The sequence below is a fragment of the Mya arenaria genome, chromosome 15, assembly GCF_026914265.1.
Source record: "Mya arenaria isolate MELC-2E11 chromosome 15, ASM2691426v1".
In the NCBI taxonomy this organism is placed as follows: domain Eukaryota; kingdom Metazoa; phylum Mollusca; class Bivalvia; order Myida; family Myidae; genus Mya; species Mya arenaria.
The window spans coordinates 4,071,413-4,215,591 of NC_069136.1; the positions used below are offsets into that span (position 1 = coordinate 4,071,413).

A 144,179-nucleotide genomic window follows, 5' to 3' on the forward strand; every position below is an offset into this window, starting at 1 on the left:
ATGCACTTATGGAAAATATTTATTACTGATACCAAGATTGTAACCGTGTAATTGATAGCAGAAATCGCAAAAATATTAAATGATGGGTAAATGCGAAAAGATTTACTGTGGTCTACTCGTAAGAATCGTAAGATAGAAATACCGTGTTTTATGCTCATTTCTTTCAAATAAAACTCGTTATCCTTCATAAGAACCATTGTTTTCGACATGTATTTATCCTTTTTGGAATATTAAAACAATATTTTTAATTGCGGTAAATCTTATTTGGGAGTAAGAGTGCATCTTTAGATATACAAACTAGACCAAAAATAAATATTTACACAGTGTGATTTGAATTCGAACTTGAATGGATTTTAAATGCACTATTGGGCTGTCATCATTCAGAAATCTAGAATGCTTTCAGATGATGTAAATGACTATAATTGGACATTTATGAACCGTTTACAACTATTTCGTAGTTAAGTGTTAAAGTAATGGTTGCGATTTTCTTAATACCTTGTATGAGTGTTTGCCTCGCCGGTTAGAAACTCTCTCACTGGAGCGCATTTTTTTCTCCAAAAACATTATACAAGTATATTGTTTCAAACGTTTAGTGAGTGAGTGAGTGAGTGAGTGAGTGAGTGAGTGAACGAGCGAGCGAGCGAGCGAACGAACGAACGAACTAACTAACGAACGAACGAAAGAACAAACAAATACACAAACAAATAAACAAATAAATAAATAAAAATAACTATTATTTTCTCTGTTTATTTGCAGGCATGTCATAACTTTTAAATAGTTGAAACTGCAAATGCTGGGAATCTATAAATATATCCTATAATAATAATAATAGTATATTAGTTCAAAGACCATCCCAATTATGTTAACATTTTGCCCGTTGCTTTCATTTAATTGTTGTTGTTTTTTCATTCTGATTTTTTTCAGGTATTGGAAGCTGTTTGGCGTGCCAAACATGGAAAGGAAATATACCAAGTGGACAGATTTGGTGGCTCTAGTTCATGCCACGTACTTTAAAACACCCTCGCTGTGATAATGCTCATTTCATTTTATGCTTCAGTCCACATTAATTTATTTCAAAATTTGTAATTTCTTCCTTTGCAAACACTGCTATATATTATGTATTTGTTCTTTATGTTTTATCCAGTCCTGTAAGTGTATTATATAGTATGTAAACCTCCGATAAAAGGAGGCAATAAAGTTGTGTTAACATGAACAAAGCATTTTACCTTAGCTTCCCTTTGTTGAAACCATTCACGTTACTTTAATATACAGTATTCAAAAGAAAACCTACAGGCACAAGCTCAGTAGGTTTAAACATAAACATCGTTTAATGGAACTGGGTAAACGCCAAATACATAGAACACAAAAACAAACCAGAAACATGGGACAACGGCACAAAACTACACAAACAACACGGTACATATATACTATATAAAAAAGTAGGTGTGTTTATGGGTTTATACGGTTCAAATGATGACGTATGCAATGTTACCATGACGACGTATGCAAATAAGCATGTACGGTAAGCAAGACGTCAGTAGTTGCTATTTAATGCCAGTGTTGTTTTAAAATTATCAATGCGGTCTATGTCGTGTGCGTGTTTCTTGGCAGAATGTGGCTCGAGATTAAAGGTTTCACATGGTATGTCATGAACGATTGAACAATTTGATACAGGATGTTTGGTGATTACTGTGTAAGATCGTATTTTTTTCACAAATATCAAATAAAAAAACATGATTTAACGAGCCACGAGTGTTTAAGAGGCTTTTATATGAAAACGATTGAATTAAAATTCGATCGTACACAGAAATCAACAAATGTTATGTTTCTTTTATGCTAGTTTTGCAGATAATTTGTTATTTTAATTTATTGTTCTAAATATTCCCTTTTTGGAATATCCCTTTGCCAGCTGGCAACCCGTGGGAGCCCCTCAGGTGAAGTTTTAATTGTCGACGACGTAGACTATTGTTCATACGCCGGCTTGTAATAATAATAATAATAATAATATCTTTATTTTAAGAAGGTGACATATTAAGATCATGTACAAAACTACAGAATCTTATTTTCGATATGGCCCTCTGAAACAGAATGAAAATATGGCAAATAATCATAAGACAAACATGAAGACGATGCTAACAACGATGACGATGATGATGATGATTATAAGTATGCTGTTGATGCTGACGATAATGATGCATATGATGACATGATGATGATGTTGAATCAATATTAGACAGATACTCTCAGTTAAATATAATTATGAATAAAACATCACAATTTGTATAATCACAAGTTTCCTATGAGGTACTGTTTGACCTTTATTTTATACGTATTAAAGTTTTTTGATTCTCGTATTTCCAAAGGTATATTATTCCAAACAATTCTGCTGTAATATGTAAACGATGCTTTCATATAATTAGTACGAGGTCTAGTTTGCAAAACAATATCTTTGTGTGCCATTGATCTTAGCATATATACATTATTGTCTGAAACTGTTACTAATTCTGACATATATGATGGAGCCATGCTATTCAACGTCTTGTAAACTAATACTGCTGCGTGGTATTTACATCTATCCGAGAAGTTTAGCCATTTTAGTTCTTTAAATAGATTTGTTGATGAATCTCGTTTAGATTTACCAAGTATGATTTTTGCAATTCGTTTTTGTAAGTTATTTATTTTATTCACATATGAATTGGTTCCCTTGCCCCAGACCAAGCAGCCGTAATCAAAATTTGGCAGAATATATGCATTGTAAAACATTCGTTTTGTATCAGGTGTGAGGAAATATATTATATTTTTTAGAAGTGCAATTTTCTTATTCAGATTTTTACAAACATAATCGATTTGCACATGCCAGTTTAGTGTATTATCTATATACAACCCTAATAACTTTTGCACAACAACATTAACTATTTGAACATCATTAATACAAAGTTCAAGATTCCCAGTGTTTTTTAATGTATTTGCAGACCCTATTAACATGCATTTAGTCTTGGAAGGATGCAATGACATATTATTTAGTTGACACCACTTATTAACATAATTTAAATGATGTTGTAATTTATTTTGAATATCCGTCAACTGATATCCAGATTCATAAAGTGTTGAGTCATCTGCATATAGATCTATATTTAATGTTGGATGCATAACTGCAATATCATTTATGTATAAAATAAAAAGCAAGGGTCCCAGTATGGAACCCTGGGGTACCCCAGATGTAACAGTGAGTTTTTGCGATTTAATTTTGCCAATCTTTACAATTTGGTTTCTATTTTCAAGATATGATTTAAACAAATTCAATGCTATTTCAGAAAAATGATACAGTTTCAATTTATAAAGAAGAATTTCATGATCAACTAAATCGAAAGCTTTTCTCAAATCCAAAAATATCGCACCAACTAGTTTACCACTGTCAACATCTTTAAGCCAAGTATCTATAAGTCTTATTAGAGCAGTGTTACATGAATGGTGTTTTCTAAATCCAGATTGTGTTTTGTGTATGACATCGGTTTTCTCAAAGTACAACTGTACCTGTGTCGCTATATGCCTTTCAAAGATTTTTGATATAGTTGGGAGTATTGAAATGGGGCGGTAATTATTGGGGTCCTCTTTGTTGCCCGACTTGAAAATTGGTATTACTCGTGCTTCTTTCAGTTTATCAGGGAAAACTCCATGCGCTATACTACTGTTGATAATTGATGCTATACAAGGTGTAATAGTATCACCACATTGCTTCAAAATTTTGGGGCCTACTCCATCTATGCCTGTGGCCTTTCCAACATTTAATTTATCAATAATAGTATGGACTTCATAAGGGGTAATATGTTTAATCTCAAACCAATTTGTACCTAGTTTTGTATCTAGAATATGTTTTAAGTTTCTAAAATTTGTATTCAAAAACTTTGTTTTATTTATAATGTTTGAAATGCTTACAAAATGACTGTTTAATTCGTTTACAATATTTGACGGATCTTCAACCGGAAATTCATTAAATGTCATTTTATGAGGTAATGCTGTCACAGTTGATTGATTCAAATGTGAAATATCTTTTAGATTTTTCCATAAATATGTCGGATTTTTATTGTCTTTTATTGCATTGTTGAAAAAATTCTTTTTACTTTTCTTTATCATAGAAGTTACTTTATTTCTAAGTATTTTATACTGGTCTATGTTGCCAGTTTTTCGGCATTTATCCCTGTGATTTATTATAGATATAATTTCCTCAGTAAACCAATCAGGCTGATTCTCGCGTTTCACACGTTTATCTTTGACTGGGGCATGTTTAGATAAAATGCCATTTAGAATTTCATAAAATCTTTTCAGTGCATCATTGGAATTTGACAATGAGTCTATTTCATCCAGTCCTGAAAACATCAATTCTGCCTGAAAAGCTTCTTTTTCAAATTTCTTAAAAGATCTATATTGTATAACTGTATGGCTATTAGGGGCCAATTTTGGTAATTTGTCTGTAATAGAATGTGTGAAACAAACGGGAAAGTGGTCACTTAGTGATAAGTGAGACACACACCATTCAGTTACATGATTACTCATATTCGTATATAAATGATCTATTATAGTAGAGTTATTTTTTGAAATTCTTGTTGGTGATTTGATTAATTGTTCCAAGCCATACTTCGTGGTAAGATCTGCCCATTTAGTGTTGTTATATTTGCCACTTTCCGGCGAATAATTGATATTAAAATCTCCAATTAAATGAAACCCAATATTAGAACTATCAGCTATTTCTAACTGCTTATCATATAAGTCAATCCATTTTTGTTGGGAGTTCGGAGGTCGATAAATGAAATTGATTAAGAACGATTTGCAATATAGACCATTAATTTCAAGCCAAATCGATTCAATGTCATTTACCTCGAGATCTAGACGTCTACGGTACTGTATATTATTGTTCACGTAAACAAGAATACCCCCTCCCTTTTTATGTTCTCGGTCTTTCCTTTCAAACGTGTAATTCTTAACTTGCAGCATATTGTCATTGATATCTGCGTGTAAAAAAGTTTCACATAAACCTAATATATTTGGCGAATACGATTGACAAAGGTGGTATTTAATTTCCTCAAGTTTCGGAAGCAAATGACATACGTTTAAGTGTGCACACCGAACACCCTTCTTATCAAACATGAACACAGTGTCACCTTGAGAAGAGGCTGCTGGAGTATATGTGTTTCCATTTGTTTCCATATTTGTATTAATACACTGCGAATTATGACTACCGCCCAACACACTCGTGCAATTTAGTTGACAGCATTTTGGGCTTATTATGGTGCTTACGTTGTTATCGGTATCGGTAATAATTTTATCAGATTTAATATCGGTTCCTAGCGAGTTGACGTGACCGTATAACGCAACATTATTTTCGATACAATTTGTGCTAGATCTATTCTCATTTTGCCAGACGTCGTATGTTAGCTCAGAATGTATACTTTCGATGTTTTTACACGTTTCAATTTGGTCAACACACATAACTTGCCTAAAAAAACTGCATGAACATATTACCTCATTACATTCCTGGCATATATTAGCTAAATGATGATATCTATTGCAAGAACGAGTTAAATCAATAGAGTGTCTGTCATGCTTATCCTATTGGGAATATCTTCCATTTTTTACCATTCTGAAATGAAAGTTATTCCTAGATTGTCTGGGAAACGTGCCCCACGTCTGCGTTGGAGGTGTGTTAAAGTGTCTCTGTGTTCTGTGTGTCTTCTGGTTACCGTCTCTATCACGAATAATATGAACTCGACTGTTTACAGTCGCAACTAGTGTTCTCGATCCCTGCTCAGTGAGATGAATTCCGTCGCGGGTAAAGTATGGTATCACTGTATCTCCGTTTCCGTAGACGAACGCCTGGTAGCAGTCGATGAGATCGGCTCCTGTTTCCCGGCTTACTTGTCGCACCCTGCTGTTAAACTCCGAAACGTCGGCGTCTCTGTGTGGACAGACGGTACAGAGGTGGACTTTACAACGCTGCTCCTGTAGTTTCTGTGTGACGTTCAAAATTTCGCGGTAAGACGCGTCGGGCTGTTTTCCGTCACTGACGTCATTTCCGCCAACGTATATGATGACGTCGTTATAGTGACGTGTGTCAATTTCATTCAGCCTCTGAGCCACGTCCCTAATTTTCGCGCCGCTGATCTTGACGAGTTCTACGTTTGTAGATAAACCAGGGGGCTGTATCCCTTTCACAATTGAGCTACCTATTAATAGAGTCTTTGTCCTTTCCGGTATTTTAGTAATTGAACTCTGAGCTGGTCGCTCTGTTGGAACTGTGTTAGGTGAAGTTGGTTTTCCGGCAGTAGAGAGATTTTTGACCGGCATAGTTTTAATCAAGTCTGTTATTTGTTGCAGTCTTTTAGTTAGGCTGTCGAAGTTTTTGACTACATTTTGTCTAATGTCATTTGCTGTGGTATTTACATCATCAATTTGTAACACGTTGTGCTTGTTTTCACAAATAATCTGCTTTTTCACACTTTGGATCTCATCCCGGATCTGGCCAAAATTTATATCCGTCATTTGTATATGGCTTTCAAGGCTATGGTGCAGATTTTTGACGGACTCGGCAATTGATTGGAGTAGGCCGATGTACTTGTCATAATTGGCCTCACAGTGATCGGGGCCATTTTCATTAGAGCTGCCTTCATCATTTTGTGAATCTAAACTGGAGTGATCGGACAGTAATATAACATTACTGGCTGCAGTTGCCGATGGGAGTGAATCACGCACTTGTATAGACAGGTCTTCTGTAGGGGTTTCGGGGACACTGATCGCTTTATACTGATGAAGGAGGGATTTCAATTGTGAGTTAACATCTTCTATAGACGAGTTGCTAACTTCTAAGCAGCTTTCTATTCCTTGAATCAGGTTTGGGAAGTCGGCATCTATGAACTGAGCCACCTGCTTACCGTTCACAAGGCAACTTGACTTCGTGTGGTACATATTTAAGGTATAGATATGAGACTTACCACTGCTAACTTTAAACTTCGTTTCCACAATGTTTCCTTTTTTATCTGTCACTGGAATCTTTTGAAACTGGAACGTGTCGTTTTCAGATGCGTAAAAATGTTCCGCCGACACTTTTAAAAGTTCGTACGCACCAGTATTCAGCATGATCTTTATTCCACCGCCCGTATTTATTATTTCCACATCATTCACTTCGGTCGCCTCCATTTTCTTCCTGATCGCCTTCTTCTTATTTAAATCATAACTCCTTGTTTCCGTTTTTGAAACATGACGGTTAGAGTCTACGTTGTGCGAAAGTTTATTTTTCGCTGTAACTTCCGCAATTTCCATCGTAGATTTATAAAAAGCACACGCATGCAATTGTTATAAAATTTCCTTCAAAATGGTATGCTTTTTCTATAAAATCGAACTTCTTTGACTTAATAATTAATTAATTTCATAAAATTTGTTCAGACGTCGAGAAAAACTTGTTTACACGGAAGTGACGTCATAATCTGATTAATTGACGTCATGATTGATTGACGTCATGATCTGATAATAATTGTGGGGAAATAGTTCTTCAAGGGTATTATTGAAAGATTATTTTCAACTTTTGTTTCAGCGCCCTACATTTTATGAACACTCATCAATATACTGTTATTTATCCATTTAGGTTTTGAATAATAATAGTCAATGCATGATTTTTTTTAATTGAGCAAGGCATGAATACATGCCCAAATTACACTGGTCGTCATCTATTATCTATTATTATCAAATGAACCTTTGAAAGTTGGAACGCCTAAGCAAAACTAATTTGGATAAACATTGGATTTAAAACATTTTTCAAGGTTGAACAGTTTGTATCATGGTGGATAGGTATTTGTTTTCCAGATGAAGAGTGAAGATCACGCTTCGTTGTTCACAAATTTTGAGTTGATAAGTTAATTGTTTTTGTTTTTTTAATTTTCCGGTAAATGCGTATAACAAAGCCATATATTTAAACATATATTAGAGAGTTGATATAACATCGAATTTATATTCAAGCAGTTGTTCTCGTCCGAAGTGTTTTGTACGATACAAGTATTCAGCTTCCAAAAACGTTTGACAAACAGGATATTTTCTTATAAACGGTTAGTTATGATTATTTATAACAATATCTTTTTTTGAACATATATATGCAAACTTTATTAAATTTAACATCAAATTATTATTTGTTCCAAAATGTACTGGTTCAAAAGTGTGGTATAAAGTGTGATTAAGTGAAAGTAACTACGGTTGATTTCAAAACATGGTTAATACACCAACTGATCCTTCAACATAACGCCCAACAAGTAAATCGACTGGAATTTCTCTCCAATTTGAAAACTCGTGACTTACAAACACTAATATCGCGTATTATCGCGAGATATAATGAGAACTTAGGTGGCGATATTTTTTGTGTTGTTTTCTTGTTATTGTTAATTTTTCATAACTCCAGTTGTATTTTTCTAGCTGTAATACAGTTATAATACGTTGTTAAAATATACTTTTTCCATGAAAATATAGAAATTAAACCAATGAATATGGAACTATTTTTTTCTGCGCATTCATTGTTTTATAGATTTAGGTTACTGTAGCTGTTCGAATATACCCACCGTTGGGAACAACAGGAAAGAAAAAAGTGAAAATGCTCATGAGTAATCTATTTATTTTGCCCGTGGGCAAGATAATAATTTCTAGCATGGTTAAATTAATGGATCTACTTATCTGAGGTGGGTGAAAATGATTAGCCTTCACAAACTACCTATATAGGTAAGTCACTTTAAGAAATGTTCCCTGTTGATATCGAGTGTATATTATATTGTGTATGTAAATGGACTGCTCAAGGACATAACAGCAATATGCACAGTGATGCTAAGGCATGTTATCGTAACTATCGACGCGACGCATGCGCTTGCCAGCTCTTTAACCTTCGAGTGCCTGACACATACTCCATTTATCAGTGAATGTACTGAGACAGCTTTTATACGGACCGTATGATTATCAGAAGTTTCCGACCTTGGTACAGATATTGTTTCTTAATTGTTAAATGTAACTATGTTTGCATTGAGACAAAGGGGATCACATGTTAAATATTTTTTGGAACATGATGCAAATACGGCGTTTTGTTGTTATTGTTTCAATTTCTATCAAACTGCTTAGCATATATACTTGTAGAGAACATGCATATTCTCTTATTTACATATGTCTGTGTTATGCATCTACAAACGTTTATTAGTTTAATCTTGTGAATCTTGTCATATTATTACGAGTATGTATTTGTTTAATCTTAAAGTTACTTAATAAATGTTAATAATGATGTAATAATACAATAAGGATACATATAGCATTTGTACTGCATCCCCCTGCTATACTAATAATTTTTGCATGATTGTTTGGAGGAATGTCTGCCATTTATGAAAAGTGCTGTTGGCAAAAGAATATCTCTTGTATAAAGCCAAAATCCAAGATGGCGGCCAAGATGGCCGCCAAAATTGTGAAAATCAGCCCCATACAAATAAAATCTACCCAAAAATGTATTTTTTATGTAAGGGTAATTTAGTTGTTTCATATCATTGGTATTATATTTGAAAACATGATAAATAAGAGTTTTTTGGATAACCTTAGCAAAATATCCAAATAATTAACCAGAACTTGCATAAAAATGAAAACTACCCATTTTTTACCACATCCTACTTATACACTATTTGTTATAAGTCCTATTATGATTGGTGAAAGACACAGGAGGACTATTACTGATACACATATTGTATTTATTTTATTTCTTTATGTCCATCCTTTTATATATATAAATTGCGGAAACTGCACGCCGTATTTATGTACGGACTAAGAAACGATACAGCCGTGGTTTCCATGCCTAGCCTATCATAATTGGTCTCCCTTCCATGCCATTCGGAACACCTCGGCCACTTTTCATCGAAAACAACATCGGATGTATGCCGATACATCTGGTCAAGTAGTTCGTAAAAATAGATATAGTATTAATGAATTGTAGTGTTATTCTGTATATCTAAGTTTAAATGAATTGTCAGTAAAGTGAACTATTGCATACATAATTAAGATTCGCAAGAGTAAAGTCATTAGTTTTACTACTTTATTGAAATAACTTCGCGATCTACTTGCAGCGTAGTTAAAATGTAAATATATCCGACATTATGAACCGTCCATATTTGTCCGCGGAGTACCCAATGGTACTACTATCACTACTACCACTACCACTATCACTACTACTTATACTTCTACTACAAATTACTGACTACTACTACTACTACTACTACTACTACTACTACTACCACTACCACTACCACTACCACTACGACTACTACTACTACTACTACTACTACTACTACTACTACTACTACTACTACTACTACTACTACTACTACTACTACTACTACTACTACTACTACTACTCCTACTACTCCTACTACTACTCCTACTACTACTCCTACTACTACTACCACTACCACTACCACTACCACTACCACTACTACTACCACCACCACCACCACCACCACCACCACCACAACCACCACACCACCACCACCACCACCACCACCACTACCACCACCACCACTACTACTACTACTACTACTACTACTACTACCACTACTACTCCCACTACTACTACCACTACTACTACCACTACTACTACCACTTCTACTACTACTACTACTACTACTACCACTACTACTACCACTACCACTACTACTACTACTACTACTACCACCACCACCACCACCACCACCACCACTACTACTACTACTACGACCACCACCACCACCACCACCACCACCACTACCACCACTACTACTACTATAAGTCACACTCGGGGATGTGACGGGGTCAAGCCATTATGCCATTATAAAGCCACTATAGGGCGCGGGTAGTCGTTCATAAACTCTACAACAACATTAACAACAACATAAAGCAATTTTGGAAATCCAGATCATTTGTAATAAAGATTTTAACAGTTCGGTGTCAGATGTACCGTAAGCAAGGAAGATCGTGCACCTTAGTCAGAGTGCAGTAGACTGATGAGTCACAGATGATTTACCTGTTCTGTTTGCCTTGCTACTATTGGGTTGTTTGTTTGCTCCCTACACCAGTCCCATATATGTAAGTACTTTCCTCAAATCATCATTGCAACAAGATGTATAAAGTTTCGTCCCATGCAAAACAATCCCATATGATGCGCTTGACTTACATTCGCTATTGAAAAGGTTTGGATTATGCTGGTTGGGGCAGCTTTTTACAAGTCTTGCGACTCTACTATTTGTTTTTCAAGGCAATCTATATGTTGGTTGGAGTAAACTTTTGTCCGAACCTATACACATTTGAGCTATTTCTTTATTGTATTTAACAGTCACATGCACGGAACGAGTTTTACGGATAAACATAATTCTCTTTGAATTGTGATGCAACCATAAGTGATTCCGTGCCACCTCAATGGACACACACGCTTGCAGAGACCTATCTATGACCTGTCTCAACATCATACAAATCCTAGCAAAAACATTTTACCGTTTGGGTATTGGTAGGTCTCTGAAACCATCTGCAGCCAATACCTGATTTCACGAGGTATTATTATTATTACTACACTGTATTATCATTATAACTATCTTTAATTATATCCAATTTCAATAATTGCCCTGTTTTGGCATTTTTTTGTAAGAAAAAAAATAGAAAAGATTGATAATAGAGGTCTAAAAATTGTCTTTAATGATCACACCTCGACTAATGAAAATCTTCATAGAGCTCATTTGCCAACATTACATCTGAGCAGAGCTGAGTTAAATTGAGTGGTGTGTAGATGTGTCATCGGGTAAGTATAACTCAATATGGGAAGAACTCTTTCCGCGTTGAGGCCAATCAGGTGTGGAACAGCCTCTCAAAGGAAATAAGGTGCTCTCAGAACTTCCTAGCATTTAGAAGTAAGGCTGACCAGTACCTGGACAGATCCAATCATGCAAATGTTCTATATATGTGTAAATATCATTTTCCAAATATTTTTTCCAAGCTAGCTAAATAAAAAGGTAGCAAAACATTATATATAACATTCTTTTTACCAACTACACTTCTGTATCATGCTGTATTTACCATGTACATACTGCTACTTGCAATCTTTGCTGTTTAAAATCTGTATTTTTTTTAATTTGTATAATCTCAAAAGAACTCACAATTTTCGGTGGTATGTAAAGTAGCAGAACCGTGCGCGTGTGGACTGACTTAACAGCCAGGAAAACTAGTTGATGGTATCATTGTATACACTGCTCTAATCCATCTTACTTTTTGTAAATGTCTGCATGAATATCATTAGGAACGACTTTTGATAATGTTCTTCCAAACTATAACCTATTTAAAACTGTATGCTTTAATTTCCAGTTTACCAGTCAATTGTTATGTTATGTTGTGTTATGTATATGTTTGTTATTCATGTCAGAAAATAGCTCATTGAGCTAATGTTTCTTGATATCATATATATAGGCACGAATTTAAATAAAGAGTCTTGTTATCTTGTATATTGTTACTTGTAAGGTATTCATTGTACAATTATGTGACTCCTGTTTTATGCCTGACGACCTCATCATTTAAGCTTGATTTGAAAGGGTTGAGTCTTTCGAGAAATATGTAATAAATAAAGCGAAATGAATAAGAACATTGAAGCGAGCCCTACTTATTAATGCGATCCAATTTAACACGAAATAACATGCAATATTTGCCTTTACATGCCTTTTTGCCTTCTCATTTGGGCAATTGGTTGAAATAAAGAACAGCACTGCAAATTGCGATATGTTTATCATATCATATACTTTCTGTCATTTCGTAAATAAATATCGAGCAATACCCTTTCAATTTTACCCCAAACTACATTTGTACTTCGGATACCTACTAAAAACGATGAAAGTTAGGCCAATCAAGTTAACTGTAGCCATTTGCGTTTTCCACAACTGAACATTAGTAGAAATGCGCATGCGCATTGAAGATGAAATAATGCCAGAAATGGCGACAACTTATCATGGAGGTGGCTCTCAAAGCCCGACCGCGATCTCAAAACCCATTGAAAGGGTTTTCGAAGACGCACAACATACAGGAGAGATTCTATTGAATGGAAGGAAGTTAAGAGAGTATCCCAAACTCGCGGCCAAATATGATCTTGTTGACACTATTTCGGCAGGTCAGCATCTGTTTTTGTTTTGGTTGCAGACTTGTTATCTCGATCTGATGATTCGTGTTGATGACTTCGATCATTCAATGAGTATTTATAGCCGACTTAAATATTAAGTTCATTTTCATGTTATTGAACATTCATTTCTTGATTTCTTTCAGTTGATCACCTGAGTATTGTAATTTTCTTAAAGCCTAGGGATAGATAAGATATGATAAATTTTATTTTAAGTCAGCAAGTCAGAAATAACAATATAAACATAAGCGACAAGTGCTTTTGAACCGACTATAACAATAGTATACATGTTGAACCACAATATCATGGTAAGAAAGCTGTAAAATAATTTTGAGCATTGTTAAATAAGCACATATCACATAGCAAAGTGGTTAAACCTGTGAAAGATAAGCTGCTCTAGACCAGAGGCCTAAGAGACACTTAAGAAAAAGAGTAATCAAAAACTGATAGTCAAAATAGTTGCAAAAAGCAGATTAAAAGTAGTCAAAATAGTTGCAAAAAGCAGATTAAAAGTAGTCTAAACGAAAATATCACCACAGATCAGATCTGGGATGACCTGAGCAGCAATTCCTTCACAGCAGCACATACAAGAGCACAATCAATAATAAAGCATGGTATGACAATGACGATAGCATATACAAAGAGAGTTTTATTAACAAGCTACTGCATAGCAAGTACTTAAGTAAGCAAAATTAAGCAGTAAAAGCAAATCAAGTAACATACAACTATACAGAAAGAGCAGAGCATGCAGCTAGAACACTTGAACAAGCTAAGGCAAGCAGAAACACATAAACACAAAATAAACTCAAAAGACACAACACAAGCAAGATATAAACTAAGATAGATATTGAACAAAAAGACAAAGATGATGTCCGGCCCTGTAGAACAAGCAACTAATTTGATTTGCACATTGAACACCTGCAGTCCCGTCCATTCCAATGTGCAATCAAGCTTTTGAATTGATTGTAGTTTGTTGTATTTCTAAAAGCTTCTGGGAGCAAGTTCCACAGGACCGGAGCAGCATACTTAACACTATTTTTTCCATACCTAGTTGTTGTTACTCTGGGAACTTCTAATAAGTTTATATACCTAAAATTATAACCGGCATCATGCACTTTAATTAAATCATTTAATACAGGTGGGGCAATATAATTCAAGGTTTTAAAAGTTTCTATAGCCATTGCTCTAGTTCTTCTGATATACAAGTTTTGGTCTATTTAGAAGTTGTTCATATGTACTGGAGAAGTCGTCATAAACAAAACGAAGAGCTCTTTCTTGTATTTTTTCAATCTTGTTTGTGCTTTTATTTGAACAGAAATGCCACGTTAACAGACAGAAGTTGAAATTGGATAAGATAAAAGAGTGAAAAATGGTTAGGCGGCTTAATCTACACAAATTTCTGCCTAATCTTTTCAATATATTAAGTTGTTGTGCAGCTTTACTACATATGATGCTTATATGGTTTTCAAAGGTAAGGGCAAAATCAAAGTTGACTCCAAGAAGTTTTACCATAGGCACAGGTGTTAGTCACATAATCAAATATTTTACAAAATATATATATATTAAGATATAAGGCCCCCAATGGAACAATTACATTGTGCTGAACAAACAAGAACACTTCTGCAAAAAACGAACAGATCACGGTTATCTCTTTGTGGTCGCCATTTGAAAGCATCAATCCAAACATTAACGCTTTTTATTTCATTAAAATCCCTCAAGTAGCTAAGAAATAAGAAAAAGTTTCACAAAATGCTATTATTTTCAATCCATGCCGTTTTTGATGTCCATTTTATTCATGTATACAAACATGATTTCTGGTCGATTCCTCTGAAATAAACAAAAAACGGCTAGAATTTCCATGTAAGTTTCATATACAAACTCAATCTGCGAAGTCTCAACTGAACAAAAGCCCTGTACATACGTATTTCATCATGTTTAAATAAATAAACACATTCAATTTTATATTATGAGCTGCTTGACGCATTATGGCACATGTTGTGCAAGTCACGGGTACCAACCCAACTGTTTTTTTTTTGGAATTGGTTTCCTTCAAGTTAAGGTACTACGCAATAAGCTTGAAATAAATTAAAACAAAATCGTAGCCAACCTGTATTAAAAGTGTTCTTGTGTGGTACCACATTATCCGATTTCAAAATATCTCCATGTAATGAAAAGATCAGATGACGTATAAATCATTCTACCGATATATAGATAGACAAATGGAAAGGCTGCACCATGGAAGTGCAGACAGCTCATTTTCTTTGATCCACCAATGAGTGGGGGAGCTAGTGTTTAGTAGGGGTGTGTACGTGTGAATATTTTTGCTGTCATTATCTCTTGTAAGTTATGATTCATTACATCTGTATTTCCGCATTCTAGTTAATAGTTCCATTGCATTGTTTATTATTATGTTATAAAGGATTGAAGGCAACTCAAATTCATAGGTTTAGTGAAAAATCACCATTTTAATCAGTCAATACCTATTGTCTTATTACCTACCTTTTATGTAATATAGCTTTCAATTGAAATATTTGATCCGTCACAGCGTAAGTATGATGGTATTGTTAACAAAAAACAAATGACTCAATAGTTAAAAAATGAATGTAATTAATATATAAAGCAACAGTATTTTGGGCAGTATGAACGACATGTAATATGAAGTTTCGTAGTGATGTTGTGTATGCTAAATTTAGACAAAATTGACCGTTTTGTGGCATGTAAGTTATTGCGATGAATGCATTTTTTTATCAAACTAGGGTATAAAAAATGTTAAAGGTTTGGAAATACATACAAAAAAGGCATTTAACATTTCTTAAAGACACTGGGCCTTTAAGTCAAATGAGTTTAATATAACAGTGCATTAAAACTTAAACAAATGGGCATAAACCTAAATTGTGCTGCTCTAAAGAATAACTGGTCGTAATTCTTCTAAGTGAGTCTGAAAAATATTGAAACAACACTATAAAAGAAAAATATTCAAATAAATTAAACAAATTTAGATACAGTTAGATATGCTCCAAGACACAAGCCAATTTGTTAGAAAGATGTTTTGCCTAAAACAAAAGTATTTTGATGCTTAAAGATACTTTTAATGCATTTATAGCAAATAATACACTTAATCTGGAGCTCTGTTGGCAGGAATTTTACTTTTTCAGCATTTTTTCATTTCAGATGTGTCAAAGAACCGCATGGCCGAGGTTCCAAAAGAGCTGTGTTTGTACATATCCATGGAAAAGCTGAACTGCTATCATAATGTTATCAAGTCTATACCAGAATCACTGGTGCAGTTACAGGCCCTCACCTATCTCAACCTCAGGTAAATACAGTCGAAACTCGTTATGTCGACTTATCGGGACCTAGGGAAAAAAGTCGAGATCACGAACATTCGACACATTCGAATTACAAACAAGTATCACCAATACCAACACCGATATGCGTTTGGTATATATCCGATATCCGACTTCTGCAATTGAATGGTCTTGTTATGGTCGTGGAAACAGCACAAGTATATTTTTAAAAAAAGTGATAAAAATTAAATTATTTGTGCCAAATTGATTTAATTCGTGTTTAAGGATTACACAAATCAGATATAAAACCATAATCACACACACTTATATTGGGCAAAAAAAAAATTGTTTGTTTAGGGTAACCTTCCCAAAATTTCTAGGTAGGGTAGGTAGGGATTTTTTTTAAATTTCAAAATCTGTTTAAGTTCAGAGTGTTTTCTTGCACATGGCAGTCTTTCCTACATTACTGTCATTGCCTGACTTTGTTTTATCATATAAACAATAATTCTGATTAAAATCTGCATTTATCCGCCCTTCGTAACTCTCTATTCGCTAACGAATATTTTTTTTGCTCAGAAACGGAAAAAAATAGTTAGGGTTGGCGCATTTTTAAAGGGTAGGGTCGGGTTACCCGAAACAGACATATTTTTTTTTAAGCCTTGTTACAAAACAGTAAAGCACATCTGACAACAACTTAAAATAGTTCATTTGTTTCGACTGTTTTGTAAATGCAGTGTAGAGAAATTACTTAGTCACGTAAGTCATGTTGTCGAATTTTCCGATTATGTCATCATCGACCTACATTTTGCGTTTCAATGTATAGCTTGATCAATAAAAGACTCTTTAATAAATAACATAAACAACTTTAATTATTCACACTTACCAATTTACCTCCAATCATGACAGTTTGTTATTTTGACACTCAGGGTAATTTAACGACATGCCGCAAACCATCACGACAATTTTCGTACCTACAACTCGATCAACAGTTTGACATAAGAACCAAGGAAAATATGTGAAATTCGACCACTGGGACTTAAATAGGAGGTCGACATTGCAAAAAAATCGAGATAGAAAACATTTAAACAAACAGAGTTATTTTATATATTAAAATAAGAAGGAATAAATTTGGGACCATAGAAAAGTGTCGACATAACCTGAAAGTTTAGATATCCGATGTTGACATAGCGAGTTTGGACTTATGTGTACAAATTGTAATACCATCATTTGAGCATGTTGGATGTAATATCATACTTAGTAATTTTAGTTGAACTTTAAAAATATCTCAATTCATTGTATTGGAGAGTGAAATTTAAAAGTTGCTTAAGACTTCAGATTTGTGTTGAAAATTAAACTTTCTTGATAACACCTGAAATTCTTCATTTTCTGGGAATTTATGTTTTAGTTGAGGTTGTGTTTGAAGGTGGACCGCTATTGTCAAGGCCTCGACATTGTGGTTGGTGTTGGTGGTGAAAGTGTCATAGGTCTGCATATACTGTCACAGTCATTGAAATTAGACTTTCGGATGAACAAACCCGAATTCTCAACTATTTGCTTGGCATAAATTTTTTGAAAATTTTAGCCCTGCTATATAAATTCAGAATTTGAGCAAGCCTGAATGTCATTTTACCAGTTCAGGGCTTGCGGGCTTGTGTTAATTTCGATCACTGCTGTCATGATGAACTTACATTGGAAAACATTTTATCAACAATTGTGGGAAACATGGTACACATGTTGTTTAGCCAGGTTCATTATTCTGAATAAATAACAAGACTTATGCAGGGTTCAAATTTAACTTTTTTTGATACTCCCAAATTTTTGCGAGTACTTAAATTTTCAACTCGCAAAACCAGACACTCACTCACATATTTTTAAGGCAAACCTGCATTTTCCATATGTTTTTTCCAGTGTTATTATGACATCACATGATAAACTGTTTCAATTCTGTCAATAGACAGGTCAAGGTTGCGTTTTTCATACATTTTTTTCATTAATAATATGACATCACATGATAAACTGTTTTCGGCCTATAAATTGACTGGTCAATATGGCTTTTTATTCTGTTTCTGAAAATTGCTCTGTCTCAAATAATGGACAGTTTATTTATAGATAATGATATAACAGTAATAATCGTTTTCTGCTATGATCTTCTAGTCTGTTTTTGGTGAAATTTACTGCCATTTTATATACAGGCTGTTTCCCATTGCAAAAGATCTTTAATCAACTGCTTGATTGATTATCAATATCTTTCAGACTTAGAGTGGTGTAAAATTGTCTTTGTCTTTGAATTTGGTAAAACATCGCATTTCTGTAATTAAAATTTTGATTTGGATGATTGGATTTCCCCATTTACAGGTCAAGGGTTCAAACTCCACCAGGAGAATATAGAACTACCTCATGCGTTCTCTTTAGACCACTAACCCGAGTACTGGCTCTACCAAAAAATATATTCAAACATGATTTAATATCTGTTACAATGAATTTATATACACTACAATGTATAAAGATTGTATTTGAAGTTTTATTCTTCATTTCCCAAATCCTTCTCCTTGTAGGATATTCCTATATATATAATTCCTATCGTGTCATGAGTTGATTGTTATCAACAGATGAAATAAGAATTCCTCATTATAGTCAGACAGGGTCCAAATCAATGTGTCTAGAATTGATCAGGAACAAGCTTTGTATTGCAATAAAAGGAGGAATTTATTGATTCATCTATCAGCATCATGATTAGAAATTTCCTGACTATTGATCAGAGAGGAACCAACAGTTTTGAAAGAAGCCATGACAGGTTAATCTTGTTAACATTGTGATTCAATTTATTTTTTCAAGCTTTGTGAGCAGTGAACCAATTGTTATTTTGTTTTGTAGGCTAAAATTTATTTCATATTACAATACAACCTACATTTTCAGCCAATGGAATTGCAGATAGGCAATCATTGAGTTCTAGGATTAATCATTTTTTGCTGTGTTTAAAGGACTCGTCTGCCAATTGCCACTCATCCTATATACACACTCCCTGCGTCAGATTTTACATTGACAATCTATCAGCCAATGAGGGAGTATTCTAAGATGAGCCTGAAGTAATGTTTTATTGAATAAGAAGGGCTCATTCTCTACACTCATTTCGCCCATTCTTAATCATCAAAATGTTACTTCATGTCATCTTGCTATTACATGATAAGCAATATTAAACACATTCATTTACCCCCAGGACGTATTTCTTTGTCCCTGTCCTCACTGCTCATACAGAAGAAAAAATTAAATTTTCATTTAAAAAATACTGATCAGAAGTCATCGAAGTATGAAATCAGGAAAATTGTACACAATTTAAATGTCAGTGGGCGAAATGAGCATTAGCATGCCTGCCCTGAAGTGGTTAAATGCTTTCCTGACTTTATACAGCAGGGCTTGTTAAAAATTTTGGTTGCAAGAACTAATCATGACTGAATCATACCATATTGTATACTTTCTTTTAAATTTAAAATAATCTTGATTTTTTTTATTTGGTCCAAAACCACACATTGAATATTCATCATAAGTACATGTATAAAATGAAAATTTATATTAAAATTTTGTAAAATAATTTTTAAATTTGTTTGATGTCTTTGTTCAAAACTTATTCAAAGTAGATGGAATTTAAGAACTCTTGTAAGTGATGTTTAAATACTATTGTAATTTCAGTCGTAACCAGCTATCCATCATCCCTCCTTTCATCAGCCAACTACAAACACTAGAAGTGTTAATCGCGAGTCACAACCGTCTTGTGTCACTGCCAGAAGAGATTGGTGTGTTGGACAAACTGATGGAGCTTGACGTGAGCTGTAACGAGATCTCACATCTCCCGCTACAGATCGGGGACTTGAAGTCCCTCAAGTCTCTCAATGTTAGGAGAAACTTGCTACAGGAGTTGCCAGTTGGTAGGTTGCGTGTCAAATATTTCTTTACAGATAATGAAACTTAAAATTCAGCACACAATGTGCCCTTTTCTCGATTAGCACCCTGTCCCTTTTCAGCAGCACCCTGTCCTTTTTTTGCCCTCTACCTCCCCAAAAGAGCCAAAAGTTCCTCTTCCATATATAATTAACTCCTAGACATACATGACTGTATAAAAATTTGAATATTTATATACTTGGTTATGTGCTAAAGCAGATACTCTTCCAAAAAAGCAGTGCTATAAGTTATGCAGTATTTTGACCCTCTGAACAGCAAAGTTGTTTTATAGTATGTCATACATGTGTATGTCTTGAGGCTGGTAGATTGCTGTTCAAAATTAAGTTGGTATAACACTGACTCAGAGAAATGAAAATTTTATCATAATTTCCTACTCATTTTTGCATATTTGAAAAAAGAGTAACAAATTTAATAATTTCAGCAAGTAAATGTACGGAATGCTATCAGTAGAAGGGCTGAAATCAATGTGTCATTATATGTAGGTTTATTTGTACGTGTAGGATTTCAAGAACATGATTTGAAGCCGCACAGCCCTCTTAAGCATTTAAATTGCTATGTTTTCAGAAATCAGCAAGCTGAACCTGCGAAAGCTTGATATCTCGTCAAATAGAATCTCCAAGATTCCAACTGTTTTCCGAAAGATTGAGACTCTCGAGGAAATACTGCTGGAAAACAACCCCCTAACATTGCCTCCTGCTCATGTAAGTGTCTTGAGGTCCAGGTCTCAGTTCTGGGTGTGAGTGGTATAGTGGTTTAGGTGTCCTTCTGTCAATCAAGGTTCTGGGTTTGATCCCCACCAAGGGAACATTCTCATGGCCTCTCAGAAGGGACACCATTGTAGTTTCCTATTCAGGAAGCAATTCTCAAGCGTGATAATAACTGATTTAAATGCATACCTCATAAGGCATTAAGACATTTTTTTGTTTGTTAACCCGACCCTACCTAGAAAAAGCTGCCGACCATAACGATTTTTAGCTCGACTATTCGAAGAATAAGGTGGGCTATACTACTCGCCACAGCGTCGGCGTCAGCATCCGGTTTAAGTTTTAGGGCAAGTTGGGATTTTCAATACCTTTCATTCAATTGACTTAATACTTCATACAGTTGTTCAGGGCCATCACATGATGAGGTTAGATAACTCCATATTATCCTTTACACAGATTATGGCCCCTGATTGACTATGGAACTTTTTAGGGCAGGTTGGGATATTTATTAATTACTTCTTTACCCTTCGTTCAATTGACTTAATACTTCACACAATTGTTCAGGACCATCACACAATGAGGTTACATAACTCCATTTTATCCTTAATACAAGTTATGGCCCCTGATTGACTTAGGTTAAAGTTTTAGGGCAGGTTAAAGTTTTAGGGCAAGTTGGGATTTTCACTTAAAAGTCCAATACCATTTATTCAATTGACTTAATACTTCACACAGTTGTTCAAAGCCATCACATAATGAGGTAAGATAACTCCATATTATCTTTTATACAAATTATGGCCCCTGATTGACTATGGAACTTAGGTTAAAGTTTTAGGGCAGGTTGGGATATTTATTAATAACTTCTATACCCTTCATTCAATTGACTTAATTGTTCAGGACCATCACCCAATGAGGTTACATAACTCCATATTATCCTTAATACAAGTTATGGCCCCTGATTGACTTAGGTTAAAGTTTTAGGGCAAGTTAAAGTTAAGGCAAGTGATTTGGGATTTTAATAAAAAACTTCTATACCTTTCATTCAATGCACTTAATAAAATTCAAAATTATTTACAACCATCTTACAAGAAACATAACTCCATTTTAACCCTAAATACAAATTATTGCCCTTGATTTTTTTTTTGATTTCTTTTGAAAGGCATATTTGTATATTCTTAACCACATTTTCATAATGGGAAATCAAGTTATTTGAATGACTTGCGTCATTGTTCGGGCGGGCTGGTGGGAGGGCAGCATACTTTTTTGCAAGGTCATTTTCTTTTCAATATAAAAACAAAAAATTGAAATGTAATAATAAAGGCCACTTCAGTACCAAATCCTTTGTAATTAAAATGTCTATCATCAATTTCTTAAGAACAAAATGGATGTTTAGATTTTTTAAAAGATAGAAATTCAAATTCGATGCCGTCCGGACTGACTGATGAGTATTGAGCTATCAAAACCATATTAATATTAATGATTATACACTTTTTCATAAAAGTAATGGTTGTAAAAGCAACAGACATAGGGCACTGTCTTGAAAGATTTCTAAATATTCATGTATTAGGTTAATAAATATGTCAGTTTATTAGTTTAATAGGCCATGTTTTGTAAACAAATTATAATTATGTATTAAGTATGCTTAGGTTAAAAAATGTCCGACATCAATATTTGACAAAACAAATCTCTATAATCTAAACAACAGCAAAATATGGAAGAGATTTTGCAAGGAAGTCTCATATGCACGTAAAATTCCTTTAAGACTATCACCTTGTATTTAAAAAAAATTAAAAAAATCCCAACCCACCCTACCTAATAGATTTTGGGATGTTACCCTAAACAAACAATTTTTTTTTTTAGGGCTTATCAAGCTAAAATAAATTACTATTAATTAACTAAACTTATGTTGAGCTTGACAAAGGCGTCACAATGGCAGATGTCAAATCTGCATAAATTTATATCCAAAACTGCCTGTCCTTGAGACAGGTAAAACGGTATACCCAATATTTACCAGTCTGAAAAAATATGCCAGTCTGAGAAAAAGTTTCATTCTTCCAAGCAGTGCTCAGCCTACAGGCATCCCTGGAAAAGATGCCATTGTTGTAGCAATACAGGGCTTATTATGCCCATTAAAATCATGTATAACATCAGCATAAAGGAAAAAGTGAGGCCTTATAATAACATTGTCTGTCTTGAGCAAGTGGGCTGGTCCTGATTGGGGAGAAACTGGGTGAGTGTATATCAAGCCATCTTTTTTTTTTGCAGCCTGTAAACAAGTCATGAAAAGGTAGAATTTTGAATAACGTTTAACACATTTAGGTGATGTGTCTCATTCTAGATTTTTATGTTTTGGTGTCGCGTTAAGTTTTATAGTTTAAAGCTCTGATCATTATAAAATTATGTTAAAGGGGCTGTACTCCGTATGATAAAATAGCGGAAAAGAATGAAAATTGTCGAAAACTGACATAAACTTGGCATCGATGTGAACAATGCATAGAAACTTACTAACTGAAGTACCACATAGTTTACAATTTATATAAGTTTAATAGTTATTTCATATTTTCCCATTAAAAAAGATTACTGGGTATGTCTACCAGGTAGAATTCATTCCTTATGCGTGATTGGCTAGTCAGTGTTATCACGTGATATTACCGATGTAGGTGTATAGCTTAATTATGTCACCCAATTAGAGTAAGACGTCGTAGCTCAGTAGATACGGCGCTGGACTTCAATTTTGGCGATGCGGGTTCGAACCCGGTCTCTGACACAATTTTTTTTTTACATTTTGGTTCTTTTTTTTTACAATTATGATATCAAAGCTTAACACATTCTATTAGGTAATTGTCTTGAGAATCGTTACAGAAAAAAATAATTTTGGTGCCAATCTGGTGTACAGTCCCTTTAACTAAGTAGAAGAAAATGTCATTGATGCGAGTTTGAGAGAGAGAAAACCCAAACAAATTCCCCTTTATGCTGTGTCTTGGAGATATCTTTAAAATCTCGAATTTTGTTTTTGATCAAAATATCCTAAATTTCATTCAAGACTTATATCTATGTAAATGAATTGTTAAGGTGTAAATGATTAATTGATTCAGAGTATCTGTGTGTACCGACGAAATACCTGTACAATCCGTTTACATAAAGAATTGACAATCATAATGAAATTGTATTTGGAACTCTTCGGCCATTTTCCATCAATAACAACATTGGATGTATGCCTGTATATCAATAGAAATAGTTAGTAAAATTTTAAATAATTGTATTAACTTGTAAAATTTTAAATAATAGTATTAACTTATGTAGTGTTTTAACATGTCTTGTCTACTACGCAATCTACTTGCAGTGTAGTTAAATATTAAGATTTCTGATATGTAAACAGTCCATATACATTTGAGGTTGTTTTTAATGGAAAATGGCTGAGGAGTTGAGAATGAATTAGATTGCGTACAAGTCCAACATATTTGATCTTGCCTTTTTCAGGTTTGTACAAGGGGAAAACAACACATAATGAAATATCTGCAAATTACTGCGATACGCGAAGACAAGGCGAGACTGGGCATGCTGAGTGAGATCGACATGAAACGGTTCCGCAAATCCCTGCCTCCCGCAGTGTCTGGGTAAGAGTCCTGCTTGACCGTAATTAAGTAACTTAGCCTTGACTCAATGGTCTCGCCATTGTTAAATTACCTTGGCCTAAATATTAAGACACCAATGCTAGTTTCCACCCAGGAAATAGGTGCGAGGGAGATCCATATATCAGTTTATAGCTGTCTTCCCAAACAAGCTTATATAAACTAGTTTATTATTTCCGAGCCTTTAGTGATTTGTAAACGACATAAAAATAAATTTAGGGTTGGTTTGGTGTGAATTATAGTAATGATTTAGGGGTGCGATATGCTTATATCTTGGGGAAATGTGAGAAAAAGATAAAATGGATAACATCAGCAGTAAGAAAAATTGCTGGGCATAGCAAAATCTGCATAAACTGTGTGGTTGATAGTGTACCTTGCCTGTGTTTGGACAAGATGTAATCCTAACCACACAAAAAAATAGCCTTGGCCCTTTAAATCCAAACATTAAAATGAACAGGTAGATTTACAGATTTTATGAGGCTTGCCATTGTTTTTTAATGACTCTTTAAGTAATCTTGGAGGATAAAAACAGGTGCAATTTAATTGTGGGCAATGCAAGATTCTTACAAACATAGATATGATTTTGAGCCTATTATACACAAGAAAGTAATTGTTCATCATTATAACTTTCATGGAAAATGATCATAATTGATTGATGAATTGAATATAATGCAGTTATCTTAAAGTAATTGATTACTGGAAATAGTGATATGATAATAAATTAATCAATTACTTTTTTAAGTAATTTACCCGCATCTGATGACAACTATACAAATAGAGCCTATGTAGACTAGTCATACTTTCTGAAACTACTTAAGATTTTGTGAAATCCTGCTTGTATTAACTGAACATTATTCAGGCATTGATTTACTTTCAAGAAAAATGCATAATCAAAACAACAGATTTGTTTGAACCAAACTTTACATGAATTGCTTGCAAGCCTAAGTATAATTAATAATGTGAAATACAAAGCATTAATAATGTGTGTATATAGGAGCTGCAAAAAATAATGCTCAGTGAGAGCATTGTACACTGTACACGGTGCATATCCATATCGGTACACTGTACACGGTGCATATCCATATCGGTACCCTCTTTGCGAAATCTACTGTAACAGTACCCTCTTTGCACATGCCCCGGTCATTCTCTGCTGAAAACAAATCGGCGATGTAATGTGCCCATTTTTCAATAACTGCAACTCCACAATCAGGGCTTTTTCTATAGTACCCACAGGTCCGACTATCGGACCCGTTCCCAAAGCAAAATATAAGATATTTTTCCCAATCTTCAGAAAAAAATCCCAATCCAAAATTTTTATTTTTTTTTGTTTTTTTTTGTTTAGAAATTCTTTTTACCTGTACTGGTTCATTTTCAACATCCTAATAAATTATGTGATGTGAAGTTTTTTTGGTAATTGAACTCAGAAATCATTGATTTTCATCACATTCAGAGATATGAAATATTATCTGTCATGATTTATTGCAATAGATATTTACACCCCAAGGATTGATATTTCAGCCATTGTGTGTCCTTTATAGGGAAAATAAACTAATATTAACTCATTTCCTAATTCACAGGAGACTGGACAGCTTTTTCTTTTCACTGTAAAATTTCCCAATTTCCGCATTTTCACGACGGAAAATTTCCCAAAATGTCTAGGGTCTTTTTCCCAAAATGGGCAGAAAAAGCCCTGACAATAAGCTACACAATAATGATATGTCTTGCCTCGCCCACCGCCTCTGCATGTTCTGCGGGCTTAAATGAACCACTGGTTTGATTATGTACACCCCATACATATTACATGTATTCATTTATATATCATATTCTTACAAATGGCAATTTAAAGTCTAAAATTTGTGGTAATTCATAAAAACACCCTACTTTTGGTTTTGCGGCGGCACGGGATACCTCTTTGCTATTGATTGTTTATATCACAGATACCCTCTCTCTCATTTTTTAAAGCAATGGAGAATGTTTGACTTTTTTAATTTTGATCCTATATATATATATCAACATTCTCTATCACATATAAAACGATCAACGCAAAACTACGATAACAAAGTAAAAACATGTGACTTAACTCGATACAGTGCTACGAGGGTACCCGGGTGAGAGGGTACCTGTGATATAAAAAAAATAATAGCAAAGAGGTATCCCGTGCGGCTGCAAAACCGAAAGTAGAGTGTTTTTATAAATTTACCACATATTTTAAACTGTTACTTGCCATTTGTATGAATATGATATATAATTGAATACATGTAATATGTATAGGGTGTACATAATCAAACCAGTGGTTCATTTAAGCCCGCGGAACATGCAGAGGCGGTGGGCGAGGCAAGACATATAGATATTGTGTAGCTTATTGTGGAGTTGCAGTAATTGAAAAATGAGCACATTACTAAAACAGACATAGCTACAACATTCTAGTGTTCCGTGGTATACTTCTTTTGCACATGACATACCTCCTTTCATAAGTTGAATGAACATTTGCTGGCTTGTTGTCCATCGCCGATTTGTTTTCAGCAGAGAATAACCGGGGCATGTGCAAAGAGGGTACCGTTTCAGTAGATTTCGCAAAGAGGGTACCGATATGGATATGCACTGTGCTGTATGGAAATGGAAATATTTAAAGCCAGGATGGGATAAGACAATGATTATAATGTATTTATGTTATGATATCACATAGATATAGATATATATATATAAGTGTGATAGTTAATGTGTATTGTTGCTTTACTTAACCATTAATTTTTTAATAAGCAAATGTTCAAGAACTTCCGTGTTTTCTGCGCCAATTGCTGTACACTAGGAAACACGGATGTAAGAACCAGTTACTACTAAATTGCTTATTTAATAAATCCACTTATGGTAATGGAAATTTGCCAGTTATTTTCCCCTGAAGCTTTCTATGTGATTAAATCAGATTCTGGCCAAAGAACCTCTCTAGGAGAGACATGAGCTAATGTAACTTTATTTCACACACATGATTCCAGGTCGACAGAGGAGTTTCGTACACTTTTGGACAATCCTGACAAATGGAAGCGACACACTGTTCTCAGCAGTGACTCGGGATACAGTACCACAGATAGCGTGGACAAGTGTGGATGGTCACCTCAAGAGGTATATAGAATGGAGGATGTGAACTTGTTATTTGATACTATCACCTTCCAGTTGGGTTTATCTTAATCAGCATTGTATTATAAGCACATCAGAGAAAACCCCTTTGCAATTCTATTACATATATGAAAGAAGTGATTTCCCTGACCTCAAGGTGCAATTTTAAGACTAGAGACTTACTTTTCATCCATGGATGCCCCAAATGTTGGGCCAAAACAAATATATTGCCCCCCCCTCCCCCCAATAAATACCAGCAACTACATTGACTACTACATATTATTGACTACATACATGCATTGATGACCACATATCAAACATCATTGACTACAAATCATTGACTACATATCATTGACTACATATCATTGACTACATGCATGCATTGTTGACCACATATCAAACATCATTGACTACATTCCTAGCATTATTGACTTCATCTCTTGCATCATTGATTACAAACCTAACATCATAGCATCATTGATTACATACCTAACATCATAGCATCATTGATTACATACCTAACATCATAGCATCATTGATTACATACCTAACATCATAGCATCATTGATTACATACCTAACATCACAGCATCATTGACAACATACCTAACATCATCGCATCATTGATCACATATCTAACATCATAGCATCATTGATCACATATCTAACATCATAGCATCATTGATCACATATCTAACATCATAGCATCATTGATTACGTATCTAACATCATTGCATCATTGATTACATATCTAACATCATAGCATCATTGATTACATATCTAACATCATTGCATCATTGATCACATATCTAACATCATATCATCATTGATTACATATGTAACATAGCATCATTGATTACATATGTAACATCATAGCATCATTGATTACATATCTAACATCATTGCATCATTGATCACATATCTAACATCATAGCATCATTGATTACATATGTAACATCATAGCATCATTGATTACATATGTAACATCATAGCATCATTGATTACAAATGTAACATCATTGCATCATTGATTACACCTACGTAACATCATACCATCATTGATTACATATCTTACATCATTGCATCATTGATTTCATATGTAACATCATAGCATCATCGATTACATATGTAACATCATAGCATCATTGATTACATATGTAACATCATTGCATCATTGATTACATATCTAACATCATTGCATCATTGATCACATATCTAACATCATAGCATCATTGATCACATATCTAACATCATAGCATCATTGATTACATATGTAACATCATAGCATCATTGATTACAAATGTAACATCATTGCATCATTGATTACACCTACGTAACATCATACCATCATTGATTACATATCTTACATCATTGCATCATTGATTTCATATGTAACATCATAGCATCATCGATTACATATGTAACATCATAGCATCATTGATTACATATCTAACATCATTGCATCATTGATCACATATCTAACATCATAGCATCATTGATTACATATGTAACATCATAGCATCATTGATAACATATGTAACATCATTGCATCATAGATTACATGTAACATCATTGCATCATTGATTACGTATGTAACATCATTGCATCATTGATTACGTATCTAACATCATTGCATCATTGATTACATATGTAACATCATTGCATCATTGATTACATATGTAACATCATTGCATCATTGATTACATATCTAACATCATTGCATCATTGATTACATATGTAACATCATTGCATCATTGATTACATATGTAACATCATTGCATCATTGATTTCGTATCTAACATCATTGCATCATTGATTACATATGTAACATCATTGATTACGTATCTAACATCATTGCATCATTGATTACATATCTAACATCATTGCAGCATTGATTACGTATCTAACATCATTGCATCATTGATCACATATCTAACATCATTGCATCATTGATTATATATCTAACATCATAGCATCATTGATTATATATCTAACATCATAGCATCATTGATTATGTATCTAACATCATAGCATCATTGATCACATATCTAACATCATAGCATCATTGATTATATATCTAACATCATTGCAGCATTGATTATATATCTAACATCATTGCATTATTTATTACATACACTGATTATTATCTATCCCTGGATTCTTATAGATTTTACTTTTAATTCTTACAGTTTTCTATAACCACGAGATGCAATGTATCCATCACTTAAAGGAAGACTTGTTTTTTTTCTAAAATGCTTTTGAATTATATATATTGTTTAAGTAAAAACTAAACTAAGGTTCATAGGTTGTGCAAATACCATGTGTGAGGGTTTTTAGTTTGGAGACATGGAAAAGCTACTGTTCTAACATCAGACTTTGCTTATGGTGGCTATAATCTCAATTGGTTGCTCTTAGCTTGTAGTTTGTATTTGTGAAAGAACATTAAGACTTGTTTTACTAATTATAATACTTTTGATTGAATATTATTATTATTTTCTGATTTTTTACTTGAAATAGTTAAGAGAACAATATACATGTATCATTTCGGCATGAATGACTATTTTGTTGTTTTCTTTTTACATGTAGAATGTTATGCAATAGGCGATATCTTTATAGTTTAATATAATTATGCATTCACTGTGTTTATCTACCAATCATTATTGTAAACAAAATATAACCATTCATGTATTTAGACTATATGCCAGGCTCAAGATAAGGGTTTGAATTAGTTATAAAACATTTGATTTAAATTGAAATTTGTTTTGAAGTAAAAGTATGACTGAGTGTATTGTGTCACCTTGTAGGCAACATATACAGGTATTGCTTTTGGTATTGGTGTCAGCCAAACCTTGTGGACACAATCACCTAAGTCTGTATTATCTAATCATGATGGAATTTGATAACAGTGACAGCAGGCGAAATGTCTCAGTCAAGTTTGATCTTGGGGTTAATCTGTCAGTACATTTAGAGTATTCTCCTCTTGCATTAGAAAACGAAGATTTATATATTGTGCAGACAGTTATTGAAAGCAGTATTTGTTAACCTAACATGATAAACTTGGTGTCAGTGTTTGTAGGCATAATATCTCAGACCAGTTTGATAATGTTATGAATTGCCTTCGTATCTCATTTTAATTCAAAGTTTTGTTCCTTTTATATTTGAATTTGTATTACAATTGAATATGACACATCGAATTCTGAGAAACTAACAATTGAATAATGAAACAATCGCTCTTATCTTAAATAATTTAATAATGTATAGTTAAAATGATGTGAACATGACGGTCCCCTTATCTAGAGCCCTTTATATTTTGTGCATGGCGTGCATTATGCATGAGTTGTTTATGTTGCCCACTTTCCAGAATGGTGTTGACCTCCCTCACATTGTTGAGAGTAACAACCTGGCCATGCGAGCAGCAGCAGCTGTGTGTAGAGAGCCCTGTTACCCAGCCCCGGCAGTAACATACAGAGAGCCTCGTAGACCTCCGCCTGAACCACCCATGCGGGTGAACAGTCGACTATCTAGGGAGGGGATTCCGGAAACCACCCCTCCGCCTCCACCTCGTGGCCTTACCAGAGTGCCTTCAACGGAGCAGACACATTCATATTCACCTGAAGGACAGTCAGGAGTTTCGCCAGTTATGCTGGCGTCGAACCAAATACCGACAGTGATACCCCCACAAACATTGCCCAAGCCCCTGTACAGCAATGCCCCAACCCCACCCACTCTCTATCCAAGCCCCCAGGGGACAACACCTCTCACTCCCCCAACCCCCCAGGGTCCTGGGCCTGGGGTGGGACTCGTATCCCCTGGGGTCCCACAGGGTAGTATCCTGGGGACAAGCCTTGAGGATGAGTTTACTAGGGTTTGTATGCTGTTCTTTCTCTGTAAATCATCTGTTTAAAATACTAGTTGAAAAAAAGGCCTGTGCATGACATGGGAATTGTCTGATTTAGAATTTATTCAACATATTATCACTGCAACTTTGATACTGAGGAGTATTTCCTTCCTTTGAAAATTGCTAGCTCACAAGTTAACTCAAATTTTAAGAACCAATAGGTTACATGTCTACATTTATTTTCTTCTGGTAGCTAAGTATAGATAAGGACATTTCGAACCTTGATCTTTATACTGTATATATCCAGTCCAGTTAGTTGTTCATAACTTGAAAGATTTATTCATATGATGCTTTTTTAATAGTCTTGTAAAATATTCTTCACACAATTTGCTAAGCTTTGTGCATATTTTGATAAAATTCCTCATGCATGGCTTAAAGTAACATATAAAAGGTCGCATGCCTGTAGCCCAAGATATTATTTTATTTGATACTTTAAATTTTTTTTTTTTTTAGCTTTTGTGATTAATTTTTAATGATATTATTATCACCATCTAACTTCCTCGCATTTGATAGTTTTATGTCAAGTTTAAACTTGTATCCAAGACTTAAGTGTGCTTTATAATTTTACTTAAATAGCATATTTTTCTGCATGTTTGCATTGTGTCTTATCTGGAAATAAAAAGAACAGGGGGAAATTTCCTCCTCGCTTTAAAAGGATTGATTTACAAATATAGGGAGGGGGGACAACAAGTATATTCGTCCAAAATGTTCTTTTTTCTGTTGTCCATGCCTAGCTTACTTGTACACCTAGCTGATAAAAATTACTGGAGTTGCCTCCCATAATTTTTAATGAAAACATTTGGTACTCATCCCGATTCTGAAAAGAAAATTGTTACTTTAAACTAATGAATCCTGTGTAAGTGTTCAAATGGCAGTTCACATTTGGAAAACAGCCAAAAACCCTTGTTTAGAGCACAGTTTAGTCAGGAAGGACGATAAACATAATTTGCTATGAATGAATTGTAATCAGTAGTATCTCATAAAACTTGATACACATACAACATATGTGTACATGAATGTGAAGTAAGGCCAATTGATTTTTAATAAAATGACATGCATAACAATTTTCTTGTGGTGCTTGTATCAGAATGTCTGGAAAGGTTTTCTATAATTGCAGGAGCTTCAAAGACAGAAACAAGAGTATGAGAGCAAGAAGAAAGCTGCAGAGCTGCTGAGAATCCAACATGAGGAGGAAGAAGAGCGGAGAACAGCTGTACAAAGGGTTCAGGCTGCAGAGGAGGAGGAGAGGGAGGCAAGACGGAGAGCTGCTCAGCGGATACAGGAGGAGCAACAGGCTCTATTGAACAAGCAAAGAGAGGTGGGTACAACAAGCTCCTATGAATATGCACAAGGTAATGGGTACAGAGAGACTTCTCTTGACAAACAGGTGGGTACAAGAAGGTCTCCTAACAGGCACAAGTACAAAAGGCTCTTTTGAATATGCACGGAGAGGTGGATACAAGCTCTCCTGAACATACAGAGGGAAGTGCGTACAACAGGCTGTCCTGTACCTGCAAAGAGATGTACAGTGTGGAGTTGATATTTTGTTTGGGCAAGTCTTTGTGCTTTCTCTTTATTTACCCTTAGCATAAGGGATTAATATTGTTATTTACAAAAATCCAAGAGGATTGTTTTATTATGCCCCTGAAGGTGGGCATATTAAAATCGCACCGTCCGTCCGTCTGTCCGTGTGTCCGGCTCAATAACTTGTGTCCGGGCTGTAACTTTCCCTTGTATGGACAGATTTTAAAACGACTTGCCACATGTGTTCGGCATACCAAGACGACATGTCGCGTGCAAGATCCGTGTCCCTACCTCTTAGGTCAAGGTCACACTTACAGTCTTCTGGAAATAGTAAAAATTCTGCCTGTCCACCGGACAGGCACTTTGGAAGTTTTTTGCCTGTCGGAAAAAATATTTGCCTGTCCGAACAAATATGTCATTACATAGTATACATAAAGAGTAAAAAAAATGAATGTCAACTGTTTTTAATGCTTTCCTGATTTAGTTCATAAAAGACAACGACATATAAACACTACATTGACGCCGCCATTAAGGTGCTTTCTGTTTTTCGGTCGTCCGGTAATTCCACCAACTGCCGCCATTTTGACTGCAGATGAAGTAAATTGAGTGCCGATGATTTTGATTGTACTTTGTTGCAAACCAAGAACCAATCTAAAAACTAGGATTGCATATCGGAAATCCGAAATATCCGACTTTTGGCGATCTTATGTGACGTCAATATCAGTATGGGATTGACTAACTACCGCAAAGGCAAATAATCAGCAAAAGTTTTTATTGACATTTCGCTAGTCGTAGCAAAATATGTCGGTCATCTGGACCGTCATTTTCGGAAGACATGCTAGACCCATACAAAATTTGCCGGACCAGCACATTTTGGGAAGACTGCACTTAGGTGTTTATTCACAATGTATTCACAGAGTATTGGTTGTTATGTTCGGGCTGTAACTTTTTCTTGTATGGACAGATTTTAAAATAACTTGTCACATGTGTTCGACATACCAAGACGACGTGTCACGTGCAAGACCCATGTCCCTACCTCTTAGGTGAAAGATACACTTAATGTTTATTCACAATGGAATGCTGAATATAAGGACATAAGAATGTAGGTTGTCAAGTATGGGTGGTATTTTTTATGTTCAGAGGCAATTTAAAATAACTTGCCATAATTAAGTATTTGTTTGATCTTTAACTTTTCATGTACTGACCTTGTTCATAGGTCAATGTCACATTCGGGGGCATTCGTCACATACTGTGACAGCTCTTGCTATTTATTATTTGAAGGTTGAGGAGAGCAAGCGCCATGAAGAGCAGAGACTTGCTGCAGAAGCAGAAGCTAGGAGAGCTGAGGAACAGGCAAGAAGGGAGGAGGAGGCCCGGCACAGGAATGAGAACAAGTAGGTCATAGTGTAGGAAACTGTTGGAGTGTGGGTCAATGTTTGGTGAACTTTGAAATAGAGGACATTGAGGGATTTTAGGTCTTGGTGTAACTTTGAAAGGTCGAAGTTTTGGCAAAGGGGGTTGCGAGTCAGAGTTTAGTAACAGTGCAGGAAATGTTTTGGAAAGTGTGCCCTTGTCTAACAAAGATGGGTAAACACCATAGGAGATCTATGTTGGATTGTTGGTCACTGTTTAACAGAGATTGTAACAGGGTAAAAAAGACATAGGAATGTGTATTATTAAGTAATAGAGTTTGGTAACAGTTTAGGATATATGTTTGAGTGTGGGTCATTTTTAACAGACTTGGGTAACAGTTAAGAAAATATGTAGGAATATGAGTTATTGTGTTACATATATGGGTAACAGTGTAGGAAATATGTAAGAATGGGGTTTATTGTATTACAGAGATGGGCAACAGTTACAGAGATGGGTTATAGTGTAGGAAATATGAAGGAATGTGGGTTATTGTGTTACAGAGATGGGCTACAGTGTAGGAAGACTGGGATTGGCCATTAGGTAGAGAGGGGTTACCTGTAGGACAAATGGGAGAGATAATAATTGTGTATGTAGGAATAGGTTCTCTATCTACTAACGATATACAAAATTTAATATTGATTACAATGTTAACAATATTAGGACCAGTGTAAGGGCACTGAACAGTTTCAACATCACAAGTATTGCATTACGGTTAGAACAAGAAAAGTTGCTTTGTTTACGTTTTGTAAGTATTTTGCTCAAAATGTTCCATAGGCATGCTTTTATCCTTATTTTCATTTGCAAATAACATTTAGACATTAGCTTTAGATGTGAAATTTAACCACTGAAAAGCATGCCCCAAAGCATGATTATTGCTCCTATAATAATAGAAGGAACAACCAAGTTTTTAAGTTATTGAAATTTGCACTAGTTTGACAGTCAAAAACTAGTCAAACCTTTTGGGCGTGTAGAAAATTTAACTTTAATCTTACTATGATTGATATAGAGTTGGGCTACTACACATTGGGTTTTGGTACTTTGCAGAGGGATATACTAGGAATTTGGGCAAGTGAAGATACAGTCATCATTCATTAATACATAAATACAAACAAGAAGCAAGACCTTTATATTAATAGAACCATCAAGGGAGATAATTTACACAGGTTTATTGTTTGGTGATTACAGAGTTGTGCACCCAAGGCGTCATACCGTTGACAGCAGTGTTAGGTACTTTAGGGGTGTTTTTGGCTTTCATTTAGTTTAATACTAAGTTATATATTTACGCTGAGTTTTTGACAATTTTCTTTGTTCATGGTATGGGGTAATGGAGATGGCTTCCGATTGTTTTCCTAATAAATGGAATTCAACGGAATGTCAAGACTATTTTCAAATTGATCATGTAATTATTAAGTTTGTATAAGAGTAAGCTTGTAAAATTGTGTCATATGAACGCCATACCTTTTCATTGGTGGGGGAATGTTTAATTTATTTTCAGTCTAATGTTTCCATTATGAAAATGTCAGGAATTCAGCATTTGTGACAGTAGTCATTCTCCTAATATCAAAGGTTAAAATAATCTAGAATTTAATAAAGTAACACAAATTGATGAACATAGTACTTGTTTCCTTGACAAACCTTTTATACTATGTATAATATTTATTGTTCAGTATAAAACAACTATCGAGAAAGTGGAGAATTTTAACAAATCTCATGTTTGCTTACATTGACATATTTTTCCCCCATAAATTACAAAAAAAGAGATTAATAATTTCTTAAATGTCAGAGTATTATTAAAAATAATAATGTATGTATATATATATATATATTTATATATATATTTTTAGAGTTTAATTAACTGATATGATACGTTCTATAATATTAATGAAACAGTTGTAAATCCTCAAAATTGGAAACCTTGGCAATAAATGGTGGCAGGGTGGGGAGATATATTCTTTCAAAACAGGAAAAATAAAATATTTCTAAGTATCCTTTGTATAATTATATGAATGTTAGGATTCTTTTGGTGACCTTATCATGTCTTTGCATCATTTGAAAGGGTTGTATTTGTATTAGAAAGATGATAAAAATAACTGATTTCTTTTAAATAAGCATTTTTGGTATTAAAAGATTGAAAAATTGGCCATTTAAAGTCTGATAACAGGTAAGAACAAATATAACTTGATATATTCTATAATGTCCATTTTTATTACATATTAGTATTCAGCAAGCATTTCCATTTCAAAACAAGTATGAATATTAATGTCAATGAGACATCTTCATGAAAACAATGTTAAAATGTTGTCTAATGGTGGTAAATACCTTCTAAAGCTGCACTCTTACAGAGTGAACATTTTTGACAACTTTTTTTTTGTCTTGATTGAGCCATTTCTTTTTGCAAAAACCATAAAAATCATTTGAATAAGACTGCTGACAAAAAATAGATTGAAGATTTTTATATTTAAGTTCAAAAATTGATGTTTTATGCATTTTTCTTAAACGGTTTAAGCCATAAAACGTTACTTTTCGAAGGGAAATATGAAAATCTGCTATCTGATCTTTTGTCAGCAATCTTTTATCATTGGTTTGCAGATATTCACACAAAAATTTGCTCTTTCCAAGACAAAAAATAAAAAAAAAATGTAGTAAAAATGGTATATTTGTGAGAGTGCAGCTTTAGAACAAGTATGAATATTAATGTCAAAGAGACATCTTCATGAAAACAATGTTAAAATGTTGTCTTTTGGTGGTAAATATCTAAGTTCTCCTTGTTTAATCTAGTTGGTTGATTGGTTTTAACTTATGTACAGATTGGAACTTTCATCTTATTAATAACTTCTTGTTCAAAATTAAAAATTTGTTAACAGGGGAATTGGTTAGTATGTATGACATACTGGTTCAAGAATTTTTTCACAACCATCTCATTAATATTTGTGATAAAGCCCAGTAAAATATTCACACATCAGAAAAACATTCATCACCTTCAATTTTCAAGACACCAGGTAGAAGAATAAAAGGGGAAATATTCGTGAAGAAGTACAAAAAATTTAAAACTTTCAAAAGAGAGAGAAATTCATAAAAGTATCCTCATATTTTTTCAGATCAACTGCAAGCCTGTTTTCAAAATTGATGAAGCTGAAATAAGTGAAATTTATTGAATTATCTTTCTTTGGAATTCTACAGTCTGTCATATATATCATTCTGAATGTCTCCTTTGGTTAGAAATGATCTTCAGATCGGAGTGATTTACTCCATAGGATGCTGTTTCTCAGCATGCAATATGTTCATATGTTTGTAACTTCCAAAGACCAACTAAAGGGATAATTTGTTTTCCTTCCATTACAAATATTGCCTGAATTGACAGTTTCAAAGAAATTTGTTTTTGAAAGCAATTCAATAAACTGCATATTTTAGTCTAGAATCTACACAAGACTTTCTTTCTCTGAAGAAAATGATCATCGACGGATAAAGTATGTGTCAATTGAAAGTGTTTGCTAATGCAATTTCTTTTTCAAACTAACAGTTTGCCTTTTATTGTTTTCAATATTGCAATGCTTTGTTTCTTTGTGAGCATATTTCTGTTTGCATCATGCCTTGTTGTCTTTACAGCTTCTACTTTAAAAGCAACTCCCCACTCTACAACACTCAAGCATGGCAGCCATCTTCTTCAACCTTGACCAATCAGAAGTCACCTCACTCAGCATCAGCCAATAGAACTTCCCCATTGGCAACACACTCTTTATCAGCCAATCAGATTTCTCCAAGGGGAGCTCAATACTCTCCATCGGCCAATCAGAATTGTGTCTCTCCAAATGGATCAAATTATCCATTAACTAGCAGAAGTGGACATGTACCTCCAACATATGACAGCCATGTTGTCCATAGAACACCCTACTCAGAACAACAACCTATTCAACAGCAACAGCAGTATCAAAGAGAACAACACATGAATACCTCTGCTTCACCTGTCTATAACAACCCGATTGGTCATCAACAGTATGGTCACACTCCAGGTGGCAGGTCAATTGGAAGTTCACCTAATGACTTCAGTAGTCCTGCTAGCAGTGTGTACTCAAACTCCAGTCCAGGTAACTATGGTAACAGTGATGGTAGGTCAAGGGGACAAGATGGTCGCCAGGAGAGTTCCAATACCCAGGGATTGGTATCTAGTCCAGGATATTCACCCCAGTATGGCCAGTCGCCTCATAATACATCAAATCACAGTGCTACTTACTCCCAAAAACAAGGAAGTGGTGCATATTCATATTTAGCTTCAGCTTGTCTTTCAAATGATAAAAACACAGTGAATGACCATGAAAGAAATGAGAGAAGTTCCCAGAGCACAGAATACTCCTCACGTCCCGGGAGACAACATGCTATTTCTCATGGTGTAAATGAATATTCTAATTTTCAACATGGAAGGCATGATGATCACCAGCATGATTACCATGGCAATCCGCCACCTTATGGATACCATGAAGGTTACCATGGAAACCAAGATCAACAGTATATTCCAAATAACCCACCATGTGACCCTTATGGGGTACAAAGGTATGACTCAGTAAAACAGCTTACATATTTTGTCTGTTACTTCGAAGAAAAGACGTCAAGGTATTGTCATTGACTTGGTGTTGTTGTTGTTGTCATCATTCTGGCTGTTGGCATCAAGTGGACACTTTCATGTTCTCCTTCACCTTAACTTAAATTACTTAATAAAAATAACATTCTGTTTTATTAAACATGAAAATTTAAAAACTCAAAACAGTCAGTCTTTGAGAATGCATCTTTTAATAACTTGATAAAAATTCTGCTATTAAACATAAAAAACTTGGTGCATGTGATCAGCATGACTTATGTATCTACTCACATGCGTAGCAAGTTCATTTATTCTGGATTAAAATTTTCCCTGTCATTGACTGTGAAATTCTGACGAGCGTTGGCATCCTGTTGCGGTGCTAATGTGTTACATAATCTTTAAAATGTAATGAAAAACTCTGAATATGGCCTGACATAAAATAATGAATAATTCTCATCATAAATTGTTGGCACTGGCTATGCCCACAGCAAACACAGTTGGCCTGGCTGAACAGGAATTGATGTTCATGAAAGCTTTTGTTGTGGTGTGGACACTAATGCATACATTAACTTTTTTATGTGGAGGCTGGCTTTCGATGTTTGGTCGTTTGATATTGCAACTGTGCATGCCTTTAACCCTTTACCTCTAGTTCTGGTGCATGCCTTAAATTCCCTTTAGACATTAGATGAAATAACAGTGGGATTGGATCTTTTGCACTTCTTGAGAACAAATCAAGATGGTGTACCCTTAATAAGGTGCCTCTAAAAAAACATGCATAATTTATCTTCCTTTTGTTGTGTGCACTTCTCGTAATGTGCACTGTTTTATTTCAATCATTATCTTAAAAACATGTAATAATATTTCATACTGATTATCAACAATTTTTCAATATTTGAGAATGAACTGAATTTTATGTCTACTGTTCTCAATATGAACCTACCCTGTTTTGTTTTTTTAAGTGGTCTGTTAATTTTTGGTTTGTGTCTGTTAATTAATTCTAATCTGAGGGCTGTCTTTCTGACAATTTTGGGCTGAAATTTGATCCCATTCCCCACCTTAACAAGTAAGTTTTTCCCCTAATTAAGTGTCATAATTCCTCTGTAGGTTTTCTTATCTATTAATGTTGTTTATAGAAATGGGAAAAAATATTGCAAAGGTATATATGCATTTTTTGCCTGTCATTAGAATCCTGTCATTACTAAGAAATGTTTGTGCATGACACATTTCCCTACTTCTGAGAGATAGCCCTGCATATTGTGAACTGTATTGGTGTGATTATGAAATATGACCACTATAATTATTGATATACTTGCGCTTTCGTGTAACAGGAAGCCGGGTCTGAGCCTGTCAAATAGTTTTAAGGATGAGAGACGGTCTGGCGAATACCAGTACAGACGAACTGTGTCTGACTCGAACACACGTCTACCAGACTCCAGTCACCACATGCCATTAACCAAGTGAGGAACAAAATTGTTAACATTGGTTAATATGTTCCAGTGGATTTATCGTCAAAAAATGATTACAATTTTTTTTACTAGTCTTAACAACTAATACAGATAGGTTTCTGTGCAATCTTAGGCTCTAAAGTATTCAAACCAAGGCTTAACTGGGGCTTTGCCTTTGTTTCTTTGTATGAAATATACTATTGTTAATTTTAGGCATTTTTTCCCTATTTTTACAATTCTAAAAGGCCTGGCCCATTCACAAAACGGTTAGGGAAAATCTGTATTTATTCATCTACTGTTACAGAAGTGCCTAATTTGTGAACCTGCTTTTGACCTTCCAAATGACTCCATTAAAGTAATGACACTTTTGTCAAAAGACTATTTTCAATCTTTTTCATGAAAATAGCATTAATACCCAGTCATGGTATAGAATCTCTATCAAATAGAGAGATATTATTATGTCTCCCTCATAAATGGGAAGACATTTAGTTTTTGCTCGAGTTGTCTGTCTATCCATCTGTCAAAAATGGTTCCCACTCTATAATTGAAACGCTTGAAGGATTTTGAAATAACTTACCACAAATGTTCAACATATTGAAACGCGATGTGTAGAATGCATAGTACAGCCAGCTTTGTTCAAAAGTCAAGGTCACACTTAGAGGTCATATGATTACAATTCTTGTCTGCTCCATATCACTGGAACCTCTAGAAGGATTTGGAAATAACTTGCCACAAATGTTCAGCATATTGAGACAATGTGCAGAGCCCAAGCTCAGTTTAAGGTCAAGGTTATATCTTAAGGTTAAAGGTCATATGACTTCATTTCGTGTCTCCAAATCTCTTGAACCTCCCACAAAATCCTTTTTTGTCAAGCCTGCTTGCAGTAAGCGAGACAAAGTTGTCATAATGGCATTTCTGTGTATGTTCGTGCGTCAGTTGGTGCTTGCGTCCATCTGGATTGAGCCTTGTCAGGACTGTATCTTGACCATGCATTAGAGGATTTTCAAAAAACTTGCAATGAAGGTTCACCATGATGAAATGTCGTGTAGCCCACTAGACCCATTTCTTTACCTTGAAGGTCATAGTCACACATAAGAGGTTAAATGTTGAAATGGTCCTTGTCCGGATTGTACCATGACCATGCATTATTAGGATTTTCAAAAAAACTTGCCATTAAAGATCACCATGCTGATGCTGTCACCTAGGTCTGTACCTCTAAGGTCAAGGTCACATTTAGAGGTTAAACATCAGTTTGAGTATTGTTGATAGGCCTGGTCTGTACCTCAAAGGTCAAGGTCACATTTAGAGGTTAAACATCAGTTTGAGTATTGTTGAAAGGCCTGGTCTGTACCTCAAAGGTCAAGGTCACACTTTGAAGTCAAAAATTGAAATGAGTACTTTTGAAAGGATTGTACCTTGTTTGGGGCACCTCTTAACAAAGCATTACATGATTTCCAAGAAACTTGACATAAATGTTAATGACGACAAAGTGGCGTGTACCATACAAGTCTCAGGTCTGTACCTCATAGGTCGAGGTCACACATAGAGGTTTATTGTAAAAATGAGTACAATTGATAGGACAGGCCTTGACTGAACCTTTTCCGGGCTGTATCTTAATCATGCATTATAGGATTTTAAATAAACTTTCCATGGAAGTCGTAGTGTTGGAGCTCGCACAAATTGTTCAGCTCAATGTAATTCTGTGTTGCAATTGCACGGAAGAGCTGTGTCTGTGCCAAGGCTCTTTAAACAGGCTCTACATGTCACCGTTTGGCGTCTAAATTGGTTTTGTCAACTTATGCCAGGTTTAAAATTTGATATCATCAAATCATAAGGTAAATGCTCTTGGTTTTAAATTCACATCCTTCTTGAGTTCCAAGAAATAATATTAAATCCTTCTTTACTTACAACAGTGTATTTGTTTTCTTCAGTGGGCCCTTGGAGGAGCAGCCAAGTATGAACGGTGACACACCAACACCTACCAACCATTCTACAGATAGCAGCCCTAACTCCACAATATTTGTCCCTTCCCCTGGCCCCATCCCGGGAAAAACTATCCCTAACCCAGCCCAGCCCGTGGTCAATGGTCCAGGAGGGGATGCCCACAAGACGCAACCCAATGTACAACAGAATACTGGCCCAGGTAAGGGTTTTTCACAAACATGCTGATATCCTGCGTCTTATCAACAATGGTAATTTTAATTATGTCTCCCCCTCTCTGGGGGAGACATATTGTTTTTGCCCTGTCCGGTAGTCCGTCAGTCCGTCAGTCCGTCCGTACGTCACACTTCGTTTCCGATCGATAACTGGAAAACCGCATGACCTAGGATCACCAAACTTGGTAGGGAGGTTGGTCGTGAGGTGTAGAGGATCCCTATTGTTTTTGGGGTCACTAGGTCAAAGGTCAAGGTCGCAGCGACCCCCAATATAAAAAACATTTCTGCTCAAAATCTTGAGAACGGTTTGACCTAGGTTCACCAAACTTGGTAGGGAGGTTGGTCATGAGGTGTAGAAGATCCCTATTGTTTTTGGGGTCACTAGGTCAAAGGTCAAGGTCGCGGCGACCCCCAATGTAAAAAACATTTCCGCTCAATATCTTGACAATGGTTTGACCTAGGTTCACCAAACTTGGTAGGGAGGTTGATCATGAGGTTTAGAAAACTCCTATATTTTGGGGGGTCACAAGGTCAAAGGTCAACGTCGCTGTGACCTCTAATGTAAAAAAATATTTCCGTGCAATATCAGGAGAATGCTTTGATCTAGGTTCACCCAACTTTGAAGTGAGGTTGGTCATGATGTCTAGATGATTCCAATTGTTTTGGGGGTAACAAGGTCAATAGTCAAGGTCGTGGTGACCTTCCATGTAAAAATCATTTGCGTGTAATATCTTTCACATATGTTTACCAAAAATTGTAGAGATGTTACTCCACACCCTGCTTTCCAGCCAGATGTATCAGTACTTTACACCTCTAATTCTTACTAAGCCTTCGGGGGAGACATGCGCTTTTCTCAAAAGCCCATTCTAGTTTTCTTATATGTTTGTTATGTTCTTTCTTCAATTAGGATCAATGTATTTATAATCATTTAATATAATATTATTCTAAGTCTCAACTATTTTGCTAATACTATATAACTTCAATCTTATTTGAATGTACTTATTTATTATCTTCTAGGTTCTTCGTTGCATTATTAATATGTTATTTGATTTGCTTTTTGTCAGAAAATAGCTCTACCAGCTAATTTAGTTTATGTTTATTTAATTCGAATATAATTTATGTATATCAGACATAAAATAAATGTTTGTGTATCACGTAACATGGACATCTTTTAGTTTTGCACCCATTTTAGAAACAATCTTCATTGTAAATTGAAGTTATTGTGTCATATTTTCATTCCTTTGCTTACTGCAATCACCAAATTTCTGCACCCCAGGCCCAGTAAGCAGAAAACCAAAGACATCCCCTGGAACTACAGGAGTTGGGACTACATCTCGTGTAGGACGATTGGGGGACAAACCCGCAGGGCGGGCACCTGCATCTAACCCAACCACCAGCAGGACCGGCCCTGGGGCACGGAAAACTAACCTTAACCAGGTAATGAAAAGAGAATACCGAAAGTAAATGTAAATCTTGCTGGTAAAAAATGTAAATCTTGCTGGTAAAAATGTATTGATTCTTTACATGAAAGTGTTAGTGTTCTGGGTGTGTGACCGTGGTCTAGCAGTGAAGGGGTATGCTCCTATTCCATGAGGCTGTTGATTCAAACACCACAAGAGGTACAACTTTTCAAACAGCACTCCAGTCCTGATTTCTACCCAGGAAATGGATTCATAGTAGCTCAAACCTGTTTTCACAAGGCCTTTGGTTGGGGTCACCTGATAGTCGCCAACCTACCATTTTTAGTCATTTGGTAAAAAAATATGTTTGTTAAGTGTTTTTCAGTATGTAGTTTAAAACCATTAAAGATGTATACAGAAGATTACTTTAACACTATTGTCCAATGATGACTTTTACATACTTAAATAAAGCCTAATAAAATAAAAAATAAAAATTAAAAGCCTGTTTTTGAAAAGGATGTAACCCTTACCAAACCATTTTATTTGTTTTTTGGCTGAAGCTGAAATGAAACAAAACAACTATTGTTATTTGGACCTACACACATTTAACTGAGATCTGCACGCTTTGCCTGTTGACATTTCGATAATGGTTTATATTCCTCAGATGTCGAGGTCATGATGTAATATTGTCCAATTAAAAATTCTATTCTACGAATCAATTTCCAAAACTGAATTGATATCACAGTGTTAAATTCAGCGAAGGAAATGCACTTTAAAAGTTAATGGATGTGAGGGAGTTTTTGGCATTTAAAATGATGGATAACAGTCATGCTTTTAAACTATTAAAAGAAGTTAGTTGACAACTAAGATACATTTCACATGGGTATTGAATGTCAATTGTTGAGTGTTTATTTTTTACACCAGTCTCAGAGCTCTACTTGTTTTATACACTTTATTGGTTTATAAGGCACACCAATTTAATGTTTTGTTCAATGAATTTTGACAGACAAAAAATGAAACTAGTTGGCGAAATATAAATAAAAATAGACAACTTTATTTCACTTAAAACAAAGCCAAGTCCGGTCAATATTTGTTTATTGTAAGATATCATATTTACAACATTAAAATAAATACAAGTTATGTGTAGGGTTTTAACGATACAAACAAAGACAGAAGGAAGAGAAAACAAACATATTTCCGGTAAAATAGATATGTTTTAGGACAGCCCTGAACAATTACAATTTAAGTGTAAGTTAAACCAAATACCCCATGAAATATTCATTCAATTTACCCCTTTTAGTCACAGACTTAAAATAACATTTTGATTTCTTTATGTAACATGACTTCACCTAAAGGCTATGTACAGCATTTTTGTGTTAAAAAAGACAGCGGTCCCTTCAAAAATAAAAAAAATAAAAATATGCATTTCAGAAAAATAGGTGCAATAAGTCTGTAGAATGAAACATCAGTTTGGTTTGTCTTTATATTGTAATTTCATGACTCTATTCAGGACGAAGAACTACGCAAATCCAACAGCAGTCTAAAGTCTCTTGAAGGCTCCAAGCCAAAGACAGAGTCCAGATTGCGATCTATTCAAAAAGATGGCATCCACAGTTATGGCAATAGGGTAAGTCCAAGCCAATGTTTAGGTAAGAGATTATCTAGTGGAAAATTAAGTTAATACTATAACTGTTTTTTAAATTCCAGGAATAATCAAAATCATAACTGTAAAAAAGATAAGTTTTTTTAAAGAGTATTAGTATGATGGAAAGGAATTCACAAAGTCTTATAATTTACAGCCTTTCGCTGTTTTACATTTCAAGGTAACTGCAACATCATACAATTTAATTATATTGTAAACGACATCTCATGCAGATAAGATCACATGTTTGCCTCCAATACATACCTTACCTATTTGTTATGAGTTTCAATCAACAGAAATGACGTCAATTTGGTGCATTGAAAATATGTTGCATAAACTACTTTCTATCTACATTTATTACTTATTGTTTGCTCTGATGTCTCCGCCCATTGGATTTAGCCTCAAGGATTCTTATGTAATTATTTAGAAGGCTTCAGATGAAATTGACTGTCAGCCTTTGGTGTAGTTTTTAATTTGATTTAGTGCGTTATTTTAATGATTTATCAGTTTGTGCATGATAGTATAGAAATATTTGCACCAACACCAAGCAAGTTTGGTTGTTTTTTTTGCATCACAAAAAAAGACAGTAGTTGAATGACGCAAAAATTAACATCAACTTGTATTGAACTCAACCTCCTTTTCCATTATGAAAGCTGATTATTATGAATCTGTTGTACTTATTTAGAGGTCCACAGGCAGCACAAGTAGTGACGACGACAGGAAAAGATCAACGCCCACAAGAACCCTTGCATCGTCATCAGCCACGTCAAAACGGTCAGGGACAGGTATGTCGAACACAACACGTTCAACAACACGCCCGGCAAACACTACCCCAACCAGTTCACGCCTGGCAAACACCAACACCAGCAAATCTAGCACTGCAGGCAACATGGGTGCTAAATCTGGGGCATCAAGCCGTATAGCAGGATCAAGTTTGCCTGGAGCATCTCGTGCAGGCATTGTACGCAGAGATTCGACCTCCTCCACTACATCTGTGTCCTCAACCAAGAGTAAATCTAGCGTAGATAAGACAAAAAGATCGGGAACAGGTATTACCTTGTTGAGCCAGTGGTTCTGTCTTGGCCAACGCATAGAAGTTTTTGCATCCGGCTGCACTGGGCTTATGGCTTGTGGTTTTTATCTCTTTCTCCCTTTCGAACACACACTTACAGGATTTTGGTATTTTGTATTATTTATGATTCACAACAGAGAGTTTTTAGTCTGTAACACTGTTTTATTACCTTTTTTAATGAACTTTTAAACTCTATGATTACACACACATCAACAACTTTTAGTTTCAATGAAAAGACTTCATATTTATTTTCATTTTAATGTAATTTAAAGTAAATCATCACATTTCTGAATTTCTTTTTATAATTTTCTTGGATAAAATGTGTGACAAGCTCTTTTATCACTACATATTTGGACAATAACTAAATTACCTACCTACCTACTTACACGAACTGAAATTTCGTAATAATCAGTCAAAACGCTAATGCATAAAAGATTCTAAAAAAATCCCTAGATTTTCCACCCATCAATTCCTATGCATGGGTGAATGAACTTGTCCTTCCTCACAGGTTTGTATGTCTTTCATTACCAAGCATTTTACATATTACACAAGAGTTATCCTTTGTCCTTTTGCATGGGTGAAACTCCCGAGGTTTTAAGCACAGCCTGAATTCATATTTATCTGAATTATATTCAAAGTTTAAGAATGTTATAGTCAGGGATGTGATTTGTCCGTGGATTCCCAGATATCCCTAGATCTGATGGCTCCCAGGACAAAAAATTAAAAAAAAATTGTAACTGAAAAAAAGTTCTTAATTAGATGCTTTTTGTTTTTACTTTATTTGTTGTTAGTATTGATACTCCAGTTTGCCCCAAATATAAAAGTCAGGAAAGCGCTTAAAAGGGCTTCTAAATAGCTAGTACAGCTTTTGCAGCAGGGCGCTCCACCCCCCTTTGACCCCAATTGGGACCTAAAGCACCACCCAAACCCATGGTCACAACCCTACAGCTGCCAGTTCAATCACATCCCTGTAGCTACATTCAACATTTAAGTCTTATGGTTTTCAGATTTGATGATAATAACGCTTTGTCAAAAAAAGATTTATACTACAGTGTATACCATGCTAGTGGATTCTACCTTTGGCGTATCATTTTCTCTGAAAAATAGACCTTTCTTGTTGATTTTTTGGCTTTGTTAGCTTGTCCATTGAAATAAAATTGGGCTATTGTGATTGCCTTGCTGTTGTCAGGGTTGTGCAAAAACTTTAACCTCGGCCCTAACTCTAATCAGCTCAGGATATTCAACATCCGGATCATCTTGGCCATTTTCCATCGAAAACAACCTTGGATGTATTTGGACGGTTAACATTGTCAGAAATTTTTATATTAATAGCTGCAAGTAGATTGCATAGTAAATTTAGCAGTTAAATTTAATGACTTTAATCTTGGGAATCTTAATTATTTATGCAATAATACACCTCACTGGCAATCAACTTAGTAATGCAAGGTACATGTTAAAACACTACCATTAATTAATACGAACTACTTCTACTGATGTACAGGCATACATCCTAGGTTGTTTTCAATGGAGATGTTCCAAATAGATGTTCAAATGAAACTTGGCACACATGTTGCGAGAGAAGTATGCACATGTTTTACAAAGGGCATAACTGGCTGCAATAATTATTGAGTTATGCCCATTGTTCGACTGAACACACAAGAATGAAGGAACATAGGCATTTGCTCTGCAGCACTCTTGTTTAACTTTGCCATGAATTTGAAAAGTGTTTAATATACCTCTTTCACAGTTCTCAAGGTTTACCAGTGTTGTATAAAAAATGTTTTTTTAGTTTGAATTACAATAAATTTTAAAGGAATGAATATTGCAGCTGGTACCAGTCAGTTAAAATTATTAATGCATAAATAATGAAAACGTTCCCTTCATTAAAAATATAATTAAGCTCAAGACTCAGAAGATGTTATAAAAAGATAAGCAAATTTGTTAAAGATTTATTGAAATGAAAAACTTAATGGTTATTAATGATTATTAAGACTTGGCACTTGAGTTTTGTTCAGTTTGCCAATATATAATCAGCGCTGTAGGAAGCTCAAAGCTTTAATTGTTGTGAAACGTATATTCTATGTTGTCTGTAGTATATCAATTTGGAATGCAATCTTGCTGTTCATTTCAAAATGAACTGGATTCTGTTTAGAGAGAAGTTAAACAAGTAGGAGAGCACTCGGCATGAATGGTTTATGATATATTGTTCTGTGAACCTGGTATACAAGAAAATTTATCTACATGTACATTGATTTGTTCTCAAGTGGCAGCTGAAAAATCATTTCTGAACATCTGCTGTACTGCATTTTTGTTAAAAAAGGAAATAAAATACATGTTGTAACTAAATTTTTAAAATTTTACTGATTATTGCTTGACCCTTTTTAATTTCCTTCAGGGGGAGCTATTTGCCCTACGTGCATTTTCCAACCTTCGCTTCTCAACAGTGAGCTCTTGAGAGCCATCATAGCCCTCTTGTTATGAAAAATTCATTGGGAATTTGTTTTTACAACCTAATTCCAATGTATTGTAGGGTTGAATTTGTGATGGAAATGAAAAGAAAGTAAAAATTTAGTGCAAGATTGTTTGGAAGATCTGTAAATAATAGGAAACTCTGAATATTAGAGAAGTTGGCAGTACAAGAAAACTTTCGGACATTGCTATTTCTCATTTCAAAGCAAGATGTAAATCCTAATGGGGATCAATTGGACAACTTTTTCCTTACTTCTTTCATATAACATATAACCATGTCAAGTTGAAATCTATGTCTATAGTCTGGCAGTAAGGTTCATCCTTAAGCAAAGATATATAATTTCCTATTGCCAAAATAATTTTTATTAAAATAATAATGGACCAGATAAGGAAATTATTATACTAAGGGACAAGTTCAGCTTACAATATGAATTAGGCTGTAAATGTACACGAGGCTTCCTTGATGATATTCATGTTTGGGTGTAATCGGTTATTCAGGTATTCTGGTAATGAAAATAAATTTTGTTGTCTATGACACTGTGTCTTCCTGCTTACAATATTGGAATATACTCGAACGCTAATAGCATAAAATCAATTTGGTATATCTTTTAAAAAAAAACTAAATATTATTATGATTACCGAAACATGGAATATAATCCTGGTATTTGCCAGTGATAGAAGTGCATGAATTTTGTGACTTCTGATAAATATCTTCATTTCAAAGGCATTGAAGCCAAATACTTATTATGCAATATAACTTCAAAGGGATCATGTTGAAAAACCATTATCCATAATTGGATTCATGCCACTGCTATTTTTTCAGCTATATTAAACGTAGATGACAGATGACTTGAGTGCTCATTTGAAATGTAATATTAAGTTCAATATCAAATTCTATTCCGCAGTAAACAAAAGTTAAAGAGTACATTTTCATAATATCAGACTGTATTATTTGATTTTGAAAGTTTATCACAAATGTTTGTTTATTGATGGACACTATTTTGTATGAAGGATTTCCATACACTGCATACCGGGACCTGAAATTCAGACTGCACAAGCTTTAATTTATAGTAAATAAATAGAAACTAAAAATCCTATCATATAAGTTACATACATTGAAATCCTCTCTTAAAATTAAGTTAGGCCATACTTGAAATATAGTTTTGTTTGAAGCGGCCCTACCCGGACTTATTAGTGGGTTAGTAGTTTGGGAATATTTGCTCATATTTAAATGAGTGATGAATTAACAGTGGAAAACAATTACGCTTCAGTGAAAAATTGAGTTGGCACTATTTTTGTAAGACGGTTAGGCAACTGCAAACAAAAAATTAATGGCCTTATACCATTGTCTTAAACCTACACTAGCACAGCATGTAACTTTCTGTCTCTGCCCTATTACAGTGATGACTAGCGCACATGTGAAAATGTTGGATGACTACAGTAAAGAGGCCGGCGGGAACCACACGCTACGCCGACAACACGAGCAGCACCAAGATCTTCAACACCAGCTAGAACTACTGAGGAAGGTAGCATTGTCTTTTTGAAGAAAAAGAAATTAAAATATGTTCATAGTTTTCGTGTCATTGTCGCTGTTGTCACCTTCGTCCGTGATGGTGTCATGCAAAACATGGAACACAATTAGTTGAAACTTTAAAGATTTTAATGCCATTATTGTTGGTCTTTTCAGACTATATTCACAAGGTTAAACCAGACCTAGCATTGAGGAAGCAGACCTTTCATTGGCATTTCCTTGCCCATGCAGGGCTCTTATATTTACACACTGTGCAAAATTTTGCTATTATTTTCTTTGGCATGAAGAAAGGGTGACATTCTGCCCTTTAACCATGAAACTTAAGTGTTCATCTGATACCATATCCATTTCCAGAGAAGTTTTTTGATGAATTAAATGCCATTATTATTGGTTGTTTCAGACGATATTCACACGGTTAAAACATTCTCTTCCAATATCTTTCCTAATCTGCCTTAAATGACGGCATTTCCTTGTGCCACAATGTTTAAGGCATTAGGTATGTTTTGATTTTCACTTCACATGGATAGAATATGCAAATCCAAAGAGAGTTCATCAAAAACATTGATAGAATGTTTTTATAACCAAAATCTTTTCTAAATAATGTTTTTGTGTATATTTCAGACCATATCCACAAGGTTGAAACGCTCTTTACCGGAGAACCTTTCTGAGGCTTTGAGTGATGGAGTGTTGCTGTGCCACCTGGCTAATCAGATTCGACCTCGCTCTGTGGCCAGTGTGCATGTACCATCTCCAGCTGTGGTGAGTGGTCAGATGACGGGGTTTAAAGGGACAAGACACCAGATGGTTAAAAAAAATCAGCAAATACAGTAATTCCTCAAAACAAACCTAGAATTGTCAACTAAGAGGCCGATATTACATCACTTTACATGGTTAAAATAATAAACGCAACAATTATGTTTCTGTCTCATCTGTGTATACCCGTTTAAAATAGCGCATACTGTTTCCCCAGTTTTAGTCATATCTGTTTATGAGTACTGATAAATATACTGACCCTATTTTTAAACTTAATGGGATTGACATGGTAGACAACCCTGTATATTTTGAATTGGAAAAAAGCGCAAATACTGCGAAAGATGCATGTGTTGTAATCAATATGATAATCAGTAAGTAAGATTCAATGCGTTGTACACAATGATGTCAATTTTATGTAAGTTTTTGACAGTGTTCTTTTTTTCGTGCAATTGTATCATCTGGTGTCTAGTCCTTGAAAACACTGAACCAACCAGCCCGAGAAGTATAAGGGGGTTAAATGTGGGTGGAGTTTTAGCCTGGATTTTAGAAGGGCAGGGTGTTGCAAGAGGTGGACAGGGTGCTTTTGAAGAAAAGGACTAATTATCTCTGGCTGTGAATAATTTGAAAACCACCATTTTCAGAGAAAATGTAAGAGATTGTGCTTAATTGAAATAATATAAGGTTTTAACTGCCAGAAACATTAAGTTTGTATGATTTTATTATCATGTTTTAAGTTTTGATAAAAACAAATGAAATATTTGGTTAGCATAATCAATTAATTCTATGAAGGCAGGATTGTGCATTTGCTGGTCTCCATAAGTACAGAAGGGTATTACCAATAAAAGACATGGTGCAGCAGCCTTCCGTAACTCTTGAGCAAATAACTTTTACTGGGTTTTTGGAGAGGAGGGTGAAGTTTGTTATTTCATGAAACATGATCCACATGCTAATTGTCATATTCAGTGGTTGAGGATTAATCTCAAAATCAGGATTTAGAGCCATTAACGTCAGACTATTGTACAGTTGTAAAGATTATTTTACTCATACATTGCATCAAAAACAGTAGGAAGCACCTTAAAATAAATATAAATGACTTTGGAAGCAGTTTCAAATTCAGGTTTCTGACCGTGCTTTTGGTCATGAATCTCACAAACTAGTAAACAAACCACAGCTTATTTTTCTGAATAGACAATTATCAGCTGTAAGTTTGAATATTGTAGCACATTATATTTGGCATGTGTTGGAATCTGCCTTTGGAATTTGGTATGATTGGATAGATACACTTTTAAAAATTATCTGAAGATATTTGTACTAGTAGTCATTGTTTCATAGCTTAGGAAAGTTTTATATAATGTGTTGATGATGTGTTGTTTAATAGCAATTGTTGAAAATGTTAATATTTTTTTATATTATATATATGAGAGAATTCACAGTGGACAATGATAACATTTTAAGCTGTTGAATATATTAATATTTCCTTACAGCCAAAGCTGACTCCTCCAAAGTGTCGGAAGAATGTGGAGAACTTCTTGGAGGCATGTAGAAAAATTGGAGTTCCTAAGGTAAGAGACCTTCAGTTGGGTGTATAAGTTGTTACAATCCAATCAACAGGTAAGGTGCTTGCTGAATGGGTCTAACCGGAAGGTGAGCTGACTAAGCTCATCACCCCTCTCCTCCCTAACAGAAATATACTGTGGTTATGGATCAGTGTTGTAATGTACATTATACATATATGTATAGTCCTTTAAGAGAGTTTTTAGTTTAAGATATGTTTATTTTAATATGATTGTAAAGAAAGTTCTAATATTTAGCACTTATCCATCTCGCTGGCATGATGTTGCTGGAGAGTGAGGTCTTGTTTTGTGGGGAGAAACTGGAGTACAGGGAAGAAACCAGCTTGTACACCTTGGTGACCATAAACCCAACTCACATAAGTATAGACAGGGAACGGAACATAATATGTTTCCTAGTATATATAGTAAAAAATGCAAAGGAATCAGTTACAAAAAAGTCAATTTGTGTTATTTGTAAGGTAAATATTGTGGTATATATGGCCTTATCAGGCCTAACATATTTGCTGTATGTGTGGTATTGGTTGTATGTTGGCTTTTCTTACATACCGGACGTGTTTCCGGTCATGTGACCAGTGCTGGAAAAACCCATCTTAACTACCCCAACAACGCGCCAATTGTTATTTCATTCATTGTATTGTTTATGAAAAATATATTATGCCATTTCAATAAAGCGCAATCAAACATATATTTAAGCAGGACTTTTAATTAGAATTGAAAATAAATAATCGTAAAAAAAAAGCAACTTTTAGTTATTTAAAATTACTGCGCTCTATGACATCAGTAAACAACATAGCACGCGCGTTTTGGTGTAATTGTACAAAAGTTTGTTTTCTATGTCATTATTTCCACAAATTGATAAATTGGGATATGCAAGAAAAAATATCAATCATGTCTTTCCGGTCCAGATTGAAAAATCCTACCCTCGGGCACGCTGCGTGGCCGGTAACTCGGCAAGCCTCGTTACCAGCTTTTGCACGTTACCTCAGGTTTGATTTTTCTATCCGTACCAGAAACACATGATAGATACTTATAGTCTTATATTAGGATAAGTATTAAAGTCATAGGAGAGAGGCCTGGGGTGTATTCCACATAATTATTATCCGTATCTTTAGACATGCCACCCTGAATCCATTCACTCCATTGGTCATACTTTTATACAATCCTATAAAAATACTTGGACTCTTATCATTAACATTATTGAATACAGCTCCTGGTCATAAGGTGAATATTGGATACAGCTTCTGGTCAAAAGGTGGTTGTTGAATACAGGTCCTGGTCAGAAGGTGGTTGTTGAATACAGGTCCTGGTCAAAAGGTGGTTATTGAATACAGCTCCTGGTCAAAAGGTGGTTATTGGATACAGCTCCTGGTCAAAAGGTGGTTGTTAAATACAGGTCCTGGTCAAAAGGTGGTTATTGGATACAGCTCCTGGTCAAAAGGTGGTTATTGAATACAGGTCCTGGTCAGAAGGTGGTTATTGAATACAGCTCCTGGTCAAAAGGTGGTTGTTAAATACAGGTCCTGGTCAAAAGGTGGTTATTGAATACAGCTCCTGGTCAAAAGGTGGTTATTGAATACAGCTCCTGGTCAAAAGGTGGTTGTTAAATACAGGTCCTTGTCAAAAGGTGGTTGTTGAATACAGCTCCTGGTCAAAAGGTGGTTATTGAATACAGCTCCTGGTCAAAGGTGGTTATTGGATACAGCTCCTGGTCAAAAGGTGGTTGTTAAATACAGGTCCTGGTCAAAAGGTGGTTATTGAATACAGGTCCTGGTCAAAAGGTGGTTATTGAATACAGCTCCTGGTCAAAGGTGGTTATTGGATACAGCTCCTGGTCAAAAGGTGTTTACTGAATACAGCTCCTGGTCAAAGGTGGTTATTGAATACAGCTCCTGGTCAAAAGGTGGTTATTAAATACAGCTCCTGGTCAAAAGGTGGTTATTGAATACAGCTCCTGGTCAAAAGGTGTTTACTGAATACAGGTCCTGGTCAAAGGTGGTTATTGAATACAGCTCCTGGTCAAAAGGTGGTTATTGAATACAGCTCCTGGTCAAAAGGTGGTTATTGAATACAGCTCCTGGTCAAAAGGTGGTTATTGAATACAGCTCCTGGTCAAAAGGTGGTTATTGAATACAGCTCCTGGTCAAAAGGTGGTTATTGAATACAGCTCCTGGTCAAAAGGTGGTTATTGAATACAGCTCCTGGTCAAAAGGTGGTTATTGTATTGAAAATAGCTCCTGACCAAAAGGTGGTTATTGAATACAGCTCCTGGTCAAATTAAATAAAACATTTGAAGTAACTGTCCTCTTAAAAAAGACACAATTTTAGATTATCTTTCTCACACTAGTTTAATTAAGCCACTGTAGTTTGAAGGCTGTCCAAAGCAAAATAATTGTATTTCTGAGCTTGTACATTCAATATTTCTTTGTTGAGACCTTGATTTAGATGCACAAGCATGAATGTCGGCCACAAAGTCTGTTAACTTATTACACTGAAGCCTTGCCTACCTGGCACTTTCACAACCTCAGAATGCAATAAGTCGTACACACTTCCTGTAAAAACTTAAGACAGATGATTATATTCTATGTTTGATTACACTGTTTACCCAGTCTGACTGCATTCCTTAATGTGAAAATAAAAAAAAACATTGAAAAGACTGTTAAGTGATTGGGTTGGATTGATCATATTTTCCAACAATTAATCACTTGTTGATGTCAGTTAGAATTGCTTCCTTTTCCTCTATGCACTTATAACGTTATAAAATAAATGCATTTTTCTCATCTCAAAACTAGGAAAGCCTACATCGTTGAAAGCCGTAAGCATTTTTTTCTTCTCAAAACCTGGCCGAACTCATGGAGAGTGCATTTACCTTTGTTAAATCATGACATTTCTCCCTTCAGAACTCTAGGTACTGTTTGGTGGAAACCTAGGCAGATTTTTTTCCAGTTCTTTTATATATTTGGATAGGGCTACAATGTAACAAATCATCATTTTATTTTTCTGTATTTGGACCAAATCAGCTTTGCAAAAATAAAATTATATAAAAATAAATTTTAGGCAAAAATCACAAATTTAAACTCCCAGATTTAAATTGTTTTATAGTGTTGTAGTTGTTTGCAACTAAGTTTGCCCTAGTTTGCAGGAGAGAAAATTGCATGGTTTTTATTATATAGGCATTCATTGTAAAGATTGAGCCGATGGTGAAAGGATTTAGAACTCTGGAATTTTGTGTGTGTTTTTTTCATTTAAATTTGATGAACAATAACTATTAAGAAACAAAGTTGTACTGACAGAGGTTTCTTGGTCATTTTTACCGTTAGTTCCTCTTTAAATTCCCTTGCGTATTTATTGATCATTTTGTGAAGTTGACAAAATATAAATAAAGCAGCTTAAAACCTTTTTTTTTTGCAGCTTCAACAGATTTAAACTTTGTCAAAAATATTACATAAATTCTTTAATTAATTTGACATTGATAACAATGAATATGTCAGCAAATACATTCCCGATTTATGCAAATGTCATTGATTCAAATGTAATTTTGAAAAACACATTTGTAGCACTAATGCACAGGTGCCAAGCTCTGTTAAAAGACCAATGTGTCGTATCAAAGGATACAATTATCGGGGCTTGTTTAAAAATATAAAATTGAAGTTATTTATATCTAAAAAGGAAAACATAAGCATCACAGCACATTTAACTCAAATTCGTACACCACACATGAACTTCTGCTGTGGATATCAACAAGCTTATACGGCAAGTCTATTTCTCCCACCTCAGATAAGTAGATCCAAAAATTTAACCATGCTAGAAATTCTTATCTTGCCAATGGGCAAAGATAAAACAAGTACCCGTATGGAACTGCTTTTTAATGGTCATCACATTGAAATAACCTCCCTTGTTGAAGACTGTCGTCTGTACCAACATGGAAACCTTGTCTTGTAGTAATATTTAGAACACTAATTAATTATTTCTCATTCAAATGTCATCATAAAAAAGTTTTCATGCACCTTTCAAGAAATAATGCTTCTCCGCAGAACTATTTAAAGAACAATTAGACTATTAACATAATCTGAATCACTGCGCGCATATCCATGACAACCACATATTATCACATATCTATACGCACATTATTTCACTACGCACAAAAGAGTTCCGGTGAAAAATACAGTTTTGCTTTATTTTGTTTATCTGAGGTGGGAGAAAAAGCATCTTCCATAGCCGCTCATGTTAAAAAGGTTCATCCAATTTTTTTTCATCGGTGATTTTAATTACATGGAAATAATGGTTGTTTTTTTAATATATATGGTTGTGAATTAGGTATGATAAAGTATTATATATATATATTACACAATAATTTAAGTTTCAGAGTTATGCAATAGATGAATCCATTTGAAAAACAATTGCCCTCTGAAAGGCACTTTATTTTAAATCTGTTCTAAACCATTGATTTAAGTCTTCTGGTTCACATCATGCTGTTTACATTGTAGCAACTTATATTAATCACTCTTGTTGGCACGATGTTGCGCAAGAGTGTGGTTTTTTGTTTTGGGGGGAACTGGAGTACCCGAAGAAAACCCACTTGTCTGACTTGGTGACCACCAACCAAACTTACATACACCCAGGCCGGGAATCGTACCTGGGTTGCCCATGTGAGAAGTGAGTGCACTAATCACTGCACTAACCAGACAGCCATATCATTTCTTGTTTACCTTCGTCGCTACAAAAACAGTTAATTTTGTGTGCAATCCAACTAATTGCTTTGGAAATGGTTTTTTTTTGGGGGGGGGGGGATTTTTATCACTTGTTTAGATGAAACTGAAAACAAATGACTGTTTAGTATATATTATTCAACATTACTTGAAGCCCATACTTGTATTCTATAGTCAAAATTATCACAAGCCAGCAAGCTTTGCACTCTTTAAGTGTTTTTAGCTCGACTATTCGAAAAATAATGTGGGCTATACTACTCGCCCCGGCGTTGGCGTCCGGTATTTTTTAGGGCAAGTTGGGATTTTCACTTATAAGTCCAATACCCTTTATTCAATTGACTTAATACTTCACACAGTTGTTCAGGACCATCACACAATGAGGTTACATAACTCCATATTATCCTTAATACAAGTTATGACCCCTGATTGACTTAGGTTAAAGTTTTAGGGCAGGTTAAAGTTTTAGAGCAAGTTGGGATTTTAATAAAAAACTTCTATACCCTTCATTCAATGCATTTAATACTTCGCAGATATTGACGACCATCTTACAACAAGAAACATAACTCCATGTTAGCCCTAAATACAAATTATTGCCCTTGAATGTATTTTTTATATTTTTTTTATTTTTAACTTTTCTTATAATTTCTTTTGAAAGGCACATTTTATATTCCTAACTTGCGTCATTGTTTGGCGGGGGTGGTGTTAGAGCAGCGTCAAAGTCACCTTAGGCCAGAGTTTTTATATCTTTAGATTTACGGGAGCGCCGTACCTAAATATTGCAAAACCCAAATAAAAATAAAATTCATTTTCGTAGTTTTATTTTTATTTTTTCCGACGAACGTTGCTCCGATGTTAAGAAGAAAATAAAATTAGTGTTCTATAACCCATATCCCAGAACCAACTGGTGTACCAATTGTCATTAATTATAGGTCTTTTTACTGCACAAACCACGTAAACCAGTCGGAAATACGGGGGAAACAGAACAGGTACCCGTTACCATAACAACGTCCTGTCAAAAGTGAAAGTAGTTTTTGTCATACCCCTTATTTCTCGCAATTTCTGCAGCTATATAGAAATGTTTTACAACTAAACGTTCCGATGTTTATGTTTCATTAGTTAAATCAAACCATGGAGAATTTAAAGCGTGTTTATTGTGATTTTTTTTTATAAATTCAGTATGTTGTTCGCGTTTCGTGGAATGATTGCGAAACTTCCGGTCAAAATAAGGAGACAGAAATTCTTGGGTTGTTTTGTCTATTAAAAGTCATTGGCGCACGTCGTATATTAACAAGGGTGAATTGGATTACAGTGCAAAAATGTATAGCTTCTGACAAACACAAACAATGATATCGTGTTCATCATAGTCAAAATAGATATTTTTTCTGAATTTGACTCTGGGGAGCATTGAACACACTACTTCACGATCACATATTTGAAGAGAAAAACACAAGGTATCGTGATATTCGTAGTTGTTAATTAGTTTAATAATGATTTAGAATTTAAATCGTTATAGAGTACTGAAAATGATGTAATAATAACATAGTGTGTGTTTCCGATAAAACAAAAAATCTGAACATAAGATATCTGGCAGTCAGTGCAAGAAGTCAAACTTATCCGTTGCTTATTGCCAACGGGCATAGCTGGAATTAGAAGGATATTTTCCAGACTGATTCTAAAATCAGTTCTTAGACCTGGTTTTTTGAAACATATAACACTTGTCAAATTTATCTTAATGCTCCCGAATTTTCTTTGGTGAAGTACATAAATGTAGATTTTGACTGTCTGTGTATCCGTAAGCCCTGTCAAACTTTGAAGTGAAGAAGAATTTCGATCAGGGCGTCAACTTTTTTTGGTTATTTTTTCTATATCAAAACCACATCACGGTAAATTGTCACGGTACTATTTCGTTAAAAACACATTTGACCTCCTTATTATACCGTGTCTGAAACTTTGTTCAATGTTTGATTACTTCACAATGGAAATGATATATATGCTTATACTGTGGGCAAAAGGTTAGAAATGGCCATTTAAACTTCTTTATTACACTGACATGTTTCATAAAATCCATGGGTTGATAATATATGCACCTCATATGCATAGATGCATTCGAACAATTATATACAATTAATTTCAATGAGCGCTTGAACTCCACAGTGTTGAGGTCAATATTTTCAGTCATTAAAAGGATCTTATAATTATGCTTTTGAAACTTTATGGTGATCTATCACCCTTTTTTCAGCCTATGAAATAGCTGACACAAGTAAGGTGTGTTTTGTCTTCATGATATAAGAAGATTTAAAAAAATAAAAAAAATCGGAGAAAAATCCGTTTTATTTTTATTTATTTCTCCTTCGGGACATTTTATGCATTTTATTTTTATTTTTATTTCCTCCTCCTTACCCAACTTTTTGAAAAATCTCCCGTAAATCTAAAGATAAAAAAACTCTGGCCTTATGTATCGAATAATTTTAGTTAGGCTTGACATAAAGAGACCAAACTTGGCATATACAAAGAGTTTATGGAGACCTTTTATGGGAATGGGTTTGAGGCCCCTAGGATTAAGGTCAAGGTTGCTATTAATAGAAAAAGGGTTGGTATTGAATAACTTAAGTAAGGGTCTTCATATTGGTACCAAATTTGGTATATAGGAAGAGTTTATAGAGACCTTTCCTGAGATTGTTGTATTGCATTGTGACTTTATACAATAGTAGTCAACCACCCAACCTACTTAAATAACCAAATTGGATAACTGTATTTTGCAAATAATGGCCCTTTATTATTGGAATTCTGGTTAAAATTTTACCACATTCATGTTAATATCTCAGCAAATACATCATGTATTGCATTTAGATCTAATCTAATTTTACAGTGATCCATGTTTTGCCAAAACTTTTCAACCCTTACACTGGAAAGCGGCGTAATAGTCGAGCGCGCAGTCTCTGTGACTGCTCTTGTTCATTCAAAGGTCTATTGACTGTGTATTGAATAATTGTCTCTATTGTTTATGGACTGGATAGTTTTTTTCATGCTAGATAGGTAGAATTAAAGCTATCAGTCTGAAACCTTCTATTTTAATGGTTAAGAATAATAAATGAAAAAAAAAATTGACACTTCCATGTTTTTTTATTGGATTATTTCTGCTGTAGCAATGATGAATAGGGAATCTTTTAAATGAGGAAGACAATCCTTCCCTTACCAGTGTGAGGCACAAACTGTTTTTGCACTGGAGTCTTCCAGGCTTCATACAAGTGCAGTGAGAGTCCAAGAATGAGGATAAACTCAATCCTTACAGAAATTAAGTCATATTTAAGTACAGTCTGTCCGTGGCAATATTTAACAAGATTTCATTTTATATTGAACTTTCAAGAAATTGAAAATGAGTGCTTATAGATGCATTATAGTAACCCTCAACACAGTTTGCAAAATGTTCTTTCCTTAGTTTTATTTTTTCTCATGTTGAATTCATACAAATATGAAGCAAAAATTATAACCAAAATTTAATTTAGATTGACTTAGATTTGTATCTCTGCTTGAGGCTGGTTGAAATCGGATAATAATATTATCATAATATATATTAATATAATAGGTCCATTTAAAGATTATTTTTAACCATTACCGGGCAATATCATTAATATTTATGAATAACCTATTAACATACTGCATTTAATGTGAAGCTTAGTTATATCTGACGTTCTAGTGCACATGGAATATATAATCATAATACTTGTAGACTTTATGAAACCTTAAAATTTCTTGCTTTGTAGAATACAGTCATCATCATGCATAGAAGAATATCATGACTAGTTTTCTTGTCGTACCATACTTTCCATACTTGCTAGACGAGGGGCCTTACTCATAAAGCATTGAGCACACGTTTATTTTAAATACCATTTTCTTTTCATCAAGTGTATTCATAAAAAAATATAATTTATGCATTTCTTTTTGCAAAATTTCATTTTCTTCTAATACTGTTTTAGTTTTCTTTGAAATCAGGTTTAAAAAGGGAAATGTTCTGCAACATGTAAGTTGCAAATGTAAATCAAGATGCTTTATGAAAAAGCCCAAGCCTGCTAACACTGTATTATCTCGATCAAGATGCATTATGAAAACAGCCCCAGCCCGAAAACACTGTATTACCTCGATCAAGATGCATTATGAATACAGCCCCAGCCCGATAACACTGTATTACCTTGATCAAGATGCATTATGAATACAGCCCCAGCCCGATAACACTGTATTACCTTGATCAAGATGCATTATGAATACAGCCCCAGCCCGATAACACTGTATCATCACGATTGAGATCCTTTATGAATACAGCCCCAGTCTGATAACACTGTACCATCTCGATTAAGATCCTGCCCGATAACACTGTACCATCTCCATTAAGATCCTTTTTTAATACAGCCCCAGCCCCATAACACTGCACCATCTCGATTAAGATCCTTTATGAATACAGCCCCAGCCCCATAACACTGCACCATCTCGATTAAGATCCTTTATGAATACAGCCCCAGCCCGATAACACTGTACCATCTCGTCTAAGATCCTTTATGAATACAGCCCCAGCCCAATTACACTGTACCATCTCGATTAAGATCCTTTATGAATACAGCCCCAGTCCGATAACACTCTACCATCTTGATTAAGATCCATTATGAATACAGCCCCAGCCCGATAAATTCATCATAACACTATCATCACGGTCAGGATGCTTTATGAATTAGTAACAGCCCCAGCCAGATAACACTGTACCATCTCGATTAAGATCCTTTATGAATACAGCCCCAGCCCGATAACACTGTACCATCTCGATTAAGATCCTTTATGAATATAGCCCCAGCCAGATAACACTCTACCATCTTGATTAAGATCCATTATGAATACAGCCCCAGCCCGATAACACTGTACCATCTCGATTAAGATCCTTTATGAATACAGCCCCAGCCAGATAACACTCTACCATCTTGATTAAGATCCATTATGAATACAGCCCCAGCCCGATAAATTCATCATAACACTATCATCACGGTCAGGATGCTTTATGAATTAGTAACAGCCCCAGCCAGATAACACTGTACCATCTCGATTAAGATCCATTATGAATACAGCCCCAGCCCGATAAATTCATCATAACACTATCATCATGGTCAGGATGCTTTATGAATTAGTAACAGCCCCAGCCAGATAACACTGTACCATCTCGATTAAGATCCTTTATGAATACAGCCCCAGCCAGATAACACTCTACCATCTTGATTAAGATCCTTTATGAATATAGCCCCAGCCAGATAACACTCTACCATCTTGATTAAGATCCATTATGAATACAGCCCCAGCCCGATAAATTCATCATAACACTATCATCACGGTCAGGATGCTTTATGAATTAGTAACAGCCCCAGCCAGATAACACTGTACCATCTCGATTAAGATCCATTATGAATACAGCCCCAGCCCGATAAATTCATCATAACACTATCATCACGGTCAGTATGCTTTATGAATTAGTAACAGCCCCAGCCAGATAACACTGTACCATCTCGATTAAGATCCTTTATGAATACAGCCCCAGCCAGATAACACTGTACCATCTCGATTAAGATCCTTTATGAATACAGCCCCAGCCTGATAACACTGTACCATCTCGATTAAGATCCTTTATGAATACAGCCCCAGCCAGATAACACTGTACCATCTCGATTAAGATCCTTTATGAATACAGCCCCAGCCTGATAACACTGTACCATCTCGATTAAGATCCTTTATGAATACAGCCCCAGCCTGATAACACTGTACCATCTCGATTAAGATCCTTTATGAATACAGCCCCAGCCTGATAACACTGTACCATCTCGATTAAGATCCTTTATGAATACAGCCCCAGCCCGATAACACTGTACCATCTCGATTAAGATCCTTTATGAATACAGCCCCAGCCTGATAACACTGTACCATCTCGATTAAGATCCTTTATGAATACAGCCCCAGCCAGATAACACTGTACCATCTCGATTAAGATCCTTTATGAATACAGCCCCAGCCTGATAACACTGTACCATCTCGATTAAGACCCTTTATGAATACAGCCCCAGCCAGATAACACTGTACCATCTCGATTAAGATCCTTTATGAATACAGCCCCAGCCCGATAACACTGTACCATCTCGATTAAGATCCTTTATGAATACAGCCCCAGCCCCATAACACTGTTCCATCACGATCAAGATCCTTTATGAATACAGCCTCAGCCCGATAACACTGTACCATCTCGATTAAGATCCATTATGAATACAGCCCCAGCCCGATAACACTGTATCATCTCGTTTCAGGCATGCATGTGTGAAACAGATGATATAGTTAGCGGGTGTCGTCCGGCTAGACTTGTCCCCCTGGTGTTGGAACTAACCTTACACCCCGTGCTAACTGATGTCTACATATCGCATCTTTGTATCTTGGTGCTAGTTGCTACATGCTTGTTTCTTTACTGGCATGGGGAATGGTGACGGGCTCGTAGAAAAGCTTGTAGAACATTTGTTTTGTTTTGTTACTTATTGTCACTCATGTGCTAACCGCATGTTTTTGAATGTTAAATATATCACATTATGAAACAAACAGTGATAGAAACATCTTTATATTTGTGATAAAAACTGCCTTTTAAAAAATGTCTTTAGTCTGTACATATTTGTTCAAGACATTTTGATTTCTCAAAACGTAAACTGAAATAAAATAATGTTTCATTTTTTTTATTTTTTTTTTATGTGGGGTGGGGGGGGTAATGTTGGTAGAAATTTATCAAAAGAATGTTTCATTTAGAAGGTACAAGGCATGTTTTGTGCTAAAAGCTTACACAAAGAATGAAATAATTGGTTTAGGAGTAGAACAATTCTTCACATTTCAAGTCTGATCAAAATCTCATGCGAAATATATTGATATTTGTCAGACTTCTTTGATTTCAGTTAGTTTTCCTAATTTGGATGTTAAGAGGATTTTGTCAAGTTTATTCTAGGCATAAAAACCTCTTGCTAGAATAAATGTCACAAAAAATCCATAGCTAGAATAAAAGTCAGACAAGCTGATGTAAATGATATGTAGCATTTTGTATTCAACCATTGTGGCTGGAGTTTCATAGTGCTGACAATAATAAGACCTGGATTGCCTTAGTTGTACCCTTCAGACATCATCCATTAGTATAACAACAAAAATGTCATTTCAATCAGGGCACAGTAAATGAATCCAATTGTCATGGCTTGTAGGTCAATAGAAATACCTGTTTATTTTGAGGTTGTAACACAAGAACTTTTCAAGAATGTTTGTCATTTTATAACTGCTAGTCAATCTAAATTTGTTTTATGAGGACACATTTTGTGATTATTATCTGATCTAATTTGACATAATTGTTCTTATAACCCAGGCGAACTTTTCAAGAATGTTTGTCATTTTATAACTGCTAGTCAATCTAAATTTGTTTTATGAGGACACATTTTGTGATTATTATCTGATCTAATTTGACATAATTGTTCTTATAACCCAGGCAACTTGAAGATGATGTTCATTACTATTACAACATTTTCAAATAACATCAGACTTTGAAATCCATTTCATATGTTCTCTTGGTGATTTTTTTTTAACATCATCATGTTCAAAATATTACATTAGAATATTTTTTTATTGTCTTCTGTATAAAATTGGTTAGAACAGAAAAGGCTCTTTTTTTAATTGGAATCTGACAATAGTCTTGGTGGATCTTTAATGCCAGTTAGTTTAGTGTATGTATTATTAATGTGATGAGTAATTCTAAAGAGCAGGGTTGATCATTTGCCATTGTAACAATGTTTATTGACAAAACGCACTCTGTTTAGACTATTATTAGTCGGCTTCCCGCCGTATGATGTCCTCATTTGGAGGAATAAAACTTGAAAGGAAGAATATGAACTTAAATATAAATTGTTTGATGTCTGATTTTTGTGAGTAATATGAATTACTGTTGATATTGGGAACAACTGTTTACTTTTTTCACCCCTTCTGAGGAGAGACTTAACTTGTGAATTCATAATTATAATCTATAATCTCAATGACATGACATGCCATAAAGAAAGAAATGATTGTACCTAAAAGAAAGATATGATAATTGATTAACAATTATCATATCTTTCTTTCAAGTACAATTGTTCCATTTCATGCCCTCAGATATATTTATAGGAGTTTCGTCCGTCGCATCCCATCCAGTCCTGTTGCGTTCTTAACAAATCTTGTGTTTGCATGTTACACTCCAAAAGTACTTACACTCATGGAACTTCATAGGAATGTTGGTCAGTTGTGCACCCGTGATTTCTTTCACATTTCACCTTTTCTAACAAGAGTTATTGTCCTTGACTATGAAGGATCTTGTGTTGCATGTAGCTCCAAAAGTATTGCACTTACAATCATGAACTTTCATAAGTTTCTTGGTCAACATTGGCTGTTGTGTACCTGCCATTTTTGTCACAATTTTATTGGGTTAACAAAAGTAAGGGCACTTGATTAAGTGTTCTGTAACTCTTGAAACTTGAAGGAATGTTGGTTGGCATGAGCTATTGTATACCTGCATTTCTTTCACAATTTACTTGGATAAACCCATTGGGCCCATGAATTAGTAAAAAATGGTTTGAAAAAAATGGTTTGAAAATTTTTTTTTTACATTTAACTGCAAACCCGACCAGGCGGCATCTTGAGGTATTAATCACTTCTGTGTCTCTATCTTCTGGGTAAACCATGCACAATCTTTAGATAAATGGATGCTTGTACCATGGTAGTATTCCTAGAATTTTCCAATACATTTGCAAGACGATTTATGTTTCCCATATGAGTTAATGCTTTTGGTCACATGTGTTAGCGTGTAAGTCTGTTAATGCAGTGTCTATTTCATGTCATGATATTGCTAATACGCAGGAATAATTATAGTGATAAAATGATTCTATGTTCCGAGATTAATAAAATGATATAACGTCAAATGAAAGTCATCTTAGAAGGGAAGTTTTATTGGAATAAATGTCATGTAAAGGTTTTAATCTATGTCTATTGTAGGTGGTATTATATTTCAAATAAAACATGGTACAGTCATACTGCCAGAGAGAATGACCACATGTTAAGCAAGGCCATTATTTTTGTTTTAATAATTGTGGGGTTTTGCTCCTTTTTTGACTGAAAATGAAGTCTGCAGAGGTCATGATAAAAATTATAAACAATATTTTTCTCACAAACAACACAAAGGCATGGGGTATCTGAGCAAAATTTAATGTTATGAGGTGATTTTGTTGCGATGTGTGGTTGATATTTTGTGCTATGTTTTTAAAACCAATCTTAAATAGGTTGGTATACATTATATGTGATAATGTTTGTGTTAAGAATTTTCTGTGCTATATATGAGTGATGTTAGCTTGGCTATTTTACCTCATCTGTCTATGAAGAACAAAAGTTTATGTCATAGCCTTGGTATTGGTCTCTGTTTTAAAGCTTAAACTATTAATTGGTTGAAAGATTCATATGAAACTTGGAACATATGTTGAAGAGACATTATGCACACAGGTGTACCAAGTTTTATGACTGTGGCTTCAATAATTGTTGAGGTGTGCTGGAGCATGATTTTTGTTTATAATGGCCATAACATTATGATTGTATAGGACAATAAGAGCACTTCTGTGTAGCAAATTATATTCATAACTTGAGTTGAAGTATTTGAGTTATGCCAAAATTGAATATTTGTGCATCTGTTTGTGATTATGTTTTTTTTAGTATCCTTTTTTAAGTCTTACACTGCTCTCATGGACATGTTAATTATGTTTGATTTAAATTTAGTTTTATTGATTAGTTGATATCATAACTCATTGTCTAGATTAATAAGAGAATCTATTTAAATCATAATTGTTTGAATTTCTTTCAAAATTGATATGTATTACTTCAATTCATATTAAAAAAACCCAAACACTTTGGACCTTAATAAGTCATTTTATTTCATGAATCTTTGATGTTTGTATTTCCACAATGCTAATACATTTGACCTTGAATCTAGTCACTTCACTTGTAGTTTACAATATATTGCATGTTATGTTTTACAATGTTATCTCAGTTAGGTTTAATACTGTTTTAACAGCCATACTTTTCCAGCAATGTTTTTTTTCAAAAATGCATACATTCCATATACGTATATGTTCAGTTCCACTATATAACACTTTATTATATGTGATGTTTATGCTTGCTTTATTACTTTTTATTATATACTTATGTATCTTCTTAATGATATTAAAACATTTTATCTGTTTTATAAATTGGTTGTGTTTTTTTGTGATAATTCTCATGAAATTGGCAATAAAATGTTATGCAATGTATGTTTTGTCCTGTTAATAGCTAGATTCATAGATTGTATGTGACAGTTTTAAGTGTGTATAAATATATTAAAAAAACATTCCATGCGAAAAGTGGTAATCCATTGGCTGTTTGTTTCAAATTGATACTCTGGCCTATTTTCACTTACATCATTGGACTAAAACTCAGAAAAGCAAAAGCTTAATTTCATTGTTAAACTGCTGTTACTGAGAGGAAAGATGGCAAAAAATGCTGTATCTGACACATAAAATATTTCTACAATCAGGCGCATATCTTTTATCAAAATTACATGTAGTAACATGAAAGGTATTTTGAAACGTTCAAGAATTCAATTTTCTCATTGATACTCAATGTTTTCAAGATGTCAGTGAAAATGGACTCAGTCAAAGTTTGATTTACTCTCAGAATTAATTTGACAGCTTTGCAACTGTGGGGAAAAGGTTCTGTATGTGAATGAATACATTTGTGTATTGTACAACAACTGGACATGATAAACTATAGTTTGATCAACAAATACAGCAGCTATTTGACTATTAACTGTAAGGACAACAATATGTTTAAGGGTAAGCTGTACAATTCTTTGTCAAGATCGGATTTTTAAAATTTGGTGCTTTACAATTGAGCTTTTGAACAAATTACTAGTACAGAAGTTTTGATGATATTAACTCAAAAGCAGCAAATTTGAGGGTAAGAGAGGGATAGTGGTTATGATGTCCCCCACTGACCCAACTAAAATGTTCAAAAATGCCTTATATCCAACCTGTTGTATATTTCAGGAGCAGATCTGTGAATCCAGCGACATTCTCGCTGAAAAGGGGCTTCACCGTGTTGCACACACAGTTGCTTCCCTTGTTGCCATAGGGACACATTCAAAACATCCAGCCTCAGCTGTTTGAAGTAGTGCTAGAACAATTAAATTAGGATTTAAATCAGATCTTGTAATATGACATGTGATATTAATTAATGCATTGAATGTCCTGTAGGACTGATTTTATAGCGACACAAATAATTATGTTGCTTAGCAACACCATTATGACTTGTCCACATGAAAATGGAATGCCTAGAACTGCCTGTGATGATTATAACTAGAAACGTCTTGCCTTAGTTTTGTTTTTTTGTTGTCGGTATATTTGACGATCCTGAGTCACGCTTTCTTCAGTAAAAAAGTTTTACTGCTTCGTTGAAAGTGAAACAAGAAATTAGTTGTTAAAATTGAAGTTGTTAAAGTTGAAATTAGATGTTTTTGGCTATTTGATGAAGAGAATGCACTTTAGGGGATCAATTATTTATTTGTTCATATGTTTTATCTGTAATACAAGTTTCATATTCAAAAGCATTTGTCTTTTACTTGCACATATTTTATCACCATGTTAAAAAACACATAAAAGAAACACCATACATTAAAAACACTTAATCCCTTTATGTCTTCTACATGGTGAGCTTATGTAACACCAGTCTTCATTAGATAGAAGATGTAGAAAAGCAAGGTTTCTGTGGAATTAACTGCTCACAAGGGCAAGTTTTCTTCCTCCTTTTTTCGTACACCTTGTCGTTTAGTTTCGAATAAGGTGCAATATTTCACCAATTACTGATAGGTCTAGAATATGACGAGAATAATGCCTTTTAAGCTGTGCTACAGATTACAAGGAGGAGGATTTCACAAATTATTCATTGTATAGTAGTACCAGCATTTGTGTCCTGAAGTGTATATGTATTAACTAAAGGAAACTGTCCATGTTTTCTGATACATGATATTGAAAGCAAGTCTAACTCATATTTATACAAGAAATATGTTACTCACATTATTTGTACAGAATAAATGTCAAGTCTAACTGCTTACACATCAACTGTTCCACCATTGTTCATATTTTCTATTTATTTTAATTGTTATCTCATTATAACTAACAAACATTTGGTAAAATCAAAAACACCCTTTTCATATCTCATCATTATAATCTATGCATCATAGTATTTTATATTTTAGTGTTCATTAGTTCATTACTTAATACATTTAATTGATTTCACCATTTTATGTGAGATCAATCTGTCTCAGTTTCCTGATAGCTCATCTTTACAAGATCGTGGTGACCAAAATTTCAATTAAAAAACTGCTAGTTTTCACTAAGGTATTGTTTAGTAAACCATTATGTACTTTCCTTAACTTATGTCTGTAAAGCCTTATTGTATGCAAACCCTCATCACTTCATTATTGATTTTTTCCATTGAAATGTAGATATTGGGGCCATCTTACCAGCAAGCATATTGAATGATCTATTTTAAGAATCATTTATTGATTGATTGTAAAGCGATATATTTTATAAAGAAATATTTTGGCTAGATATATTTCTCTACACTTATTTAGATTTAAAAGTTGAAATGGTAGTTTTATTTTGGTACATTTATTTATCGTGTGCTATTTTGACATAAACTTGATGATAAGATGCCCAAATTGAGCCAGCTTATTGAAATAGTATTTGGCAGTAAAATTCAAGTAAGTGTTAGAATTCCTGTAAGCATCTTCACAACATTTTGACACTTATTGTTGTAGGAAGATAAATGCTGATAACACTTGTACCATTTATAAGCGTGTCTTGTTTGTTGTTGTTGCATCATAATCCATATGGGAACAGTAAAGTACAGTGGAAACTCACTAAACCGGACAAGGTCCGGACTGGGCAAAATTTCCGGTTTAGTGAGGATTCCGGTTTAGTGAGGATTTGATGTACGGAGTAAGTTTACTCAAAATATTAACTGAGTTAACCTTTAGAGGGAAGTTGAAAACTGGAATAAAATGAAAAGGGACAGTTCAATTCTTCAACGTTTAGACAGAGGTTGAGACATGATTAAAGCACATGCAAAAGTGATAAACATTATTAAACATTTCTGCGTTTTTATAATAATTTTTTTTTTTCAAATCTTAAAGTAAAACAACTCGCGTAATTTAATGCTTGTTAAGTATGTTTGATAGTTTAATTAACGCACCGCTCTGATTTGATTCAATCATAGAAGTCTTTAGATAAAACAACCCTCCAAAATGATCATTTTAATAACCGTTTCTAGTTCTTTATTTCCTGCAACAAACCAATTAATGTTTAGATCAATTTCCTTTTTACAAGTTTGAGTATCTCGCGGCAGTCAATCCTAAGCGCAATCAACATTATCGATTATCGAGTTAACACAACATCACAGGTGCAATATTTAACGACGCACCGGCTGTCAAAACAAAGTGACGCGCGATTTCGCCAATTCCTAATACACAAAATCATTTTGACATGTTTGAACAAATATACATCCGAGTTTGTGAGGTAAAATTACGTTGACAACTAACAAATTTTCTCGATTTTTTGTCCGGAATTCCAGGGTTCCGGTTTTGTAGGGATTTTTTTACATTGAAAATAGAAGGGAAAAACTGGGACTCTGAAAAAAGTCCGGTATCCGAGGATTCCGGTTTTGTGGAGATCCGGTTTAGTGAGTTTCCACTGTACTACTTTACGTGCAGTTTGACCATGTTATAGATATCCACTTATACGCACCCCAGTTATTGAACGTTGCCTTTGACAACGTGATACAAGATGGGTACACTGTATGATTTCGATAACTAAAGTTGTGGGTGTAGTAACATTTACTTGTAAAGTGCTGAATACACTGTAAATACTATTATTAACTGTACATACTTTACACAGATGTATGCTTTAATATGCTGCAAGTTGAACAGATGTGTTCTAGCTCTGTCTAGCCACTTAAGTTTCTTTAATGTAACTCAATATCTTTCATGTAACTAATTTTTCACTTGACTATTTGAAGAATAAGGAGAGCTATACTACTCACCCAAGCGTCGGTGTCAGCATCACACCTTGGTTAAGGTTTTGCATGCAAGCACCTTGAAATCAATATCTCAGTAATTACATCATGTATTGCATTGAAACTTTAGAAATGTATTCCCAACTATCTAACCTACTTAATTAATGAAGTTAGATAACACTTACTTGAATTTAATGCAAAAAATGGGGCTTTATTATTTGACTTAGAAATTCTGGTTAAGGTTTTGTGTGCAAGCACACATAGGTTAATATCTCAGCAACTACTCGAAGTATTGCATTGAGACTTAATACAATGGTACTCAACCATCCAACCTACTTAATTAACCAAGTAAGATAACTCTTATTTGCATTTAATGCAAATAATTGCCCTTTATTATTCGACTTAGAAATTCTGGTTAAGGTTTTGTGTGCAAGCACACGTAGATTAATATCTCAGCAACTACTTGAGGTATTGCATTGAGACTTTATACAATGGTACTCAACCATCCAACCTACTTAATTAACCAAGTAAGATAACTCTTGTTTGTATTTAATGCATATAATTGCCCTTTATTATTCAACTAAGAAATTCTGGTTAAGGTTTTGCTTGTAAGCACATATAGGTTAATATCTCAGCAACTACTTGAGGTATTGCATTGGGACTTTATACAATGGTACTCAACCATCCAACCTACTTAATCTAACAAAAGTTAGATAACTCTAGTTTGCATTTAATGCAAAAAATTGCCCTTTATTTTTTGACTTAGAAATTCTTGTTAAGGATTTGCATGTAACCACATTTAAGTCAATATCTCAGCAAATATATCATGCATTGCATTGAAACTGTACTCACAGGCTCCCAACCATTTAACCTTCTTATTTAATCAAGTAAGATAACTCTATCTCTAATATTACATAATTTTTGCCCCTTTATTATGCGACTTAGAAGTTCTGGTTAAGGTCTTGCATGTTAACGCACAGGATAATAGCACAGGATAATATCTCGGCAACTACTTGAGGTATTACTTTGAGACTTTATACAATGGTATTCAACCATTCACTTGAATAACCAAGTTAGATAACTGTATTTTGCAAATAATGGCCATTTATTATTGGACTTAGAAATTCTGGTTAAAATTTTGCATATAACCACAGTTATGCTAATATCTCAGCACATCATCTATTGCATTGAAATCTAATCTAACAGTGATCCATGCATGTTTCTCCAAACCTTTTCAATCCTAACACTGAAAAAAGCGGCGGAATAGTCGAGCGCGCTATCTCTGTGACAGTTGTTGTTGTTTCTTTAAGTAACAAACTTACTATAAAAGTCATTCTAAGATCCCATTACAACGTATAAGATATATTATTTAAGGGTAAACAGCTGGATTAAGTTTGATTGAAATGAACAGTTTCAATAACAAGGGGTTCGCATGCCATTAAAAGAAGTCAGTCTTCATGGGATGTAATATAAAGAGCTGACCAGGGATCAGTATTTACATTTGTATTGTCCCTACATTTACTAATGGTATTTTTATGTCTGTTTATTTAGAATTGATAAGATAAAAATGTGCTTACACTTGCCTGCTTTGTGGACATGTATTATGATGTAAGCTAAAAAGTTTTTATATAAAGTGTATAAAAAGTGGTATTGAACCTTATTAAACTACGAATTTAATATTTAATGGCATGTACCAGTAGGCATTTTTCTGCTGATAAATATGTCACTGTTGTTTGACCATTCCTGGCTTTAATGTTGCTTCCATTTAAACATGTAAAATTGTGCAATAGGTTTATTTCTTCCAGTTAAATATTCATGTTTTTTGTTTGTTAAGAAGACGTTTTGAAGATTAAGACTGGTTTTGGATAAATTCAACTTAAAATATATATTTGTTGACAATCTATACGTTAAAGTGTTACTTGAAAAGGTATATCTGATAAATTCCTTTTTCTCTTGTATAACATTAACCAGTTGTCCAATTGTGTGTGTTTTCATTTAGAAGAAAAATGCTTTAAATTCATCAGTGAATACCATTGTTCACGAAGGCATAGAAGACTTAGAAATTTCGTTTCGGTATGATACAATGTTATTAACTATTAACATTACTTTTGTAGCATATTATGTGTTTTACAATAGGTAATCATTCATTGTTTGTTCATTTTAAGCTGGTTACTAACGTTTGTTTAGATAATGTTAATGTAGGATTAGACGCTATTTATGAGATGGGTATGCATTTATTTTCCTTGTGTATATTTAACATGATGCCTTCTGCAAGGGTGAGCTCACGTTGTCATTTTTATCTCGTGTATTTATTATTACATGTAATCATGTCTTGCTTAATCACCTATCTTTGTTCATTTGATATGAATGATAAAACACTAAAATGCCATCTGTTGTTTTCATTGTTTATTGTCTCGCCTGTTTGTCGAAGATAGAAGTCCAGGTATTGTCATAGCTAATGTGTTGTCATCTTTATTGGGGTCGACATCATACAGAACATTATGGAATGGGCCGTTATTTAAAAAGAATTGTTGATTTTAATTGACTGAAACGTTAACGTTCAAGTTCTAAAATAACCAAAGAGATAGCAATGTTTAAAGATGAAGCTATCGTTAAGTACCTCTCTGTATCACTGTTATATAAACGTCTAATGGAGGTAAACATATAAATATCGAAGGAATGACTTTATTTAAGACAAACTTCGTATTATACACAGTTTACTTTTTCTGGTCGTATATTTTGTATAATGGCCGTTTGATCACCAGACACGTAATATCGCTTGCGGTGCTGCTGCTTAATGAACAATTCATTTAAACTCGCAAGAACAGAACCCTAAAATAGAAGATTGATACAAGACTATTTCTAGACGGTCCTTTCACACACCACTAATTAGATTAATGTAATCATAGTTTAATTAAACCCATAAATAAAGGAAAAAATGTTGATGCAGTGTTTTAGAGCTAAAAAAAGCCTTTGACCCCATCGTTTAAATTCAACTGCAAAGGGTAGAACTGTTATTTTTATTGTTGTATTTCAATTAAAATTACATATAGTTTCTCTGAAATTAGAAACAATATGTGAAAATAGAATTGCAAGAAACAGACACACGATTGACTCCTAATGGTGTCCCTAAGGATTTCTTAATTGGTCCAGTTTTGTTCGTTTTATATATAAATAGCCTCAGCGCATGTTTCTTATTCAATTGGTGTTGATATATATGGTGACGACTTCTCTCCGACATAAAATAAATTGATGTTATATGGTATTAAACGAAGACAATATGTATGCTTATTGGAACAGAATACAGATTAATGAATGTACCTTGCTTATGCAAAAAGTCGAAGCTAAATGCATAGAAGACATACATTGTACTTGAGTATTGGTATCCGCCGCCGAAGGACAAGAGCGGAAGCACAGAACTCATAGTTTTACCTGGTATTGAACAAGTATGTGTTGAAAGGAAAGTAGATTACTTAAATAAAATCATTATAGTTTAAGACTGATTAACCATACGACCATCAGATAGAAATGTTTTGAAAACCCAAACAAATATCTCGAAATTTGATATCATGTTTCGACTCATATCCACAAAAGTAACATAGGCGGATGAGTTAATATCAACGTAGCTTCTGCAAATTACAATCTCAAAGTATTCTAGTAAAGGCTGAAATAATTGCTATAGGGTCACCAAATGCATGGGTGTGTGTTCACCCTGGAAACGACCAATTTAAGGCGTGTAACCGAGGTAGTTGGCTATTGTCGACACCCTTTGCTGTAGAGTCTGGTCGTATTAATTACAAAAGTATCGAAAAAGATAAGGTTTCAGCTCAGAGAAAAAGTATGTAAATTTGGAGGTAAAATGAAAACTTTGCTTGGAATGAGAACTGAGTTCGTGGTTTACAAGAAAATTCATAGTAAACAGTCATTGGACTGGACAAGAAAAAAAACTTGCACACTAATGCTCTTTTTCGTCTTTTGTCTCTAGGAGATATAATTTTGGACACGCACTTTATATGTTTATCTGACTCAACAACCGATATTTGGTATGTTTTTGAATCAATCTAATCTTTTGGTATAAATCTAGAAAGAAATAACAAGAACACATGAATTGCGTACAGTGTGTTAACCTGAACTGCATGTTAGTCACATGCAGCCGTATCGGTAACTAGTGACTGGCCTAGATCTACATCATTGTCAAAGTCACATTTAATCTGTCTCAGCGGCGCTCATTCAAATGATGATACCTACGTCATAATTTTAAGGTTGTATTGAAGTAAGACTTAAGTCACGGTGTTTCATGTTCCACTTGATTCCCGCTCGTATATCTCAAGGTCATATTATGGTTTCACTTTGCATGTCAGTAGCATAATTATTATAAGCTTATTCAGAAATCAGTTCAAGGTTTTACCTTCCTTATCGGTCCGGATCAAACTTATACACAATTATGTATATAAGAACAACATGTAAGCACCATTTCCGCAGTATGTGACACACGCACAACTCGATTTCGCTGAAAACACGGTAAATTACTTTAATGACAACGGATTTACTTCCGTTTAGTGGTTACCTATTTACCGTTAGATTCATTGTCAACTTAAAAAAGAAATAACAGTAGTGGCGAACATTCTTGTTACATTTAATATAGAATAGCTGAAAATAAAACTGACCGTCAAACAGTGATTGGGAAGAGTGTGAGTTCTTGTTAAAGCATTGATGGACATGGAGTATATGTATGTTTCTGACTGTATATCACTGAAAAGTTACAGCTTTTTATGGAGATCGTCTGGCTACCTTCACAAATTATTCATGACAAGCACAAGTTAGCCAAGTCAGGATTTATTACACTGGATTCACAGACAAAGTCATCTGTTTTTCTGCCATATAAAAATTCACAAGTGACAGAAAACCGACAGTTCGGAGGAAGAACACTTCAAACATTCTCCATGATGAGTGCATTTTTCTAAATATAGTGCGATTTAGCGCTGGTACAGACATCATAAATACATCCAACACTTCAGGCTTCACTTTAGGACGACACGAAACTCCATGGTGGACACAGAACACGCTGTTTCATGGCTTGAATAAAAGATTAATGATTCCCATTGTAACATACATAATAAAGCGAGTGTTCATATTTGAAACAATGTTATTGTTTAATATTTATTTTGATATAATATTCATGATTATAAAAAGATGATGAGATCAGGTTCATGCGTTATTGTGTCGATGACATAACGACTACTATTACCGTGATTCACAACATCCCGCTCAAACGAAAAACGTTACTAGTTGTGAATGGGTCACATTATCAATTACCGCTGGCTTTATTAATGAGGAAGAGGGTACTAGTAATTGATCTTATTCTTCCGCCTTTGTCAATTTTACAATAACTAGTGACCCTATACAGCTGAATTATTTGTTAACCTATTGGATTAATTTGATTGCCTGACATTGATTTGCTCATAGTAACAAATGAGTCAGAACTTATTTGGTAATATAAGAGTCGCATCAAAACTGCGTAAACAACGAACTTCAAAATAACGAAATAAATATAAAGTAAAATAACAGAAAATACAAAAATCTAAATAAGTATAGTGTTACAATTATATACCTGCTAGGATTTAGTTAAATTTACATAATCATATTGGACATGTGTTTATGGACCAACAACAGGGGAACAAAGGAATCGCGATTACTTATACAGAGGAACAAAAGAGTAAACTTTTGTTTACCTTAAGTATCACGACTTTCAATAAAACGTTATGTATTTTTGTATTCTCGGCATAAAAGCCAAACATTTTGAAAATTAAATTTCAAAAGGTAATTAACGCTTGAAGCATTTACCATCATCATTGAACTCGTGGATTTCAAGCGACAAAGCAAAACCAATTATGGTTATGTATCTGCAAAGTGATGAGGGTAGTGACTTTATTCCCGACAATAAACCGTGGTATTTCAAAATACATTTGCAAATACCACTTACATTTTAAAGCAAAGAAAACATGGCATTGATTGAATTTCAAGCATCTGTGCATTAATAAAAGACGGTGCAAAACAATTTGGTGATTTTTTGTACGTTTTTCGTGAGACTATTCTTGAGTTTACGACATGTTTCAACTGCTACGAATGGACGAGTTCTACTAACGTTACAGCATTTTGAAGAAACGTAAAACATGCAATGTAATCATCATTGTATGTGTGATCAATGGAAAACTTCAAAATATATAACATAAAACTAAGAGGTATTTCCATAACCGAAAATTTAAAAAAAAATATCAAAAGAAAGAGAGTAACAGAAATTTCTGCTGAATAAAGAGTGAATACTCTTTATACAGATAAACAAAAGAACGACTAACATTAAACAAAGAAACAAGTAACAATTAGCAAGAAAGAAATCTGCATTGAGAAAAGCCATTCAGGATTTAAAGTCTTGATAAGATTGTCCTTGTGTTCTTGCATCCTAAACGATCAAATGATATTTTCAGTTTGACTAGGCCAGAATTGTCAAATGAATATTATTATAACATTAAACGCATAACACAAACATGGGCCACAGAAGCTAAGTCCGGGTTGAAACGAATATAAAGACCAACAACTGCACATCCTGCCATAACTGCAGCAGAGTTCCACAGCAGAAGGTGCTTTAGTCTGACCAAGAAATTCCGTACAAAAACAGAAACGTCAGTTTTATTAGCACAACAAGGAAACAGGCATATCTAATCAAACCAAACTAAGAAAAAGACACAAAAACAAGAAATCTACCAGAGGTTGACGATATATTTGAAACGTGCATCGTCAACCGCAGACGGTATGACGTCATGTAAAAAGGGGATTAAAAAGTCGATCGAAAATATAACATCCATCAGCAAGGAAGTTCTGATTTTGAAGACATAGACAAAAATTGCACTTTGTTGGACGATGACGTAATGGATGATCAAATGGTTCGCCTCGTAAATAAAGTCTTTAAACAGAACCAGCCGAGCTACGAAGAAACAGTTTTACTTTTAATGAGCAGAGAAATCATATAAAAAAGAATCCAGAGACATAAGTTACAAAGAAATGAAAAACACTTATCACAAAGCTCTTCCTAATGCATTCATAGACAATGAGTTATGAATGGTACTGCTCAAAGATAGTGCGTCTGGGTTATAGAATCTGAGGATTTTCACACAGATGAGGCGTGGAAAAATGCTATAAATAAAAGGAAATTTCTGTTTTAATAAGAAATTGATGCTTCCTATCCATCAGAGCTTAAGAATGGGGGACAGACCGACTCAAACATAATAATGTCTGTTAATTTTTTGATAACTGTACGCAAAATATATTTGATCAGTGGTGTGATGAAGTGTTTGAAATAATTGTGTAAGCTATAAAACGTTTATATGCATGTTTTGCAAACTGATATGATTTTACATTCTTCAGGATTAAAAAAACGTAAATAAACACACGCGTTGGTTCGTTATGTGACGATATATGGTTATGCACTGTGCTGTTTGTAGAGTTTTGTGCTGTTCTATGTTTCTTGTTTGTGATTTTGTGTTCTATGCCTTTGGCGTTTGCCCATTGCCACTAAACCGGGTTTATGTTTAAACTTTTTGCTACTGAGCATGTTTCTGTAGCTTTTTGCATGTATATTGATCAGAATGATTGCCTTGATAAAATCTTAGATTAGATTGGGTAACGTGGAGTCTAAAAATAGGCTTCTTGGTCAATTCTAAATGTTACATTATATAAAATATTTGGTTTTATTTTAAACAGTTGCAATCAAACTCAAACTCATATATATATATATATATATATATATATATATATATATATATATATATATATATATATATATATATATATATATATATATATTATCAACAATTGATTTCCATTCCTTGACTTAGCCCAATTAGGCGGGGGATATCAATTTAACGAATTTGCTTGTTCATATTATTTTTAGCCAAATCTGTCATATTGCGAGTAAAAAATCATGAAGATTTAACCCTTGCATTCAGGGTAATGTCAATCGGATATGTCATATTACGATAAAAGGATGGTTCCTTTGGTTTGACTTTTTGTTTTAAGGTGTCTTCTGTAAACTCGAGTTTAGCTTATGCCATACTGTAGAAATGATGCTGAATGTTTGAAAGCACTACGCAATTCATGTCCTGGTATGTCTGACCTTGAACTGATGACGTAGATTGACTTTGAGATATGTTCTTGATTCAATGCCCGCGACCTACAGACATAACCTTGAACTGACCTCGAATCTAGGATAGAGACGTTTGGAGGAATGACCTGACCTAGATCTAGGAAATGAACCACTGGAATCACGGAATTCATTGGCTGCTACTCACATGAATATTACAATAAAAACAGCAGAAGTCGAAATATTGGAACTAAACGATGATAAGGGGCACAAGGTGAGGGTCAAAGGGACAATTTACTAGAGACCCAAACATAGTATCACCACCTAATCAAAACACCAAAAACAAACTTACACCACGTACACACATACAAACACCACAAACAAACGACACTCTAATCAACTTTGCTGTACCGTTAAACGATGAAATACCGACTTGGAACGGTCAGTGAAACAATAGTTCACTGCAAACCGAGTCTATTCGAGGCTTTAAACTAGTAAGAATAGCCTTTACCACACACTTGTCCCACCATTAAACAATAATTACTGAACTAAAAAGATGTACGCGTCATCAAGCTGTATTGAAGCACACTGTATCAAGGTATATGGCGATCGGGAATTGGCATTCGAACACTTTCTTTTTCTCTTCTTGTATCTTCGTTTAGGGTGAATATACGTCTATATGACACACGGAGTTGTTGTGAGCCGCGATGTATTTTTTTTCAATGTACTTTAAAATAAAATAATCCCATATCTACTCCGTCGGGCTCCTATCGAAGCAATCAACGCTAACCGTGGTAGTCAGCGCTGATAGTAGATGATTCCATGGTGATTACAAAGGAAAGAACGAGTTGCTGTCCGTGTTTCCTTTGAAGAAGGGGACAACGTTTATGTCAGTGATTGAGTTTTGTTCTAACGGTTGAAAGATGTAGGGAAATGTAAAACGTGACAGTATAGATGATACGGATCATGACTAGGTTGGTGTTGGTGTGGTGCTACACTTGGGCAAGTTGGGCATCATAGTTGACTAATCATCTCCCTATGCTTGAGATTTATGAACCTGGCTGTGCGACGCTGGACAACTTCAAGCTGGTTTTACTTGGTCTTTGTTTGTGGGCAGTCTTTGATCCATATATGTGTGTTCCAGCAACATTTGTAGATTCCTTCCGTGGCTTGTTTTCACTGGATATAGTTTGGGTCTTAGAACCGGGCTTCTTTTCCTGGTTGTTCTGATAACGTCTCAATTGTTCGGATTAAATGCCATTAGCTCGACCTTCTCTCACAGTTTGAGTTGGTCGTTGTCTCTTTGCAGGGCGTGCGAGTCTCCATGCGCAGGTCACAACCTTCCATTAAGCAGTATTTCAGTATAATGTACAGCAATTATGCTTGATTCGTATTTTCACTCTACAATATTTCTGATATTTTACGTTGAGATATGGTTTAAGATAGAACAATTTTTTGAAGGAAATACAATGCTAAACTTAGACGAGTTTTATAAGTAAAGGTGAATTTAAATAAGTATTACATAAGTTATGAATGCTATTGCCACTTTTTTACAACGTATAATTCATGATTTGATTTTATCAGTCTGCAGAATAGCCAACTTAGTTTGAAAGATGCGCAATCGGAACACAACATCCCATTATTATCTCAATGTTTTAATAGTGTATTAAAATAATAATTACACTTAAACTTGCCTTACGGGGCATCGGCCTCATAACCCATGTTCTACGTAAAGATAGGCGTTAATTGGACGGTCGCCATAGAGACGTGTCTGCGCACATGTTACACCTACAAGCTGCATGCTACTCAGCTTATGTCGCTTCTGTATTTCGTCCATTGACATCCTTCACGGCCCTGTCATTAATCTCTCTCAAGTTTCAGATTCTGACATAATTATTAGCCTAAAATGAGAAAATTAAAAAAAAGTTTTATCAGCCTAAAAATTGTGAACTTAGCCTGACCCTGTTATAATCTTGTTCATGTTGAATGCAATATGTGTAATATATTAAACTGTGATATATGATTAGTTGTGTATATTTGCAAAATGGAGATAGCATATTGTGCTATAACTAGGACAGTGCAGTAATGAACATTTTAGTGTCTTGTTCTGGTTAGAATCGCATCATGTCGTGGTGATATTTTCATAGATACATTTCTCTGGTGTGCAATGCGTATTACTGTTTAATGTCCTTGAATGACATCCCTCCAGTCTCCCAAAATGACAACTCTAATTATATATGTACTTAATAAGCAATTACGTTGGCAAAAACACTTTGTACGACATCAAATATTGAACATTAATATAACTTATAGACAATCAGTTGATATGATCTAGGTCCCATGAGCTGACACTTTCGGTTTACGACTGTACTCAAAGCATTTTTTTGCGTCCTTGTAAATGTCAATGCTAGAAGGCAAAAGACTTGCTAAATAGAAAGGGTTTATTAATAAACCAAATTCAAGGTGTAAAAGTAAATTAAAGTAGTAGTACTAGTAGCCTTCAATTGAAAATTAGTTAAATTTCCAGTACAGTTACCCTGAAAGAAAGCTTAATTAATGGAAGTAATGTCACCAAAAGCTTTTGAACTATGTTGTAAAGCATCTGGGCTTGCTTAAAAATACTCTTATATACACGTTTTGACTATTTGATTGGACTGTTATTATAACTTGTTAATCTGATTATAGATTTCAGTCGGGACACCCTTTTTCCAGACAACGACAAGACAAAGCTAGCAACAACATAAACAACACCATAAACAACAACAACGACGACGACCAATCAAGAAAACATATTTAAGTAAACATGCTAAGGAATGCGAGTGCAGTTTCGAAAATATCTTAAACACTTTTTATTAATAATGATAATGACCTCTTGAGGAGTCATTTGTCAAAATAGTCATGGATATTTCATAAAATTTAGAAAAAAATTGATGAAGACACACAAAACACAAACGGTAAAGTAGAGCGGTATTTATTAAAAGAAACACTAATTTAAGTTGTCGATAACCATGTTTTGTTTCAAGGCGGTACCTAACACTACTTGATAAACACACCTAGTTTATTATATATAATATGTATGCACTTTGTTGTTTGTGGAGTTTTGTGATGTTCTTTCATGTTTCTTGTTTGTGATTTTTTGTGTATGTGTTTTATGTCTTTGGCGTTTACCCAGTACCATTAAACCGGGTTTATGTTTAAACGTATTGCTACTGAGCTTGTTTCTGTAGTTTTTCACATAAGAACTGGATGGACAGGACATCACTAGCATATAATATATGTATTTAACTATCAGATTCTATCGAAAAGAAAGAAAAAACTCCAACCACCTTACACATTATTTCGTCGTCCAATGTCTAGTACATTTACCCTTTACAATATAAAAATATGTTGCCACGATATTTGTTTTTATTGGTCGATGCGGAGAAAATATTTTAAACTTTTAAGAAGCTGCCAGCTCGTCCTGTCCTAGGCGTCGTGATCCTGGAATGGCTGAACTCTTGGGCGGACGTTTGTTTTTGGTTCACCGTCCCCCCATTAACTGATTTCTTCATTTGTTTTGCCATGGTGTTTTGACGAGGTGTGCTGTTCGGATTGGAACGCACAGTTACACGTCCACGCTTGCGACCACGGATTGGACCATTACTGGGTTGATATTTTATTATACAGAGTCACATATACTTAATACAAAAATGTCATTTGTGGACACATGTGATAGGGTAGGACCATATCATGACTGAATTATGTACTTAAGGTATTAGCCATGTAATAAATCTCGGGAAACATCGGGTAACATCGACATATATCGCCACTCGCCGTAACAGATCGCGACGAACATCGGGCGTATTCGGCCGGTACCGGATGTTGCTATTTTTAGAAACAGAAGGTATTTCCCCGCTATTCATAGGTCAATCATGGAATTTCTACATTGTAGTATTTGGAAACTCTGTGAAGTATTTCTCATGAATATACGTTTAAAATAAATAAACACTTAAAGTGCACGCTGACAGTTGATTACGATACATCTAACAACTTGAGTCATGACAGTAAAACATGGATTATAAGTGAATTATACGCGAATGAGAAGATTTTCTGTCGAAAAAACGAACTGTCAACAATCAGCATGGAACTGGGATATTCAGATATTCGTATCAAAGGGCTCTGCATGTAAGTATCCTTGAGCAGTTTTGTACGTTGATGTGTTCAAAAATGTTTGTTTTTTTAATCTATCTTTGGAATTCTTAAATCATTTTGAAAGCTAAATGTTTAGACAGCGTGTTCATATTTTTACATGTACTCATGTACATGTTACATATTTTTATATGTACTTATGTACATTATATATGTATATGATATTAGTATGTAATCTTTAATTTGATTGTTATATCTTAGAAAAATATCAGACTTAAAATTGTGTTTTAAAATGATGTGTTTTGGTACGTGACCTATTTCTAACATACCATAATACATGTACATACCCGTTATTTGTTTACAAAATGCATATTTTCAAAATTAACTTGTGAGAAAAAGTTGTACGTGGTTTGGGGCTTGAAGCCACAACTGCTTGGACACTAGCGACATTCATTTGCTTGGTGTAGGTCTCGTTAAAACCCCAGACTGTTGTGAATCATTATCAACCATACGCACAACAACTACATATTTGTACCTACCACCCTTACTCTTGGCTAAAACGGATATTAGTGCAGACTGTATAATACTTGTGCATTTGTATTTTATGGTGGTAGTTTCTGTTGGTTGATAATCAGAAGTCTAATTTCTTTCAGGCAGGGAAATGACTGAATATTACTAAGTCACCAACACTGGGTTATGAAGAATTCGAGCCTGCATTAAATACTATGTTGGATCCTTGAGATAAATTTGACAGCCATGCCTATGCACAAGGCAGTCGCATCTGACAGAGATGATGTGAGTATTTCATATAAAACATATTTGACTTTTGTTTTTAAAAACCCTCTGTATTCAATAATCAAGTGGTGGGGTGGTTGTGGTGGTGATGATGATGATGATGGTGGTGGTGGTGGTGGTGGTGGTGGTGGTGGTGGTGGTGATGATGATGATGATGATGATGATGATGATGATGATGATGATGATGATGATATTTAATAATTTTCTTTATATATACATGTATGTATCAGCTTGTTTTTTTTTTGTTCTTTTTTCAAAATAATGTCGAGAAATACTAAACTGTTTATATTTTATTGTTTATATGTATGGCATTATAGTTATCTATACTAGTTAGAAAGGCTTTAAAGTACACCTCTTTTCCTTTACAGCACTAAACATTTTGGATGGGTAAAGTACCTGAAGGAGCATGAAAACCAAATCAGCATTGAATCAGAACGAGTAGTTATCATCTGTGCACACACTACAAGTACAAACGCATGGGAACAGACGAAACTTCAAATGTTGAAGAGTGAAGAATTATTGTGAAAAAATCTGTTAGAAAAATGTTAGAATACCAATGACGAAATAAGACAGATAGACATCAAATTACCCACAGAGAGTGTTTACATGTTATAATATTAAAAAGACATTAGTTGAGAACTTTCACTCTGACATTTTTGGAGGGGCATTACCGCACACTTAGTGTTCTTGTTTCTTTACATATTTTAGTTTAAAAGTACACTCATTGTTTTAAACTCTATTTCTGAGTTAGTATCATAATCAAATTCATTTATTTGAAAAAGTACATTTTATGAATAAGTCCATTTAAGCTTTATAAATTTTTACAAGAAAAAGGTTGATTTTTATGCATTTTATTAGCTATAAAAATGTATGGTTACATGACATTGTGTATATTTTCTTCAAAACTGGACGGTAAACTATCATAAATTGTCTTCTAAATTGTTCAATAGACATCATAAATAATATTTAAAATGATTTCAGCAATTTGCCTTATATTTAACTATTTTTTTATGAATTTTGTAAAACTGCTTTATATTTTCAAACATCGAAATACTGCTCTGTTCCGAAGATTCACAAGATCAATCAAAATGATTTTTTTCCATGTGAATCAATAATTTGTTCGTTTGAACTTAAGTTTTCTGTTAACTGAAGTATTATTTTACCAGAAACTGTTGTGTTTATTTCATTATCTCTGATAATGCGAAAAAAAATCAAATATAGACAAAATATTTACTTGTCGCTCTTTGTAGCCCTTGGAGTTTGGGGGTGGGTATAATGAATCATAAATAACTTTTTTAATTCACGGTAAAAAATCTTCAAACTTTGGATAAAAGTCCCATAGTGTACCATGATTATAACTATGTTGTCGGTTAAAGCTTTTAAAAAGTGTGTATTACGCGGCTAATACCTTAAAATATTGTTTTTAGTATCTGTCTCACATGCAAAGTGTCGCAGTCATTTTAGGCACATACACCAAATGCAAAAATGTTATATGCGGCTGCATGTGCCTGATATATTTTTCAGCACTAGAAGCAGTAACCTCCGGATCGGATACATGCACAAAGGAGAGGTTGGCGGTTGTTCGGTGAGCGCAGTGGTTACCGCACCTGCTACTCATAAAGGCGACCTGAAATTATATTTCCAGTCTGTGCGCATGTGAGTTTGGTTGGTGGGTTTACTCCGGGTTCTCAGGTCTCCCCCATAACACAAGACCTCACTCGCACGTAACTTCGTGCAAACGAATGTGATCTAGCATAAAATAACTTTCTCCACAATCGTTGTACAATAAAACAAGTTTGAAGTAAAAGAAAGGTTTGAGTGGCAGGTACTTGTAGGGTGGCTGTATCATCAAGAAGGTTCTTGCGGCGGCTTTGGAGCGTCAGATTCGGACGAGATGGTCGCACCCTCTCATGCCTTAGATGTTCTTACATGCGTGTATACATTATACTAAATTGGGAACAAACAGTGACCATTGAAAATAAATTCACGCAAAAGCCAATGTGATGATTGACTGTGTAGCACTCTGTATTGCTTATTTATTTCCCAAAACTTTCTATAGAATTTAGAAGTTTGATATCTCTCCGAACATATACTAGCATTTGTAATATTACTTCCAAGTAATAATGACAAATAACCAGGTTCAATTACTAATTTGTAATAAGCACACCTTGTTTTATAAAGTATGTATGCACTGTGTCGTTTGTGGAGTTTTATGCTGTTGTTCCGTGTGTCTTGTTTGTAATTTCAAAATGCTACAACAAAACCTAATGTTAGTGTTCCTCGGCTGCCCTAATATGAATGAACCTAAATATTTAGATTAAGCACGAAAACTTACTTGCGAGATATCTATCGATACAAAGGGAAAACAATTTTCTATTGCATTCACACTTAAAAAAGTACATTTTTACTTGCTCCTTTTCATAATATGAACTTTAGGTATAGATTAACAATGCTTATCCCAAAAATTTGAGGTACGTGTCTCCTGTTTCCACGTCGTAACTGACAAGAATGCGCACTATGGTGTAAAGTGATATTTATGAGTTCTACTAATTTGAATTAAGTGTTTCTGTTAGCTGTCATATTGTGCCAACTAATGTTGAAATATGCTTTATACAAATATGTCTAACCCTATACATCAAAGAATAAGATAATACGCAGAGAAAGTTTCACACAGAGAGAAATAGTTTGTCAAAATGTCTGTGTTCTGGATGTTGTATGATTCTGATTTTAAATGGTTTTATACCTAGTGATAGCAAAATATTCGTTTTCCAGGGCTTCACTTCCATTTTTAACAGAAACTTTACAAATAAATCATTCCTTTAAAAACAGTTTATTTTTGAATTTCTGACTTTTGTTTTTCTCCTGTAGTTTTCATTTTTTTGTTATTGAAATGAATTACGGTCCTTCGAGCACGTGGCTGGTTAGCGATGTTATTGTTATGCATTAGTCGGTATCCAGCATCGCAATATAGTTGTTACGCAGGATTCGGGTAGAACATGGAGGAAAATTTTCGGGTCGCAAGAGGGGGTGGGGGTTTCACTCTGATGTATCCGGATTCAGTTTGTAATTTAATATCTACAAACCAAAGTGTAATTAAGCTCTACTCTTCTTTAATCACGAAAAGTCTTGAAACCTGTGAAACACATTTACAAACTTCATTATGTTGGTTATTTCAAAACTGTCAAGATACTTGGGTATGCATTTGTTTGTACATGTAATAAGATTAGAATTAATCTCAAAAAAGAATGATACACAAGTTCTGTGTGGATCTAAAACGCGATACTCGGTAGTACGATGATGAAAACGCGTCATCACGAAACTACGATGGTGAAAACGCGACAGTACGTAATGAAAACGCGACAGTACGATAACGAAAACGCGATAATACGACAGTACGATGATGAAAATGCGATAAACTATCGTGTTTTCACCATCGTACTTTCGCTTTTTACCACTGTAATATCATAATTTCGCGTTTTCATCATCGTACTGTCGCGTTTTCATCATCGTACTATCGCGTTTTCATCATCGTAATGTCGTGTTTTCATCATCGTACTATCGCCTTCCGGTGCGCATGCAAGATTTAGTGTTGAACTGAGCTTTTTCTTCTGGACGTTGCTGGGTGCACAACAATATGTTATTGCTTCATTTACTCGATTTCATGTTTTGTCAGATGCTTAATTTTTACCAAATGTCAATTCCAAATTCCGAAATAAGTCGTCATCATTGTTATTTAATATTTCCATCCATTATGAAATCAAAATCTTCATTAAAATCAATCAAATTTTCGTTTCTTATTTTGTTTAAACTGCTTTACTGCAGACTTTATTTTTGCAGGTTGCAAATAATTTTTCTATGATTTCATTGAAAAAAAAATAGTTCCGTAGTAAATATGCCCCGCCCATTAGTATTCTTGCGCCCAATGACAGGACAGAAGTATCGAACAATTGCACGCGATTTCCATGGTACTTGCTGAAATGAATAAAAGCAAAAACAAAATCAACAACAACAATAGCAACAAAAGATGAAATGTTCAGGTTTGCAAGTCACATCATTTATGTGAATTGCAAGGGTCATTACCGACATGAGCCCTCGGGTTGTTTTTGTTTTTGAACTTTTAATTGACAATGATGACACTTATTTTGGAATTTTGAATTGACATTTTGTGAATTTATAGAATCTGACAAATCAACAAAACATGAACTGAAGGTAGATAACTGAGGGAAGAACATGAAGATTGTATTAGGTTTAGTAGGGTTTGTGATGAAGAAATTTCACAAGTCAATGGAGAGATCAGAAAACATAAAACGGAATGTATTTCAAGGTATGGAAGTATGTGGGTTATTTTTAATTTTGGCATGAAATTAGTGTTCAAAATAAATTTGTTACCCCAAATTGGTACATAGATAAAAATATTTTTTAACGCATAAAAGTATAGACAAACGTCTATAAAACATAAACAATTACAATAAAAACTATTTTAACAAGAACATAAAACTATATTATAATTTATTATACAGAGAAATTAAATAATTAGCATCAATTATAGTTATATTATAAACACGTATTTTAATTTAAAATGCACAAATTATGTTACGACAATTTGTTAAAAATGCATATTCTAACTGCAGATTGGCCCAAATCTTGATATGCTCAGCATTTTAACATGTCTTCTGTCTCAGAAATTACAAGGTCAGAGTTTGCATAAGTTCTACTGCGAAGTCGCTTTGCAGCCATCAGAAAAAGCGTTCAAAGGCATTCGGAGGTGGGTCTAAGGTTTAATGCAAAAATATCACCGAACAGCGAAATTGAAAACACTTCTAGGTACATTGCCGATGATCCATGTGTTCCAGTAATTCTCCAACTATGAAAATGGTTCCAAATTGCAATCCACTTATTGCCAAGCGTTTTATAAATTTCATCACCCGCGTCAAGTCGACTCCTTTGAGTAAACTGAAGATCATGATAAAAATGAATTTGTCATCCTGCAGCTCGAAACACAGCAAGAATATTAAGGTAGGCTTACCAAGGATGAGGCTCCAACGAACCACAGAATGTACATAACTGGTGGTCCGTGTTGTCCTGAAGCTGTGCTATAGTTACTCATCAGTAAAACCAGATTCACCTGTATCGATGTTGTTTAATGACTGCTTCAAGAATGCCATCGCCAGACCTGCCGCAAATGACAGTTGGCTCATTCCACCTGTCAAGGCGGTCATATTGCAATATCATGGCTGATATTTGCAAAGTTAGCAAAATCACAGGATGGTTCACCGCACATAGGGTCAGGACCACAGCTTTCCAAGCAAAGAACAACAGTGGCTTTGAAGCTCGCCATATAATGTTCATATCCGGGCACAGAAATGAGGCGTCCCTGCAGTCATAATGTAGAGCTCTCATCAACGTCCAGAACAAGACCTCAGTTCAAGACTAAGTCTGCCACTCTACTTCCGCGAGAGCTCCATTGCGAGTACCCCAAGTACCTCTATGATTAGAGATCCCAACTCTATTTGCAGACGGAGGGAAACAATTCAGAGCACCTAATGCAAATACTTTTCAAAGATACGATGCAGTCATTGTAAGCAACCAAAAACATCACACACAATCTGCCTTATAAAATAAAAGGTTTAAAATTGTGTGATCATAGAGTTTCATAATAAAAAGCATTATTGTACTAAAACTTGGAACAAATAAAGAAAAACATTATTAAAATAAAAGCGACATGTATAATTATGCTATTCTCTCCTTCCAAATGATTTGAAAACGTAAAATATTTGAAGAAAATTAAGTCACAGCCAAAACACTCGGTGTCAGTCAACACGTGTTCGCCAAAAAAGGTTTTAAAGATAACATGTATTAGCAAATTTTTCACAAACATCAAAGCACTGACAGTTTAGTTATGAAAGGATGCGATATTCAACCCAATATTTTGTTTTCAGGTATTCATCTTCAAAAACAAGAAGGCAAGTGCTCTTCAAAATATTGCCTTTATTTCCACGGTTTAAATAAAATCCAAGTAATTCATTAAGTCTGTCTGCCCAACTACCTGCTGGAAACATTTTAATTTTACGAATTTTCTTTAAAACCATCACCATAAAAATCGGGATGAGCAATACTATCAGCAATGAGCGATTTAAGACTACTATTGTACTTTGATATGAGATTATAATGACCATTAACAAATTTTGAGAAAGTTTTCCTCAATTTAAAATATCTGAAACCTTGTTTTAGAAGTTTTTGCGTCTTAAGTTTACTGCGAGAGCTGAATTTTTTTACATCTGTACATATTCTAGCAAATCGTATCAACTGTGCAATAATATGATGGTGAAATAGGAACATCACCATCTAAAGAAGGGTAATTAATTATTTTAAAATTAAAATCATCACGTTTATCATAAAGATTGATGCTCAGTATATCTTCCTTTACTTCTAGTTGCAAATCTAAATAGGATGCTTTTAAAACGGATGTATTAGATTTATTAAGTTGCAATTGTGAAGGGTATATCGAATGAATGTTATCTGTAAACACAGGATTATCTAAACTTAGAATATCATCAATATATCTAAACGTGTTATTGAATTTATCAACAAGAGCTAGATAATTTTAACATATATTCACTTTCAAAGCAGTATAAAAAGAGGTCTGCAAGTAAAGGTGCATAATTGGCACCCATTGGAATTCCAATAGTTTGCTTATATAAACATTTACCAAATTTAAAAATTTAAAAAATAATTATTGAGTACAAAATTTAAAACTTCAATGACATCTGTGCATGTCCAATAGATATATTTATCTGAGCGATCATTAGTAAAAAAAGCCTTTTTAACATTAACTGCCATGCAAGTAGTTTTCTCCCTCGCAAAAGTTTTTTCGATGAGAGGAGTCAATTTGTTTGTAACTAAAGATTGTGGAATAGATGTATAGAGCGTTGAAAAGTCATAAGTATTAAGTACTGAGACTTTATACCGTCTATTTTCAAAATCATTAACTAAATCTAAAGAATTATTGATAGACCAAAAGAGATTAATTCCAGAATTCTCATAAACTTTACTACAGTATTTTTGCACATGAAACTTTATAGCAGTTAAGCAGGATGTAAGTAAAATTGAAACTCGTTTAGTAGAGCAAGAAATAGAATTAACAATAAATCGTGATTTATACGGATTTTTATGCATATTAGGCAACCAGTGTATTGTAGGAATGTTTTTATGATCATCATTCAAAAGAGCTTGAAATTTAGCATTATAATCTATATCATTTTTAATAACACTTTCTTCATCGAGTTGGCTAGAAATGTAAGTTCTGGAAGATTGTAACTCTCCAATAATAGTATTTACATAATATAAACGTCAAACTATGATTACATTATTAGCTGCTTTAGCAGCTGGTACAAATACAAGTTTTTTATGTAGGGATTTGATATCCATTATCAACTTTGGAGTTATCGAAATAGACTTTGGGGGAAGTGCCAACGGATTATTGTTGAAAAACTCTATTTTCTTATCTATTAGGTACAATATTTTATTCATCCACGGTAATAAGGCATTTGGTTCAACCCCTTCTCTTTTGCACCAGGTTTTACTATAGTTGGATAGAGTGTTTGTCAATTCTAATTTACATGTATGGAAATTAATTTCAGATGCTATCCGGTATTTAGGACCTTTATTAAGCAGTTTTCTAAGAAGATTATTTTTAATAAAAGAAAAATCTCTTGTAGCAATATGCCCAACAGGGTCGTAGCGGTACATGGAGTCAATACAATCTCATGAAGAAGGTGAATTTACTGAAATATCATCTTCTGATACTAATTTATTATAATTAAATATGAAATTTCTAATAGGCTTTTTATATTTGTAACATATCATTGGCATTTCTTTATTCTTAAAGTATTGTAAATTTTATTTCCAAAGAAAGAACAATGCATTGGCTAATATGTCAAACAACGCATTCCAGCATGGCTCATACACCAAGTGTACCTTCAACATAACGCTTAACCGGTTAACAAGTTAATTGACTGGAATGTATCTCAACTTATACAACTCATGACACACAAACGCTTTAATCGCAATATATACTGAGAACTTTGTGTGTGGTGATATCTTTTTATTTTTTTTATTTTATTTTAGATATTTTACAACTTAAGGTCTAGCTGTAATACAGTTGTAGTACGTTGCTAGGATACACTTGTCCTTGATCATATGGAATTCAAACCTTAAAATTAGGAACAATTTTTGTGCATTTATTGTTTTATAATTTTTAGTTACGGTAGCTGTTCTAATTTATCCACCGATGAAACAACGAGAGAAAATGCTCTAGAATAATCAATTTATTTAAGCAACAATAACAATATAAATGAATTAAAATATAAGTGTTAAAACTCAACATTTTCATTATATTTGATTAAACAATTAAGCAGACAGTAAAGTAATAATTAACAGTTAACAACTGAACGCAATTTTCAAGTGATTGGATATGTGTTACATTAAACGAACATAGACGTAGAACACTGATTACGTTTAAACCTATAAAAAAGAATATGTTTAAGGGCTGATTGTTCAGAATCTAGTAAAATTTAACAACGTGATTAACGACATCGTTTTTAACTTTTAAACGCGAAATAGTTCATGATGTGTTAATTTATTTAAAAAAACAACTAGTTTAACTGAAACAGTCGTCTTGAACATTGTTAAGAAGAATGCAGATCATAGATGTATCCATTGAACTTCCAGAGAAGTATTAATTTGAAAGTAATCAACGATCACTTTCACGACGTTGTTAACTTTAACAAAGTTTTGAACAATCGGCCAAATAATGCAAGGAGAAATGTGACGTCGCTTCAAATAACAGATGCCGCTTCTTATCATGGCCAAAGTCGGCACTCATCTTCAAAAAGATATAACTGGGTTCATTAACTTAGTTATTTTCAGTTAATCTAATATAAATCCGCAAACACATTGTAATATGAGGCCACACCATTTCCTCAGGCAAACATTATGTCATGTTCTGTCTGTATACTGTTTTAATGCCAAAAAACATCAACATTTGAAGGTCTGAAGGGGACCTTGGAATTTAATTATGTAAATATTAAACTTTCAGGGGGTGTCATTCTTCCAATTTATTTGGTGATTATGTTAGTAATAAAGCATATCCCTGTTTTGTTTGCCATGAACTTGAATATCCGATGTTATCCAAAATAATCACAAGGTCGCCGCAGCTTTAAAGCAAAGGCTAGCAGGAGGTGGGGGAGGGGCGGGGGGATAACTCGAAAAATGTTAAAGCCATAGTGTTATGGCATTGGTAAACACGTGGAACATCTTGCACGGTTTTCGAGTTATGACCAAGGTTAATAGTTTGCACAACGATGCCAACAATGACCCCAATGTGCATTCACAATATGATTTTCTTTTTCTGCGAAAAACTCCAGACGTGCTAATAAAAACTAACAGTACATATATTTAGTGAACCTTTTGATTTCTTCTTTGTCGGAAATTACATACGTTAGAGTATAATATACCCGTTTTGGCATTTAAAGCATATTTTGTATAAATTATCATTATTTTTTAGTTTCGGTTGATTGGAAACTCAGAAAATACATGCATTTGGCCAAAATTAACATCTAATTTCGCAAAGATGGCCACAAAAAAAGAAAGGAAAAAAAGAAAGGAAAGAACATCAACATAAAACATATAAGTGTTTGATAACTATAATTCTAACTACACATGGTAACAAACACGTGCTATCATTTACGCATATATACACACATAAAATAAATCAAGTTGTCAAATCAAAATGCAGTTGTATGTATCATTTAAACTTATCAAGAGACAGCGGATAAACGTCATCGCTTTGTTTGGAATAAATACAAATAATTCTAGACTCCAGTTAATCCTAATATTATAACTTGATAAGACACATTTGTCAATAGTGTTAAACGACCTGTTTATACTGTGTTTTATATATATGCAGTGTGTGTATACCACGTGATATATTACGTCATATATGCTACGTCGGAAGGCAACATTTTGCTTAAAATGAAATCTTAAATCAAAGATAACTTTTCTTTTACAACACCATTTTAAATGAAACAAAGGGCAGTCTATGCCGCTTAAAGAGCTCCGCATTTGTTTTATTACCGAAATTTGATAAAGTCATTAGTTTCACCAAACACTTAGACAAACCTGTTTCCAAAATAATGTTTTGACAGTGCTCCGTCAGACGGCCGTATTGCGAAAAGGTTTGTCGAAGTGTTAAAAGAAACTAAACTTTCAATCAAAATCTGGTAAAAGACCGAAGGCAGGGCACCGTAAGCTGCGTAGACTGCCCTATGTTTCATTTAAAATGGTTAATAAATTGTGAAGATATTTTTGTTTAAAGTCTTTTTTAAAGCAAAATATTGCCTTCCGACGTAGCATTTATGACGCAATTTATCACGTGGTATACACACACTGATATGTGTCAATATATAAAGGACGAAACATAAAAAGTGATACTCAATTTCAACAATATTGATAGTCCGGTTTTAATCACTAAGGAATTGGCAATCAGTCTGAATCTTGATAAAGCCATTAATTAATATCTAATAATACAGTTAGGGGAACACATAACCTTACACCATAATTTTAGACCTCTCTCTTTAAATAAATAGATAGTAGGAAGGGATCAAACTCACTCATAACAGATGCAGAGGTCTGTTGTCAAAAACCAAAATGTGTTTGCAAAATTTAAGGTGTAGCTTGTCAAACTCAGTAAAACTATAAATTCCTAAAAATATGCATAGTTTTGTCTTTGGTGTTTACCCTGTACCATTAAACGGGGTTTATGTTTTAGCTACTGAGCTTGTTTCTGTAGTTTTTCACATAAGTATTATTATCCTTAATTTGGAATCCCTGTTTAAATGAACAATTGTTTACACAAATAAGTTGTGATTGCATGTAAGGATCGGAAGTAAATAAGGCAATATCGTCAGCAAACGAGAACATATATGGTTGAGGGTGTCTGAATCTAAACTATCTCAAAAATAATTGATAACAACAATTAACAACAGTGGGAAGTTGGATTCTCGTTGTTTCACCCTTAAGGATACATCAAAGAAAGTGGAATATGACATAATGTCAATATTTTTCACACAAAATTATCAGTTCGGTATAAATTTTATTTAGCATGTTTAACATTTTGCAGTCTATATCAGATACTTTTATCCACAGATCATCGTTAATGACAGTGTCGAATGCATTTTTGTAGTCAATAAAGGTAGTAGTATTTACTTTAATGACAATGGAATACTTAATTAGTATGTTCAATTGGGTACATTGCAATGTAAAACAACAATCGTATTGAAATACGCCTTTATGCTGAAAACATTGTCAGGGTGCAAAAATTATTGAACTGAAAAGCTAATTGTTTAATTGTCCTATAATTTTAAAAGATTCAGTGTAAGTACTTCACCTTCTTTGCATTTACGAGATTTGTCTTAAAAACACGTCAGTTTGCTGGTACCTCCGGTCAGCGTCCATTAGGCGAAATATGACATATCTGTCAAGCTCTATGAGATACTACTATTTTGAAATAAACTTAGTGAAACATGCATGCCAATCAGTAACAAAGCCCGTTTCACATTTCTAGATCATGGTATACATCCCAACCCCAAAACGGTCAGAATTAGCATTTCCAATGGAGCTGTACGCGCGTTTGTTTCTCCCGCGCCTCGATAAAATTCGAGGACTGTCATTCATTTGGCATACCAAAATATCTTATACGCTAGTTACATAACATTTTTACAGTTCAGATTTAGAGTCTTTGGGCGGATTAATCAACAACACTTTTTAATACTTGAAACTTTTGAAACGCTTAATCATCTTGCAAAAAAGTAGCCGCGTTTAGGTATAGTATGTTATCCCTTGCAATCAACCACGTTTTGTTATGTATCCTCTCCAGGTCTATCTAAACTTAATAATTAAGATCGACTGGTGTCCTTGTCGTTCCAAGTTGTGTATGTTTACTACACAAACAAACAAACTCGGGATATTTACTTCCTAAATTAAGGATTGAGGCTCAAAATTGTGCAGACCTTGCAACAACGTTTTGAAATAGTATGCAATATGGCCATCTTTGGTATCACGCTTTGCTTCATTGGGGCTGTTTATAAACACACATACGCCAGACGTTTACAATTCAAAACAGAATAAGAAAATGACCGAAAGTTTTGTGTCAAATATGATCACTTTGTCAGTATGCTCCTGTCAATTCTTGCAGTTCATTTACGTAAGTATACAATGTCCAAGGAAATTTTTCATAGCTTACTGGAAAGAACCATTCCCCAACGGAGGCTCAGAGCCTCGACCTAGACGATCACCCTATCCGATGATAATAAATGCCGGAGCCGATGGTAAGATGCATTTCAGCACAAGTCATAATAATGGTTAAGTAACCGAAAGTGGTGTCCTGTTATATCCAAGCCTTAAGGATTTTTCCATTATAAAGCCTTTCGGGACACAATGACGTCGGATGTAGCAGTGGCTTTACAATTGTAATAAAAGACGTTTTCAGGACTGGTAATTAATCATATGACATTTAATAGTCCCTTTATGGTCATTCTTCTTCTACAAGATAATTAGGTAATGATACTGTGCAAGTGCATCAAATTTAATTATCCGACAGTCTGCTGAAGGCTTTATCACATACTGAAGCACTGTCAACTTTAGACATACAATGACCCCAGCACGTTGCGTTTTAATCCAGTGCTCACTGAATCTCTCCGTTATGGTTTTACTTGTTTACATGTGTAACCAGTTAAAGCATGGACATGGTGCAATGAATACTTGTTGTCATATATTAGTAAATGTTATTGGACTGAACAATATTATTTTTCCTTAACCTATAGTTACCTGCATATTATAGAAACCTGGTTGACAATGCGTAGTATAAACGTCCCCCTCTGATAGTCATACAAGGGTAATCACCTAACAATTTAACAACAAAAAAAGAAATTACCAAAATGTGTAGTGACAAACAAAATCCATAGCAATACTTTAATACAACTTTTGAAGCGTTAAATCCAATTATGAATACTTTGTAATGTCTAACTTAGGTACACTCTTGAGAAACTACAGAAAGCACATAACCGACGGTATTCATAGACTTGTACTGACAAGCTAGAATATTTTGCATTCGTGGAAACAATCACAAATCCCATGGGGTTATATCAGAAGAATATGGGGGTTACGAAAGCACGTTCACCCTCTTCTTGTCAAGAGTTTTGCTTCTGTATGCCCTGAAGCGTTGTCATGTAGCAAACACACGATTCGAAGCCGTGTAGCTGGGCGACGAGTTCTTTAGTACTTTCCAACTTTGTGCAATATACTTGTTTTACCTTTCATGATGTCAGCGTTTGTGGCCGATTAATGGTACATTTATACACTTTGTTGATATATGTTAGGAAAAATGTGAGGTTTAACCTACCCAACCTAGTGTTAACACAAAGTGAGTTCATGTTTCGCTGACCCCTTTAAGGCCGTAGCCCAAGCGTCTCTAAATGCATATATGTTTATGCATTTGTGGTTTTTCTATGTTGTTCTTTTATATTATGTCACTCTCGTTTACCTTTCAGCTTGGCCATAATAGTGTGCCTTAAAATAGAGCATTCACAGAGTGTGGCTACTGGGCTTCTTCCAGTAATTTACATTGTCTCATATGGTAGTATACAGTGACCCTTTAAGGCGATTAACGTACTAGAATACTAATACGAGCATGTATGGTTGTCCGTATCATTGTGTTAATTTTGATAGGGGGTTCAATATTTTGAATCAACAAAATATCAAAGCCTATTGAATTACAAGGTTACAAAGTACAGAAAAATGTCCTAATTCATTCCAATGTAGATAAGAAAACATCGAACAGGAACAATGCAATTCCTAGCGTTTCACGTTTATGACAATCATACATTCACTTGAATTCAGTTCAAATCTAATTGTTTAAAGCAGAAAAAGGTACATGTATGACATGTTTCTTCTTAGAAATTTATTCACTTTGAAGTTAAACACATTTTTTTGTTTCATGTCACCAATCTGCATTTGGCCGGAAAATAACGAAATTCTAATTCAGCAGAAAATACATTAGTCTCTGAGATATTAATGCATTTTGTCTTTTAAATTACAAACTGAATTCAAAGTAAAACAACAATTTTGAATTTGATTTACTCAGATTTGGAAAGAATCAAAATAAAATTGTTTAAACAATTTCTTATCCGGGCAATTTCAAAATCTGACATGGTAAGTGATACAACATTTTAAATGGCATTCAAGGAAATATAATCCCGTAGAAGGTTTAATTATTTGAAAAGGGTGAAGTACAGAAAATTCCGAGAAAAGAAGTGTTTGATTTTATTTTCTGTTCTGTTCTGAGTCACTTGGTATTTACGTTCATTCCGATCAACAGATACAGTATATGCGTTTTAGAAAATAAATCAATTTACTCGTGCTCAATGTCAAAAAGAAGACATTCAAATAACAAATGAAATTCGTCACCTAGCTTATTTCATATTTGACATTTCCTTTCATTGATATCTGTTCTTTTCCATCTATTGATATTCTGTGGTTTTTTGTTCTAAACGTTATGAGCGGAAAAAGAAATGACTTCGGATATGAGTGAAGATACTTTTCATAGCCATATCATGTTTAAAAGCATTTGTAGAATTGACCTTTGCTTGGATTCCCAATTTGTGAATATCATGTTCTAAAAACAGATGTTTAATCTTAAACGTTTAAATTTAAGCCATTTTAGAATTTACCAAATGTTAATTATGCCAGATATCTATAAATCCACATTTTATAAGTATTGCGGAGAACTGTTGGTATCGGGTCTTCATAGTGTTGTCAGTTTATGTTTGCGTTGTATTAAATATTATTTACATTAACGCTTCATTCCTTAATGATGGTTGTTGTTTATCAATTTCATACTATATCTGTATAAAGTGCAATGGCATTTCCCATCGAAATCGCGTGCGTTTGTTCGATACTTCTGTCCTGTCATTGGACGCAATGTGCAAGGCATATTTACTACGGAACTATTTCTTCAATGAAATCGTAGTAAAATTATTGGCGACATGCAAAACTGTAATCTGCAGTAAAGCAGTTAAAACAAGATAAGGAACGATAATTTGATTGATTTTAATGTAGATGATTTCATGATGGATGGAACAGTTGAAGAAACGTTTGTGTTTTTAAAAAGCTGTTAAATGTCACGAAAATGCAAACACAGTTAGTTCAAAATAACCTCTGTAACGGGTGCTTGTATGACGTCATGAGTGATGTCATTGAAAAAGTTTTACATTAAGCTCGATTCGGGCCGCAACATAACTCGGCAGCTGCATTTTGTTTCGACGCCATTTTTTACAGTGTTCATTCGTTTTGAAAGTGTTGTTTTATTTTGAAGATTGACTGGATTACTGGGATTATTTACACACAATACCTATTGGGTAATCAATAAATTACCTATACAGTCCTACTTTAACCATTATTTGTTTTGATAACTAATTTTAGCCTGAAAATTTCGTAAACATGTTCTTGATAAAATGTACAGCATCTTCACCATCAAAAAAAAAATATTTTCGGACTCCACCCTTTTTGAACAGCCCCATTGCATACCATACCTCAATGAAATGCAAAATGTCGAATTTTAATCCTTCATAAGAAAAACAAGAGTCTTATGAAGTTATGATTATTAATATTTATTATTATTATTATTATTGTTATTATTTTTTATTATCATTATTATTATTTTTGTTATTATAATTACAATAATAATAATAATAATAATTTTTATTATTATTATTATTATTTTTATTATTATTATTATTATTATTATCATTAATATTATTATTATTATTATCATTAAAATCATTATCATCATTGTTATTAATATTATTATTAATAATAATAATAATAATAATGTTGTTGTTGTTGTTATAATAAATATTATTATTATAATATATTATTATTATTATTATTATTATTATTATTATTATTATTTTGATTATTTTGATTATAATTATTAAATATTATTATTATAATTAATATTATTATTATTATTGTTATTGTTATTGAAGTAAATGTGTTTATTGTTGTTGTTGTTGCTTCTTTTTTTTCTTTTTTTTGTTAGATTTGATTTTGTCAGTGTTCGTGATCTAGTTGCTGTTGGTATTGTTTTTCGTGCAATTGTTATTGCAAGTCATTGTAAGTGTGTCATCGCCGCTGCTAATGTTGTATTTGATGGCATAGTGACAACCTCATTTTGTATGAGTGTACAATTTACTTCTTTAGATAAAAATATGTGATAAAAGAGTAAAATATCATTACATCTTTATGCAAACGTTTTTTTTTTAAATCTTTGAAACTTTGCATGCCATATAAATAACAAAGCAGTGAAAGAAAGTAAAACATGTGTCTACGGAAAAAATAGTAAATTTATGGCAACACATTGCTAGTGTATATACGTATAAGATACAAGTCGACGCTTACGCTAGGAATGGAATAGGTTATATAATATAAACATTTAAGATGCGAAAAGTAAAAATATCACAACTGAATTGAATAATTATGTCCAAATAATGTCTAAAATGCAGTACAATCTGCTTCATACATAATGTTTCATCAAAGCATCAAAAGGGTAGTTTTGACACTGTCGTTAAGTGTTTATATAATTAATTTTGTAGCTGTTTTTACATTTGTAAAGGTTTTTACATGGACATAGAAATCAAAACGAATTATCTTACACATGAGGCAGTTTGTCCTATTTTTCCTTCCCCTCAAGTTCAAATTGGCCTATTTCTGCGTGGACAATTGATCGGTGTTTTATTCAGTTTCCCTCGGGCCTCCTTTGACGTGCCGTCATCGGATTACCAGGGATTATAGACACGACTTCCTTGTTGTCTAGCATGTTTACAGTAAAATCATCATTGGTTTGACGTTTGGTAATGTCATTTTCGCACGGGCGCCGTTCTTTGCGCTTCGCTATTTGCTCTTCTACCGGCGGTCCATTTTGACAAGTTTTCTAGATCTGTTTGGAGTTTCAAATGAGTGATGCTGGCTGAGAGTCAGCTCTGGGAGTATCATGTGACGCTAGCGTTTGCTAATCATTCCTTGGAATGCTTGGTCGCTGACCAGACGCTCGTGGTGAGGTCAAGTTACAATGGAACAGTATTTTTTTAAGTGGATTGATAATTTATTTGTGTGTAATCTACATTAATTATATCATTGAGTAATTATAATTTTAAACAACAAAGCAAGGAGAAAAAAACCCATCGCATTACCATATTAACTTTCTAAAAACACATCATGAAGGTCATTTGTTACTAAAAGCCCTCTATTGTAATTAGTTTCTTTTCCCAGATGCATATTCTAAATTTGGCAGACAATAAACAACCTCATTATTGCCCTATTATACACGCACTGCTGAACAATCCCATGTCAAAGTAAATTTGTTCTTTCAATGTATGACTGCATGCAAGAAAGATTTCGGGTAAGAAAAAAATATGTCTAGCGTTCTAAAGTTTTTAAGCTAATAGATTTAAAAATGAAGGCAAAAATGTCACACACAACACAGTTAATGGACAAGATATTTAACGGACAAACACGTTTTTTGGTGCCATCGTGATTGGTTTTGAATAAACACCTATTGAAAAAGGTAACATACCTCTACACAGTTTGTGCGAGTTAGGCTATGTAATAAATGTCTTAGATAATGCCATTATCGGTATTTTTAAGATGTCTACTGATACTACTGTTTGAAAATCGAACAATAAAAATAAGCACTTCTAAAAAATGAAATATGCACATATTTATAAAAATGGTTGCGCTGTTGCTCTTGTGATGGCTCTGTCGAGTATGTTTTGTGCCCGAAGTAACCTATTCAAGATTTAACACGCTTTGAATGAATACAAAATAAAGGTGGCTATGCCTATCATACATTGTTATGCTTGTTATTCCCACCAGTTGCGACAACAATCCTCTACGCTAACAACCTTAACCAAAGTGAATACTATTTATGACTATATATATCAGTCATATTTGCATGAGCCAGAATGTTTAAACGGTGTGAATAAGTAGCGAAGTGAACTTGAAATGCTAGCAGATTTTAAAATATGCACAAGTCCGATTTGGGAGAAAAGCTCCTGGTACCACAGTTCACACACTATTAAAATGAAATCGTAGCCAACCTGCAGCAAAAATGTTCTTACACGGTACCACATTCTCCTGGTGCCATATTGTCGATTTATTTGTAAGTGAAGTCAATTGCATCACTTAAATTGAAGCTTGCTTGTTTTGTTATTAATTCGAAATCCAGTTTTCTCTATCAGTGGAATTGGGCGTACCAACCTCGCTTTCCGAAAAACTGCATAGAATGGCCCGGCATATCAAAAGGTGTGTGTGTGTTTAAAGGAGAGGGGAGGGGGGGGGGGGGTCTTGAAAGGGGATAATGCCACATTCATTATTCCTTAGTACCATTTTGAAAAATATCTTGTTATATTTTTTGGAAAATAACTTAACATACTTGAAGCTTTAACTGTACTAAATGCCTGTCTCCATGGCATTTACTACCATGATACGTTAATATATGGGTTTATTGTTTATCTGTGTAAGTGTAAGCAGTTATAACCCTGTTCGCAGCTCAAGTAAAAACGGTATTTTTTTAAGTGTTATTTGGTACATTAAACCAAACATATTTTTTCAAACGTTTCGATATTATGATCGCGCCCATATTGACATTTGGCTCACGAGATTTGGGGTATCACTGAATGGAACGAAATTGAAAACGTACAACTTAAAATTTGAAAATTATGTATTGGAGTTCAGAGTTCTGTCATTAATTGTGTTGCCTTAGCTAAATGTGATAGATTACCGCATTATACTGTCTATGTTTCAAAATACATTTAATATTGTTGTAACTTTTTAAAATGCATGAAGACAGACGGCCAAGAAATTTATATACTATGCTTAAACACATCGATAAGTTAGTTAGGCGTACCTGTGCAACTCAAATTGAACACAATAAAATACCTCTAAGTTACAGTTTGGCTATGCTTGGACTGCCGTGGATGTTGGATAAATAAATACATGTATGGTTTATTTTAAAACTAGAATTACTGATTGTTGTATACAGAATGGGAATGATGAGGTCCGAATTGGAATGATGAGGTCCGAATTGGAATAGTGAGGTACGAATGGGAATGATGAGGTCCATATCGGATGATGAGGTCCGAATTGGAATGAAGAGGTCCGAATTGGATTGATGAGGTCCGAATTTGAATGGAGATGTCCGAACTGGATGGATGAGGTCCGAATTAAAATGTTGAGGTCCGCAGTGGAATGGTGAGGTCCGAATTGGAATGATGAGGTCCGAATTAAAATGATTAGGTCCGAATTGGAATAGTGAGGTCCGAATTAGAATGGTGGGGACCGAATTAGAATGATTAGTTACGAATTGGAATGATGAGGTCCTCACGCTGTGATACATGTAAAAAATCTTCATTGAATGTTGAAAAATACCTTTTATCAGTTTACCATTCTCATTACGCAAACCATTTGCTAGATTTAGAACGTATAGTCATCAATTGCATAAAGAAGTAGATATTTTTGTTATGACAGAAATGATCGTTTTTGCATTGTCTGTCTTTCTAACAATGATATTTTAATTACTTAAAAGGAGTACTACGTAATTTTCGAATGTCCTACATCTAACGATATCTGTCAAAAACATTTATTTAGTTGGTTTACTGGTAATGTGTGTGTGAGTGTATGTGTATTTGCGTGCGTGCGTGCGTGTGTGCGTGGCGTGTGTGCGTATGTTTATATTTTATTTGTATTGTAGTATGTTTTATGGGCCGGAGGCCTTTTATTACAATGCATAGTCGTTTGTTCGTTCGTCACTCAATGGACAGACCAGTATGCGTGACTTTCTGTCAGCTCGGAAGAAATGCCGATACTCATGTGACCAACGCTTTATGCGCATTCAACGGTAGAATATTAACAGAGTGCGATAAGGATAACCTCCAACTTTGTTTCGGCCATGTATATTGTTCGTTTGTAACGATATACGTCATTTAATGTGAATAAATGACATTTTTCAATTTCCATCCTGGTTTGTCAATTACTCGAAACAAATGAACTCAACTCATACTTTTAAGAGAGTACTCATAAAAGGATATATAGTCTAGTAGTGCATAACAATTTGTCAATATCCCGCTGTATTGGTTGAAATCTTATCCAACCAATTCGTTGCTCCATTTCTCATATACACGTTGTCTATCACTACCGTAACAGTGTGGAGTGCGCCTTCTCTAGCGTCGTGTGTAAAAGATTGCACCGTGCAAAGAGACAGGCATATTTCGATGATGTTGTTAGTGTGTTCCCATTAATCGAAGCGAGGCAATTAAGTTACTAATACCATGATGGTGTTGAATGTTCACGTTTGATGTTGTCACAGCGTTTCCCGTTAACTGAGTCGAGACTATCAAAAATCCTCACTAGAACATTTACAATGTATGAGCATATGTAAGTGTTCAGGTCTAGACGTGAGTAGCGTCAGTTAGGTATATCATTATTTATGCCTTATTAGCAATAGCGTCTGTTGTATCACTACGGTGATCATGTTCACCTTTTAAAATAATTCAACATTTGCTGCTGTTCTTCAACTTCAAGGGTCCAAAATCCTGAAGTAAATTAACCATTGTTATAGAAACACGATTCGTTAGAGGAAAAAAAACGTAGTAATCTATGAGATGCATCATTTAAGAATCCATTAGATGTCAGCAGGTTTATTATTATATTAGGATTTGTCTGTGGTTTCGCTTTGTGTTCAAAGGCGGTAACAAATATGTATTGACTTTAATCACGTTAAATTGCGCAAGCTCAATAAACAAACAAAAAACGAGCAATCTAGAAGCACTGATAAAATGTAAGACAAATTACAGGGCGCATTATGTTCAATCAATTGTTAACTAAGGCATGCGATGTACAATTATATGGTTTTTGAAAACTCATTACCACGTGGGTGTCAGAAACAGGCGGGTTGTGGGTAAAGAACGGAAATGTATAATTTATACCAAAATAAATATTACTGACGAGATGTGTTGTTATATTGCACAATAGGTCATTTCACTTGCAATTTTATTTGCAAAATTGAACAAATATATAAATTAAAAAGTCACAGCTTTATTCATTATACATTTGTTTAATTAATTTAATTGAGGAATTATCAACTAATGCTTTAATCAAAATTATGTGGGGTCGCAAGGCATCAGCATTTAAAATAACCAATGGCGTGATAATTAATCGTAAGTCACTGTGTGTGGTATTAAACACAAAGTATTAAGTGTACAAAATCAATTACCTACGGTCATGTTTAAAGGCACGACCTTGAGGCCTCCTGCTCGGAACGGCCATTGAAAAAATGAGGTAGAAGATTTAAACAATCCTCGAAAGTTCAACCTAGCACATATTCTACATACAACGTCTCTGTTTTACGGCATAACTAGGGCGTTCGACATAACCGAATTCATTGGTTTGTTTTAAATGTTTCTGTTCTTTACCACTAATCTGGATTAAAGCAATGTTGTTTTGTAAAGTCAACTGCTTGACAAATGTAGGTTATGCGCCTGTCATAGTTTTAATTGTATGCCCAAAGCAATTTCCGCATTTAAGTTAGTGTTTTATAACAGCTTAATGGGCCGCATCGCATTCTGACTTGTCCAAGTTTTTGTTCTGACTTTTATTGGTATGGTAAGGTAACTTATGTAAACATTACGTTGAATGAAATTATCCCGACAGTCAATCACATACAAGCACGATATTAAATGATGAGGATATATATGTATACTAGTAAGACTTTTTTGTATAGTTTAATGTTGGCCTGTAAGCTTTACTCGTCTTGGAACAATAGCGGATTTTATGAGCATGAACACGGACCTATAACTCATATAACCTATGACCTAAAATGAATATTCCGGTAGATGGTCTACCTTGAAACTGTCATAGTCTTAAAAAGTATCAAATTCTTAGCCAGCCATTTGTTTTAGGTTTGTATTCGGATCCTTGTAAAGCAGACTTATTAGCATATACTTGGTATTTCTAAGATTTATTTCCAAATTTACAGCAAGTTCATACAATTCTGCCAACAAGAATAAATATGCAGATATATTTTCCATAACGTTCAGTTCAGCAGAGTAAAATATCTGCATAAAACCCACGTGTTTTTCGATACTTCCTATTTCGCTTTTCAGTTTCCTTTTTTGCTGCATCAAGCGTTAACCTAGTTTCAGATCTCCTAAAGGGGTCACTATAGTAACTCCTTTGTGCTCTTTTATCTCCATAGAGAATCTTGTCTTTTATGCCATTGATACAACTATCTGTTTCACATCAAACTGATTATTCAAGTGTAAACAAACAAAGGTACTATGGACATGTACATGTATTAACTTAAATGTGGGCGCCAATTCATAAATTTCTAAACACCAATAATACACAAATTAATTGCTTAAATGACTTTATCTACAATTTGTATTCGCTAAATAAGCGTGTGTTTAGTGTGTATTAACTTGCAACACTATCTTACAAAATATTGATCACATTAATTGAATCGGGTATATGTTATTTTTTAAGATCATTACACTGGCGTGTCTACATAACATTTAACAGGTTTTCAGTTAACCGCGAGAAATTTGTCTGAAAACTTTCAGCTATATTCAAACTGTCACCAAATTCAAGGAGATCGTTATGTAGACAGTATTTCTTAATAAAACATCCGAATACACTCGTGCAAATGAATTTGTAGCATCAAAACATGTAACCTTCCCAATTTCAACTAAAATGTAAAACATGAAAATGGGAATCAAATGCAATTTATTTCCATTGGAGATGCTAAATGCGGTATCAGAAATAAATTAAAAATCTTCAATACAACACTTTTATAACTTGAAATAAAATGTTATAGCCCATTTACTACAGGCGAACGAGAAATCTGTTTAATTATAATTGTTTAAGACTGAAAGACTGAAAGACTGAGTTATGTAAGGTTTCCCTTAACCAATAGTTGAAAAGTGAAAAGGGTATTTTATTGCATTTTAGCTCAAAATGAAATGTGACGGTGCAAAATGGCGGCAGCCCTATGATTAAAAAAGGTAACTTATAGGCATATTACAAGATTTATATAAAAACCTTCGCTGCAATCCCTGTCGAAATAAAATGTACTCATACACTTGTTTACTTGGATATTTTGTAATGGTACATCGACCACTTGCACTATCATATCACAAGGGTCTTAGTTACGAAATCATTCAAACAATGATTTTAAAAAGTGTCAAAATACCTTAGTGTTTTACTATGGCATAAACTATGCCCTAGTCATAATCTTTACTGCAAAACACAATGTCGTATAAAGTCCTTATTTTTACTGCTCGAGAAAAGGGTTGGTGGTCCCCTCACTCTCTCCATCGACGGAGAAAGTCGGCCGCAACAGAACGGGTGCGGGAATAGTCCTTGACCGAGCGTCTATGTCCCACATTAGGGCGGTAGTCGTACGCAGCACACACAAATGTTCCCCGCTTGGAAACGCCGATACCAACTACTGACATGCATTTATAAATAAAAATGATAAAATTTGTTGTAATATAATAAAGAAATGACATACGTTGATTTTTTATAACATTTAATTTTTAGTTAATGCTGGTTATTCTTGATTGAAACTATACGCACAGACACCATTTGTTCACATTTTATTATTATTTGAAATGAGCTGTCACTTAGGTAATTGCGGCAATGTTTACTTGTTTTGAGTTTTCAGGTTCTTTTGTGGTGCTTAAGTATTAAACAAACAAAGATATCTGTTAACATGTGTAATGTTACTTGGAAATATCAAAACAGACAAATGAACTCACTTAACACATTCTGTTATAATGGAATAATGACGAGTTATTTGATCCTACTGCTCAATTTGCTGAAACTTGATAACCGTGATTCATTGTAAATGCATTTAAAGTATGATTAAGTGTTCAAGACCAGAAAATATTATGACACATACTGCACAAAAGGCACATTTTAATGTATCAATGGACAAATGCAATCTTCTAATAGTTCTGTTTTATATATCTAGTATAACATCGCAAAACGCCGATCGCTTCTAACAAATGTAAAAAAATAATAATATGAATAAAGTGAATAAATTGAAAGGCATAATGGTATGGATGGCCAATTGTTGGTCACAGGCTGAACGTTTCAAACACAACATTGGCTTCAATATGATTTTATTATACCTCACTTTATTCTCTATGTTAAATTCCCTATACCCGAGCGGTCAATATTTTTTATCATTATACCTCACGTGACCTGCCCATGTTAATTTCTCATATACCCATCATGGGCAATTTCTTACTGTCACACTGACAGTACCGTTTTGACCGGTTGACATTATTACTGTCACATAGCACGCGCGTCTAAAATAGGCATGTGGGGTTTCCCAAGTCTGAGGTGGTAAGCGCGTATTAAGATGTGTTGTAAATCTGGTACTTTCCGGTGTTTGCAATATTTCCAAACGACATTTGCAGAATAATGTCAGCTAGTGTAAACAAACAGTTTGTGTCAGTTTCTGCAGAGGAATACAATACATGTAGTGTATTTTGTTACATTTTCAGATTTATTGTTACAAAAACAATTACAGAATAAAAATGATTAAACTTGAAAGTTATGTTATGATGATTTTTTTTTATAAATATATATATCAATGTAACTGTGTTCGGTATAATAAAATAGATATCGCATGGCTTCCAGTGTGACAGTACATATTATCAACATTCGGGTAAATACTGTTACACTCGGCTTCGCTTCGGGTAACAGTATTTTCCTCATGTTGACAATATGTACTGTCACACTGGAAGCCATGCAATATTTGTATAAGGTAGTATAGAAAATGGCCCTGGCATTCTGAATATAAAGTTAAAACTAGAAACTAAATCGTAAAAGTAAAAAAAACAACACTCACTATAACGTAGGACAATCCAAAATAAAGTTTTAACAATAAGGTATGGTCTTATACATAATTGTTAATCTAAATATTTATAAGACAAGGAGATAAGTGTTTAAGGAAAACTATTTACAAGGAAACTATCATGGTAACGCTTACAAGTGGCAGTCCAAGTGTGTTGGAGTATTCTTAAAAATGTGCTCATTTTAAAACACAGTTAAACAATGAAAATGCTGGAAGCCTAGATGGTTTAAGAACATATTTATATTGACGGAGCGGTAGAATGTTAGTAAAAACAAAATATCCATGTTTGTTTTCCAAACAAAATATAATTCGATACCTATATTCACGAAACGTCTAGACGCGTGTAAAAACTGTCCACAGCTGTCATTATCTCCTTTCTATTGACAATGAAAACGTTTGTAATTGAAGCCCAAGGAAATTAAAAAAGGAACTAATTAAGTGATTTATATTTAGTTTTAATGGTATTTGCAATCCAATATAATATCATATTTACATAACCGAAGACTTTACGGAATGTATATCAGTGGAAACAATATCTAATTCCTATAATTATTAATATCAAATATTTGTCAAACAAGCCTTATCATATGATAAAAAACGCTTTGTTCCTTTTCATCTCGAAGTAGTTACAGAGAATATAAAAATCCAACGTCCAATCTTTCAATGAATACATGTACTCCCAGTGCGCATTATATTTTATTTCCATTCATTGACATTTGCACTATCACAAGTGTTTTAGTTACGATGACATTTAAAACAATGATTGTCAAACGTGTTAAAATAACGTGGTGTTACACAATGGCATAAATGATGCCCCAGCCCTAGCCTACCGGTATATGCGGAAACTAAATGTTATAAAAAATCTTTATTTTCACTGCTCACGAAAAAAATTGGGTTGTCCCCTCACACTCTCCATCGACGGAGAAAGACTTCCGCAACCGAACGTCCCCGCCTTTGGTGCGGTAATAGTCCTTGACCGAGCGGATATGCCCCCATTCTGGTGCGGTAGTCGTCCGCAGCCCACAAAAATGTCCCCCTGCTTGGAAACGCCGATACCGACTCCTGACAGGATCCACATGGCATGCATTATTAACAAAAAAGATTAAATTCGATATAATATAATCAAGAAATACCATATGTTTATGATTTATTAATATTTCATTTTTAGTAAATACTGAATGAATCTATAAGCACAGATACCATTTGTTCAGATTTTATTATTTTTTTAAATCAGCTGTCAGTTATGAGACTGCCGCAATATTTACTTGTTTCGAGTTTTCAGGTTATTTTGTGTTTTTTAAATATTAAACAATTAAAGATATCTGTTAACATGTGTTATGTTACTTGGTTATATCAAAACAGACAAAATAACCCACTAAACACATTCTGTTATAATGGAATAAATACAAGTTATTTGATCATACTGTTCAATGTGCTGAAACTTGATAACCGCGATTCATATGCAATCATTGTCAATGCATTTTAAAGTATGATTAAGTGTTCAAGTCCAGTAAATGTAATAATGACACATATCGCACAAAAGGCTCATTATAATATATCAATGATCAAATGCAATATTCTAAAAGTTCTCTTTTATATATCTAGTATTACATCGCAAAACGCTATCGAATGTAAAAATAATAATTCTAATAAATTGAAAGGTACGAATGATATTGAGTGCCAATTGTTGGTCACTGGCTGAACGTTTGAAATGCAACATTGGCTTCAAAATAATTATGTAGTATGGAAAACGGCCCTGACATTCTGAATATAATTTTAAAACTAGAAACTAGAGATAGTAAACTTAAAAAAAAACAACACTAGAACGTAGGACAATTCAAAATAAACTTAAAAACAATAAGGTCAACATTTAAAAATGTCTTTTACATCATTGTTAATCTAAATATCTATAAGGCATGGATATAAAAGTTAAAGGGAAAATATTTACAGGTAAATTATCATGGTAACGCTTACTCGTGGCAGTCCAAGAGTGCTGGATTATCTTTGAAAATGTTCTCTATTTAAAACACACGTAAACAATGAAAATGCTGGAAGCCTAGATGGTTTAAGAAAATATTTATATTGACGGAGCGGTAGAATGTTAGTGGAAACAAAAGATTCGTGTATGTGCAAGCGGACTTATTATCTTTTAACTGCATTGTATGAGTCAATAATTACGTGTTCAATTCGTTTCTATACTGTTGAGAAGGAACAGGAAATTAGGCTTAACATTTATATAAAATGAACGATTTTCCAAACAAAATATAATTCGATACCTATATTCACGTAACGTCTCGACGCGTGTAAAAACTGTACTCAGTTGTCATAATCTCATTTCTTTTGACAACGAAACGTTTGTAATTGAAGCCGAAGGAAATTGAAAAAAGGGACTAATTAAGTAATTTCCATTCAGTTTTAATGGTATATGCAATCCAATATAATATAATATTTACACAACCGAAGATTTTACAATATGTATATCAGTGGAAACAATACCGTATTCTTACAATAATTGATATCAAATATTTGTCAAACAAGTCTAATTATATGATTAATATAACGCTTTTTTCTTCTGCATCTCGAAGTGGTTCGAGAAAAGGAAAAATTCATACCGTTCCATCTCTTAATGAATACACCAGTGCGCATAATGTTTTATTATCATACGGAGACAGTTCTTCGGGGAAATATTTTTGCGTTAGTTTTTGATTTGGCTGCTACCTTTCTTTGGTTAAAATTCAGTAGGCGTCATTTCCTTGCGTCAAATCATTAAACTATCTCTTACACAATGCTGTAGAAGACTTATTACAATAAAACTGTAGTTTTAAAATGTCGATTCACACATGTGGTCTACAGGATTGCACCTGGATAATATTACGTCGTAATGTTTAAAAAGTATTTATCTGTTTAAACATGCGCTGTTTTGATGAAACAAAAATACTGTGTTGGAAAACCTGTTAAAATGGTTTCGCTTTGACATAGTCAACATTTGTTTCTTCGTAAAGTGACTCAAGCTTTCCACCCTAATGCATTGTTTTAGTAAAAGTGTAATATGTTTTATTCATACTAAAAGTTATAATTTATAATCTGTGTTCTCTAGAATATATATGTGTGTGTGTGTGTGTGTGTGTGTGTGTGTGTGTGTGTGTGTGTGTGTGTGTGTGTGTGTGACATTCATGTATATTTTGTGCCATGATCATTATGTTTATATGTTTGTAATCTGAATGAATGGTAATATGCTGATTTGCCAATAAAGTATGAGGCTTTGTTAAGTACGTCCGACGGAACACACAGTAAATAACCTTCATGAAGTCAATGTTAGGTGAGTACGAGAGAACAGACAGTAAATAACCACCCTGAAGTCAATGTGAAGTGAGTTCGAGGGAAGAGAAGTAAATAACTTCCCTATCGTCGAGGTTAAGTGAGTCAAAGGGAACAGAAGTTAATAACCAGCCTGTAGTCAATTTTAAGTGAGTCCGAGGAAACAGAAGTAAATAACCTCTCTGTGTCAATGTTAAGTGAGTCCGAGGAGACATACAGTAAATAACTTCCCCGTATTTTATGTTAAGTGAATCCGAGGAAACAGCCAGTAAGTAACTTCCCTGTAGTCTATGTTAAGTGAATCCGAGGAAACAGCCAGTAAGAAACTTCCCTGTAGTTTGTGTAAAGTGAATCCGAGGAAACAGCCAGTAAGAAACTTCCATGTAGTTTATGTTAAGTGAATCAGAGGAAACAGCCAGTAAGTAACTCCCCTGTAGGCAATATACGAGAATAAAGTTTGTTTTGGAAAGTTGGACAAACAAATTTTAGTGGGACACAAAGCTTTTCGGATTCGTTGTAGAACAATGCTCCAGGTTCACCCGGGCCGATGTAATTGTTATATTTTTCTACCTTGAAATTAGTAGTATACTTTTAAATTACTTGGTCCGTATTGGAAATAAGAGTATACCTTGAGATGTCTTGTTATACTTGGCCAAAAATTAACTGAGTTTCCGGTAACCCAAACGACCCTAAACGAGTATGTACAAAAACACACAAAAACCGACCGACCCTATTTGTTTTGCCATATAACCGGAAAAACAGGTATTTTTTTCATTTTATTTTTTGCCCTAGCTAAGATTTGTTAAACCAACATTTGAACTTCCAAACGATATAACATTGTTTAACCTGTGAAATGTATTTTCGATTGTTTGATTTTCATAATAAGGTAATCGGTTAGCAATACCAATTCAACAGATACCAAAAGTATATTGTGGCACCGGACATTAAAAAATAACATAATCGCAAACAGCTAAAAAAAGACCTACTTCTTAATACACTGGCTACCTGAAAACATGAACCTTTCATTCAAATGTGAATTAATGTCATAACGTAATTTCTTTCCAACAGTTAAAGTGGAACTCCGTGCTTATATGTTGTCTGGTAGTTCTGTGAACCAGACATATGCAAAACACCTGAGAAGTAACAAACTCTGAAACGATAACATATTTAATTTCCGACAGCTTCAACGTGTTATGTGTCCGTAGACAATACATGTTAAGATGCCAAACTACAATAACTATATGCAAATTATCTAACGCAACAACTAGGTTTTTGATTATATCTAACGGATTCAACTACTTTGAAATGAATCGAATTTAATGATTTTGTTATGCAAATCATGAAAACGTTTAGGTTTAAATGATTTCATTATTTACTTAAATGTCACTGGTTAGATTGTTTAAAAGAAGGAGTAGCGGACAACTAGTTTGTAACAATAAATCGGAAAAATAAAATGTCAACTAAAATAAGAAAAGTAAAATCGTCCAAGACAAGTCAATTTCGTGCAATATGTAAAACTTGATTGCCATTTACGATATACTTAAACCAATGTTTATCGTTAATGGTAACTTCTTTATAACCTACAATTCAATATTGAAGTTCTTACTCGCCCTAGCTTTCTTTTATTCCGCGGGCGACACTGGATACACGCCTCAATGTTTTCACAAGTATTTATTTACTTAACATGCAGCTCTAACGTAACAGTTCACTGTCATAAAAATGGGTATAACACACGTTAGTAAGCTTTATATATCGGCGGTTACGCTTTGTAACAGATGTGTTCAATATCCACTCAAATAATGAACGCAATGCGACGGTATCACGGACCATGTCCGAGCCTGTATCGGACTATGTAAGAAAGGCCGCTTTCCTTTGATGGAAACGAACCAGGAGGATGATTTGTTTAGAAAGCCGAGAAAGCCTGAGCTATCATATAAAGACGTGTAGCAGAAAGCATAAGCCAATTCTCCAACTACTGATTCTTCCAACGATGTACTTTCAATTGTTAGTTTTATATTCGTCCTGTGTGTCACAGTCCATAGTGCTAACATTTGTGTGAGAACCAAGTACTTCCATGTTCAATCTGATGACAACATTTCTGCTTTCATTTTCATAATCTGACGTATGCATAACATCCATTCGTTTCCTAAATATAACAATTGTAAATATTCTCCTGAAGTTTTCTCCAAAAAAAAGGAAGATGAACAGGTTCATAGCCATGCTGGAATAATAAAACATTTGAGCGATGCCCTGTATTGCACCCTGAGTACTGGAGAGCCATGATTTTTCATTCACAAATGTATCTATCAGAAGGTAAATCCTCACTATGTGGCTAGGCACACTAAGAATGAAGAAGGTAAGTGACACAGCAAGAAGCATCTTGCACACTACTGCTATTTGAGATGACGATTTTCGTCCCCCGACAAGTCTTGTCGAAGGTGTGGTTTTGCCTTGGTTACTGTTGACACTCCTTTTATGAAATTGTACTATCTTTGAAATAATGGCAATCACTAGTACTGAAAGTAATATAGTTGGTATTAACAATGTAAGCAAAGTATCCACAAATATGAAAGCCCGAGTAATGCTAGCAAAGTCAGGTTTGGGTAAACAGTGTTCGTCGCTAATCCATAAGGAAAAGTGGTAAAAGCAAAGTGCCAAAAGGAACATGGCAAATATACAAATACGCGCACGAGAGACTGTACACAATCGTTTGACGTCAAACGGGTAACGAATTCGAATGACATTTTCTGCACTAACTAATATCACCGACCATATACTAAGAAATCCGGAAATATATGTTGTGGATATTAACACTTTGCACACAATTACAACGTTGGTAATCTCAAAATGTGCCCCACATATATAAATGATTGATAGATTTAGTAGAAACAAAGTGTCAGCCCCGCATTTTGTAATGAGGAACATACTACATGAAAGACACCGTAAATTGGCATGTAGAAATGTTCTGATTGCTAACGTATTGCAAATTAACCCAACGATACATGTTAATGGTACAAAGTAGGTTTCTACCACTCGGAATGCGTGGTAATACTTGCTGTATTGTTCTGTGCTTGTTTGGTTGGTTGTTGGATGTTCTATTGGCTCTAGGAAATTCAAAAACGGAGAGGAAATATTTTCCATGTTAGTGACTGATACAGGCGTGATGTCGTCTGGTGTTAAGTAGTTTAGATGCGTATTTGCAGAGTTGTTAAACGCCTGTCCAATTTCCGATTGCTCATCCCGAATAGTTGACCTGCGCTACGATTTTCTGCTTTTCTGAAATAAACAAGAGATGAAATAATGTAACCTGAGGATTGGTATCCAATAAAAGTTTATGCAATTTCATACGGAATATGTCAATGTCACAGACAGACAAGATTCCTTGTCTACTTTTTCTTTTACCTCGGTCGTAACGAAAGCTCGCAGCTTATAGAATGAGAGGTATATACCTTTATCACTTGACCACCCTAACCCTCCAAATTACATAATGTTGTATACCATTATATAGCTGAAACATACATAGTCATGGGAATTGGACAGGGCTCAATCCAGAGTGGCAATGATCGGGCTGATCTTGGTTTAAACGTATATTACTGAACTTAAGTACACAACATGCCAACATTACAACTATAACTATTCAATGTCCAGTAATAAATAACCTTATAAAGTTCATTGCATTGTATCTACTGTACGTTTATAAGGGCTTATAAGAAGGAAGTGATTATATGAAATAAATAGTGTACAGGCTAAACATAAAACTATTAAACGAACTTTGGGGAGTTATTGGGAAACAAAAAATGTTGACTCATCATGGGGTATAAGATCAGAAACGAGGAGGATTTAGTATTTCCAATGACGTTATATTTATACAACATTTTATACAACAATTGTACTTGTTTTAAACATATTTTATGTTTATTTGGTTACGGTTTTTTATCTGTTTTACTACTCTTTTTTATTTCATCTTTTATATCATTGCTAAAACATAATGATATTGTTAAGATTGAAATAAAATGCTAAATTTAGAGTGACAAAGTTCGGGTGTTTTATCTTTGTGCAAGCTTAGAAAATATGGTTCAGTATAAATATATACTTATTAATGTATGTAATCAATATATAGGGGAGCGTCTTCGAGTATTATCATATAACAGACTTTTTTCTCAAATGTAGCATTAATTGTATATTAAACAAGTCCTTAATAAATGAGTTTACTTAAAATACATTCGGTGTATACTTATATTGGTCTGACACGTAATTCGGGAGGTATTATTGTATATGTTAGAGGAAATGGCCCGTGACAACATGCTTATATTAAAACATTCAGATTCTCACATTTGGATTAAGCTTAACGGTGATCATTTCAAATCGGACACCGACCTTTTTTGTCTTTGTTACATTGTGCCTAGTAACTCTAGTAGGCAGGCTCTTACCGAGTCGAATGTATATGAAACGATTTTAGAAGACATTATACACATACAAGATATAAATAACGGTACGCAGTGCTCATTTATGTTACTGGGTAACTTAAATTCGAGAATAGGAGCACTGCCTGACTATGTTGCTAATGATACTGACTCACTGTTTTTTCTCGATTTATTACCTGAGGATTATAATGCGGATAATGAATTACCACGAATATCGTCGGATAAAGGGACAAATTCAAACGGTTCGCTGCTGTTAGACTATTGTATTGTTAGTCAAAATATTTTAACTCAGTTTGCTTCATTTATTACGCACGAGCCTAATTTAATTTCTGATCACTGTGTGTTAGAATTTTCAATATTTGGGAAAACAGGTACCAATAAAACTGATAATGGCAGTACAAGCGAATATAACTACTCAAAACATACCGATAGTTTTTACTATAAATCGAACGATCAGAAAATGGGCCATTACACTGCAGGTTTATATGATAGCAATTTACAGAATAGACTTGCTGAACTTACTAGTAGAATTGAAATTGCCACTACAAGTGTAGATATTGATCAGTGTTTGCATGACTTTTCCGTGTGTATTGAGTCGGTCAGTAGGTCATTGTTAAGTAAGTTTGGTAAACTTTTTGAAAGTATTTGCCAGGAAAACAGAAAAAACTTTTTATAAAAAATTAAACATTTTCAGGAAAGAAAAATCCGACATTAATAGACAGGCAATGATTGAGGCTCGCAGCATATATAAGAAAAGTGTCAGATCATTTAACTATGAAAAAAAAAATACAAACTGCAAAATTATTAAATACCCGATTTAAAAATGCTAAACTATACTGGAAGTTGTTGAAATATGGTACAAATGCTAAACAGCCTCGAAAGATGAGGATATTTTGAACTTTAATGAAACTATCCTAAATAATGAAATGAAAATAATGTTTGACGAACTAGATTTGCCTTTTACTATAGATGATATTTTAAGAAATATAAAAGATTTGAATATGGGCCGCAGCTCAGGACCAGGTAAAATCATAAATGAATTTATTTTTTATGGTAAAGATGTATTAGGTCAGGTACTGCTGACACTTTTTAATACAATTATCAACATGGGATATTTTCCAGACAAATGGAGTGTAGGATATATTATTCCAATTCACAAGAAAGGTTCTTTAGATGATGTTAAAAATTTAAGAGGTATAACCTTACTAAGTGTTGTTGGTAAATTTTTTACAAAATGTATCAATGAACGCCTTAATAAATGGGCTGAGAGTAATTATATTTAGGTTTGAAGCTCAAGCTGGGTTACGTGCCAAAATGGGTACAATTGACAACATTTTTGTATTAATTAGTTTGATAAGCCATATGTTCAATAATAAGCAGCAGTTATTTTGTTTATTTGTCGACTTTTCGAAAGCGTTCGATTATTTAGTTAGGGAAAACATATGGTACAAGTTCTATAAATTAGGACTTAGAGGAAAGTTATTTGAGGTCATAAAAAACATATATTTACAGGTTAAATATAGAGTAAAACTTTTAAATAGACTGGAGAAGTCTATTAGGCGTGAGGCAAGGTGAATGTCTCAGTCCTTTCTTGTTTTCATTATACCGTATTGATCTGGTAGATGAATTGTTTCTAAAGGGAGCAAAAGGCATTGATGTTTCTTTGATAAAATTGTTTATGTTACTGTATGCATATGATATTGTTATTTTTGCTCAAACTAGCGAAGATATGCAACATAATTTAAATATTTTATATGAATATTGCTCGAAGTGGAAGTTAACTGTCAATAAAGATAAAACAAAAATAGTTATAATTAAAAAAGGGGGGGGGGGGTGATTATCCGACAATATACATTTTTACTTTGGTGACTCTGAAATTGAGATTATCTCAAGATAATCTTGGAGTTGTTTTGACGTCTGGTGGATCCTGGGTAGAATGTCAAAAAACTCTTTCTGGTCAAGCTCAAAAAGCAATTTACAAGTTAAAGAGATTTTTGTTTAAATTTACTGATTTATCAGTTGAACATGCCCTTGATTTATATGACAAGTTAGTTGAACCTATTCTCTTATACAGCTGTGAAGTTTGGGGTTTTTCACAAGCCAGCATCATAGAAAGAATTCATACAATGTTTTGTAAAAGTATCTTGGGTGTTAAAGTGTCTACTCAGAACGATTTTGTATATGGGGAGTTAGGTAGACTTGATATGTACACGCAAAGATTGACCTATATAGTTAAGTACTGGCTTAAGATCTTAAATTGTGAAGACAGAAAGTATATTAAAGTTATATATAATGTATTACTTCATGATTTTGAAAATAATCTTAGAATTACTAATTGGGTATCAATGTTGAAGAATATGCTATGCAATTTCGGTTTTCATGAGGTATGGCTTGCACAAGGGGCTGGCAATGTAAATTCTTTTATCAATATTTTCAAACGACGTGTCAATGACACTTTTATTCAAAATTGGTATGGTAGAATAGAAAATTCCACAAGAGCATCTTTCTACAAGGTTTTTACAAGTTTTGAATTTAAGTGATTATCTTAATCATGTTAATATTAAAACATATCGCATAGCTCTGACAAGATTGTTAGTGTCATCACATAGATTAAATATTGAAACTGGTAGATGGACTAATATACCAAGAAATGAAAGAGTATGTAATTCATGTAACAAATTAGAGGACGAGTACCACTTCCTATTTGAATGCAAGTTATTTGATGAAATTCGAAAACAATACCTCAAGAAATTTTATACAACTAGACCAAATATGTTTAAGTGTATTGGTATGTTAAAGTCAAATAATATTAATTTAATTAGAAATATTGCTGTTTATGTATATAAAGCTTTTGAAATAAGACAGTTTACTACTATATTATAATTAGTTTTATCAACAAGCATTACCTTTACTAGACAAAGGACTCTGGTTATAGATTGGTCACACTAAAATAAAACAATACACCACAAAGAATCTAGGCCATGTATCATGCAATTAAAAGTTCATTGATTATATTTTATGATATAAGTCAACAAATACCACCGGGGATAAGCAAAAAAGGTCACGTGATCACAAATGCAAACGCAAGTAGTATTTTAGCTCGATTGATCGTCAATCAAGGTAAGTTTCTGATCGATATTTTTGTTATACGCGAGAGTTCGTTCAAATGACATAGCGCAAAAAAGAATGCATTGTTTTGTCTTCCGATCGGTGTATTGGTCACCATTCATGTCTGCATAGTTTCCGAGAACACTTCGATACAAATTGTGTCCATGAATGCAAACGCACGTAGGTAGTGTTTAAATGTCACTTATTTTGATAAATTGCCACATTTTATTCAAATGTTTGTTTTTCAGTTGTTCAATAATTGTTTTTAATTGTTTTATGAATATTTTGTGCGATGCAATATGTACAAAAATGCATTTTCTTAAGTATTTCAAATATGGCAAACGTACTAATCTACCTAAAATGGCAAACGCACGTAGGCATCTTATAATAAGGAGCAAACGAATATTTCGTTAGCCTTTAAAAACTGAAAATATGTTCAAGATATTGAATATATTTATCCGCTTTATTATTAAATATCCACCATAATGAAAGTTATATAAATTTATGATACGTAACAACTTGACACGATATTATGTGGTTGCGGGAAATATGAGTTCTCGAACAAACTCTCATCCGGCCATACCGGTGGTATACAGAATTAACTTACTTAACAATGCTTGTTAAATGTTTATCTCGAACATTTAGAACAGCTGTTGTAATGTCACATTTCAGGAACCACACGTTTGATACAAAGAGTCGGAGTACAGTACAGTACGTGACTGTTTTGATAAACAGAATTGCAGAAGGGAACCATTGGTGTGTGCTAAGAGCGGGCCAGGCGGAACGATTCTAAGATGCTTGTAACAGATCGCTTGGGGATAAACGTTTCATTTGAACATAATTTTAACTTCTTTAATGAACCTTTTATTTAACCATTCTTCATGTTGTGATGATAATACTGTCATGATAATTGTTAATGACAGATATTGTGATAATGATATCCATAAAATGGTATTACGATGATACAATGACAGTGTATGCTTTACCCGGAACAATGTTTATATCACTGAAAATACTCTTTGAACTGTATGTATCAGTGCTGTTTTACAGAAATAAAGACATTATAATGGAAATGTTCTTCATTTATTCTATAACTGTATATCTTAGATTAGTTTTATACATTGAATAACATGATTGACAATAAAAACGATCACAGATAATCAGATAAAATCAAAGATAAGTAATCAAATAACATAACGATTAATTAATAAACAATACTTTTGTTATGATCTGCCTGAGATTCTACTTTCTTTCACATCAGATAAGTTGACCTTAAAATTTGGCAAGGGCCAAGATAAAACAAGTACCCGTATGGAATTCATTTCTTTTCAATCGTCATCACACAATTACCTCCCTTGTAGACGACTGTCGTCTGTAGCATCAATGGAAACATTGTCTCGTGGCAATTTTAAAAATCAAAATTGATTTTTTTCTCACATCAAATGGAGCAATAGAAAAGTTTTTGCGCTTCATTCAAGAAATTACGCTGTCCTCTTTTTAGAACTATAAATATTTAATCATAACATAAACATAATCTGAATCACTGCACAAATATCCATAACAACCACGAATTTTTACAAATATATACGCGCATTATATTCACTACGCACAAAAGATTTCCAGGTTTTTTCCAGGATCATCGCCGTTCGTGTAAGATAGGTTCATCCCACCCCTCTCGCAGGGTGTTTTGCGGAAACACGGTAAACTCCGCTTCCGCAATACACTCTATGTTCGGGTTGGGATGAACCTGCACTCCCGGCCATGAAAGATACTTATTATCTAAAATTTGGTGTTTTATTTGGTGTGGTTAATAAGTTTTGCTTGCACAATCTACTTCTATGCCGATTCCCACATTCAGCGCACTGCTATGATTTCTCGCCAGTATGGCCGTCCATATGAGCCTTCAGGTCTATTTCTCCTCCATTGAAATCCCACACATGTCGCACGTATAATGTGTCGTGCCATCTTCTCCTCGCCAATGCCTGTTCAGGTACGTATGTGTGGTGACCTAGTGCATGCATTTCGGCACAGACACTGCTTATTGGATCCATGTGTGGTGCACCTGTATAAATACATGTATGCCTTTAAAAGTTTGCAAATAAAATACTTGTAATTGCAATATTATGGTACCCTTTAATAAAAACACCTGAGCTTGTGACTGGTAGATAATTGCTTAATTATAGAATAACATAGAATAAAACAAGAATAATATAAGCATTTTTTAATACTAGAATACACTTACATATGGCGCGTCAAGCTCTCCGTGGTGTATAACTGTTTTTACAACATGTAAATGCTTTTACACCGTCATGGCGGCGCTCATGCAATTTCAGCCCCCATGTCGTTTTCAACACATTCCCACCAACGTGGCAAACAAATGACATCACTGAAACAGACACTGTCATTCATTAATTAAGCGCCACTTGATTAACTTCGCAAAATATATTACACAAATTGTAGTTTGTTAAAAGAATACCATCTGTAAAAGCATGTTCATAAAAATACGTGTAAACAAACGCTTATTAAAATCTTAAAAGATGGCTTATCTAGCTAAGTAAAACGACATAAAGCGTTTCACTTTCCCTTATGCATATGACCGTTAGCATTATGATCACAATAATAATTAAATATAAATTCAAAAATCTTACAGCAATAGTTATGGATATAAAAAGAATAAAAAGTTTTAAAGCTTTCGACATATACGATAACTCTTTATTATTATTGAATAAGATGCCTACGCGCGTTTGTCATTTTAGGTAGACTATGTACGTTTGCCTTATGAAAATGCCAACGTGCGTTTGCCAAATTTAAATACTTCTGAAAATGCATTTGTTTGTACAAATTGCATCGCACAAAATATTCATAAAACAAATAAAAGCCATTATTGAACAACTGAAAGTCAAAACAATTGAAAAAATGTGGCAATTTATCTTAATATGTGACATTTTAACACTACCTACGTGCGTTTGCATTCATGGACACAATTTGTATCGAAGTGTTCTCGGAAACTATGCAGACATTAATGGTGACCATTACACCGATCGAAAGACAAAACAATGTATTCTTTTTTGCGCTAAGTCATTTAAACGAACTCTCGCGTATAACAAAAATATCGATAAGAAACTTACCTTGATCAATCGAATCAAAATACTACTTGCGTTTGCATTTATGGTCACGTGACTTTTTTGCTCATCCCCGGTGAATACTCTTTAATTCATAGATAGTTATATAACTGTTAATTGCAATCTAAATCTGGTTGGTATCGTCAACAGTTTATGAATATAGGATTGACATATTATTAACTTATCTGAGTATTCATCAGTGTGCACTGTCATATCATGAGTCGCCTCTCTTTAAATTTGACGTGTGTTTAAGATTTCACTGAAACATCCAATACTTGTCAATGCACATATCTATACGGTAACTGAATTTATTTTATATATCCGATATGTATTAATATGTATTTTGCTCTCTGTTAACATTGTCTTCCTTTTTTGTTTTTGTTTATCCACGTGTTTTGTTTAAATACGAGGAAGTGAACAATATCATGTGACCAAAAGAAAAAGTAATCAAACGAAGCATTAGGTCAACATCCACTATTTTTTTATTTTTGTGATATTTTCACGAGTAACTTAGTTTTTTACACACTTGTAAGGCAATTAAACCATAATGTACCACTAGTCAAATAACCATTTTGTAACTGCAATGTACATGTATGTGTCTGTTCGTCGATTTGTTATTTGCATAGTATTTTGTTCAAATGTTTGATCAGGGGTCATATTGAACTATTTCAAACGCATCGTCTGTATATACTTTTTCGATGAATGAACGTTCTTCTTCTTCTTCATTCTTATTTTATAATCAGATTTTTGGCTTTTGAAAATATTTACCCATACTCGTTACCTATCCAAATATAAACTTAATATGTTTCAGTCTACATTATGTTAGACACATTAATGTACTTAAGTATAATATTTGCCATATCATGTTTAATAGTTGTTGTTAATACATAATTGAATTTCGCTTCTTCAGTTGTTTTAGATTTCAATATGTTGTTAATATTTTTAACAAGATGCTTATGTATTCGCAAACGGCTCTTAATAAAAAGATAATATACTAATGTGATGGTGCTATTTATGGTTGTAATTGATTGAAGGGTTTTTACAACTTTATTTCAATAACGATTGTATTCAAAAAACCTACGAACAGATTAAAATAAAACACTGACTGAAAGTTTTTTTAGTAACTGTTACCGATTGTTAGTATGTACGAATTTACAAAAAAACAAATGGTTCTATTCGACGAAGTCGTATATCCATTTAATGTGTGTAAGTACATACTTATTTAAGTTTTGAAGTGGTGTATATTATATTTAGTAGACTACATATTAACTGGGCTATACACAGTTTATATATTCTACTTCTACCGATAACGACTGACAGCTGATTTACTAAAAAAATGCATTGGAAAACTTAAAAAAATACTTAAGTTGACAAATTATAATGTCGACCATTCATAGATTAATTTAGGTTGCATAATATTAAAAACGTGTGGCTTTGCAAAATGGTAACGTTTTAAGATTGACATTTCTCGTTTAAGCATTTTATTTTCTAATTGATTTTTGGGATAAGTTTTGTGGCAGCAGGCACTTATTGGTCCGGGCTTATACATACAGGACTGTGAACTGTTGGTCATGTTCACGAAAGAAAAACGTAAAACAAGAAATTACACACACCCCTGATATGCTTTAATCCGATAAGACAGTCACACTTAGAATCCTAGTGCGTGATCAAAAAGTATTTGTTTTGGTAAAACCAGGTCTTAAACTACTATTGCAGTTTTGCCAGAAACAAATGCGTGGTGGCCAAAAAACGTTTTAATTGGTGAAATTGGCGCAAATTTCTTTGAAAAGACCAACCAGCTAGCAGTCATCGTTTTTATGTAGTTATTGTCTTCGTGTTAAAATATTTCTACTTCAGGCACTGCACTGATGATACTATGGCAAGTTCTCGTATCTTGAGGGTATATACAATAAAGTATACATTTTGATTTATTTTAACGCATGTGTACTCCCTGTGCTCGAATATTGCTCAGAGGTATGGGGTTTCGCTGCAGCTGAAAGTCTTGAACCTCTACAGAAGAAGTTCCTAAAGCAGATTTTAAAGTCAAAATTTTTACTACATCTTTATATGGAGGAAAAGAATGTTATCAATTTATAGTGAACAGAATAGTAAAAATAGTTAAATATTGGTTTTCAGTAATGAATAGCTTTGATTCAAATTGAATATGGTATGAGACATACTGAATGTTTTTTGACGAATGTGAAAGAAATTGCGTAAATGAGTTAACCAAATTGAAACTGTTGTTGCAATCAGCTGGTTTAAATGAGATTTGGTTATACAGAGATTAGGGCTTTAATAAAGAACTTACTATAAGTCAGTTAAAATTTAGACTGAAATATACGTATATAACACAATGGAACGAAGGTGCTACAAGCTCAAAAATCGAAATCTACATCGTGCACTGAATTCCACATTTCCAATGTCTTTCTATTTATGCATCGTTTATGATCGTGCCCGTCCGAGCATATTTAAATTTTACACTCTTTTTAACTCTAAAAGTATTTATTGTTATAAAAGCTGGCTATGTTTATAATAAAGGCAAATCAGATAAGATACTATACAAATAAGAGTGAACAATCCAGTTTAACTGAAACTGGATGTTATTGCTCTCTTGAAACAACGTGTTATAATTTGGTTGCTATTATGTATATTTATTTATGCGTTTGCATATGCTAAGCTTATTGCATTAATGATCATCAGCTGTATACGCTTGAATCTTAATACATGTTTGTGTTCTGTTTTGCAAAATTACAGCGCCAGGAAATATATTTCTCCAATCTCAGATCCAAAAATCTGATCAACTGATGTGGGAGAAAAAGCATCTACTATTGCCGCTCGTATCAGGTTCACCCCAACACTCACGCAGGGTATGTATGGAAACTCGGTAAACCTCGTTTCCGCACAACACCCTACGCTCTGGTTGGGATGAACCTATCTTACACTCTCGGCCATGGCAGGTACTTAAAATCTTCCACATCCTGTGTAAGACAACTCAGGTTTCACAACGCGCAATGTAGGTATAATATAGAAAATGAGAAGCAGTTAAAAGATAAATGAACGGTCGAAACATATTTTTTTTTCAAGAAAAAAAGTTAAATCGACGTTGCTCGAGAACTATTTGACATTGACTTCAAATTGCTGCCACCATTTCGCGCTATTTTGTCTGTAAAATATTATTTACAACGTATTTAACGTTTCGGGTATGCAGTAAAAAGGTGTCATTGTCGTGTGTACAGGGCGTATCAAAACCCCGACCCTTTGGAACGATGCATGGCCGGTAACCTGTCTTAGCAACTCGGCAAACCTCGTTACTGCCTTTCGCAAGAGTCCGTAGGTCGGTAATATTGATCCACCCCACATACGTAGTCATTTTGATTAAACATATGATGAGAGGCTGTTGATCATTTAATAAGAGACAGTGAAAGGCATAACATATAATATGCACTTCCAAAAGTATAAGTCATTTTTTTTAATCAAAACAGCGTTAATTACGTAGAAACAAAAAATATATGTATTTAACAATGGCGGTATTAGACATGTAACGTGTATCTATCCTGACTTATGACCAGTTGATCAGTTGTTTCCCATCAAATGGTTTATACTACAATACCTACCGATAATTTTACAATGAATATAACCCTTTTTAATCATATGAACTCGGTTTCAGAAAGTTGAACAACCAGCCATCATGAACGTTACGAAATCTGTTTTTATTATATTGATATTTTGTGTAACAGTAGGCTTACTGACCCTCGAAACATATTTTTTTCTCAGGAAATTTAGAATTCATCACTGTTCACCAAACACAATTGTAAAATACATTTGATAATTGTCTGCCCCAGCGATGAAGACTGAACAAGTTCCAAAAAGAAATGTTCTGGACCTCAGAATAAAAACATGTATAGAACAAAGTCCTAAAGAAATACATATCAGTTATGATATGTCCTTTTATTCACTTTAATGAATGTGTTTACACGAAACAATAACAGTTTGCTACAACACTTATAAAACCTTATACATAAACCAACTTTTACCTAATTGTCTCAGAAACACTTCGAATAAAACCCCCTAATAATTCGATGGAATCAAGGTAGCGCAAATTGGTTACAAAATATGTAGATACATCCATATTCTATATTGATCGATTGTTACTTTACCATACTAATTGGCTAATTCGCCAACAAGTTGGTCGATCTTTTAAACATGCTTACGTATAGGTCTGTCTCCATAATTTTAAGTAATGTGTATCATACAACCTTATGCTTTAAAATATTAAGGTATTATAGAGTTGTAGGAAGTACTTGAGCAAATGTCTTAAGATAGTAATCATATAAAAGATCAGGGTGTGTAATTGACAAAATATTTAAAGTACAAGTAGCTACATTCATATTGCTGCGTATATAACATGCGCAAACACATTCTTTTGGAATATATGTGCAAAGGTAATAACGAATAGAAGAAAATAAAATGGTGCTTTGTCAGTAGCAAACTAATTTAATTATTTATGTTATCAAATTTGTCGAGGTATCCATGTAATTGTATCGTTCGTCTAGCTGCGCGAAACCGAAACGATTAATTTACATATATACCTCTACATAAACATTTTAATATGGATACTCAAGTACCATTTTACTGTCTGGCACGGAAGCGGGATGTTTGATGTTAATTGATTTTCGTACTAACGAAGATGTTATGTTACAAGAAAATTGAATATGATTAAACTTTATCGGCAGGCATTTTGCAATTTTTCCCATAACAAGTTTGTCTGAGAACAAGATAAAAGGCTGTAGTATTGTTTTGTTACATGGATTTGTTTTAAAGCCCCCTGGAGCATCATTATCGTTACGTGGTATAACGAATACTGTGCTATACAATTCCAAGCATCGGAATACAATATTTGGCCCTGAATTGACCATGCTTTACTGATACGTAAGCAAATAAATGGGAGAAATTGGACATGGAGACATACGTGTATGAACATTGGGGTTCTTAAATAAGTGTTTTGTGAATTAAGCAAAACGCTGTGACCGGTTCATGGGTAAGGGGGTTTAATCTTGATAAGTTTCAATGTTTTAAGCCTCTTAAATTGAGCAAGGTTAGGAAAAATACAGTTCATATAAGAAATAATATTGGGTAAACATAATCAATGATTCATTGCCAGCTACGAAAACGAATGCCTCATATTACAGCACAGAGTTCCGGAATGAGAAGTAAAACATGCTGAGCTTGATTTTGCTTAATTATAAAACGTTGAAAGAAAGCAACTCAAAGACACCGATAGCAAGTAAATTACATTTAGAGTACAAACCTTTATTTTAAAAGACCTTGCATCGAAAAACTTTGTAATTTTATTACCACTTTAAAGACACTTTACTACTTAATCAATAATGCCCTTGGATCATCGAGTGCTTTATACCTCACATGTTTGAAGGTATACTTCGTTACGCAATTAGAGTAACACCTCAAAGAATACAACGATAAAGGGCATACTAAAAGTTGCATATGTAATTACTTCAGGACTGAAACACGATAAGACATTAAAACTGCATCATGAGTGTGGTGAAAATTGTCAACATTGGAGCAAAAGTTATCAAAATTAATCTGTTATGCTTATGTTTTGTAGGTTAGTTGCACATACTTTTCAACAAAGTTATTTATTTCGTCTGCATGTTTCGCTATCAGTCAGGTGGTTAATTATATAGAAAGTGTTTATAATAACTGATCCAACCAGAAATGTATTTATTTATTCGTAAGATTAAGGGGCTTACAGTACGTTCCCTTTACTTGTATCCATCGATGACAGATGAACATGATGATGCGCTCTTTTTGTTTGTAATATAAGGAGTCTTTTTCAGTCTGTCACAAGCGTCATACGCATTACAATGTGAATTTATGGTATTGTTAGCATTGATCGATTGTATTTTAGCCATTTTCTTGTAGGCGATCGTTCTTTGTTACTGAGCTTTCAAGTTTGAATCCTTCGTATGGAAAACAGCATTGAATAAATACTTTGAAAATATTTTCAAGTTATAACAACAAATAAGAGAAACTGATCTGATTTGCTTTTTAAACTCTCAGATAACTAAACTGCATGATACTAAACAGGCCTTGAAAGCGTAATATTTCTGGATTTTAATACATTGTTCATTACGTAATTAGTTACTCAAAAATAACAGGATAGAAACCGGATAAGTGTAACATGTAGTTATGTCTTAATAAATACGAATTTTTAACAATCAATGTGAGAGTATGTTACATGTTACGATGTATGTAAATTCAATATAATGCTAAAGGACAACCTTTACGCCCGTAACAATTATTTACCCATCTTGCCTTGTTATGCAAGTCCATGTCTCAATGCATTGAACTATCGACATCCTGAGAATCACGACAAAAATGCCTTCTTTATTTGTTAATTTATTTCAAAGCAAGTCGAACAATTAAGTCTTCATTTGATGGGAGCGGTCTTTATTGTTGTTCTCGAATCAACAACAAAGCGTTTATCATACATTACGGCAAAGGGTGCCCTTTGAAATGAAAGTGTTAGAAGTAGTTTAAAACAATTATATTGCAAAAAAGACGTAATTAAATCCAATCAATGTCCCTTTGCAAATATAATGAATATGGTACAGGCAAGAAGTAGTTATAAAACCAAATAAGGAAAAACATGTTTGTATGATCACAATCACATCATTTGGGAACTATGCAATTTTGAAATATTGAGTTGTATTGGAAGGTATGGAAAGGCCCCAAGGTAAAAAAAAATCATGCATTCTTACATCCACTATTTCCAGTCCATAAATGACCCTGAATAGTATTTCATCAACCAGATGCATTTTAATGGTGAATTAAAAATCATGTTCCAAGAATTAAATGTCCCTCTTATTGTTGGTGAAGTAAGAAAAGCTTGTAAAAAACTTAATTATGGTAATGCAATTCGTCAAGATTACTTTATGCATGATTTTTCCAAAATTTGGCTGTCATAGTGAATGTAGTACATGTAGTTTTGCTATCTGATATAAAGTCAAGATTACAAGAAGGGTTGTAAATTTAAGAACATTATTGTGAAAGATGGAAATTGTAAATCTAGAAAAGACGACGGTTATGGTGTTTAGAAAAGGCGGAGGGTTAAGCAGAAATGTCAGAGACTTAGACAAAGTAGATGGATTAACTAACCTTGGTATAGTTTTAACACATTTCTTTAATACAAAACTTATGATGCATTGTCTCGAAAGGCTTTGAAGGCAGTTTTTAGGCTTCACTGTTGAGTATCGTAATATCCCTGCATTTCGCTAAATCATAGTTTTGATATTTTCGATAAACCTAGTTATCCAGTCCTAAGTCACGGGTCAAAAAATATGGTCTCAGTAATGGTCAATTGGCCTTAGATTACAGACCCAATTACTTTGAAAAAGACTCAGTTTTATTCCAAAAGGGCAGTAAATGTTATAAGATATTTGTTAAAGATTGCAAAAATGGACACTGTTAAATATGTTAAACTTAAATAATATTATGATAAACAGTGTATAAACTTAGAGGATAATCCCAACTTTAAGTCCTGGGCTTACACGGTTAGACATTTGTTACTCTCATTTGGTGTTCATGGTGTATGGCTGAGTCAGGGTGTTGGTGACATACATATGTTCGTATGTATGGATAAAGGAGATACTGATCATTATATACAAATTTGGCATTCTGAGCTCCAAGAGTCTTGTAGAGTCAGAACTTATGTACATGCGTCGTTGTTTGAATTGTAGCCATATTTATGTAATGTCAACATGATAAAATATAGGTATGCATTGTCTAAGAATTTAAATATTGATATGAAAAGCTACAGAAACAAGCTAAGTAGCCAAACGTTTAAACAAAAACCCAGTTTAATGGCATAGGGTATACGCCAAAGACACTGAACACAAAAAAACAAAAATCACAAACAAGAAACATGGAACAACAGCACAAAACTCCACAAACAACACAGTGCATAAGGTATCAACATTTCAAGTCATATGTTGAACATTGGAACCAGTAGATGGCATAAGTCATCTTCAACCCCTTATGATTAAAGAAATTATCTATTTTGCAACACTCTTTAAGACGTAGATCACTTTTTACTTGTCAATTGAATTGTATGCCGAAATATGAAATACATGTATTAAACCATATAACTTTAAAAGACATAATTAGTTTAAGTTTATTGAATTGAATGCCCCTCAAATAACTTCTGTTAATAGAATTTGGCAATATACGTGTATAAGGCGTTTGACTTTCAAAAAACGTTTCATATGTATTATGATTAGGATTCCACTGTAAATGTATTCTATCTTGAGACCTGTGACTTATATTGTTTTACAATGTATCTATCATAATGTTAACATTTTCAAAAGAATTTCCATTCAAATGTATCGTTTGAGTTAAGCAAGAAAGAGATAAATGTATTGTGTTTACGGGGCGTATCGACAATTACGACATTTTGACAAGCTTCGTGGACTTTAACGCATATGCGTGAATAATTCACGTGGTCCATAAAAATAAATAATTCACGTGGTCCATAAAAATAAAGGTATGATCTCAGCTTGATGACGGGAGGCTATTCATCATATATAAAGAGAAAATAAACCCTTAGAAATACTCATTGATTAGAAATAGTAAATATGCGTCCATTCTATCAAATACAGCATGTTCTAACAATGCTGGTATTACATAGGTAGAAAACATAGCTGAATTTGGATGTTAGATGTTCACCATGCACCTGAAACACACTATCGATCTTTTTCAGTATCTATGTCATGGTCAATAAACGCAAGCTCCCAAACTAAACGGTGTTGCAAAGAAAATGAGCTGTCGACACTTCCGTGGTGCAGCTGTGCCTTTGTTTACTTTTACAAACTTCGATATGATTTATATTTTATTTTAAAAAAATTATAAAAAGGACATATAATCGGAGAATGTGGTGTCGTGTAAAACTATTCTACTGCAGGATAGCTGCGATTTCGTTTCAATATTATGCTTATTACTAACGCCGGAACATAACGAAACTAATAAGCACTTATTTAAAAAGACATATGCACATACTAATAACTGATTGCAATGTTGCTCTAGTAATGGCGCTGTCGAGTAGTGGTGGCGCTGTCGAGTATGTTTTACGCAGTGTCAAAACCGTTACCACCACCACTACTCGACAGTGCCATTACTAGAGCAACATCGACATCCGATTCGGGCAAAAGCTCCTGGCACTCCAGTTGGAACAATATAGAAACGAAATCGTTACCAGCCTGCACTAAAAGTGTTCTAACACGGACGATACCACACTCTCCGATTTTCGAAATATGTCCGTTTAACAAAATTATCAAATAAAATATAAATAATACTCACGCGTGAAGAATCAAAATCAAGGCACAGCTGCACCTAGGAAGTGTCGACAGCTCATTACTTTGCACCACCGTTAATTAGTTGAGCTTGCGTTAAGTGGCCATGTAAGTTTTCATTCACGAGTAAGAAAACACATTGCTGGTAGCATATAGTCTCTTAAACATTTCTTATAAACCTCTGTGCCTAATCGCGAAAAGTGTCGACAAAAAGTTAACGTTTTTAAAAATATGTACAATTGACCTATAGACATTTCAGTAATCGTATTGAAAAAAGTATTTAATGCCTTCGCTGCAAGGTTGACAAATGCCGATGTAATAAATTTAAAGTGTTACACAACAAATGATACAGTTCAATGAATTTCCGCCCTTCCGTTAAAGGATGTTTGTGGATTGTCTTCCCTAGAGATGAAGACCGAAACTATTCCAAACAAAGAACCGGTGAAGGTCCTCAGGTTCAAAACAAGCAACGAACATACTCCTAAAGAAATGCATATTTATTATTGTATGCCTTTTATTCATTGCGTAAAAGTGATGCATGCAACACGAACGATTTTACTCCCACTTTAAACTAAACCTTATCAATTAGCCAACGTCTATCCGCTTGGCACAAAAAGAAACCAAAGATCCCAATCATTCGATTGCCACATGGTAGTACAAGAGAACTAATATGTAAATATGTCCGCAATGGTGCGCACCTTTAATTTTCACATTGGAATGACGTGTTATTTATCGAACGTTTTCGCCAACATATTAGTATTTCGTGGAAACATTGTAACGTAATAGTTTGTCTCCATTATTGTTAATGTAACGAGTATCATCAAACCAAACGCTTTAAATAGATAACATAGCTGTTATTTGTTAGTTTCAAGTGGGAGTAAAATCGTTCGTGTTTCGTGTTCGTGTTTCATACATAGTGTTGTATGAAACACTGGGGTTAATTTCCTTTGTGACAATCTTGTAAATCATCAGGGTGTTTAATTAGCACACTAATTAAAATACTGGTACCTACATTCGTATGGCTGCATATACAGCTTCTTCAGCAAACATATGTGTGTGAATATGTGCGTAGAAATGACCGATTATAAGTAAATAGGGGATTTGTCAGTACAAAATAATTTCAATAATTATATATGTTCTCATTTTCTAGAGGTATTCTTGTAAATTAATTCGTTTAACTGTCCCAGACGAAAACGACTATTTTGCAGACACTAACCTAAACATAAAAGTCGAATTATCGGAAAATAGAGTCACATAACTTACGTATGAGCGTTGTTATTTCTAGCACTGATTTGAAAAAAAATTAGTAGACATGCTTATATGGATTCCCACGTATTTTAATACTGTCTGGCACGGAAGCTGGATATGTAAGTGTTAATTGAATTTCGTAGTTTTGGAGATATTATGTTACAATAACATGGAATAAGATCAAATTTGTTCACCATACAACATTTCGGTACATTTATTTGCCTAAAGACTCCATTGGAACATTGTAATAGTCCTGGTCTAGCTAATTATGTGCTGTAAAATTGCAAGCATTTGAAGACACTATCGTTAATTAGATATGTTCTATCAAACAGTTAATTATGAGGGCTCTATCATACAGAGCGACACAATATGTCCCCTGATCTGTCTAGTAGGCATAAACTGTTTGGAATAGATTATTGTTTCGTTTAAACAATAAATTAAAGATGTTTTCCCTACTTTGACACGTGTGTTTTACGTTTTTGTTTTGAAGGAGGCGGGTGGGGTGGGAGGGGTTTGTAAAGTAACTGAACGAATTGTTTTCGGAAATTTGTGACATATTCGTGCTTTTTTGTATCAAATCACACATGTTTGAGTAATTCGTGCGAATAGAACGCACATATGACGAAATCATATTTGTTAAAATTAAGGTTTAACATACATTCCTTTATTGATACGTTAGGAACTAATTAAGATAAATGGGACACCGAAACATACGTGTTTGCCCTTTAGGGTCCTTGTATAGTTATCTTTGTGAATATAGCAAAAACTCATAGACCGGTTTCAGGATGAGGCAAATGGATCTTAATAACTAAAGGTTAAAATGCATTAATCCTCTAAGATGAAACACGATTAGAAGAAAATACATTTCAAACATAAAGAAATAGATAAGCAAAATCGCTTAGAACTGGATCGTTAAAAGATTAAAATGCTTTAATCCTCTAAGATGAAACAAGATTAGAATAAAACCCATTTCAAACATACAAAAATAGATAAGCAAAATCGCTTAGAACTGGATCGTTAAAAGATTAAAGGGCTTTAATCCTCTAAGATGAAAGAAGATTAGAATAAAACCCATTTCAAACATACAAAAAATAGATATTGGTTGAACATAACCAATCCTTCATTGCAGAAGTATATTAACTGCAACAGAAACGAATGTCTTATTTTAGAAACTGCGAAACTCACCCAAAGCAAGTAACAATAAAAGTACATACCTTCATTTGGAAACACTTAAAGACTTCACAACCAACACTTGGCTAATTTAATTGCAATTTTAGAGACATTTAAGTACATTGGCTTGTAATAAACTGTTCTAATCAATTGACACGCTAATGCCTTCGAATCGATAACGTTCATCGAGTACTTGATGCAAACACAAAAAGAGTAATACTAACTTTAATGAAAAAGATTAGGTTTATTTAAAAAGATGTCTATGTTACGAATTTGGACTGAAATATGTTTAGGCATAAAGCTGGTATATTTGTCTAAATTGTCCCTGTATTTTGTACAGACTATTCAGGAGAAAATGTTACAAGTCTTGCCTGCTTTGGTAACCAAATCTTACTGGCATTCAATCATAATTTATTTTTAGGGTTTATTTAAACAAGGGAATGGCAGCCGATATTTGTCATACAAATTAAATATGCATTGTTCCTACTTCACTGTGACTGCTAATGCCTCGGTCAAAATACACCTTCGGAGACAAACTGGCCGGTTATGTTATATGACCCTCAATGGTGTGTAATATTTCTTTCATATTAACCCATTGGTAAGAATAAAAATCCGTATGCAGGGTTACAGTTTGCTGACAGTTTGCTGACATTCGTCTTTTGTACGATATATCGTAATTAAATGCACTTAAAAGCCGATATCGGACATTGATTACGGAAAGGAAATCCGACTTCTATTTCAAACTCGACAAATTTATAAAATGAAAATACAAAACCTGCTATACGCTAACATTCAAGTAAGTATAAAGTTCAAATATTTTACCAAATTAAACGGTCCCCATTGTGTGCTTCCAAGTTCCGAATTAGCTTTAATTACGAAGCAGTCAATTAATGATGGAAGACTGAACTTCGATATTGATTTTATATACTTTGCTCACGCAATATGTTTGAAAGTAAAGTATATTGACCATCTATTTTTTACCCCCGTGGGAGGAGTAAAACCATCTATTGCTACAGCACTTTATTTACACGAAACATAATTTTACCAACAGAGCAAATGCTTCGTCTCCGTTAAAATAACATGAAACAAAAAAAACCCAAGCTTTCCATCGATCGGCTGTTTCCCCATTGAGATAAAATTACAATATTTCATTAATAATGCACATACCATGAACATGTGATAATTCTGGGTTGAAATACATTGATTTAAGCAGTATCTTTTTTGAAATTATCATAAGTTCAATTAACATGTATAATTGAGAAGCAAATATAAATGCTTTTTGTAAGTCTCCCTTATGTATAACAATAGAAGAACTAACATTTGGTATGAAATTTCAACATTGACAACAGGAGTTAATATATATGAATCTCTATATACATAAATTAAGGAATAGTTTAATGTTGTGTAGTGCTGAAAATAGAACAAGATTGAAGGAATATTACGGAAAGAGCGATTTAACAGAAGAAAAAGGTGCTTAGCTGACTTAGAGTCGGTGAGTATTTTCGATATTAAAATTAGTTTGTTAAATGTATTGTGTTAGCGATCAATGTTTGTACTTGCTTGGATGATATGCTTGTTGGTACTTGATGTGTTAACTTTGCATTCAAACAATTAAAGTCGTAAAGAAACATTGTGATGGGCGGGGGACTTTCAAATAAGAGCATTCCTTGTTTTATATTTAGACATGTGAAAAAGGGGTAAGTGTCTTCTATTGTGCCAATGTACGCAGGGAATTCTAAAATATTTTTAGGAAAGAGATGTTCATTAGTAACGCTGCAATGCATTTGAAGACTCTCGCGCAACATCGTGCCAACGAGAGTGACTTCGTATAAGCTATCATAGCTTCCTTCACAATCGTTGTAAAATATATAATGGTTAAAGTAAGACGAGCATGATTAATATCGTTGACCCAATATCCTTGGTAAAAGTCAGCAGGTACTTCATGAGCATGTTTGGTTAAAGCCGAGCGAAAGGATTGAAGTGATTGCGATTTGCCATGGTAGTTACGTAACCGTCAAGAATTTCTGAGACAAAATGACGTAGTTTGTGCAACTGATGAAGGCACTGAACGAGAAAGGTATATTGGACTCATACAATAATTATGCATTTTGTAGACGAGACACATAATAGGTTTTTACTTCCCAATTTAAGCTTCTCAAGACATAAAGGCATTTCAAATATTCAAATGATGAGTGCCGAGTTGCTCCAGTGATTATACGAGCTGCATTTAATTGTAAACGTTCCAGGTCATTTTGATCTGAGATGGTTATCACATGCAAGACTGAATCAGCGTACTCAAGCATTGGGCGATTAAAGGTTTGTAATTTATTGAGCAGAATGACTATCTAGAGTGAAATTGTGTATGCATACGTTTCCATGCATTCTCTTTAATAATGGAAATGTATTTGTACCAAGTTTGAGACGATGATACCTTAATGTGTGTGGGTTTCTACTTCTTGTATGATTGCGTTACTCATATAATATTGTGGATAATAGAGTCTGTTGTAAGTTAGATAATGAGGTATTGTGTCTTTAAAGATTTTAAGGTAACTAGCTAGTGGTTAGCCCATAGGTTGATTTTGTCAATATTATTATTAAAATTATAAGCAGCCTCAATAGGATTATCAACTACAATGAATAGTGACGTATTGCTAGCAAATAGTGTTATCTTTGATTGTATTTCGTCCCAAGTATCGTTTATGTATAAAAGAAACTTGGGACGAAATACAATCGATGATAAGACTTTTAATATATATATATGAGAAATAGAAGCAGCCTCAATAGGAATATCAACTACAATAAATAGTGACGTATTGTCAGCAAAAAGTCTTATCTTTGATTGTATTTCGTCCCAAATATCGTTTATATATCAAATTGACGTACAATCAATGAAAAGACTTTTAATATATATAGGAGGAATAGCAATGGGTCTCAATGGAACCTTGGGGAACTCCCGCCGAGATGGAAACTGTTCCTGAAAGGATAAAACACTTTTTGGCTGTGATAAATAGATATCAAACCATGAAATAGAAAGAAGACGCCCTGTCTTACCACCTGAGTATAAATAAAAGACCACAATGCCAGCCTCTACCATAGGCTTTGGATATATTATATCACAGAATACTGCCCTGGTTTCTTTTGCTTCACCGAGGCATTCACGAAAAAAATGACACTGGTTGACTGTCAGTCGAATCGTTCGGTACAAACCCGAATTGGAGATTCGTTATAATATATTGTTTTGAATAGAGAAATTGAAAACATTTTTATGTAAAATGCGTTCAATGACCTTACTAAGAACGCATAGCAGGGAAATGGGTATGTAACTGTTGACGTCCTGAGGTTCGTTCTTTAAAAATACCCACTGACATGGCGAGAAACTTGCCTTGTACGTAATGAGTATTTCAATAAAATAAAAACGGTGTCTCACTTCTTTTGAGACTTCCTTTAAAACAACACCATAAATTAGGTCAGGGCGAGAAGCCTTTCCCTTTTTTAGAAAACGAAGGCAATCTTGAAAATCAAATGGATTCACTTCAATAGAAGATAGGGTAGTTGAGGTGGGGCTTTCTGTGGTAATTTGCACTGTCGAGACTGCATTGTGAGCGGAAGAGAGTGTTAAGAATGTTTGCTTTTTCCAGGGTCTCTTCATGTAGTGTTGTGTCTGGGTTGCGGAATGCTGTGTTCTTAGTCTTATGTAGCGGTGATTTTTTATGAGGTTCCAGACATTTGGAATTTATTTGTTGATTCACGCAGTGCTTCTGCAAATTTGTTAAACTGTTTCTTGCTGATCGTAGAAGTGTGCTTGTTTGGTTTCGTATGTCTTTGTAGGTGGACATGTCTGATGTTTGTGTGTTTTGCTAGTTTGTAAGGTCTTCGATTACATGTGATGGTCAAATGGTAACAACTTGAATTCATACACCGTCAATGACCATCCACTTAACTCATCACTTCCGGGGAGTAGAAACGGAGCCATCGGCACCATCACACAGAAGACGACTAACGAAGTTGCCTTATTTGGAAGACATTGAACTTGTGGGACCCAGCGAGAGTAACTAGGAAAACATAGAAGGTTAAGACAATTTCTGTATGCGATGGAATATTTTATCGCTTTAAGCATTTCCGTGCTTCTCGCAAAAACCAGCAGTCGATCAAGGTTGGCGCCGTTGTCCAGATCCATGACGAAACACACCAGGTCCTCATGGAAACTATAGGTCGTGAAGGAGACAACTACCGGAAACGACGGGTTGATTCGTGCAGCTCAGAGTTTAGACTTAACGCCAACGTCATTTCGTTTTTATTGTATACATATGTGAGTTAAGTAGATGGATCGAACATGATGAGACATGTTATTTTTTACTCCGTCTTGCAAAGACAGGCGTGATGCGTTCAATGGCGAACAGGACTGAGAACGGATAGGCTCCAACTGATGCTCTTGCGCACAGTGGTCATAAATTGACTCGGGGAGAGAAATATGTTATAAGCACATAGAGAGCTGTTTTTTCTACCATTTGTAACCTATGCGTAGGAGTGATTAAGACTACTTTTTCACTTATCAATTAGTATGATAAGTATTCTAGGCTAAAAATGAGCAGTTTGATATTAATTACTTTATTAATGTGTTTACGTAATTATTGATGGTACTTTGAACAGAAAGCGATATGTAACTTATTATAAAATGTTCAAAGCCCTAGAAGAAATTTTAAATAAACCATGCAATGTTTTAAATCAAAAGGTCACATAAGTCCATAAAAAGGGGGCCATCATAATAATTTCATCTCACCCTATCAAAATATGATCTGGTGTTATTAAATTGATGTTTAAGCTGAAACATGACAACTTATGCATTATTCTTCAAAACGTTGACACGATCTTAAATTGGGTAATTATACGCCTATTTTTCAATGATTTGTAATGATCTTATAAAATGTAATTTTAGGGTTTCGATAATTAGATCTATTGCATGATTTATGCAACGGTAAATATATTTAGTTTGTATAATGAAAAATAACTAACATAATAATGTTTAACCTTCACTCTTATACGTATATGGCGTAAATACATATACTTACCAAAATTTTCATCAATGTTATTGTTTGATAATATGTACTTGCTGACTTTAAAAACACACGTAATGGTTAACCGCAGAAATGCAAATCTCTGTTGTGTTAATCCATTTGCATAAATAAATCATTGGTGATAAATCTAAGATGTAGACCAAAAGTGATTTGATACAGAAAGAGAAGGAACAGTTTGAGAACCTAGCTGCAATTTGTGGTATTCAGTTATACCTTTTTTTATATTCACGAATGTTCCTACTGCGTTTTAATCATGTTGTTTTCGATTCATATTTGTCTTTTATTGGTCCTGTTCTGAAACTTGTTTAAGTCCTTTCCTGACCACTTCCCTAACCAATGTTTAGAAATAAAATCAGAGAGTTCAAGCAACACCAACAAATATGTTCTTACCCTAGAAACCTAGTTGTGGAAAAACACATACCGTGATATATCCATAACGAGTGTTTGGATACATCTTCCACTACGATCAGTGTAATATAATTCTAGTCGTTCGTTTAGTGTTTGTTTGCCATTACTCATTTTGCTTTTAGTATGATCTTTCTTAATTCGTAGCCTATATGTTCTTGTAGTCTTTTATCAGATATGTTAAACATTATACACGTATAAATGATCATAGCTAAAACTTCTGTAAATTATATTTAATAATTATAGTCATTTTATCAATTGATGATTTATTGACAAAGGTTATCGGTAGATATATCTGCATATGCGTTATAATCAAACTGGTTAATGGCAATATATGGCTTAACATTTATGTTGCTAGACATACATTCTATAAGGCAATATCAAAGTTAAGGAACAAGGTACATCGTACTTAAGGGCATTTCTGGATATACAGAGTGGCCTAACTTCACACGGGTTTCACCTTTACATCAATCAAATAAATAAATAGTTTAACAACTAACGGTAAACATACTTGATAGATACACAAAACGAATGATTTTATCTTATAAGTGGTATTTTAGAAATGTACATCTGGAACAAAGATTTGCCAGACAAATATAATACATCCAAAGTGCTGACTCCTTTTGCCTAAAACACAAACTTTATGCCATATCTAGTCGGAACAGTTACCTGAAGATAAGCCCTAGGTCAAAATGGCAGAGGCCTACAAGATCAATAAGAACTGGAACAGACATTCTTCATCAGAAAATAATAAAACAACAAAGTATTAAAATAAATTTAATTTGAACTTTTTTGCATGTCTAAACAATGTCATCGCGAAATCAAGGATAGATAATTCCTAAGTGATAATAATGATTTTTGGCTTGTTGGTAATATAACTTCAAAAGTCATTTATTTTATAAGAGCTGTGAAAGACGTTGCTACAACGTTATATTGATCATTCTCGTTGACGCAATGTTACACCAGTGTGTGGTTTTATGTTCTTTGGGATTTCCGGAAGACACAAAAGGAAACTCACTTGTCTTACAACTCCACCAGGAACTGTGGAATGTATTTGCAGCTGATCAATCTTGCATAATGCAATAAAATGTGTTTTCTTATTCTTTATAAACGGTTTTTACCAAGTTAAGTATATTGTGAATAATTAAAACCCAACTTGGGTGGTGACAATTTGTAAGGTCGCAGTTTTGATGAACAAATTTGAATTAAATAATTTTCAAAATAATCATCATTGACCGATACTGCTACCAATTGGTTCGTGTTTAAACTAAATGTCAAAGCCCTTGTGTCCACTTAAAACAGTCCTAGAAGTAATAAATAGGTAATCATTTAATTGTGAAAAAAGTCGTTTGGGACTCCAAACGATCTCCATCACGTTCTCGAATTATAAATAGCGAATTGCCGAATTGTCTAGGGGAACATACTATTTTAAAACTATGAATATAGTTCGACATCAGTGATGGATCTCTACTGCATGTTTCGTTTGTAATTGATATATGTCATGGTTTCACAAAATGCATTCTTATACACTTCAACCGCTAAAGCGTTTAAAATGATAGTCATTTATTCTCAAACATGTCTGCACTGATGTGTTATAAGTCATGATATGTTTTGACTTTCTTTTCGACCAAGACGCTTATAATTGGTTGCTCAACTTTCCTAAATTGAGTTTATAGGATTAAAAAATATATATAATAGTAATATGGCATGAGGTAATATCTTAATAATTAAGAAATGGCGGAATAAGCGTTATCGATTTACTGACTTTAATTACAACATTATTAGTTGACATATAATAGACACACACTCTGACGCAGGAAAAATGTATCGGGTGAGAGGCATAAGGCTGACCTTTAACCACCCGCGAAAGTTGAAATCCGTAATGATAAAGCCTTGTACTTAATAATTGTCTGTCTGCAATGTCATTGGCTAAAAATGTAGGTTGTATTATAAACATTTACCGTAATTACCACTAGCATTTATCGTATTAACCTAATGTGGATAAGAAAAGCTGAGCAACTGGCCATTAGTGTCGTTTGCTAAAGAACATCGGCTTTCTGTGATTTGTGTTGTGGCCTTGTAGTAAGAACAGACACACAGTGAAAATAAGTGTGGTTCAGTGAACAAATCCATTCACGTGAAAAAATAGGTTCCGCAAAGGTTAAATGCAACTTATATTTCTGTTAGATTGTAAAAGGTGAGGTATCTGCATGTTCTTTTCACTTTTTGCTTCGGATCCTGTTCATTTATTCTGCCATGACTTAAAGTTTTGTTATTTTAATAAAACATATGTGTAGCTACATTGATAATAACTTGATAAATATGTTTATCGATCAACTTTTAAAAAGCATTCTTCTTTAAAGTGAAATATGCTTCGTAATTATAATCGTCCCATGGGATTGCAGTGTTTCCGAACTATTCTTCAGTTGCGTAAGTATAAATAATTTACAATCGTCGTGCTCAAAAACACTAAATTATGAAACAATGAAAATAGTTAAAAAGAAGAAAACAGTATTTATGATGTTGGACAAAAAGGCTTTAATGAGCATTATCGAATAAATCCTTGACTTTAAAAGAATAAGCTATATTCAAAAGGTGATTTATCTCCAAGAATACTTCAGAAGAACTGTCTACAAAAAAACCAGAGCAATAGG

General features: G+C 34.1%; 2 protein-coding genes across 7 annotated transcripts in view; both read left to right on the forward strand.

The window, feature by feature from the left end:
- Window positions 1-1,233, forward strand: part of LOC128220398 (uncharacterized) — a 7,335-nt gene extending 6,102 nt beyond the window's left edge. Inside the window, exon 4 of the mRNA XM_052928772.1 lies at window positions 925-1,233. Within this exon, the coding sequence (XP_052784732.1) occupies window positions 925-1,014 (90 nt within the window). The 3' untranslated portion in view covers window positions 1,015-1,233. The remainder of the gene's footprint in view (window positions 1-924) is intronic.
- An 11,757-nt stretch (window positions 1,234-12,990) lies between these two features.
- LOC128220542 (leucine-rich repeat and calponin homology domain-containing protein 2-like) lies at window positions 12,991-74,586 on the forward strand. Of its 6 annotated transcripts, none has more exons than XM_052928978.1 (19): window positions 12,991-13,180; window positions 16,358-16,502; window positions 20,161-20,396; window positions 20,995-21,131; window positions 24,612-24,748; window positions 27,757-27,883; window positions 31,237-31,740; window positions 32,891-33,091; window positions 34,579-34,691; window positions 38,317-39,258; window positions 40,612-40,740; window positions 42,660-42,871; window positions 44,161-44,321; window positions 45,795-45,911; window positions 46,612-46,975; window positions 50,869-50,993; window positions 51,620-51,757; window positions 53,236-53,313; window positions 69,173-74,586. In XM_052928978.1, the coding sequence occupies exons 1-19, from the start codon at window positions 12,997-12,999 to the stop codon at window positions 69,290-69,292; spliced, it is 4,170 nt and encodes a 1,389-aa protein (XP_052784938.1). In that variant the 5' UTR covers window positions 12,991-12,996; the 3' UTR covers window positions 69,293-74,586. The 6 variants fall into 6 exon arrangements, with proteins under 6 accessions (XP_052784938.1, XP_052784940.1, XP_052784937.1 ...); XM_052928980.1 differs by having other exon boundaries at window positions 46,612-46,711; XM_052928977.1 differs by lacking the exon at window positions 69,173-74,586 and adding an exon at window positions 64,364-69,166.
- Window positions 74,587-144,179: the final 69,593 nt, after the last annotated feature.

Excerpts from the sequence above, each read along its gene's own strand:
- LOC128220542 (XM_052928977.1), top strand. The coding sequence starts at position 12,997 with ATGCCAGAAATGGCGACAACTTATCATGGAGGTGGCTCTCAAAGCCCG. Across the intron at positions 24,749-27,756 it reads CTGCCTCCCGCAGTGTCTGG|GTCGACAGAGGAGTTTCGTA; the intron begins GTAAGAGTCCTG and ends ACATGATTCCAG. Across the intron at positions 39,259-40,611 it reads GACCCTTATGGGGTACAAAG|GAAGCCGGGTCTGAGCCTGT; the intron begins GTATGACTCAGT and ends TTCGTGTAACAG.